Source organism: Uranotaenia lowii, chromosome 3, assembly GCF_029784155.1.
Source record: "Uranotaenia lowii strain MFRU-FL chromosome 3, ASM2978415v1, whole genome shotgun sequence".
In the NCBI taxonomy this organism is placed as follows: domain Eukaryota; kingdom Metazoa; phylum Arthropoda; class Insecta; order Diptera; family Culicidae; genus Uranotaenia; species Uranotaenia lowii.
In genome coordinates this window covers 52417867-52562045 of record NC_073693.1, presented here as the reverse complement: position 1 = coordinate 52562045, position 144179 = coordinate 52417867, and the positions used below count along the sequence as shown (strand labels likewise).

At 35.0% G+C, this 144179-nt stretch overlaps 1 protein-coding gene across 1 annotated transcript; it reads right to left on the bottom strand.

Moving 5' to 3' along the window:
* Window positions 1–39280: 39280 nt before the first annotated feature.
* Window positions 39281–82693, bottom strand: LOC129755013 (uncharacterized). Its single transcript, XM_055751310.1, has 3 exons — window positions 82488–82693; window positions 57415–57744; window positions 39281–41073 (listed from the first exon to the last, which is right to left on the bottom strand). Exons 2-3 carry the CDS (start codon window positions 57620–57622, stop codon window positions 40538–40540), a joined length of 744 nt encoding a protein of 247 aa, XP_055607285.1. The 5' UTR covers window positions 57623–57744; window positions 82488–82693; the 3' UTR covers window positions 39281–40537.
* Window positions 82694–144179: the final 61486 nt, after the last annotated feature.

Sequence of the window (144179 nt, the reverse complement as noted above, 5' to 3'; positions counted from 1 at the left end):
TCAAATTACACGAGTTTTGCCAAGAAACAACAGCTTTTTCTGAGGAACGGCTCGGTAGCTTGTTCAAGCAAAAGAAATTCAGGACAAAATCACTTGCATAACGTGACGTACAATGGTGTGCAAAATACAGCAGCGCCACTAGATCCTTCACAAAATGGGTTAAAACCTTGAGGCGCATGTAATTTCTCGATTTTTAAATAAAAAATGGTTTCGGTTTGCGTAAAACTTATCAATTGAACATGGACGTAGCATACTTTATATTGCGGCAGAAATTCCTATAAGCGCACACACTTCATTTATTTTACTATAACACATCTCAATTTTATCCTCATTAGAATATTGAATTGAAAAAAAAAACACATTTTTGGGGTGGAAATTCTTATAGCGCACTTCATATTTTACTAAGAAGACATCGAAATAATTTATTAAAAAAACCACAAACTTTTAAGAATATTGACTGATTGAAGTGCCTGATATCAAAACAGTGTCAAATGTTTAGTTTGGCCTTGAGTCAATAAGATTTTCCAAGGTTTTTGTGAGTTTTTTTTTCTTACCGACTAAAAAAATGTAAATCTTTAAGCTTCTTCGTATCTATCATATGTTTGCACCTAATAAACTAGCCCAAACCTTCTGATAATCACTTTAAACGCATCAGGAAAAAATATTCCTAGGATTCTAAATAGGATTCAGAGCTAGATTATGACCTGGCCAATCCGGGGACATGAATTATGGCATTATTTAGCAGAAAAATAAAGTTACAATCCATAATATCCTCCGAAAATAGGATCAGTACATTGTCTAGCAGTTCTATGTACTTATTTTGATTAAGTTTTTGCGTAATTGCGACTGTTTGAGTTTCGCAGAACTCCAATCCATACTGAAGTTTCAGTTCTGTTGGATTCTGATAATCGAAAATAAACTTCTTCTCGTTGGAATACATCACTTAATCAGTTTTACCCTCGAATTTATCATTATCTTTGAAAAGATCCCGAAGCAGAAAAAAACTCAACTTAAGAGGGGACAGTCTCATGGTATGAATTGAATTCTTGCGAAAAGGCAAAATTCAAATAATCTTATTTCAAAATAACTAGAGCTAGACAGTGTACTGATCCCATCTACGGAGGATATTATGGATGTTAAATTTATCTTTCTGCCTAATAATGCCATAATTCATGTCTCTAAGAAAAAATTGGAAGAGTTTTTCAAGAGAAAGAATCATTTTCCGGAGTCGTCAGGTAAAAATCTAGCTCTGAATCCTATTTATAATCATAGGAATATCTTTGTCAGATTTGTTTAAAGTGATTATCAGAAGTTTTGATCAGTCCTTGTGCTGCAAATCTGTGAAAAATACGAAGAAGTTTAAAGCAATTTTTAGTCGGCTAGAACCATGGCCGTAGGTTTTGGGAGTTAAACCCCTCATGAGGGTCCCAAAAAATGTCAAGCAAAATGTTCTTCTGTGAACTAAAAATTTTAAATTCTTAATCATATTTTGATGAACGACTAAATTGAATCAAGAGTAACAATTTCGATTATGAACTAAGGCCAAAACTTCCAAATTTTAACCCAGGTCCACAATTCTACTACAAATTGGAGAATTCCAAAATTTGGATGGTGTTTGTCCAGAATTTGGTTTGTAAACTTTGTAAACGAATGTCCGGAATTGGAAAGGTCTATTAATTAATTATACCGGGTTTGCCCTGCCCGTATAAGTGCGGAAAAATATTTGGTGGCTTAGGTTTGAATCATTACCGATGTTTTGGTTCCATTTTTTTAATCTAAATTTGTTGCCTGTGACCGGATTGTGGAATCTGAATCTAGGTGCTAATTCTTGATTTTCAATTCGATTCAACATTGGGACAAAATCCTGATTCGAATTATTGGTTTTGCATTTAAAACTATAATTGGATTAATTTTCCATGTTCGTAAATCATCATTCCGGAATATTTAAAGAAAATATTTAAAATAACAAACCATTTTTAAGATTTGGATTTGAAATTTTTACTCTTAATTCTTATGCAGAATTGAAACTGCAAAAAATTCCATGGTAGTCAGAGTTTCATCATTCGGATTATCACTTAGATTTACTAGTTGAACTAAGAATTAATAATTGAAGTAAAAAATCATACAGAAAATAAAAAATTCACCATTCAAATAAGAGATGTCTGGTTAAGGATTCTGTCTGTTTTGTTCATAATTGTTGGGAATTTTTGTTTAGAATTTTGAAATTTTATTCAGATTTAAAATGCAAAATTCAAATTCGGAATTAAAATTCAAAATCACTCAAAACAAATACAAAACAGGTAAAACCCATTATCATAAAATAAGATCGGAATTCATTTTTTAAAAAATTGCGTTCTTTAACAAATTTTAATTTTAATTTTTCACTGGATTTTAATAGTGAAATCAATAATCATTGCTAATTTATTGTAGATGAAATAACTTGTACTTAATCTTCAGGTTCAGAAAATTCAGCTTGAAATATATGTTATTGGTTTGTTGTTTAACATTATTTATATTGTAGATACTTCAGAAACTAAGATTGAAACTAAAATCTGAATGTATAGAATGAAAAACAAAATCTGATTTGTACCCCAAATAAGTTTTTCTTTCAAATGAAGTCTTCATAATCCTTCATTTATTTTATAATGCTCCAAAAAAAAATGAATGCTTGTAGGACTTATTTTCGAAAGAAATAAATTTAAAATAAATAACTAGCAATATTAAAGAAATTAAACCTGAATAATGAGATACTCTTCGTATCACTTTTTTCTATTTTTCTTGTAGATGTGCAATTTTCAAACAAAAATGATATAGGAAAAATTTTGTCACCAAAACCCCCCAATGAGACACTTCTTCCCACGACCCTGGCTAGAACAACAAGTCTCATAAACTAAAAGTTTGACACTATTTTGATAACATGTGATTTAAATCATCGACGTTTTTCGGCGGATTTTAGAATCAAAAACGTTATTACCAGTTGTCCAGACGTTTCGAGCTACTATGGCTTTCGCTCCTCTTCAGTGGACACTAAAATTATATTTTAAACAATGAATTTTTATCTAAATTTACAATATTTGAAATCTTACAAACTACTGGCCTTCGTCTATACTAGTTTGATTCGGAACATTTTGTTTTGATTTTCGTTTACATTTGTATGTTAGTGTTTGTGACAATTTTTTAATTACAGAGTCGTAAGCTGTCTTAAAATTAGAGAAGTCTATCTGCCTATTGACTACATTGTTGTCACCTCTATATCATCCTAAAATGTCTTTCGAATAATGGCACGAGGATGGCAAAGGATCCGGCCAGAAGACCGTAGGACTTTTGTGTTGCTTCAAAAGTGGAAGAAGACGCTTTTGGAGGCATTCCTTGAGGTACATCTGCCCCTTAACGGTACCTGTTGTAACGAATGGAGTGCTCCTTTTTTCACCCAAACGAATTGCTTGCCAAATTATACATTTTTTAAAATAAATTTTGACATCTTCTGCTTGCGAACATCTTCGGGAACATCAAATTTATGAAGAGCAATTAAAAACTGAAGCCATGGAAGCTGCTGGAAGTCTGCTTTGACATACGTCTCGTCATCCATAATGAGGTAATGCGGTTTTGTCAGCCTTTGAGTGTGAAACTTTCGTGCACGTGCTTTTGCCACCTTATTCTGCCGAAAGTTGCGATTTATTTGTTTGTTTGTTTGTTTATTGTTCCAGTAGAGTAAAAATACAATATTCTGACAAGTTCATTTGAGTTCCGGTTCCGATCGACAGCAAAGATCTGGACATCATCAGCATATAGTTGGATAGAACAATGTTTCAACACAAGAGGCAAGTCGAAAATGTACCATGTAAAAAGAAGCGGCCCAAGAATGGAACCTTGTGGAACGCCAGAGGTTACGTGAGTACTCCGTGAGAATAATTCTCCGCAAAAACTGTTTGCATTCTATGTTTTAATTATTCTTCCGATCGTTGGTTAAGCTTTCACTGAACCGATTTAAAACGTGACTTACTGTTGATTATGTAACAATCTCAGCTTTTCACTGATCGCGAGATGAGAAAGACTTGGATTTCGAGGAACGTGTACAAATTTTTTTTGAGCTGCTGCTGTTCTTTTGACATCAGTGATGTCATGTGTTGTGCCAAAAATGAAATTTACTTAGCCTTGGATTACCGTAACTAGGCGAACTTTGATCAACATGCAATTTTTGCAAATAATCATAATTAACTAAGTAAAACGTTAAAATATCTGAAAACTGTTTACTACGTTTGAAAGCCTTTAAATTGAGTTACAAATAAGCTAAATTTGGTTTTCAATAGAAGATTTTAGATATTTCTTAAAATGTAATTTTAAAATCTTAAAATATCTGGTTTTTCGAAGGCTCACAAACAAACATCTCTCCTGATCAAACACGAACATTTAGGAACAAATTGGTTATTTTATGTGAGAGTTCGAAATTTTTCTTTGTTTAGGCTCAGTTTAAGTGTTATGTTTATGGTCATTTGGTAATAATTTTAGGATATTGAAAAAAAAAACGACGATTTTCCGTGAGAAAGCCCGTATAATAAAAATGGCTAAAAACCCTTTCAAATGATTCAATTTGAAGAAAAAAAGAACATGGGAACTTGCAAGGACTAGGATTCATGAAGGCAAATTTCATTGTTTGAGCCATAAAATTAAATGTTTATTTTACACCCTAGATTTCATGTTTCGAGGTAACTTTGATCCTGATCGTTTGATCAACTTTTGAAAATCTTTTGATAATGAAGTGCATTTAGTACAGAAGGCATAAAACATTAAAAGTAATCTTTTGGTAGGTCCTACCAAAAATTACTGTTATTAATGTTTATGCCTTCTGTACTAAATGGCACCATAACAATAAATTTGAAGATGTTGATGTACATACGTTAAAACACAGTGATCAAAGTTACCCCGAAACATGAAATCAGGTTTTGTAATAAACATTTAATTATGTATAACCACCAATATCGTTTGAATTAACTGCAATCAATGATGTTTTATACTCCTCTCCTCAGTAAATGTTTTAAAACTTTTAGGTATAACGAAAAAGCAACCAATTACAAAATATTCAAAAATGAATTAAAAAAGGTGATCAAAGTTCCCCCAGTTTACGGTACTTTACAATTTTCAGAGTCATTGAATACATACGTATCTTCTAGATTTTTGAAAATTTCTCGCGTGAGCTTTTATCAAGTAGTATAAAAAAAATGTAAACAAGAGTTTTATTACGAAAAAAAAAAAACAAACAAAAACTGACATAAACTAAATAGTCGCAACTTTTTTCCATTTAGAATATTTGTGGCCTGGACAACATATTCTATGTGTGAAATACAGATTTTAACAGTTGTTTTGATAACTTTTTCAGCAGTTTTCTGTCAATTCTTAAGTTGTTTCATACGAACGTAAGGAAAGCTCACGCGAGATTTGAATTTATTTTGTTCTATCCATTTGTTTAGAGATGTCGAGAATAGATTTAACACGTTCGTCGCCACGCTCATTTTGGTAGTTTTGCTAGCCGGGCCCAAAGAAATTTTCAGAGAGAGAAAGCAAAGAGGGAGAACTCCCATATTTGAAACGTGTGGCGAAGCTGAGCGGTAAACTCCAGTAAGAGAGTGTCACCTGCTTTTTGATGTGACGGGGCCCCCCAGGAAATACACCCGTCTGCCAAATATGGGTGACGTGGCGACGAACGTGGAGAGACTACAGAATACACTGTAAATTTTTGCCTCGATTTCCAGCAAAAAAAATTGCTGGAAACGTTCAGCAATCCAAATTTTTGCTGGAAACCAGCAATCGGTTTTCGAATTGCTGGATTTTTCAGCATTCGTTTGTGTTCTTGTCATTTTTGCTGAAAAAACAGCATTCGGTTTTCAAATTGCTGGACTTTCCAGCAATTGATCTAGTTTGCTGGAAAATCAGCAATCGAGTTGTCAATTTGGAGTTTGTTTTTGCTTCGTTCGCTGAAGCAAGGTACACACAAAATTTCTGAGGCCGGAAATAAGCAAAATTTTGCTCAAATTTGACCAGCTAGAAATTTAGCAATCAATTTAGCAATATTTTTTCACTAAAATTTTAGCAACCAGAGAAAAAGTTAGCCGCCGCAATTTTTACTCAAATTTCTAGCAAAATCCGAAGAAAAATACCGCCCAGATTTTTTATTTACAAAATTTATAATTTTTCCTTTCGAAACGCAGGGAGGTTATCAGATTTCAAATAAAAACACTGATGCCTTCACCTTTCACTTCAATTTATTTTCGGAAACCTTTTAAGGATTTACACTTGTACTTCAGCGTTGTGAAAACTTGTAACGGGTACATCGGATTATAGATATTAATTCAATTGAATATACAACGCAGAACATTAAATCTTTTACATTAAATCTTAAACTTTAAATAACTAGAGCTAACTTAAAAATATTCCCTTATAGTAATATAAACGTGACATCAAAACTTCCAAATTACAAATTCATAGAGCCACCCTTAGCGAACAATCATTAAAAGTAATGACTTTCCTTCTTAACGACACGAGTCTTGGCGAAAGCGTGGCTTAAGCTGCTTACTTTCGAAGATCATCACCACATTCTTGCTTGGCGTCAGTTGAATGACCTCTTTCGGGATATTTTCGAACACCTTAGGTTGACGAGAGAAAAAGTTAGGCCCCTGAAAGGGATCTCCGAAGGGGAAGACAAGGCTTATCCGAGCATTCGCGAAAATGGAGTTGATCGTTTAACTTCGTGATTAGATTCCACCGTATCGGGTAGTTCCGGTGCGAAGTTGAGCCAGATCTGGTCCATCGAAAGGCTTTAGAGACTCTCTATTTCATTTACCTTTGGTAATAAGAACAGGCAAGATCGTCTAATTTAGCTCGCGGGTCAATTAGTGTTCTTGCCCATACGGTCTCGAAACGGCATAGGAAAGTTTAGGCTTAGTGCTTGTGGTGCCAAGATTTGCTACATAAAAGGGATCCGCAACACCTGCTACACCGTTGCTGGAAACTCGCTTGGTAGCCAACGCAGCACACGGGTTGACACCAACTATCAACCAGCCGAGTTCGCCGACATTCATCAGAACGCGCTCACATTAGTCAATCCCCGGAGCCAGTGAATCGCAACAACGCAGCGAGGATTTCACTAGCCACGCGACCACCTGCCGGCATCAAAAAGTTCCACACCGCCGGCCGATACCTTCTTCCACCGCCCGTCAACCGGCATTCATTAGACGGGAAGGCAGTAGACAGCACCAGCGACTGTGGAATCATCGAGGCAGAGGTTCCACAAAACCCCGCCAATGCTATAGGGAAACGTGAGTACTCATATATTGCGCAACACTGCACACTATCGATCGATTGTATTTACGGCCCGCAACTTTGATAAATTTATGTTGCGCGTGCCGGAAGATTAATCCGCGACGTTTATTCTGCCGGATTGTCGAATTGGGTCGGACTGGCGAGCCGTTAAAGTAGCCACTTTCCGCCCACGGATGGAAATTCCACGGTAAACGGAAAACTGTAAAAGTAAACACTACAAACAAGTAAACAGAAAGCCGAAAGCTCCACTAGGGTAAACGGACACAGTTTGGTCCAAGCACAAACATGTAAACGAACACTACAATTACGACGAATAAAAGGAGTTTTGTATGCATAGCACGTAAAATAATCTTGAGCTCTAAATGATTTTCTAATTGGATATTGGGGAGGGGGAATGCACCTTGTTCGCGGTTTCCTGTATTTGTTTCCGATCGCTTTTACTGCGGAGGTTGCCCGCGAATCCAATCACGATCTTTCTCGTTCTTACCGTACAAGGGTGGGAGCTCGCCCGACGATTTGGATCCCTGACTCATTTTGCATCGAACAACGGTTAACCCCCCTTTCACAAATCGCTCTGGGTATTTCTCGTTCTCGGGGCGGCTCGCAAGAGTCGAAGTACGAGATCCTTTACAGATACCTCTCCGCTTCTTTCCCAAATAGGGAACCGAAAAGGAACTCACGACCGAGTCTCATCAGCTGGGCAAAACAAGAAAGGGTGGATGGTCTTCCTTCAGGAAGTGGCGCTTAAGCCATCCGCTAGAAACAGGAAGCGGGTCGAGGCGTCTCGTTATAAACTTTTTCGAACTTTGCCAATAATTACTTTCTTTACACATAAAAAAAATCAAAAAGGTTGTTTGCGTCTAGACTCTAGATTGGTCTTTACCTGATTGCTTTCCAGTATAGATCCGCTTGGTCACCAAAGTTACCGCTGGCTTCGAATTTCCGTAACCGAACTTCGGCGGTAAAGGCGGCTGTTATTTAAAAGAAAGCGGCTAAAAATATTAGTTTTTACTCAAATCAATCAAACTTAGCTTTTTGCTAATTCAAAAGTAAAAAAATAATTTTTCTAATGGGAAGTAACAGCGAATTTTTGCTAAGTGGAGCCACGAAAGTTTTGTGTGTAAGATTCTATTTCACGATTTTGGTTAAATTTATATAATTATTTAATTTTCCTCTATATTCTAGCAACCAGATAAAAAGTCAAGGGTGAGTTTTTCTTGGACAGATATATATTCTCTAAAATATTCTAATCAAAGCTATTTTTACAGGTGGCGGATGATCAACACTTTGGCACAAAGCTGCCAGCCCCTGTGTTATAGTATATTGAAAAAAAAATCGGTTTCTGGAAATAAATATATCCCTTTATTAAAAAAAGTTAGGAAAAATTATTTTATTGCTTATGATATGCACAGCCAAATCTAAATTTAATTTCGAATTAAAATATAAATCTGATACTAAATACAGCCGGTTGTGTTGACAGAAATAGCTGGTTTCCAGCAATATGGATTGCTGATTTTCCAGCAATTTCAATTGCTGGAAACCAACATTAACGTTTGCTGTTTTTTCCAGCAATTGAAATTGCTGAAAATTTTGCTGGAAAGTCAGCGAGACAAAAACCAGCAAAAAATTGCTGGTTTCCAGCAAAAAAAAAAATTGCTGTGTAGATATGGCACATCCATACAATAATTAATTAATTTCCATCAAACTTTCTACAAAACAAATTTTACAACATGCTATGATTCATTGCATAAGTATAAGACGAGAGGGATCCCATGTAAAATCCATATTAAATGTGACAGAACAAGAACAAATTTAAAACTATTGTGATCAAATTTGACACATGAGGGGACAGAGTCATCAATGTTTACCGAAAATTTCGGTAAAAAGGTAATAGCACAGACAAACAGACAGGACACTCTTTTTTTTTTTTTTTTAAATATGTCTTTATTTGTATCAAATCATCATTACACTTATATTACATTATTGCATTAAACTAGGTGTTCAGCTCAATAATGAACTGTTCATAGCCCTATAAGTAACTAGATTATAAAAATTTATTTATAAGATTTTAATTTGCTGAGCGCAATCAAGTTTTTAATGTAGGAGAACATCCTGTAATAGCAAAAATATTTTATACTTAAAACTAAACACTATCTTAAAATTAAACTAAACATAAAGAGAACGAATCTCTGCGATGGAAGACTGCATCGATTTGCCTCTGAAGTTGGAGATGATTTTGTTGGCCATCTCTTCGATCGATTCAATGCCCGTAATCCGATGAAGATCTTCGGTGCTGTGCCAAGGTGGAAGCCGCAAAATCATTTTCAGAACTTTGTTCTGAATCCTCTGGATGGCTTTCTTCCTCGTCGCGCAGCAGCTAGACCAAATCGGAACTGCATACATGATCGCTGGTCGGAAAACTTGTTTGTAGATGAGCATCTTATTTCGCAGACACAACCGGGATTTCCTGTTGATGAGAGAATAAAGAGATTTAGTGTATTTATTACATTTAGATTGAATATCGTCAATGTGATTTTTAAAAGTAAGATTCCGATCAAGTGTAAGTCCCAAGTACTTAACGTGATCAGACCATTCTAATGAAACTCCATTAAAAGTTATGGAATGATTTTCATTAGGTTTTAAAAAATTTGCTCTTGGCTTATGGGGAAATAAAATAAGTTGAGTTTTGGAAGCGTTAGGAGAAATTTTCCACATTTTCAAGTAATTCAAAAAGGAATTTAAATTTTGTTGCAATCTACTGCGTACCACCCGTAAATTTCGACCTTTGGCTGAAAGCAAAGTGTCATCAGCAAATAATCTTCTACCTTTTCCTTCTGGTACATCAGGAAGATCAGAAGTAAAAATATTATATAAAATTGGCCCAAGTATACTACCCTGAGGGACACCAGCTCTAATGGGTGTCCTTTCAGAGCATGAATTTTGATAGCTTACTTGTAAGGTTCGGCTAGTCAAATAATTTTGAATAATTTTGGTGAGATATACAGGAAAATCAAATCGAGCTAATTTAGCTACTAAACCTTTGTGCCAAACACTGTCAAAAGCTTTTTCAATATCAAGAAGAGCAACACCAGTTGAATAACCTTCAGATTTGCTAGCGTTAATCATATTAGTTACACTCAAAAGTTGATGTGTAGTAGAATGTCCATGACGAAAACCAAATTGTTCATCAGGGAAAATAGAATTCTGATTAATGTGAATCATCATTCTATTCAAAATAACTCTCTCAAATAGTTTACTTAAAGAAGGAAGCAAACTAATTGGTCGATAACTTGAAGGCTCTGAAGCACTTTTTCCAGGTTTCAAAATTGGAGTTATTTTGGCATTTTTCCATTTATTAGGAAAATAAGCCAAATGAAAACATTTGTTGAAGATTTTAACTAAAAAATTTAAAGTGCTTTCAGGCAACTTTTTAATAAGAATATAGAAAATCCCATCTTCCCCTGGAGCTTTCATATTTTTAAATTTTTTGAAAATCAATTTAAGTTCATCAATATTTGTCTCACAAGAACTTTCAAACACATTTTGCTTGGAAAGAATATCATCAAATTCTAGGGAAATTTGAGCATCAATTGGACTTACAACGTTTAAATTAAAATCATGAGCAGACTCAAATTGTTGGGCTAATTTTTGAGCCTTTTCTGAATTAGTTAAAAGAAGTTTATCCCCATCTTTCAAAGTAGGAATTGGCTTCTGGGGCTTTTTCAAAATTTTAGTTAATTTCCAAAATGGCTTTGAGTAGGGTTTTATATCCTCTACTGCTTTAGCAAAATTTTCATTACGAATGATATTTAAACGACGTTTGATCTCTTTTTGAAGGTCGCAATAAATTAATTTCAAATAAGGATCCCTAGTTCGTTGATATTGGCGTCGACGAATGTTTTTCAGTCGTATCAAAAACTGAAGATCATCATCAATTAAAGGTTGATTAAATTTATGTTTAACTTTAGGTATTGAAGCGGCTCTAGCATTGACTATTGAAGTTGTCAAATTTTCTACAGCCAAATCAATATCTTCTATTGAATTCAATGGAACGTTTACATCTAAATTACGTTCAATAAAATTCATATATCGCTCCCAGTTAGCCTTTTGAAAATTAAAAGTTGATTTTAAAGGGTTTTCAATGGGACTTTGGGATAAAGAAAATGTTACTGGAAGGTGGTCTGAATCGAGGTCCGCATGAGTAACTAATTGACTACAATGCTCGCCTAAATCCGTTAGAACCAAATCAATTGTGGAGGGATTTCTAATTGAAGAAAAACAAGTATGCCCATTAGGATATTCAACAGTATAATAACCTGCAGAGCAGTCATTAAACAAAATATTCCCATTTGAATTTGATGAAATATTATTCCAAGATCGGTGTTTTGCATTAAAGTCACCAATAATAAAAAATTTAGATTTATTTCTGGTGAGTTTTTGTAAATCTCCCTTCAAAAAATTTTTCTGTTCACCGCTACATTGGAAAGGCAAATATGCGGCAACAATTATAATTTTCCCCATAGAAGTTTCTAATTCAATTCCAATTGTTTCTAAGACTTTTGTATTGAAAGAAGGAAGAAGTCTAAATTTGAGACGACTATTGATGACAATAGCTACACCCCCACCTTGTCGATCAAGTCGATCATTTCGCAAAATTTTAAAGAAAGCATTGCTTTTCAAGTTATTGTCTGGCTTTAAAAAAGTTTCAGTGATGGCAGCAATATGTATGTTTTGAGTTTTCAAAAATAAAAAGAATTCATCTTGGTTAGCCAGCAAAGATCTAGCATTCCAATTCATAATATTTAAACATCTATTTGGATCCATGAGGGAATCGTAAAGTCATAATAATTTTGTTAGCATAATTAAAAGAAGTTTGGAAAGCTTCAAACATTGAATTTGCTTTCAACATAAGTTGCATCATTTCCATTAAATTTTGATGCAAAAATTTTAATTTTTCCTCAGTAATCTCACCCAAATCAACAAAATTGTTAGGATCAGAAAATGAAGGAGAAGAACAAGTATTTGAATTTCGGGGATTTTCCCAAGCCTTCGCATGAACGTTGAGACTTGGTTTTTTCCCATTTTTATTAGTTAAACCTGAAGAGGGAAACCCATTTTCAACCACCTCTGAGAACGATAAACAACGAGTCTGGGGCGCAGATTCAGCCCAGGTAACATTAAAATCACTTCGGGTATTACCCAGCCGTGATTCCAATGTCGACCGAGGCTGACCGCGAACAGGCAGGTTGTTTGCCGGCCCGACGTGTGAAGACGAAAAAGAGGAAGGAGGAGAAGAAACTTTTCTGGAAACTTTGGGATTTTTCCTAGAAGCAATAATTTTTGCCCTGATGGGACAATCTAGCGAATTCGAGGAGTGATTACCTGCGCAATTCGCACACTTAAAAAATTCTGTTTTTGGCTTATCACCACCAAAAAGGCATTTAGATTTTTCATGATCGAATGAGCCGCAAAACATGCATCTGGCATTCATTCTACAATTTTTAGTGCCATGACAAAAAGCTTGACAACGACGACATTGCGTAATGTTTTGTAAAAAATTGGTAGAAGATTTACGAAAAGGTTCGAATTTGACTCGACAATGAAACATAAGACGAGCCTTTTCCAAAATTTTCAAATTATCAACCTGATCCTTTTTAAAATGGATCAAATAAAGTTCAGGAGCAAAACCAACACTACTGGTATTATTCGTGTTGGTTCTTTTCCTCATTTGAATTACTTGAATTGGAGAAAAACCTAACAAAGAATTTAATTCAGCTGTGATCTCATCCGGTGTCTGATCGCCAGTGAGACCACGAAGTACAACTTTAAATGGACGATCACTTCTAGCGTCGTACGTAAAAAATTGGTGTTTTTTATTATTCAAATAATTTAAAACCTTTTGAAAATCATTAAAAGATTCCGCCAATATACGAGCAGTTCCCCTTCGACCGATCTGAAAAGAAATCTTCACATCCTTGACGGAAGTGACGATTTCTTTTCGAAAGGCATTGAAGTCAGGAATCGTGACCGTTATTGGTGGAATCTTTTCGTTTTTAAGAGTATAAGAAGAAGAAGGTTTCTTAGTACTCTTATCAGAATTAAATATGAATATTTCCTCATCACCGATGTTATGAAGGACATCGAATGAATTGGAAATTTCAACTTTTTTGGCAGATGGCCCTGGATTAGGTTCAGCAATCCGTTTTCTTCCGGCCCTTGAGCCGGCCGAAGACTTCCCCATGCTGGAAAGAAAAGAGAAAATATGAATAAAAGAAAATGAAAATAATTTTAGCACTGAAAAGTGCTGATTGAAATACAGGTAAGGAAAAAATAAATAATGTAAAATGTTCCTGCAGGTACACAGCAACGATACGATGCTCCGGCGTACGTGTTGACGGCTCAACGGTACAGATGGAAGTGAGACAGGACACTCTATTTTCATTCTTCGCAAAACTGCTTATGAGCTAGGAAATGCCGCCACCAGATAGCGCTGCTTCATATTTTTAGAAATCAACATTTTACATCAAGGTAGTCCTTGCTAGTTGTTTGACTACTTTGACAACACAAAACCTAGTCAGCGTGTTAATAAAAAGTGGATCTTTGAAAATGCTTTTGTAACCAACCCGCATGGCAGTGTTCGATGATATTTCAATTTTCGATAGTGGATAGTGGCTCTACTTGGCAGAAAACTATCTGAGATTTATTATGAAATCCAGAAGTTGTTAAGAAGAAACAGTAATTAAATAAAAATTCGTTTCATCGACAGTTTCAAATTCGATAATAACATTGTAAAATAACATTTAACGCATTGCGTTTTATTTAAGACGACGATTTGCGGCCAAAATACAATATTTGAACTGCAACAGACTTTGTGTTTCAAGTCCAATTATGTTGTAGTCTTTGGGTGAAATATTTATCCCAATTTAGGATTTGAAAAAAATATTCATTAAAATCAACCGACCGGTGAAGAAGAAAGTGAACCAATGAACCAATGAACCAATATTTTTTTAGACTCAAGCATCCCATCCCCGTGGTCAGGTCTTGCTGGAACTTGGCATGTGATCTTCTGGTAAGCTAATGATCAATTTAAGCTTGGAACAAGTGAGATTTATCCTGTTTAAATTATTCTATATTAACCCTCATTCGTCCCAGAAATTTTCTGAGAAAAAGCTTTCTCGTATATTTATCTGTTTGATCTGTATCGTTATGCAGTTCCCTAGTATCTTTTGAACCTGATTATTTGTTTGTTGCAACAATTTACTTTAAATGTCTTCATTAGTTCAACTTTGACAGGCTTACATCCCGTTTTAATGGTACTAAATTATCAGCATTACGGGTCCCTGGAGTGAACTTCACACGTCTTTAACCTTTTACCAGTCAAGTGTCTGCCATAATAACTCCGGTAATTGACTCATACTTCCACATCATAAGTCGCCCGTCTTGGTCGGAACAGAGCAACGTGGAAGTTATGAAAAGAATCTGAGGAAGCAAACTTAACCCCAAGCTTGATGAGCCATCAATCAGTAGCATTCTCCTGCTGCTCGGAAGACTGTCTAAACAACGCTATCCCTCTGCTTCTTTGGGTTCGGGGTTGTCATAAATCTTAAACACGAGTCGGTACCGCCTAAGCAGTAAACTCAAGCCCGGGTATCCCGCTGAATATATTGATGGGCTCCAGTCACATTTAGTCACTCCGGATAAATACCCCGATGAGGGATGCATTCAACCTTTTACCCAATGCACATTTTTCACCATCAACGTTCGGCAGAAGCGCACGTTTAACTTTTTCATTTCAAACTCCAAAGAAGCAACAATGAAAACTTTTACTTTCCGAGTTGAAATCCAGCCAGGAATTTTCCCATTTTTTCCCATGCTCATGTCTCCAAGAGGGGCATAAACATATATCTCTTCCCGATTGAGAAGGTACATAAGTTCCTACTTGAAGGCAGCTTTTCGATACCTATATGGTAAAGATGGGTACCTACCACCAAAAGTAACGGCTCATTCAATTGGAAGACGGTTAGAGACGGGGCCGTTTGCTGCCTTCGTAAACTTGTAGCTCGATCGGATGGCATCCTGCCTGGGATCAGGCGGGCCATCTCGTTTGGGGTGTTCCGTAACGAGCTCGTTTGGCACCAGGCTGGAAAATTTAGGCGTATCATTAGAGTGATCTCACGCTTGAGAAAAAAAAACAATTTCCAAAGAAGTTGAGCATTTATAAATGACATTATCGTCGAGGTTTTAAAAAAATATCCTTAAATGGAATTAATGTTATGCGGAATATATTATATAAGTTACTTAAAAATATGAAAAAAAATCTAAGCACCCTAGCTTTTTCCTCATGTAGCGGTAATGGCTTGAAAAGCTGTAAATCTCACATATGAGATTTTATCAACGGAGGATTTGCCCTCGAATATGTCTACTTTAACGATCGCATTACGGCTGTTGAATCTGCATCAGTTCATCGGGAAACGAAGGTGAAAAATTTAACCAGATTAAATTGTACAATATTGAATTACATTGCAATTTAGACTTCAATATCCTAGCCTAATATCCAAACTCAGCATTAAAAGTAATGAGTTCTACAAGTGTAATAATTTGAATGTAACTTTTGGCTATTTTAAGAGCAAGTTCACTGGTGTTGGGAAAAAATGGTAGAAATTTCGACACTTACGGCACATTTTGAAAATTTTGCCATGCAAAAACATTTTCAAGATCTGTGGCCTTCTAGTTTTTTTACAACACGTATTGTATTTTCGCATGCTGTGATGAAAAAATAGCAATATTTCTATCACATACGGCTGAAATAGAAACAGTGTTGTAAAAAAATACAATGCCCTAAGATCTTGAAAACATTTTTGCATGGTAAAATTTTCAAAATGTCAAAATTTCTACCACTTTTTCCCAACACCAGTGAACTTGCTCTAAGACTGTTAAAATTGGCTTAAAAACAGCATAATCTAGTGGCTCTTAGGCTGGTCGCAACGGTGTATGGAAAACAAGGTTTTGGACCACACTAAAACAGTCTGTCTAGCACCGGCTTAAATTGCTGTTTTAGCATTTGAAGAATACAACGGACCGATTTTGACGTTTGGGGTTCACGGAGAGAAAATTTTAGGCAACGATGATTATTTTCACAAGTGTTTGGGTAACATTGCACAGCAAAAAAAGTATTATTATATTACATCAAATACCAGCACATAACTTGAGTCGCAAATGTTACTTATTATTACATCGTCCTGATGTATCCGGCTGTTTGAAATCATTGAGTAATTTTTGTACCGCTCGTGCAAGTGGCCCAAATTTCCTAAAAATGAAAAATAATGGAATTATATTTAAAGCCTTTGCTTTGCTTAAATTTTTATTTGATTTTGGTAGTACTTACAAGCCAAACAAATACAGTTGAGGTCCGTAATCTGTTTTTTACTTTTTGAAATGAATAAAATTTGAACGTCAATTGAGGAAAATATTGACTACTTGATGCGATTTCACATAGAAGGTTTTTTTTTTTTTTTTAATATATCTTTATTACTACCAATTCATCATTACATTTATATTACATTAATACATTAAATTAGGTGTTCGGTTCAATAATGAACTTTCAGAGCCCTATAGTTTATTAATCACTATAATTTATTTATTTGAATTAATTTTGCTGAGTGCAATCATGTATTTTTATGTAGGAGAACATCCTGTAATGTCAAAAAATATTTTAAACTTACTACTAAAAACTAAAACTATCCTAAATTAAAACTAATTATAGAGAGAACGAATCTCTGCGATGGAAGACTGCATCGATTTGCCTCTGAAGTTGGAGATGATTTTGTTGGCCATCTCTTCGATCGATTCAATGCCCGCAATCCGATGAAGATCTTCGGTGCTGTGCCAAGGTGGAAGCCGCAAAATCATTTTCAGAACCTTGTTCTGAATCCTCTGGATGGCTTTCTTCCTCGTCGCGCAGCAGCTAGACCAAATTGGAACTGCATACATTATCGCTGGTCGGAATACCTGTTTGTAGATTAACATCTTATTTCGCAGACACAACCTGGATTTCCTGTTGATGAGAGAATAAAGAGATTTAGTATATTTATTACACTTAGATTGAATATCTTCAATGTGATTTTTAAAAGTAAGATTCCGATCAAGTGTAAGTCCCAGGTACTTCACGTGATCAGACCATTCTAAAGAAACCCCATTAAAAGTTATGGAATGATTTTCATTAGGTTTTAAAAAATTTGCTCTTGGCTTATGGGGAAATAAAATAAGTTGAGTTTTGGAAGCGTTAGGAGAAATTTTCCACATTTTCAAGTAATTCAAAAAGGAATTTAAATTTTGTTGCAATCTACTGCGTACCACCCGTAAATTTCGACCTTTGGCTGAAAGCAAAGTATCGTCAGCAAATAATCTTCTACCTCACATAGAAGGTTGTGATATTACACTACACGACGTATTCGGATTGTGTACATCGTTTAGATGTATTATTGAGACAGAAATCACTAAAACTACATCATCACCAGAAATTACATCGTCCATCGTTACATTATTTTTTGCTGTGTGGGTGTGATAATTGGTTCTTGTTGAGATATTACTTGAACGCTTTTTTGCACTTCACCCAGCCTAAATTGAGAAAAGATGTTATAAAAACCAAATCAAGTATAAATAATGCATGTCACACTAGACTGAGTCGATTTGGGGTCATTTTTGAATTTTTCAAACCCTAGGGCTTTAAAAGCTTCGTTTTGGTCCAATCCATGATTTTTTGCAGAATTTTTAAGTAAAGTTTACATGAGTAAATTTGAACTTTTAGGTTTGTATGGGAAAATTGAATATTTTGTACTGAAAAATCAACATCATTTTTGTTTCTTCTGTGGAACCGAGCCTGCTAATGGTTTTTGTGCCTATTTATAAATTTCTTACAGGAAATTTTCCGCTGAACAACTTTGTCAAATATTATAACTTCGTATCTTTTTAGACAAAAAAGTTATTAGCTGTTTAACAGGTGTATGTCTTTTGACATTGATAAACGTCCGTGAAACAATTAATTAGTGACGCCCAGCACGGTTTCATGAAAAAACGATCAACTACCTCGAAGCTGATGACATTTTCTAATTTTTTGATGCCAAAAATCGAGAAACGTCAGCAGGTAGATGTTGTATACATTGATTTCTCTAAAGCCTTTGATCGAGTGCCTCACAGGTTACTAATAGAGAAACTCCATCGCTTGGGACTACCTGAATGGATTACAACTTGGTTTGCGTCGTACTTGAACTCACGCACAGCATATGTCAGAGTGAACTTTTCGAATTTTGAAATTCCGTCTGTCATCTTGGACCGTTACTATTCATTCTTTTCGTGAACGATTTGTGCGATCGAATAACTTTATATAAACTATTCTACGCAGATGATTTGAAACTTTTTCGGTCAATTACGTCACCGCTAGACTATATTTTACTACAGAATGATCTGAACGCTGTTACGATATGGTGCATGACAAACGGTATGCTGGTGAATGTTGAAAAATGTAAAATAGTGAGTTTCTCAAGATCACGCAACTTACTTCGTTATGAATACTCTATGAGCAACCATTCCCTCGAAAGGATTGAAACAATCAAGGACCTAGGAGTTACATTTGATAGTCGGTTGAGATTCCACACGCACATTACTACCATAACTGCAAAGGCTTATGCAATGCTTGGTTTCAATCGTCGAAATACAACTCATTTCAACGATGTATACACTCACAAAACGCTTTATTGCTCGATCGTCAGAAGCATTCTTGAGTACGCAGCTCCTGTTTGGGCCCCGTACCAATCGAGACTAAGTCAATCCATTGAAGGTGTTCAACGAGCCTTTATCCGCTTCGCTCTTCGGAAACTTAGATGGAATCCTGAAATCACTACCCGCATAGCTAAATACGATACTCCATATCTTCCATATTATTCCGTTCTGATTACATTAATAGTAACGTTCCAAGGTGTGTCTTGGCTCAATGTGCATTTGCTAGAAGCGATATAATAGTGATATAATATTATTTATGAAAGATACAATTAATATTCCAAGAAATCAATTGATTATTTTTGCAACGGGTTGAAATGATTAAAAATTATTTCTTAAAGATACAGTGAATAGTTTTAAAAATAAAATGATTATTTTAGCAACACGCTTCCCCTTTTCTGCTGTCAAACTACACGCGGGCGGATTTCGGTAAAAAAAAAAACAAATACTTCGAGCAGTTCGCGTAAATTTAACGGGCTGTGGTTGTGGCCAGATCCAGGCCTCCGAGGAATCAAAACAGCGCGAGGTTAGAGGTATGTTCAAGCATTTGAAAAAAAGTTTTTATAATGATTCTTTATTAATCATTTGTCTTAATTGGACATTTATTCAGGTTCGGAGGAAAAACCCTGCAGTCAAAATAAGCTGGAAGCAACACCATCGTAGCAGCAGCGCGAAGCTGGTAGGGAGAAAATCGGTCGGAAGTGCAGTAGCAGCGAAAAGAAACAACAATTGGAGGATTGAAGCAACGACGACCAGCGACGAGCGGTCACTTCCTCAATATGGCCAAACAACAATGCAAGCAACACCCATGCCGATGGTGCTACTCACATCATCCGGAAGGCGTTATTCGGAACATCCGGAAGGAGCTAAATATTAGAAGGTGCGGCGGTACTTGATAAGTATGGTAAATAAAATAAAATAAATGGAATAAATTGACAAAATGTTTTTAATTAATTCTGAAAATCGAACAAAAAATTATTAATTTTTATCTTTTTATCAACACTCCACGATATGCTGTATCGTTATTTTTCTTATGAGACGATCATTCAGAAAAGATTCCACGTATGATACAGCTAGCTTCAGAGCGAATAGAAAAAAGCAAAAAAATGAATCGTTTATTTACTTAACAATCCGTTCCCGGTATCGTTATTTGTGTCTAAACGATTCCATTTCATGAAAAAACGATTAGTATAATCGTTCATTAATAATCCACAAACTATAAAGGGAATCTTTTGAGTGTCTTGGGAGGAAGATAATGGGGATCGTTATTGTATAATACTGCTCCATGCGGGTACTCCATACGAACATCGCTGCAACCTTATACATTTAGATACGCTTGCCCGGAGAAGGAAATTTTTACAGTGTTTGTTCACATACGACATATTGAGCGGGAACATCGACAATAGCGAACTCCTACAAAATGTTATTAGTTTATCCGCCCCTACACGGTCACTCCGACATCAGCAGTTCCTCTGGATTCCCGGTCATCGGACTACTTATGGTTTCTACAACCCTTTGGACACGTGCAACCGCTACTTCAATCAATGTGCTAGCATCTTCGATTTTGGAATCTCAAAACAGGTGTACAAAAATAGATTAAGGCAACTATTATTATAATAAGTCTGTGTGAAACATTTGTTCTCGAAGACAATAAATAAATAAATAAATAAATAAATAAATTTGTGTTCATCATCTTAATTTATTCTAAGTTATGATAATATTTTTCCAATTTTATCTTGATGTGATGTTTTTTATGTCAACGAAAACAAACACAGATCAAAAACCGAAAAATCATTCAATTATTTTCATACTCGATCAGGTACATTTGGCTTTGAGTGCATTTTCATTCGTTGAGTTTTCTGAGCTAAACTACAATACATCAGGTGGACTTATATATTTTTCCATTGGGCATTTTCATCGAAGCCAAATGGCTGCTATTTTTGCGCGCTTGAAAAACGTCCCTAAACAAGCAGCCTGCATCGGCCAATGCACAGTGGTCCAGATCGAACATTTAGCGAGACAAAATTAATAACACAAAATCGATCCGTTTTAGAAAAATAATTTGTTCTACAAAGTTACTTCATATAACAAGCGCTTTCTTTTAAAAAGGTGAATTATTAGGACGTGTCAATACCGTGGAAATTCGAGATACTAAATTCTTTCGGTGAATAGATAGAGTATAAAAATGTTCTAGAAACTATAGATTGTATCTTTTGAAGTAACTTTGCTGAACATACCAAAGTCGTGCAATGGAACGGTATTGCTCTATGATTTTTTCAAGATTAAAAAAGCAGGGCGTGTCTAAAAAACCGGTTTTTTGCTAATAACTTTTTTTATAGAAGCTCTGCAAGTTTGAAGTGTTCTAAACACTTTCTCAACACAACAAAACGCAATGGAGAATAAGTAGGAAAATAATTCACTCACTAACAAGCTTAGGTAGAGCAGTAGGCACGCAGCTGGTGGGATAGGATGGAGATGGAAAAGTGATGATTTCGATACTTATGAACTCTTATCGAATTTTTTTGCACAAAATTCCAATAAGATTTTTAGTTGATATATCCTACCGGACTGAGTTTGTTACATATAATTCTAGGCTTGGTAATTTTCATACGATATTAGGAGCAATTACGCAAACAATTACTTTTACCCATTTCCCTTCAAAAGCGCAAGAGCGTGTACACCTGAAATGCACATGATCACCCCTAGGGGATCTCGCTAACTTTCAGCTACTCAGTTCAGAGTGACGGGTACTCTGTTGTCGCCAAAACCGCACTTACTCAGTTCTGACTAAACGGCCTTTACTCAGAACTGACTAACTGAGTAGGGGTTACTCAGAATGCGCGAATCATTCCGGAGCAAATTTTGGCCGTTTCTATTACGTAGGAATAGTCAAACCCAGTGAAATTAATGATAATGTAGATTAAAATAATAAAAACAGTAACATTTTTTGGAATATACTTTTATGTTTTCCAGAAATCTTAAACTAAATTTTCACAGTTGTTGCTTTTCTCATAGTGATTTGCCTCGCTATCCGAGAATGATTCCTATACCCACAGATGAGGGTATTTTCCATTATCAAGCCCTAAAATAAAATCAAAATTATCTGATTGTTCATAAATTGTTATTATAAGTTGATAGTGAACCTTCATATAAGAGAAGCGACATCTGATCCCTCTTAAAATGAAATATGTGGCACATCGCCGAAACCTTGGACAAAAAAATTCCCAGCACTGTTTTCTGGCTCAATGTTCAAGCTCTAAAGTGAACGCTCCTTAATCCAACAAAATAGCATTGAACTCGATGCCCGGAGGATCGTGATAAACGGTATGAATGACTTGAATTTCGTCAATAATCAGTTAGCTTTCTAACTAGAAACATGATTCACCAAAGCATTAAACAAAAATTGCACCTAATCATAAATTCATATGACCAGCTAAAAAATTATCTGTTTGAATTTTAACAACAATCGCAATACCTTCCTTGGTTGAGTTTTCAATAAGAAAGGTAAAAGCTCTGCGACAAAATGCTCGGATCGATTGGAATCGATTTTGACAGTTCTTTTGCTCGATTGGAATTTTGTGTTTCAGATGTCACTTCTCTTATATACAGGTTCACTATAAGTTGATATTTACCATTAGAAATAGGGTTTTCCGATGTTTATTGCAGACAAAAGCGACAACACGCAGAAAAAGAATGGGGGATAGTTTCAACAAAACGTTTTGTTATTATATTTTGTGTATTTGATGCAGATTTTTAAATAGCTTTCACGAAAAATTAGATCGAGAATAATAACAAAATTTTGTTATTTATACATACACATTTTTATCACTTACAAATAAAATTTGGTTTAATTTGCAACCAAAATTCGGTTTATTTCATTGAACGTGCAACTTAAAAACGATAAGTGAAAAAAAGAAAAAAAAAATGAAAATTTTCCAGTACCCGACTGAACAAAACAACAACAGGATGGCCCGACGGTACAAAGTCGGAGAACTGTGGAACGTCGGAAATATTAAAAAAGCGGCTAAACCTCATTTACCGTTCTTGCTGGACCAGACACCGGTAGATTTCAAAACTTAAGTTATATTTTTTATCTTTTAAACTTATTTTGTTTGCAGAGAACCTCGGAAACGGGAACATGGTGCGGACATACAGGCACGAACGGGTCGGTGTTCCTGGTGAGTGCATGCCGGAACACAGCCTGGCTTTTAGAGCAGCAGAAAAAACGGATGGATACCTTTTGATGGAGTTATCTTGATCCGGTCCTGAATGGATGTTTTTACTCGCATATTTGTTCCATGACAGGTAAGCTAATTTTATTATACAAAATCGTGAGCAAATTTTGTAAAATATACATGAAAATAATTTAATTTTTACAGATCGATGGGCAGAATAGACTACCTCGACATCCAACTCCACAGGGCCGAAATTCTGTAGACTCGTCATGGACGGCCATGGAGAGGCCCTTCCCGAGTTGGCCTTTGCCACCAGCAGCATCGCCGGTTGAAATAATGGTTTGGTGTTGTTCCCAAAGCCAGCTGGAGGAGTCAATTAATGATTGTTAGTGATACCCCGTGACCCCGGAGTGAATAAATAAAGAAACATAAAAAAACATGTGTATATTAATACAGCAGAATCTGAAAATATTATCAACTAATGTTTCAAAATGCATTGCATTGTTACAAATCAAACTTTAATTTTTAAAACCACAAAAAAATTATAATTTTGAACATCGAAAATAAATTTTCTTTCAAATCTATTTTTTCCATTTTACCCAAAATTTTATTATTATGAAATTATAAATATGGTTCATTTTCAAAAAGGGCCTATATTACTTAAACATAAACGATAAGTTTAATTCCAAGTAGCGTTTTTTATTTATATAGACAAAAATATATTTCTGCTTTTTTCCAAACAAAATTTTTATTATTTTCGGCCCAAGTTTTATTGATATTAAAATAAATTTTTCTGCGTGAAGTAATGGAAGGCCTTGAAAAAACTGATCAACATTTACCCAGTTGTCGCCTTCAAGCACTTGAATTTGCTGAGTGCCAATTTTCGTGTCCTCTGAGTAGCAGCTACTCGTAAAACTGAGTCGTTTTAGATCAAGCGACGGCTGCCTCATACAAAAGGAGAAGTCTGAGTAAAATGAAGCCGAGCTCTGAGTATTTCAAATTTAGCGAAATAAGAAACAAACACTGAGCCAAAACAGCTGCGAGAAATTAAGCGGGATGAAGGCTTGTAAGCCAAACATCGGTACACTGTTGGATTGACCAAAAAGAATATCGGTCATAAGAAAAAGGAGAGGAGAGTTTTCACCCGCGGATGAATTTTGTTCTGCAAGTTGGCAATACTGACGCGTCGCTCAGAAAAGTTCGAGACGGAACAGCGAAATATTACCGCACCGGGAAAGAGTGGCGTTGCAAAGAATCGCGTGCGTCGGGAGTGATTCTCCGTGGTGCCAAAAAAGCATGATTAGACAGACGGGGCCAAGTACTCCTGTTCGTGGTCCCTTTCGCATCCGCCATCTGGACACAAAAGGGATTAAAAAGCTTCCCTCCAAGAGGGACAAAGTGCGTAAGGCACAGGAGAAACGTAGGTAAGAGACACAGCAAAATGCACTTCGGAAAAGGCTCACTAAACTCCATTACAGAACCGACGTTAAAGTCCATTCTACAACATTCCGCCAGCAAAAACACAAGGCACTCGGCACAGCAGCATCTGAAAGGGGTCGGAAGTAAGATGAGGTTAGATTCCATCAAGAGTATATTTTCTAACCCTACTTTTCCGTCCCAATAGGACCCCTTTTTTGGCATCCTTTGGTGATACTTCGGCTCAGGGTTCAGCAGTTGGTGCCCTATCATCTTCACCAGTCGTGGGAGCATTTATTGGGCAGAAAGCCACTTGGCCGGAAAACCCTCAGCAAGTTTTTGCTGCATGTTACCATTTTGCTTGCGGTGTCCATTGTACACAAGGCGCCGAGAAGCGCCAAAGGTTCCCCAGGACGAGTGGCATCGAGGGATCGGCGAAATAGGAAAACCACGTGCGGGAGGTGGAAGGCGTTCCTGGTTGCAACCGGGAAAACCCATTGGTCATCGGATGACAACCCAGCAGGAGCATTTCTTCCGGAGAACCACCTGAACAACAGGATCCAGCAGAAGGATGTGCGCGTTCAGCGGCCCAAGCCGGAACGTGCAGGGTCGCGAGTTAGCAACCAACGGCATGTGTGTGCAGCGACATTGGCACAGAGTGCACCAAGGCTTCGCTCGTCTACAATCTGCAGCCGGACAAATAGGCATCATCGGCGTGGTTTCGGGCAGCCTCCAGATGGCAAGGAAGGAAGAAATGTAAGTCGCTCTTTAAATTGATCATTTTGAGGGAAATAAAATGGGTTTTTTTCTGAATTTAAAGCATGGATCACTACAAATCTGGATGCATTAAAACGGGTCTATCTCGGAGATATGTGAATGAAATAAAAATGTTTTGTACTTGAAATGTAGGGTTTTTATTGCACTTTAAAGGAAAAATAATAAAAAAAATTATTCCGATGTTGTTTTGATGAATTTTCGAACTTTTGGTTGAGTATCACTCATTATAGTTTGAACACCCTATTCGCTGACCTCAGCGACCATTTTGTTCCACAATCTCTTCATCTCTGTCACTTCCCGAGTCGTCCTACTATTCTTCTTCATCTTCTGCTTGACAATTGCCCAAAATTTTTCGATAGGGCGGAATTGAGGGCAGTTGGGTGGGTTGATGTCCTTTTCGACAAAACCACCCGTTGGCCCAATACCACTGTAGAACCTCCTAGCTGTAGTGGCAGCTTGCCAAATCTGGCGAAAACTTAACTAGTCCTTTGTGAGATCTAATGTACGAAAAAAAAAGTTTTTCAGGCATTCCTCCTTGTAAATTTCGGAGTCCATGGTCTTGTTTTTCACAAAAACCGGAATTTTTCGTCCGCAGCTGCAAATACCTTGCCAGATCAAACATTTTCTTGCACACTTATCAGCAAAAACGAATTTGAAGTTGCCGGGGACATCACCATGACCAGTGCAGTGCACCACTGCAGTGGCTTTACATAATTTTTGGCCAGAAAGCTGCCCAAAATCCATCTTCACGTACGTTTCGTCATCCATGAGGATGCATCCGTCGAACTTCGTTGGAATCTTCTTTGGCTACTAAATTCTGCTTCAATGTCCGGTTTGGTTGCTTACTGATCCGATAGGATCGTATTCCTTCGCGTAGACGAATTCTGCTGACGGTGCACCGGTCGGCGTTGAATTTCTTGACAATGTCATAGTCCGACTACCCTGTGTTTTCCTTGATCGTTCTCAACACCTTTAAATGCAGTTTCCGATCCTTAATTCCACTACGACGCTTGGTATGAACCTGCCGATCTATAGTACGCATCTCACGGAAACGTTTGAGAACGCTACACACGGTTGATTTGACCATTTTTAACGATTTCGCGATTTTTGAACCCGACCACGTCGGGTTTTTCACGTGGGTGTTCAAAATTTATTTTCATCTCGCGGCTTCCATCACGTGTAACTTTTTTGAAACAAAGCGAATCGTAATGAAATTTTCAGCACTGGTAGAAGAAACATTCCTCTACAAAGTGCTGCCAAAACATTCCAGATCCGACAACTAGGAGCACTATGGTAAAATAAATAGTGCGTCCAGATTTGTAGTGATCCATGCTTTAGCAACGCATCAATGTTGCCATTATAATTATGTTGGCGTTCATTATTTGTGGCACCAAAAGCCATAATTTATTCCGTCACAAGTTATAATTTTGTATAAATTAAAACAACGGTTGATATTATTTAGTTATGGTTGTACCGACTTAATGATATAATTTGAGATATTTTAAGATCCTACGAGTACTAAATTATAACTCATCCAGGTAGGAAAAAAATGAATATCAAAATATCTCATATTGATATTATTAAGCTTTTCTCTTCTGATCGGACGATGCATTGAAATGAGAGCTTCAGAATTCCAATTTATAGCTTTCCCTACAAGCAAACTGAGGCAGAAGAAAAAACTGATTGTACCAAATCAGATATAGTGATAATATCTCATTGAGATGGGTTTGAGTAGAATATTTGATATGCTCTCCTGATCGGAATCCGATGGCAGTATCCAAACTTTTCAAGAGTTGTGCAAGTTTGAAACCAATGGTCAGAAAATCAATCAAAATAAACACTCAGGATACGTTTCTTATTTGAAACATTCTGACTGTATAATAGGAAAGCGCCTCTCGCAACTGCTTCGCCCGACTGGTATGCAATCTCGATCAGCGCTCCACTCAGCTATGCAAACCGAGTCGCATCATTCAGAATCATCGATTTTGCAAACATCGCATATCAGAGATGAGGGAGATACAAACTGATCCATTCTGAATGTCACTCACTCAGTATCCGCCTGGTTTTTTTGAAATCGAAAACACGGCGGAAGTGAACATCTTTCCCTCACAAAGACAACTACAATTTGATTTTATTCTTACTGGTGTAAAAAACGCTGTAAATTCAAATAAATTTATTAATTGGCTATGTTTAAAAACAAACAACATTTGCTAATGATCGGTTGAATGTATCACTCACTCACTTCCTGAACCATTCACTCCTGATCCTAGACGAACATGATTCGCCATATGCATCGCTCTTTGGTGAGATTCCAATTGGATGATAGTGCTGCACTGTTTTGACAGCAAGCATCGTGCGAGGTGATCTATATGTTAGCGATGAATAGAACGAACGATGATCGGATAGGTCCAGTAGCAATCAATAACAAAACCCGATCGCTATTCGTTCAGTTGCGAAGTGCAATCAGGAACATTCATTGAAAATGAGTGATATTCGGACCACTGTTTGAAACAATACATGGAAGCTTGAGCAAGAGTTAATGTAACCTTGCATACAAGTACTTAAGACCAATGCAAACATTGCATGAAAGCTTTGCAAGATTCAAATTTTTGTTTTTTTTCGTGGTCAATATCCTATCTGATTGAGTTAAAATCTCGATAGAATGCTATCAAAGGGTGATATAATTTAGTTATTCTTTCATGGACCTTTTGTTATAATATGAGTTATTTTAACATCCTATAAGTGCTGAATTACATCTCATTTTTATATAAAAAAAAATTGAATATCAAAATATCTCATCTTGATATAATTTTATTTTTCTCTTCTGAACGGATGAAGTCAATCAGTCCTACTTATACTAACGGCCGTACATAGCCTAATAAGTGCACATAAGCTGATTTTGAGAAAACACGCTTTTATGTTGTTTTGTTTGGTCATTTTTCATATAGTTTTAGAAAATTTGTAGGTATTTTTTCCAAAATTGCAATGTACGTAAATTTTTTTTCGAAAACTACCCTTAAAGACAATTTTAATGGATTTACCTGAGGATTCGTTATAAACGTATTTTCGTAACAACTTGCATAAATTCAGGAGTAATTCAAAGAAGTGCATCTGCGTCGATTGCAAACCGAATTTCCTTGCATTTATAGGATTGACTCCACTCGTCCAAATTCCTCCTCATGCTAGTGAAGACACCTATGGGGTGCCGTTAATTAATCTCCGCACTCGCATGAATATGTCGTTATCAACCTTTCTAATAAGCTTGTCTCGAACTAGGAAAAAAAGGTCTAAAAGTCTAAAAGTAAACCGCGCGATAGCGAAATTAATCGCCGTATCAAATGTGAGAGTTTTTCCGCGCCGCCTTTCGGTGGCCTCAAATGGAGTTTTGCGCACCGGTTTTTTTGGTGACGATCCACGATCGGGTGGTGGGTGAGTACTGGAAAGTGCCCTCTTCAAACCTCACCAAACCATTCGGATCAAGCCGTCCAAATTCCCGAAAGCTAACGGTTGGGATAGGATCAGGAAAATTCGCGGACCGAGTCGTGCAACGCAACAGCAGCATCCCGCATCCGCATCAAAGGCGCAGCAGGAGGATGGGATGAAGAGGTCAAGCCATGCGGAGATGCTACTGAATGGAAATTGCCAATGGTAAGATATCACGGATAGGTTTTTTTTTCTTTCGCAGAGTGATCCCGGTCTCTGGCAGCCGTAACGGATACGAATGGCCCGACAAATTTATCAGCGGAACCATGCGTTATTTACTGGTAATATTTCTTCCCACTAACGTGTTTGTTTACTTAGGCCTGCGTCCATCGTCTTGATAGCGGTGCGACTCTTGTTTAGCTTGTCTCCGTGTAACTGTCCTCTTTTTCGTCCGCCAGCAGGTTTGTTTTCACTTTTCCGGGCATCTTGGAAAATTGGCAGATGGCATTTGAAAATCGCTGTGCATAGCACATGTTTAACACAGTTATAACACAGTTTAACTGAAAAAATTTTAAAGGTAAATTTAACGGATAAAATTTTGGAAAAAAAATCCCAATGTGAAATTTGACTTGAAGCACCGTCATGTCTGAATCCTGTAAAAAAAAATCGAGAAACTCGTTAAACTTACCTTCACAGATAACCGTGGGTGGGTTCGTCTAAGATTTCGTGCGAGGCGCGACTTGTTGGAATGTGTCTTCGCGGTGAAAAACTCTGTTCCCCGAACGAGTTTTTCGGGAGGTACCGTTTGAAGATGCAAGAAACGAGTTGGTAAACCAATCAGCGGGATCTTTTCCCCGTTCCGAGAGTTTAGGAAAATGGGATTAAAAAGGCAAATGAAATTGATACTGTATCGCTTAAAGGCTTAAAGTCGAAAACATGTAGGAGGTTTGGAGAACATGAACATCAAGTAGTGATAACGCTCAACATATTCACACATAAATCAGTGAGAAATGCAATGTGCTTAACGCGAATCAAAATGGTTGATTTAAGCCAATTGAAGATGCCAACAAAAACTGAATTTAATTTACAAAATTTAAAAAAAATTTCGAATTTGGATTCGGCCAACCGGGCCGGATTCGACGTAAAAGGGAACTTCTGCAGGCAAAATCTGATAAAAAACGAAGTAAAACCATCATGAGATTGAACTTAAAGTATAATCGGTTACCTAATATAGATCGTAGGTTACGAAGGATACATACAATATTATCTACTCTTTTTAGGCTTTTAAAAATAGCGAAAACCAAAGTTTTAGTTTTGAAATTTTTTGTTATTTCTCGCAGGAATCTTGGCAAATCAACAACAAAACAACCAGCAAATACATACTATAATACGCCAGGGATCTTGCCACGAGCAGTCATGGTATATGTAGGATTCAACCGCTGGATTTTGTTTGAAAAGGGGTTTTTCAAAAGTTTTGTCGTTTATCAGAAATCATCTGTCCCATAGCCTCGGTACCGGCTATACAGCTTACGAGCTCTGGACAAGCAAAACATTTTTGTTTGAAGTTAGGTTTGAATGACTCATAACTAGGCAACACTTTAAGCTCATCGGAGAAAATTTTTTAGGACATTTCCGCGATCTACACTTAGTTTTTCGCTTATTCAAAATTTGAAAATGCTGGTATGAAACTTAACTTCCCTGAAAACCCTTAACCGTAGTTGCCGATCATGTGCTTCACTCCAATGCTTGATTTGAAATTTGTGGACATTTTTGACAGTGTTTGCATACTTTTATACCACTCACACACCATAATTCTCTGAATAATCAACGGTTTTGTCAGCTATCAATTTGATAAATAATGGAAAATATTGGAAAAAAATAGGTCGGATTATACTTTTCACAGGCAGCAAAATGCTGTCAAAATTTTGAATGTCCAATTACTAGTAAATGAGCTATAAGCATAAGAAAGTGTCCCATTTCTAAAAGAACTAAGCTTTATTTGGCTATTTTACATCTTTGTTTAATGATTAAATATCAGCCAAACTTGGACTTTTCCAAAGTTTAGGCCCTGATTTAACAAAATTACTCCAAATTAAACGAACTGTATTTTCAATTTATGGTAAAGCCGAAGAGAAGGAAAGTCAAGAATTGAATTCATATTCAGATCACCGTTTCCCTGCATCTGGCTTTCAATTTTCCAACTTTTATAGCACCGGAGTTTTGCGCCTGGTGGGTATGCAATATAATTAGCATGCCATTATGCTGCTGTATGGGATGGCATTTTTGGGTCAGGGTTGTCGTCGGTTGGTTTTATTAGCGCAATTTTTATTCTGACTTGAATTACCATTTTTCAGTTAAAATTAAAACCTAATAACTTTTAAATTCATTCACCAACGATGCGGAAACCACATTTTTTATGGTCTTTTTAAAATGATCAGATTAAAAAAAAAAACACAGAATACAAAACTCATAAAACATTGCGATTGCGGTGATATCCCTATTTGAATAAATTTATATTTTTTCATTCATTTTGTGACTACTTTATTCGATTGATCATGCATTTGACGCCGGCGTTCTCAAAAGAGGGTTGAAATCAATATTTGGGAACGTAAGTGGAGATGGATTGGGCACTAGAATGAGTCGTTTTGGGGTAATTATTGAATTTCTCAAACCCTGGGGTCCTTGAAGCTTCGTTTTGGTTCGAAACTCATGCAGAATTTTTAAGTAACGTACACATGAGTAAATTTGAAGTTGAATATTTTGTTCTAAAAAATCAACATAATTTTTGTTTCTTCTGTGAAACCGCACCTGAAAATGGGTTTTGTGCCAATTTATAAATTCTTTAAGGGAAATGCCGAAATTTTTTTCGTGTAATGATGAGTCGTAAATGTACATTTACGTCTCACTACACTCTTATTCTCCTTGACTCAGATTTGAAGGAAGACAATTCAAAATGCGCCAAACCTAGGAAAACTCAAATTTTAATTAGAGGTCAAAACTCAGAAATGAATTGTAGGGGTTTTCGCGAATTCTGAGTTGTTTTTGTTCAGGGTGATTTAGGCTTGTTCATGGATCGACTGAATGAAAAAAAAAATCAAAAAATTATGAAATTTTAAAGCGGTTTTGAATGGAATTTCTGATTTCAAAAAGAAAAAAGACAATTTTACGGTGTAATTAGAAGATGGATGCGTGCATTTTTATCCGGTTGGTTTTATTTTTACCAAACAACAAAAAAAAATTAGTGCCACCGGACCATTTGACTGCATCCAGCCGGTGAAACTACGTGCTGTCCCACTTGGCACGCTCACCCGCCAGCACACTCTGTCTAATTTGAGCTGATCTGAAAAGACAAGAAAAAAGAAAACACCATAGGTGAAAATGATTTACACTTCAAAATTATGAGAAAATTTGGGGAGAGTGGGGATACTTGATCCCTTTTTCTTATTTTCACCATAACTTTTTAGAAAAATTTAGCAACTCGCCATCTTTTACACTTTCTGACAGCTTGTAACCTCAAGTTTCTATGCTCCAAATTTAGAACGACACTTGAACCCGTTAATGAACTAGAAGCATTTTCGTGGGAGTAAAAAAATTACGATTTTTCTGAAGTTAGGGGAGACTTGATCCCCTATTGAAGGAAACTTGATCTTTTATTCAGGAAGCCCTAATCCTTGTATAAAAATCAAACAAAACCCCAAGGTAGAATGTTAATTGACTATTTTGGTCATGTTTGTTCTCATTTCACAATTTATAGCTGACAGATGAGAAAATTCTATAATTTTGTCTCAACGTTTATAACATTGCATACTTAAAAGCGGTATTTTTTTTATAATTAAGAGAAAATTAATTTTTTAGCCCTTTTTTCAGACAATTGTTTGATAAATATTAGTTTTTGGATAAATATTAGTATGCTCGTAACCAGAAATGATAACGATCAATTCAGAAGAAGAATATGCCGTTTTTAACTCTAGGGATCAATTGTACCCATAATCAACATTTAAGAAAACTTTTTCTGAAAAAAGTTAAGAGTTTTCCATTGCTTTGAAAATATGGCATTATGAAGTTCATATAACGATCAAACGTTTGATATATTGGAACCAATATTTTTCTCATATTTTTTCAATGTAAGGAACATTTTATAGTTATGAAAAAAGACCTTCAAGTTAGATTTTTTTGTGAAATTTTTCAAACAAAGTTCAATTACTCAAACAATTATTTTGTTAAAATTTTTTAATCTGCAAGCATTGTTATTTTGTTCATTTTGGCACATTTTTCTAGACATTTGATCTTTGTAAGACATTCCAGTTTCGAGATATAGCTAAGGAATCAAGTATCCCCAGGGATCAAGTACCCTCATTCTCCCCTATACTTACAGTTGTGAATGATGGCTTCCGTAGAGATTGTTGGAAGAAAGATAAATTTGTAGAATTTTGTATTTATCCTTTCGACACCACTTAATTTGACAATCAACACTGGTTTTTGGAACTCTCTGAGTTGTTTTCATCTATTTGGTTCGAAAACGTAGGCGTCTTCGCTAAGTTCCAGGCTTTGGAAGTCAATAGATGAAAACAACTCAGAATTTTGATGGATTCCAACTCAGTTGTTTTAATCTTCATACATGGTGCGACCGCTGAACCGAAATTATTCAGTCTCTGAATAATCTAAATTTACCGTGTGGGATGCAGACAAGTTCTGGCTGTGTATATCATAATCATAAGCATAAGAAGTATAAACATAAGCACAAGCATTCAAAATATTATTGTGTTAAGCCTAGTCCACACTAGGAGACGGTTCGTCTCGAGACGGTCTCAGCGTCTCCCATTTTCTTCGGGAGACGCTGAGACCGTCTCAGGTTTTGAACAACAACAACAGACAACAAAGTTCGTCTCATAACAAAAATCGCAGTTCATGTTGCCTAGTGTGGACTAGGCTTTAGAAATTGCAGCCTGTCCAAGTTGTTAGGATGTTCGAAGCTGCACTAGATTTCATTCTTTTATGAATGCTAGGGCAAAAAATCTTGAAAGGAACTAGCCGAAATCTGATCTGGAGCGGAACTATTTACTTTTCCCAAGGTGATTGTTTATAAATCTTGTCGAAATTTGAAACAACACTTTTTCAAGATCTTTCCATACAAGCTTTGTTATTTTTGCTAAAATTTTGTGAAATCAAATAATATTTTTAGCAGATTGAAAAACATACGTCTTTTCTGTTGCAATTTTCACTTATCTATGCTGGCATTGAAAGTCAATTTATGTAACCCTTGACCGTTATGAACTGATTGTTAATGACTCAAAAGTAGTAAAATTAATAAAAAAAGCATTATTCGAGATTTTGTAACGAGTTTTCCATCAAAATATCAACTAATCGCGTCATTTTATAAAATTAAAATATGATCTTGAGTAAAACTATTAGCCTCCAAAATCAGACATAAGGCAGCGCCTTATGCCTAATGCCTCACACGCAGTTTTTACTCCTGAATGTATGCAGCATCTTTGTATTTTCTTATGTCGGTTTTAGGGACAGAACAGATGCAAAATTAAATTTAAATTGGATCAAAAATTAGTGTAATTAGTATCACAGCGTACCTGACCAAACACACGAAAAGTTTAATTTTTTTGGGCTCCAGAAATGTTTTTTGGATTCTTCCTTTCAAAGGAAAAACGGAAGGAGGAGGAAGGCTTTCAAAATTTTTTTTGGCATAATTCGAGAACTTATGAAGCCAATAAAGGTAGAGTCAAAATTTCATAATAAGAATCAATCGTCATTGCCACAACTATTCAAATTTTAAGAAACTCTCATTAAAAGAGGTTGTTCTTGATGTTGAAATTTCAATTAAAAACGATAAGCTTATACACAAAAATTAAAATAGTTTTCACTAAAAATTTCTTAAATTCTACAAAGTTAATAAAGCATACCGGCTTAGATATTTTATAATACACTAGCTGACCCGGTGTGCTTTGCTACCCCTATCAAGGAAAAATTCAAGTATGTTAAAATTATTTTAATTAAAATAAACTTCTTTTTTTAATAAAATTTCAATAATAAAATTCGAACTATTTTTCATGGCATCTGAGCTTCTAGATTGTCTTAGGTTTCAACTTAACATTCAGGTTTTAAGGTTTAAGGAGCTTCTCTTTCGAAAAAAAGGAGTAATATTTAATACAATTAAAAAAAACCCTTTAAATTTAAAAACAATTGCCGCTTTTTGTAGCGGGAGGAATATTCACATAGATACCGGCAAATTTGAACAAAATTAAAATGTGTGCCAGATTTTACGAAAACACATTAGTTTCATTAATATTATGTATGTTACATTCATTGAATTCCCATTTTATTAAATGAAGACTCTCATCTTCATTTAATAAAATGGGAAGCGTAAATCGATACAATATATCATCAAATTAAACAAAAAATGTGAATTAGACAAATCATCTCATTACGCCAAAACGCTTACGTTCATGAATTTTTAACAAAATACATCAAAGATTTCTAAAATTTTGTTTTTTTTTTTGATAATTTTGTATGGGAGTCCTCCCCCTTCCCTTCCTCCCTCCTTTAAGCATTTTAGAAACCATCTCCGACTCCAAAAACTCTTACAAACCCAACTTTACATTGATCGGTTCAGTAGTTTTCGAGTCTAAAGGGTGATAAGGTCAAAATTTGGTCAAGGGAAAACGCGTATAAATCGGTGAAATCGTTTATTAAAAAAATCAAATTAAATTTCTTTTTCAAGTTTATTTAGTATAAAATTCAGGAAAAATATTCAGTTAGGCTTCCGCTTTTCCAAATCCGAATTGCCGGGCCTTACGCTTAATCCCTGCCATCAGATTTTGTACAGCCACCTTGTCCACCTTATTCGCCGCAGAAAGCCAGTTTGCCTTGAACTGCTGCTCGTCCTTAGCAGTTTTTTTGGTCTTCTTTAGGTTCCGCTTGACAATAGCCCAGTATTTCTCAATTGGGCGGAGCTCTGGCGTGTTGGGAGGGTTCTTGTCCTTGGGAACCACCTACACGTTGTTGGCGGCGTACCACTCCATGGCCTTTTTACCGTAATTGTAAGATGCCAAATCCGGCCAAAACAGTACGGAACAACCGTGTTTCTTCAGGAAAGGCAGCATACGTTTATTCAAACACTCTTTCACGTAAAATTCTTGGTTGGCAGTCCCGGAAGCTATGAAAATGCTGCTTTTCAAGCCACAGCTACAGATGGCTTGCCAATCCAGATATTTCTTTGCGAACTTTGACTGTTTCATGTGCTTGAAAATATCTGCTACCTTTCCCCTTCTTTTTGCCGTATAAAACTCCTGTCCCGGAAGCTGCTTGTAGTCGGCATTGACGTAGGTTTCGTCGTCCATTACCGCGCAGTCAAACTTCGTCAGCACCGTCGTGTACAGCCTCCGGGATCGAGCTTTAGCTGTCGTATTTTGTTTATCATCGCGATTTGGAGTCACTACCTTCTTGTAAGTCGATAGTCCGGCTCGTTTTTTGGCTCGATGCACGGTTGAAGACGATACACCCAGCTTATTTGCGGCATCTCGGAGAAAGAGGTTAGGGGTTCGCTTGAAACTACCGGCAACTCTCTTTGTCGTCTCAGCGGCTTCCGGTTTTCGATTTCCCCCCTATCCAGACTTTCTGGCTGTCGACAAACGTTTCCCAAACACTTTAATTACATTTGTAACGGTTGATTTTGCGACTTTTAGCGATTTTGCAAGCTTTGCGTGCCAGTAGCTCGGATTTTTACGATGCGCGAGCAAAATTTTGATACGCTGCTCTTCTTCCTTGGACGGCATTTTGACAACTGAAGAGTGAATTCCAAAATCAAAAAATCCAAACATTCTACACACACAAACACCTTCAAAATGAGGGGCGTTCAGGTTTTTTAAATGCAAAATTCAAAGAAATGCGTCAAGTTGATTTTGACCAAATTTTGACCGTATCACCCTTTATAATAATACGCGGTTTTAACCCGGATACTGCCCGGGTAAAATTCTGAAATGTTTATCATAAAGCTTCTCTGATCTCTCTTAGCACTGTGAGCCAGTTTTGGCGAAATTTGCTGCTATTTTAGTGCAGTAAACATTACTTGGAAAATTAACGTAATGACAATCATTATTATTGTGGAAGACGTTTATTTGTAACTAGCTGATTTAACCCCTCCTTGCTCGGGTTCATATAAAGTATAAATCAAAATTAGTCGTTTGGCTTTTCGAAATTTTCTAAGCTTTATATTCATCATTATACCAAATGTGGCCCATGTTTGGGCATGCAATCTTTGATTGTTTCGTTAGTAGTCTATTTAAAGTTTTTGTTTTGATTAAAACTATTAGTTACAAGGTTTATAGTAACTTCAATTTAAAAATAATTTGTTTTCAATGCTTATTCATATTATAGCAAAAAACTATTTTTTAGATTGAGCAGATCTGGCTTTATATTTGAGACCCTTGCAGACGAAGACGCTTAAATGAATCTCAATAGAAGGCTTAAAACATGAAAAACTAACCTAATTAAGTTGTAATATGAAAAATCGTTTAGCATTATTAACTCAAAATCGATTATATTTGCATCGAAGTCCTCATTTTTAATCTTTAAATTTAACCTTGTTAAAGACTCACTTAGCGTGTTTTCAATTGTTTGCTTTTTTCACATTTTTCCATGATTAGTTTTTTTTAGATGTTGAAAGTTCCACTAATAGTTGTTATCAAAAATACTTCATCATTTGAAAATGTTATGAAAAAGGTGTTATTCAAATAACATCTTTTTCATAACATTCTATTGAACATTTGCTAGGACACAATTATCACATTAATTATTGTGAATATGAAAATTTTTAGAAATCATTTGTTTGAATTGAACGGTTTTAGTACAACTTTACTTTTGCTTTACTACAACGCTTTACTGACTTCACTAACGAACTTCCAAATTCTTTTGATCATTTGTAGTTTCCGATTTTTGGCTGCTCTTCCAACTCACTTTAATGGATTTTGCTTTTCAAAGCGGTAGGGGTTGAATAATTAGGAAAAATGTATCCTGAATAAGAAAACTCCAATATTACGTTATACCGATTATATTACATTTATGCCTTGAACAGAACATAATAAATGCTTGAAATTCCAGATTAAAGTGAATGATTCTGAAGCAAATATAGATAAGTGCATATTTTATCAAATCATATAAATTTTGCTAACAATCCATTGTAGAAAAAAGTTTGGGCATAAAAATTTGAAAAAAGCTTCGCGGCCGCACAAAAGGGTTTGGCGGACCACATGTGGCCCGTGAGCCGCGGATTGCTCATCCTTGGTCTATTAAGATAGTAGTTCAGCTTAAGAAGTCAATTTATTATGAAGATGAATCATTGTATCCATACTTTAAATAATGCATATTCTTGTAGACTTTAAACGTCCCCCAGGGGCGGTAGGTATTCCTAACAGCCCAGTAGTATTATTTCATCTGAAATGTAGGCTCATTATTTCATCCCAGAACCTCGTGCTTTTGCCCCGTGCTACAAACAGTAGAAGGAAAAAACGCGCCAAAATTCCCGCTTTCAATTTTAAATGATTAGCAGGCTTTGATTTGCTTTCCAGTACACGTGAATCCTGGATGGTCAATTCTAATGCCCGGCCCATGGTGATGGTGAAAACAACCCGCCAAGGAGGAAAAAGTCGGTTGACAAAATGGGTGCCATGACTTTTGGTTCGTGGGAATAAAGTAGAAAGTTGTATGGGAGGGTCCCTTTTCTTAGGTGGGATGGGTTCAGAACTATTACTAAAACCTTACCCTGGTCCAACTACATCTATGTACCAAATTTCAGGCTGATCGGTTCAGCGGTATGGATTTGTATAAGGTGCATACAAACAAACAAACATATAGTCCAACTCATCTTTATATATTAGAGGATGTTAATGAGGAGATTTTTTTTCTTTATTTTACCTGTTCTGTACAGAATATCCTTACTGACATGTTTCGATAAAAAAAAATGAAAATTTGAGGTGTTGCCTCGTATTCTTCTTAATTTTTTCGATTTTTTTTCTCAAATTCGGTTTTGTTTTTTAGATTTTGGGTTGAAAATTTTGAAATTCAATAGCATGATTTTGATATTTTCAGCTTGCAAAATGCGGGAGAACTCCTTCACTGCTTACTCTAGGGGGCTCCCTTAACTTATGTAAGAAAAAAACTATTCTAGATCTTATTTCACGGGTCCCCTCAAGTTGTTATTTTCAAGTTTTCATTCCGATTTTTTAGTTTTGATTTCTTTCCATATAAGTAGTTGAAGTAGTATGATTAAAGTAATGTTAAAACTTTTTTCCCTCGAGGGTAATTGTCCCTTTTGCCCCCCCCCCCCCTTAATCCGGCCTTGGCTATATATGTCCTGCATAATGCAGGGTTATACATTTTCCAGGCAACCGTCTAGTAAATTATAATTTATTTAATTACTTTTCAATGATTGAAAGCTTTAAAGCTCTAATCGAAAAAGGTTTGTAATTGAACCGAAATTATCGACAACAGATCATAGCAATTGAAACGCGATAGGAGGATATAGTTTTATCGGCAAAGTGGCATTCAACAAATTTAAACATTCCACCTACACCCCTTTGCCTACCACAGATTTTTTGCTACTGTTTCGCTTCGATGATTTTTCCATTTCTCCGCATATTGTGGGTGCATATAGAAACAACCAAGTAAGACAACAAAAACGCTAGTCTGACATCTCTATATCAGTGTTGGCTCTCGTACAACCATTTTATTTTCACTTCTTAATGTCTGGGGCTAATGTTTTCAAACAAAAAAAAAACAAAAATTTAGGCGATTGCAATAGGAAGGTAGCCCTAACTCACGCGTGTCCAGAGTCATGCATGTGTTTCAAATGTGTTTTTTTTTTCATTTCTACAACCGAATTCAGTAGGTACCCATCCTTACTTTTGCTTTCTTTCCAAAACGCCGCTGTCTACATGTCTGTGATAATAGCCAACAAAATCGAAAGTTCACCACCGGAATTTCCGTGAAATGTAATTTTTTTTTGTTCATGAATTTTATTAACGGTTAACGCATCGGCTGGCTAGTCTCTACTACTTAATTACTAATTCGCACACACAATCGTTACTAATCTACACTGGATCGGGTTTATTACACCTGGGTACTATTTACTACTCTTTACTGCCTAGAAGCGTTCAATCCGTTTGAGAAATGTTTTCTAATAAATATTGGGAAAAAGGGCGGATGGAATGTTTGTCAAAGGGATTGCACGTTCGTGGCGCCTAGTTTCAACTAGGAAGCAAGGACTGAAATAAATAAATAAATTACTTAAGAGTACGGAAGAATCTCTTTACAGTTTCGTTTGCTTGGACTCCTTCAAATCGCCTCAAGGAGACAGGGTCTAATCTGGTTCTTCTTCAACGTTCTCAGAACTTGATACTTGAACATCTGAGGATTTTTTCCCGGAAACAAAAAATCTCAAAGATATAGTCAGCTTAAAGTTTCTACACTAAGTAGGCTAGCGCGTGCACGAATGACTGTTTAGTGTTGTGTTTTTGTTAGCTAACAAAAGGATCTAACAGCTATGAAATAGTTTCAGAGTTTTGGTATTTCGGCTAGTTAGTTGGCTAGATGGCGCTTATTGAAAAACCGGCGCCTGGCCGGCGGAAGTTTCTGGTGTTGATACGCTATCGCTTCTTGACCGAAAAGCTGGGCCTTTCCCACTGGGCGGCAAACGGTTCATTGGTGCTGCTCGCCTTCTGAGAGTAGACCATCTTCGGATAGTCCGTGAAGATCGGTTCCAAGACATCCTTCCGGGCGTAGGAAAACGTTGGCGCAAAACTAGAAGATGGCTTAAAAATGTTTCCAAAGGATGCCGCCGTAGGTGTTTCCATCAACAGCTGATGGCTGGGATCAGCATGGACATGGACATTAACGGTCTTTTCCGGGGGTCCGTGAAGTGGGGCACCGAAACCTGTTCCACCGACGCCAATTCCTCCGCCCCCTCCCAAGCTAACAACCCCATTTCCATACTTGAAGAAATGAATGATCTTGGCCAAACCGACGCTGATGTTTAGCACCAGAATGGCGACCGAGACGGCTAGGGTCTTCAAGCTGATCAGCGTTAGGAACATCAGCAACATTTTGATGCCACCCAGGGCCAACAGCATCGGCAGCATGAAGTTTTTCATCAATCGGAGCGGCCGGCCGAAAGTTCGTGGAGCTGGAAGAAAAAACTTATCAGTCAAAGGTATAGGTAACTTTTTTTTAACTATTTCATAACTTATCGTGAGGAATGTACATATCATACAAATTCTCGACGAAGCTTACACACAAAATTTCCGAGGCCGAAAATTAGCAAAATTTTGCTCAAATTTGACCAGCTAAAAACTTAGCAATCAATTTAGCAATTTTTTTTAACTAAAATTTTAGCAAAATAGCTAAATGTGTCCTGACTAAGTTTTTACTAATTTTCCAGTAACTGAAATCTTTCATTGCTAAATTCTTAGCAAAAATGTTTTTGCCCCCAAAAATTACTAGAATTTTAGTAAATTTAAGATTTTAAATTATCCGTTGTAGTTCTATTTAGAAATGAATATATGTAATGCATTTTGGATTTATTTCATTTTATTTTACACTTTATGAAGTATACTCAAACAATTTTAAACACCTGCTTAGGAAGGGAGTAGTAACAAGCCGTTAGCCTTGATTATAGTAACCACAGCAACAACCGTCCGAAGGATGCACTATTTTTCATCCCCCGCTGGTGTTTTTTCAAAACTTGATGGCGTTCCATGAATGCCGAAGATATTGATATAAGAACCATGGCTCACATCCTCCGGAATCTGAGAATTGGAAAACAAATTAAATTGTTAGTAATGCTGGACAGATTAAGTCACATTGAAGAACAATATATTAGATTCTTTTTTGAGGTGGGATAAATCTTTATATTAGAAGAAAACCTCAAAAAAAAAACTCGAAACAGGAAGTAGAAAATAGTTGTCTTAAGATTCTGTTTCATGTACAGAATTCAGATTTCCATTCTTACATTTGATATGGGTATGTATAATTTCGTTTTATTGCAGCCGATATTATGAATATGGATAAAAAAACACGTTCATCATCTAATTATTTATGTAACGATATTTTTTGCAAAGAATTTCATTTAGAACATAAGTAATCTTAAATGATGGCTGACAAAAATTCGCCTTGAAACCGTTCAGGGGGCGAAAACTTATTTCGAGTTTGAAATTTACATTAATTTATCGAACCATTTCAAGACGAAAGGGTTGAAAGAGCAAAAAAAAAACTATTTTCAACAAAACACGCTTCCAAGTTGACGTATGTTGTGATTTTCCATATATTTTTCGCGAAGTGGTAGTTTTTGATCGATCAAAAAGCATGAGCAAGCAAGCAAAGCTTAATATTGGGCAAATCACCTTTTCAGATAGATTTTAATTTAGAGAATCGTTGAGCATTATTAATCTTAATAGAGCAGTTTTCCACTCATACCTCTTGGGCTCTTATGGTCTTATTTGATATTAGAATGTTTATCTAAAAAAACTTTTCAACTTACCTTTTTTCTCCTTATGATACCAAAATCGAAGCCGTTTAATCTTTGTTGGTGAGATCATAGAGTAGCACAGAGGGTTTTGTTGAAGTTCTCACTTGGTAGTTCCAATCTGCGAATGATTAAACTTATTGAACTACAGGCTACATAGTTTAATTAAATCAAATAATTACCACTTTTAATATGCTAGAGTTTCTTACATCTCATCGACTCATTCTTTTCTCTTTCCATCATTTCCTCGGTGCTTGACATGTACCGGTTGATATCCACATATGATTCCATTACGATGCACAATGCTTGACTGCATAACGTTAATAGCAGTTCCAGAAGACGTATAAATTTTGAAAACCTGAAATAATGGAAAAAAAAATTCTTTCAAATTCAAATTCAATGCAGAAATTGCTACGAACAAGGTGCGAAAAGCACAATATTGATTGAGCGAATTATATTAATTTAAAAAAAACTTACCAACCTTTTGTTCTTTTTATGGCAAACACAAAAAAAAGTCCTTCCGGCAACGATTTTTTCGCCTCTAGCAACGTAAACGAAAACCGACATTTTCATGCCCATTGATCTAGACGGCAGAGTGAGAGCGGTCTGAATCTGGATCACAGAGCCAGCGGGGCCAAATGACCATCGAATCGGCAGAACATCAGTATGATTTTTTGAACAGGAGCACGAGTACGAGCCACGAGCAGGGGCAGAAAAATTTTATAACCTGAAAACAAAGAAAACATCAAATATAAAAAAAGAAGTTGAAATTTTCATGTAACCCTTAAGCACGGAATGCAACACGAATACAGAACAACGGCTTTCTTCAAATTTTACCTACAGTCCACTTTGCACTTACTTATAAAGGTTTTGTGTTGTTGGTTTCGGTGCAGCCATTCCAAACAGGTTTCAACCAACCAGAAGGGGGAAAAAAATTGTGCTTGGCCTCTGGTCTGACTACCCAGATAATCATGAGAAGCTGGCTGATTTCCGGAAACCCTGCAGTGGTTTGCCTTGGGGGCCGTTCCGCTTCCTCTTCCTATACTCGCTAGTGGTGGCCACGGACGAGTGGCTTTGGGGGTAATCAAGCTGGATATGCAGGTGGAGTCGGGGGCGTCAACGATAGACAGCCGCAGCAAGGTGAAATAATACTCACCCAAATCGTCATCCCGGGCGGGCTATCACCCGTCGTCTTCCGACAGGATTTCTCGGGAACACTGAAAACCACGATTCAGCTCGGGAAGAACCCATCGATTGTGCACGGCCGCCCATTCTATCTGATGAAGGTTCTTTCATCCAGGAGAAAACGGAATGCAATATTATGTTCCGAAAACGCAAGCGTTTTGAAATCGCGACCGCCCGAAAAGAAAACAAAAACAAAATTCCTCTGTCAAACGAAACGCGGTTCATGTACAAACTAAAAGTTCGAGTCCATGCTACTGGAAATACTAAAATCAGTAGCAAATGGGTTATTTTTACTCAACTTGAGCAAAAAGGAAAACAAAATTAGAAAGTGCTAACTCAACAGTAAAAAAATATTTTTGCTAACGGAAAGTAACAGCGAATTTTTGCTAAGTGGAGCCCCGAAAGTTTTGTGTGTAGATTGAATCATTTCTTATTCAATTTTTTTTTGTCAACAAGTATTGTTTAGTTTTGTACTTGCTGGTTTCCCTAGTGCCTTAATCAGTAAACTTCTACAGTTTGTATTCCGGTAAATTTGGATTTTGAAAAGACGTGCTTAAGTTTTGCAGCAGTTCTCAAACAGCTCAACTGAAATTTTATTATAATAATTATTAGGGGAGATGGGGGCATAATGGCCACCTTAAGGAAAACGCTTATTTAACCATAGAGAACAGCTGTAATATGTGAATTACATCATTGTTTCGTGTTCAGACACTCAAATAGTCTATTGCCTAATTGAACGAAACTTGAAAAAGTAGATAGAAACGTTTAAAAATGCATTTTAAAAATTCTCGCCCAAAGCAGAAAACCAGTCACTGTAGAGGCATAATGAGAAAACCCCCGAGGCACCATTAATGAAGGCATAATGAGCGTTTTATGCCGGGGATTCTAGCAGCGAATTCGACTCGATGAAGTCAACTGAGTAATAGAGCTACAGCTTAAATTGTATCGTCTGACGATTTGGCCTATTGGTAAGATGTCGGAGAGGTTATCAGTAGGCTCGAGTTCGATTCCTGGTCGAGGTGATTTTTTTTTTATTTATCATTCATGATCATGATTGCACTAAACGGTGAGGCGTAGATTTATCAAACTAAGCAATAACAAAATAATCTAGGTCTGTTTGTAGAATTCAAAGAATTAACACATGCTCATACATTATGTTTCTGGTGTTTTGTTTGACGGATGATGCTTTGATGCTATTAGCCGTATAATGTAACAATAAAAAAAATCAATCATGAATGGAATGTGCAAAAAAAATCCCCTCGAGCAGGAATCGAACTCGAGTCCACTGATTACCTCTCCGACATCTAACCAATAGGCCAAATCGTCAGACGATCAGTTAAGCTGTAGCTCTATTACTCAGTTGACTTCATCGAGTTGAATTCGCTGCAAGATTCCCCGGCAGAAAATGCTCATTATGCCTTCATTGATAGTGCTCTGTTCGCCTCTAGTGAACAAATTAAAGTAAAAAAGCGTTTTAAAATTGATTAATGTGGAAAATCAAAAATTTTATGTTGTTGAAAATTGAGAAACAATGTGTAGATCATGTTGCAGTGCGTACATTTCAGATCAAGATGATTTAAAGGTCATAAAAGCTTATTTGGTGGTGCTCAAAAATTATAATATTTTCGTCATTTGAGAACCTAGCTGGTAATTATTTAATATTTCTGTAAAGATGAAAAGGATATTTCATTTTTGGTGAAAAATTAATACTAGATGTAAAACGAAACAAATCCTCATAAAAATTTGTTTAAGAAAATACGTACTTATGTAGAAAAAGGGAGTGCTCATTATGCCCTGGGTGCTCGTTATGCCCTCATCTCCCCTAATTAAGGAAATTTTAGAGTATTCCATTCCTACTCACAAATATTTAGTATAATCCTTTCCTCCTTCAAATTTAGCTTTTATGTTTCTTAATTTTTCGACCTTTAGTTAGCGACTGCCTAAAGTTCGACCTAATATAATTGGTAAGTACATTCAGTTTACATTTCATTTCAGGTTTTCTTCAAGGTACTCACAACTCTGTTTTCTTTTACAGGTGACGATAATGTACAGTGTAACGATCCAGGTTCAGCCAGCGATCTCAAATGACGAATACTACGGTTGAGAATCACTGAAGTAAGGTGGGATGAAGTACTTTACATGGGCACTTTCGCGAAGTATCTGGATAAGAAACGATGGTTAATTGTGGCTTTTATGGCCAATTATGCTAAAACTCACATTCCCGTTTAAACGGATAAAGCGCGATGAGGCCTATGCGGGTTGACCCGATTTACTTCTTCCCGTACCACCTGTATTGTAGCGTACAAAGAGATAAATTAGGATTCGTGACACTGTACTTTACCAATTTCACTAACCGTCGAACTTATATATTCTGACTGAACCTTTAACTTTGTGATAATCTTTGTAGATTTACTGGATTTGATCGGTAACTTCTTCAACTATAAGTCGCAAACTTTAACACATGTGGGTTGAAATTACTCTTCTTCTTCTCCCTAGTAAGATTTCCTTTCTGATCAAGGCAGAGATTTGTCATCTGACATTTGACTGTGGGCCGCGGCAACAGTTTGCATTTTTAATAATAAAATAAAACAATTCTTATTAAATATGAAAATTTGGGACTTACAATTTCATTATTAAAAACAGAAAAGTAATTCATCTTGTTATATCTACATGTAGAAAAAGTTGCTTGGTAAAGCTTTCCAAATCTTTGAACTTCATCTCATCGCACTGTTAGTCTTTGTGGTAAAATTGATAGAATAGTACAGGAAGTTTATGTTAATCTATTTTACCCCAAGTCAAAGATAAATCAGTGTTTGAAATAAATTTAATATAGAATTCTCGCAGAGAATCGAATTAGGCAGTCCATTTGTATCGAATGAAACTGTTAAACAAACAGTTGTAAAATTCTAAAAACCTACGAACCTGAATCAAGAGCATATAATCTACATTTAGTCTTTGAGAATAAAACTTGAAATTGGAATTGCCAATCACATAGAAGCTTAGAATTTTAAAGTTTTTTTTAAGGAACTGGAAAACGAACTTGATTTATTCCATAATCATGACTACATAAGTAAGGAAACATTTTTAGCAGCTTTAAGTAGATTAAAAATTAACTTTTTTGCCAGTCAGCGCAACAAAAATGTTTGAAATCGGTCGTTTTTCAACGTTACAAACAACTTATTTATCATAAAGCTAAACGATAGCTATCTTGGAAATGAATGTTTGCGCCTGATAATCTTAGTTTTAAGAGACACAACTACCATTCAATTCAATCAGAATTGACGTAAAAATTTAGGCATTTTCACCCAAAAACTTAGCAAAATCCAGGCTTTGGATTAAGTAATTTCTATCTGAAAAAATCGGGCAAATTCTGAACAAACTCGACCAAAACTCATGCGTTTTCGTGAAAATTTAAGAGAAATGGTAAAAGATAAACACATGAAAGTTGGCCGAATCCTGTTTTTCTCTTTAGAATGTTCAAAAACCATTTTTCATCGTGCAATGCAACACTTTGTTTCGTGAATAACTTTTGAATGCATGGATGGAAATTGATGAAATTTTCAGTGGGGCTACCTAGTAATGTAAATTGTACGTGAACAAAATTTGGTGACAATCATTCAAGAGGTTTTTGAGATAGGTCCAATACTGATGTTCATTGACAAAATTTTTTGGGCAAGATCGAGGAAAATCAAGAAAAGTCCCAAAAACCGAAAACCCAAAAACAACTGAGAATCAACTATTCGACCAAAGTTCACAAGGTAAATCGTTAAAGGACCCAATAGTGAGTTAAAATTTGAATACAAGTGAAGATTGTTGATTCCATGAAGTGAAAGGAATGTGAGAGGTTTTTTCAAGCTCAATCCGAAAATATGAATGAGGAAGTGATAAAAAAAAGTCAATTTTGTCTGTTTGATCCGTCTAGCTAACTTTCAAATAGGCTTGACTTCAGTTTATAAGGTAAAAAAGCTGTCCACCGGTAAATTTAACAAAAAACACGGTGGTAAAATCGTGCCCGAAATATTTTGACTGCTTGTGAAGAGATATTTTGAAAAAATTCGTAATGAACAGCAAAACGAACTCTTTAGCGGTCACCTGGCAGGTTTCCAACCATAAACTTTTTATTGACAAGTCTCGCCTGTATTTTCCGCAAATAAACAAGGTCAAAAAATTGAAAAAATTAATGTCTGGTACTTGAGCAGGCTAACGATCTGGGGAAATTGCAAATTCCTGATTATTTCATAACGATTGACAGGATGAATGACTAAAAATACAAAGAAAACTGCCTCCAAATGCGACCGTTTTCTCTTCAAAGTGTTTAAAAGTCAAATATGTTGGTTTTGTGCCAAAGGAGAACAATCTGCTGAATTTTTTATGACTTCAACCGAATTCAAAATTTAAATTTATTTGAAGTTCAAGCTTCAGGAAATAGCAAACGTAATCAAAAATTGCCTTAATCTGAAAAAAGATGGTTCATTATAGATGGCGCACGTTTTGCCCAAAAATGGAAGTCGGAAAATTTCTTCATCGAACGCTATCACAAAAATCACTTGAAAAAAAATATTTACATATGTAAGCATTACATTAACAGGGAGCTTCGCTGAACATTTCATCAATTGTCATCTATGAATTTAAAAGTGATTCACAAAACAAAGTGTTACATTTTTTTCGAATACACTCCTTAGTCATACACAATTCATTTGGAACCAAATTTTCATATTTCAGTATTTTTTGCTTTTTCGAGTCATTTGCTGCACCTTATAAAATGTTTGTGCAAAATTGTCAATCAACTATCAGAAATGATAAAAAAAAGCATTTTAGAACAGAGATACCAAACCCATAACCCATATTTGTAACACTAAGTAAATGCATGACATGCTGGCAATCTTAGGAAAAAACTAGGGACAAGATATGATCAATCTTTTGAATTTTAAAATTTAAAATAGCTGAAGTTCGCAGGTACGCAAAGGATTTTTTTTGGAAATGCTCAATAGGCTGAATCGAATTAGGGTCTTTTTTAATTTCTCAAACCCTGGAGTCTAAAAAGCTTTGTTTTGGTTTAAAATTCATCCAATATTTTTGGCAGAATTTTTAAGTAACGTTTACATGGGTGAATTTGAACTTTTGGGTTTGTTTGAGAAAATTGAATATTTTGTACTGAAAAATCAGCATCATTTTTGTTTCTTTTGTGGAACCGAGCTCGTTAGTTGTTTTTGTGCCTATTTATAAATTCTCTAAAGGAAATTTTCCGCTGAACAACTTTATCGAAGACTGTAACTTAGTACCTTATTAGACTAAAAAATTCTGCAAAAAAAAATCATGGATGAGGTTTGAACCAAAACGAAGTGAAACCAGGGTTTTAGAATTTCAAAAATGATCCTTAAATTGACTCAGTCTAATGCAACAACTATCTGAAAACCGAAAAATCTAAAAAAAATAAGATAATTGAATTCAAGTTTTGAGGTTTTTTTCAGGTTTTGTGTTAAAACACTCCTGTGTAAGGCGTTCAAATCAAATTTCACAATTCAAAAAAAAGTTATACAAGTTTATTTCAATGAATCAAGCTTAACGAATTTTCTCATTTGATACAAAACTCATTTTGTTGACTGTTGTCAACTGAATTTGAGTTCTGGTTTGGATTTAACATTGTAAATAAATTTTTGCAAAATCCGGACTTTTTTCCTCGATATCCTGACAAAAAAAATGCCATAGCATAGTTGTTTAAAAATAAGCACTTTCTATGAGAAATTGTTTTTTTTTTCTGGAAAAACAAACACAAACACATACAGGATCTCAATGAAACTTGATGTTTCCTCAAAGAGATTCCTTTTTCTTAACTCTAAGCGTACATCTTTCGAGGATACGACGGCTAGCATCTTACAAATGCTAAAACCACCAACCCACAGAAAGTGTACTATGTATGCCGTGACCGGGATTCAATCTCATACCCGCTGTCTTAGAAGACTTGAAGGCTATCCTCTACGCCATGGGCTGCGGCACTATCTGCAGTGCAAACTGAGATTCCGAGCTATAACATTTATTTTTTCTTAAAAATTCATCAACTGAAGTTTATTTCAAACGCTTGAAAAATTGGAAAAACTGGAAAGCCATGACTTTAATTTGTTTCAAATAACTACAATTTCAATCATTTTAATGAAAATTTTAAATATTTGTTCAAAAATACGTTCTAAATAGTTCGTTTATGATTCAAGTGCCATATTTTAATGAATATTTTCTGTGATGTGAAAGTGGAGTTTCGTCAAAAAAAATCCTAGAAGACTTTTTCTTCCTAATCGGTTTAGTGAAGACGGTTTTTTGACCACGTAAGAAATCTAAAAACGCAAGCAATATAAAGGATTTTGCTGGTTTGGATCTCACTTAAGATATGTTAAGTATTTTATATTTGTAATGTGTCAACGATTAAAATTTGTGAAATTTCATTTTTGACAGCTTAATTGTTTGCAGCAAGGTGTGAAATATTTCATTATAGGAATTTCAATTTGTGTGCAAGTTAGTTTACAAGAAAAGCCCTAAAGTTTAAAAAGTTTCAAGCAAGTCTATCATAAATATTATATAAGTATCGCATAAAAAATCAGCATATTAGAAGGCGTTTTTTGCAGTTGAGAGCATAGTCTAAGGGCACTTATAGATTTTGATATGATTATGATCAGTCATTCCAAGTGATGTTTTGTTAGTTTGAAAAAATGTCACTCAACTGCTGCATTTAATATGATTCTGTTTTGCATATGGATTGTTCAATCTTAACATCCCCAGTCAACGTTTTTATGTGTTTTCTATAATTTTCTACACTATTGAGAATCATTATTCAAGTGAGTACAATTTTTATTTATAAATATTGATGTCTCCAAGAAAAAGCTAGTATTCTATTTTATTCGCGGACTATAAAATGAAAAGTTAGTTTAAGTATCGTAAAGAATAAGATCAAACCATTGCAATGGCGAAACTCAAATCTTCTGAAATTTGATGATCAACTTGAATTTATGAAAAATTGTTTCGCGTTTCAGTTCAAACTAAATTTGATTTGTGTTAAGTATGCGACAACTTACAATGGTAACCCTTATGATATTTTATCAAATTTTATTCAAGTAAATATAAAAAAAAAACAAAACAATTGAAGAGCTCAGGCAGCCTAGAAGGATACGATTTTAACCAAGATTGCATAACACTAGTCAAAAGTGTTTCCTGATCATATCCTTTTTACCCAATCCACACAAAAAAATTGTTTTGCTAGGATGCAGAGGTGACCTCGGTCCTAAAGCATGAATCATTATTCTTTCAATCCATTTTTTTCTCTATTTTCCTCCTATCCATTGACTACTAGGACGTGACCGGCGCCGTTATTGATGTGTAAAGAGAGAGCATCAGTTTTGTTCATTGTGAATGTGCTGTCAATCCCAGATATCATTCATTTGACCTCTGGACAAAATTGATGGCCTCGGTCAATCACGGAGTAGCAACCATTTGCGATGTGGAATTCGTTCTACTGAGCCACGCCTGCGATCATGGAATTTGAAATGCGTTCGTTTTATTACCGATAAAGAAATACAATTAAAGGATGACGAAGTTTATAAACAACTATCGATTTAGAATATTTTCATGTTGCATTTAAAGTTTAATGATTTAAGGTGGATGTGAGTAGTCAATCAAGCTAAGCTAAGCTAGGCTAAGTTTATTTCAAACGCTTAAAAAAATGTGTGAGCCTTGAATTCCAGATTTTGATATTATTGAAACCAGAAAGCTTCCGAAATCTTAAGTTGTTAATTTAAAATGAGTTTTGAAACGAAGTTAAAAGCTATCAAATGAGTCTAATAACGTGGCGCTAGAAGGTGTTATTCGACGAGCGGTGGGCGAAATGCGGGGCACGATTTTCAATAGATCCAGTCAACTTATTTGCTTTGCCGATGACATTAATATAGTCGGCAGATCATCTGCGGCGGTGGAGGAGATCTACCGCAAACTGAAACGCGAAGCAGGAAGGATTGGGTTGATGATTAATACGTCCAAGACGAAGTACATGCTGGTCTGCGGATCCGAGACCGACCGAACCCGCTTGTCCAGTAATAACAAGGTCACGATCGACGGCGACGAGCTGGAGATAGTCGAAGACTTTGTCTATCTCGGCTCACTGGTGACCGCAGACAATGACACCAGCCGTGAGATCCGGAGGCGAATTATCAGCGGAAGTCGTGCCTACTATGGACTCCACAAGCAACTGCGGTCGAGAAGACTTAGCCCTCGCACGAAGTGTAACCTGTATATGACGCTCATTAGACCGGTTGTTCTCTACGGGCACGAGACATGGATATTGCTCGAGGAGGACCTGCGTACACTCGGAGTATTCGAGCGATGAGTGTTAAGAACCATCTTTGGCGGCGTACAGGAGAACGGAATGTGGAGGCGATGGATGAACCACGAGCTCGCGCGACTCTACGGCGAACCCAGTATCCAGAAGGTGGTGAAGGCTGGCCGGATACGCTGGGCGGGACATGTTGCGAGAATGCCGGATGACTGTCCTGCAAAACAGGTGTTCGCCACGAATCCGGTAGGAACAAGACGAGCGGGGGTGCAACGAGCAAGGTGGTTAGACCAAGTGGAGCGTGATCTGGCGAACATGGGGTGCCCGAGAAATTGGAGAACGGTTGCTATGAACCGAGTGTATTTCAGGAATTATGTTCGTCAAGTTATGTCGTAAGACGGAATACTATGTAAATAATAAAATAATGAGTCTAATAAATAAAATAACAAAAATAAAATATAAAATTCTAAATGTATAGTTTGAAGATTGAATTCTTAGTTCTGTTATTTGAAAATTCAGATTTCAACCACAGATTGTCGATATTTTTTATTAACAAACTCTGATCAGCTAATCTTCAATGTCTTTTGTGAAACACTGATCTGAGTTATAAATTTATAATGAATCTAGAGTTTGAACAAATCTGGATCTTATCTACATAATTTATAGAAGAGAATTCAAGATTCATCAGTTTTGAGATCCTGTGCTGTAAAATAATAGTTTAATATTTTTGAGGAAGGTGTCCGGTTTTTTTTTGCTTTATGTAAGCACCTGAAATTTTACAGTGAAAATAAGTCTTCCATATTGGCTGTACACTGCCCTTGATCATTCTCTTGAATTTCATTGAACAAATTTTTTTGAATATATGAATTAAAACCGATACAGATTTTGCTTTGATAATCTTGTTTTAGAGATGCAACAATGCTTTGAAATAACTATTTTAATTCTCTAGAAAATTTAGTAGATATCATTATAACTATTTCTGACATCGAAAAAGGACAGTTTCTTTAGTTAAGTATTTTATACGTAATAAAAATTTCAATCTTTTTAACTACTTTGTTGCAGACTGTAGAGCATAGTAACAAATGCTTTTAAAAATATACAAGATTCATTTGGGTTCGGAAGGATAACAAAATTTCCGTAACGGGAAAATAACAAAATGAAGCTTCTAGAAATTTTACCCAGTAATAAAATTTACTTAAGTTCTATGAGAAAATTGATATTACTATAATAAAATTGATTACTATACACTTTTGCCAAAAAAGTCCACAACTTTTTTAAGGAATTTCTAGATACCTAAAGCTAGAGGAGATAGAAAAAGAAATTAAGTTTTAACGCTCTAACTTGAATTTTGAATTCTGTTGACGAATTTTTTAAACTTCACTCCGTAATATTTTGTATCCGATTTCTATTTTGCAGTACCTCTATTTTTCACGGTCATTCATAATATGAACATTTGATGAGATAAATTTGGATAAAATTAAATCCGGTCCGAAATTTTAATAACGATCCTAAGATTTTAACACATAAAGGACTGCGAAGAAATCTAAGCCGAGAAACTCCGAAATTGGGATTCTATTTCTCAGAAATCACTGGACCAAATTCTACTAACTTTGAAATTTTGAGTTCCTGAAAGTCATGTGTTTATATTGTAGCAAAACGTTTCATTATGAATTTCAAAATATTTGAGTTATGCTTCTTAGAGTAGCTCACTCGCGACAATCGAAAAAAAACGAAATATCTTGTATTTGTTCTACAACGTGTTGATAACGTTATTCATTCTTAGTTTCATAACTCATTTTTGAATGATGACAAATCAGGGTGGAATAAACTCATAACAGAGAAACTTTATTTTAGTTCTAGTCTCGTTTCTTATTTTGCAATCTAATCATGAATTTATTGTGAATGCAAGTGAAAATAACATTGATATAAGTGCTTTATATTTTGAAATGAGCTAAGACATCTTATATGACTTTGTAAATAAGTTAAATAGTAAGCATTGCAGAACTCTGAATTTGAACTTTTAATTTTTTTTTCATTTTTATTAGCTTTTTACACTAAAATCAGCGTTTTTTAGATAATATATTGATTTTGATCCTGAAGTCATGATTTTTCTTCGCATTGAAAAATATCTAAAAAAAACACAAGAAAAATCTTTATGGGTAACCTTTCGGTCCCCAAAACTTGAATGTGACATCAACAACTTTTTTTTTAAAAATTACGATTAAAACTCTATTGTGAAATATCGTTAGCGGAAATATATTTTCATAATTATCAACGCGATCTGGTAAATCAACGAAAAACAAATTGAAAAAAAAGTTTGTCGCTTTTTCTATCTCATACATATGTGTTGTGAATTTGTTACTTAACGAAAAAAAATCATAAATCTAATTTAAAAAAAAAAAAATTAAATAATGGTAACAATGTTAAAAAGAAAGAGAAGAAAGTTAGATTGCCATCTCATGAGTCTCATGCTTTTGAAGTGCTTACTGGAAAACTGATCTGATCTGAAACGAAAATTCAACTGCATTTCGAATTTCTTACTAGAAAGGTAATTTAACACTTGAAGGAACAACGTTTTATTTACAACTTAAAAAAAAACCAAGATATGTATATTGATTCTTACATAATGATAATGATTCTGTACATATCTAGTTTACAGAAATCTTCTTGTTTCTTCTATGTAAGCATATAAAAAATATACTGCATGAAGGCAACATTCACTTCCTAATATGACTTTTTCAAATTTGTCATTCCATTAAAATTAATAAAAAAATCAAGAAGTTAGAAGCTCTGAAGTTGAAGCAATTACACAATTCATAACCATTTGGTCGTGTAAAGGGCAAATTAAGTAGTGACTTTTTTTTAAAGTTACCCTCACGTTTGATTTTGTTGCTCAAATGAAAAGTAGATGAATGGTCGGCAGATTCGAAACACTTCAAATAAATAACTCAACAAAAGTTATTTGGTGAAATTCAATCCAGCAAATAGCAAGTTACGTCTGTTTGAGTTTGGCAGACCTTTTTTTTTCAACCTCAAACCTTTAGGTTAAGCTTGCCAGATGGCCCGATTTTATTCGGACTTGCCCGGATATTTTGAACTAAATAAATTAAAAAATATCCGGCCCGGCCCGATTGCCGGGATTTTGTTGAGAAATGCCCAGATTTCTTTATTTTATTTGCAAAATCAAGCAAAAACTAAAATCCCTTTTTTTATTTTAGGGATCAAAAACGACAAATTTTTATCAAAATAAACGTTTTATGGAAGCCTGAAATACAATAAAAAATCAGATGATTTAATTTAATAAAACAAATTGTTTCAAGAGTTTTTCTTCTTCTAATTTCTGAGAGTTTGCCCAAATTTGAAATGGACTGCATAGATTTTGTTAGGTTATGAGTTCCTGGATTGGCCCATCTCGGAGACCTGCGAACAAAATTTTGGCAACCTTACTTTAAGTGATTAATAAAATCTTTTTTTATTTAACAAACACTCCAACGCACAGTGGTCCAAAATGCGAAAAACGTGATCGTTGCTTATCACTTTTTTAGGTCACATTTTAGCATATCGGTGTCTTCGGAGAAGTTTGTCAATAAAATCAGCTCTATAATAAAAAACTATTATTTTTCTGATTAATCCCCCTACAAGTGAGATAAAATTTCTAACTTCTCTGTTATAGGTTTTAGCTCTTTGATGTCTTCGACAAACTTGTTGAAAATCAAATTTCCTACAACTTTGTCTCAGATGCCAAGTTTCTAAAATAATTATTATCCGAGATATCGGCCAAATAAGAAACTTAACCTCTAAAAATCAGTTTTTTAATAATAACTTTTTTCAGTAAATTTTAAGTTTAATAAAATGTTCCACAAAGTTGTTTGTTTTACTAAAATACACCACTTTGTTGAACATTTCAAGTTTGTAAAAAGTGATACTGCAGAGCTATGTTAAAAAGATTACCGAAAATAGGGCTTTTTCACGCCTTATTTTACAAACACCGGGCAACATCGGGCAGCCCGCTTTAGATGCAAAATGAAGTCGAAGATTTCGTCTACAAGATGCAGGTAAAATCGTCAGTATCCACTTGTATCCAAGCGAGATACATCAATTTTACTTTTCCATGTTTGCATTAAAAACAACGATTTCTATGAAAGCACATACAGCGCATTCTACTACGTGTGTTTTTTTTCTAGTTTTTCCCTGCGCGATGTCAGAAGCAAAGGTTTGGAAGCGCATTTGTATTATTAGTACAGGTTATTGTGTGTTCAATTGAAATAGATATCCTCTACAAGCTGGAGATGCTAATAATACAAATGCGCTTCCAAACCTTTGCTTCTGAAATCGCGCAGGGAAAAACTAGAAAAAAACACACGTAGTAGAATGCGCTGTATGTGCTTTCATAGAAATCGTTGTTTTTAATGCTAACATGGAAAAGTAAAATTGATGTATCTCGCTTGGATACAAGTGGATACTGACGATTTTACCTGCATCTTGTAGACGAAATCTTCGACTTCATTTTGCATCTAAAGCGGGCTGCCCGATGTTGCCCGGTGTTTGTAAAATAAGGCGTGAAAAAGCCCTATTTTCGGTAATCTTTTTAACATAGCTCTGCAGTATCACTTTTTACAAACTTGAAATGTTCAACAAAGTGGTGTATTTTAGTAAAACAAACAACTTTGTGGAACATTTTATTAAACTTAAAATTTACTGAAAAAAGTTATTATTAAAAAACTGATTTTTAGAGGTTAAGTTTCTTATTTGGCCGATATCTCGGATAATAATTATTTTAGAAACTTGGCATCTGAGACAAAGTTGTAGGAAATTTGATTTTCAACAAGTTTGTCGAAGACATCAAAGAGCTTAAACCTATAACAGAGAAGTTAGAAATTTTATCTCACTTGTAGGGGGATTAATCAGAAAAATAATAGTTTTTTATTATAGAGCTGATTTTACTGACAAACTTCTCCGAAGACACCGATATGCTAAAATGTGACCTAAAAAAGTTATAAGCAACGATCACGTTTTTCGCATTTTGGACCACTGTGCAACGGAGTGGAAAATTTTAAAAATTGAAAAGAACATCAACTAGGAACTGTTTTAAGTTTTTATAGAAATTCCAGCCTCTGCGGTTATTTTGCAACGGTTTTTTTACGCTTGGGAGAAGGGGAGCTGGGGACACATAGGACTGCGCATGTGTTTTACATTCTACATTCAAAATTTACCATATAAATTGTGAGCCTTGAATTTTGAGTGACCACCACCAAATGAATCCAAATTTTGGATCCAAAAGGGTTATGTCTTGATTAAAATCTAGGTTTTTAATATTACTCATACTAAAATGTATTTTAATTTTTTTCTTTTTTTTTTGCAGTTGAATTTCGATAATTCATTTAAAAGAAGTTTCAAACCAAAGTGATATTTAACATTTTTCAAATGATTTCTCTTTTTAACTAATTTAAATTTTTTTTTTTAAATAAACCCTTCTTTAAAAAAATTATTTAACCACAACTAACCTGCTTCTTCCACATCCGTGCTTGTGGATTCTTCCGGTTTCAGATCTTGTTGGCCAATTTGAATTTTGCCTACCGATGCTGCCTGTGTTACACCGCAAAAGATCACCATTACCAGTCCGAGTGACACCAGGAGCGTCACCATAATTGATGGCGTTGACGTGTAACTCCTCCTTCTACTGCTTCTGCTGCTGCTGCATTCACATATCATCGTTGAGGTAAGTTCCGTTTCGTTTCGTCTTGGGTTTTATGATTGATCCGCCCTCGAGTCGCCAATCGAATAGTCGCCACTACTGGGAAGTTGTGAAGACTGATTTGCTTGAGGTTTTGCCACTGCAACGATCATAAATGGGAGAAGGAAAAACGGAACAATAAGTATTGGTTGTTGAGGATTGTTCAAATGTCTTCGCAATCGATTGCAAAACTACTTGAGGAAACCCCCAAGATCCGTTAGCACTACTTTCTTTGGAGGTTTTTTTTTTATTGATGTAAGACGATTGAATTGGATCGAGAAATTGTGCATAAACAAATCACAACTGAATGGTGATTTGCTGACTTGTTTTCCTACAGATTGGCAGTTCATCATCTTAAGCTACAATTTTCAAATGGTTTTTGAATCCGCCATTACTAGGGCACCGGCCCACAAGAATTGGGACAAATCGTTCGTTACATGATCGCCAAATCGCTGTTTTCGCCGGAGTTCCCTCTATTATATAATTTGAAATTGGTCAGTGTCACAAATGACTTCATCCGTCTCTGATTTGGCTGGGTTTATTTTATTACTGTTTCTTGTCGTAGACTGCGATCAGTATCGATCGGCCGAAGAAAGCCGAAGGCCCCAATGAGGTTGGACAACCAATTAAACAATCTTTGAATCACCTTGCCACGGAGTTTCATCCATCCATTGACCAACTTTTTTCAGGCTCCGGTCTTTTCAGAGCTTTTAGTTTTTAAACCAGTCGGTATTTGTCAGGTGGGTAATCGGAATGTTATTGAGGAAATGTTGTGTAGTGGTGTCTGCATGGGACTTCGGATGACGGTTGAGATTTGCGACGAATGAATCATCAAAGAAGAGTTAATCATAGAGCTCGTAGTATGTAATTTTGAAAGAAAATATATGGAAGGATATTTATGTAAGCTGATTACGTTTGAAATTTTGAATTTCTATGCATCATTTCTTGCGATGAATTTCTTGATCTTTTAGATTTTTAAGGATGGAATAAAATTTAAAAAAAAATCTATCATAGATTACAAAAATGACAAGAATGACAAAAATGACAAAAATAACAAAAATTACAACAATGACAAAAATGACAAAAATGACAAAAATGACAAAAATGACAAAAATGACAAAAATGACAAAAATGACAAAAATGACAAAAATGACAAAAATGACAAAAATGACAAAAATGACAAAAATGACAAAAATGACAAAAATGACAAAAATGACAAAAATGACAAAAATGACAAAAATGACAAAAATGACAAAAATGACAAAAATGACAAAAATGACAAAAATGACAAAAATGACAAAAATGACAAAAATGACAAAAATGACAAAAATGACAAAAATGACAAAAATGACAAAAATGACAAAAATGACAAAAATGACAAAAATGACAAAAATGACAAAAATGACAAAAATGACAAAAATGACAAAAATGACAAAAATGACAAAAATGACAAAAATGACAAAAATGACAAAAATGACAAAAATGACAAAAATGACAAAAATGACAAAAATGACAAAAATGACAAAAATGACAAAAATGACAAAAATGACAAAAATGACAAAAATGACAAAAATGACAAAAATGACAAAAATGACAAAAATGACAAAAATGACAAAAATGACAAAAATGACAAAAATGACAAAAATGACAAAAATGACAAAAATGACAAAAATGACAAAAATGACAAAAATGACAAAAATGACAAAAATGACAAAAATGACAAAAATGACAAAAATGACAAAAATGACAAAAATGACAAAAATGACAAAAATGACAAAAATGACAAAAATGACAAAAATGACAAAAATGACAAAAATGACAAAAATGACAAAAATGACAAAAATGACAAAAATGACAAAAATGACAAAAATGACAAAAATGACAAAAATGACAAAAATGACAAAAATGACAAAAATGACAAAAATGACAAAAATGACAAAAATGACAAAAATGACAAAAATGACAAAAATGACAAAAATGACAAAAATGACAAAAATGACAAAAATGACAAAAATGACAAAAATGACAAAAATGACAAAAATACAAAAATGACAAAAATACAAAAATGACAAAAATGACAAAAATGACAAAAATGACAAAAATGACAAAAATGACAAAAATGACAAAAATGACAAAAATGACAAAAATGACAAAAATGACAAAAATGACAAAAATGACAAAAATGACAAAAATGACAAAAATGACAAAAATGACAAAAATGACAAAAATGACAAAAATGACAAAAATGACAAAAATGACAAAAATGACAAAAATGACAAAAATGACAAAAATGACAAAAATGACAAAAATGACAAAAATGACAAAAATGACAAAAATGACAAAAATGACAAAAATGACAAAAATGACAAAAATGACAAAAATGACAAAAATGACAAAAATGACAAAAATGACAAAAATGACAAAAATGACAAAAAGGACAAAAATGACAAAAATGACAAAAATGACAAAAATGACAAAAATGACAAAAATGACAAAAATGACAAAAATGACAAAAATGACAAAAATGACAAAAATGACAAAAATGACAAAAATGACAAAAATGACAAAAATGACAAAAATGACAAAAATGACAAAAATGACAAAAATGACAAAAATGACAAAAATGACAAAAATGACAAAAATGACAAAAATGACAAAAATGACAAAAATGACAAAAATGACAAAAATGACAAAAATGACAAAAATGACAAAAATGACAAAAATGACAAAAATGACAAAAATGACAAAAATTACAAAAATTACAAAAATTACAAAAATTACAAAAATTACAAAAATTACAAAAATTACAAAAATTACAAAAATTACAAAAATTACGAAAGTTACAAAAATTACAAAAATTACAAAAATGACAAAAATTACAAGAATTACAAAAATTACAAAAATTACCAAAATTACAAAAATTACAAAAATTACAAAAATAACAAACATTACAAAAATTACAAAAAATACAAAAATTACAAAAATTACAAAAATTACAAAAATTACAAAAATGACAAAAATGACAAGAATGACAAGAACGACAAGAACGACAAGAATGACAAAACCTGGACAGAAAATTATCGAGACTTCAAAAGATCATTTTCTCTGAAGGTGCTATGTTTTGAAAATTTTTATCAATAAATCAATTTGTGGATTTTTTAATATCATAGTCTAAAAAATGTTAAGAAAAAAATCATCAATTTGAAAGTTAGCTGATTTTTTGCTGACAGCATGCTTGTATAGTGTGTCTTTTTTATTAACTCCGAGAGTAGATAATAAGAATATTGACCATTTAACTTTAAATGGAATCATATGATTCGCTATTGTCTTAAATTTTTAGAAATTTCTACCATATTTTGTGATACAACTGATTTTGGGCCTTTTAAAAAATGAAAAATAAAAAACGCACGATTAGCTTACTTCTGATGGGTGGCAAGTTGGATGCTCGAGAGAAAGCTACGAGCGACAAAAAAAAAACAAAGTTGGGTGGTTCTCCAACAACATAAAGCACGGTAGTTGAGCTTGCTGAGAAAGCACTATCAACACACGTGCTCTCTCTAATGGTTTGTTCTCACAAATCTCAGCCCACCTAAACGGTTTGGTTACTTGTAATTGAATTGTTTCTTGTGGAAGAAATATGGGCAAAATTGGCAAAATAGAAAGACGGTTATTTAACAATACGAAACACTTCTAACGTGTGAGTCTTAGTAACGTTAAAAAATGCATTTTAACACTTAAATTTCGAGGTACAGTAGTAGTCGGTCCAATAAATTCCATCAGCTGTAACTTGCCGACCACGGATCCAAATTTCGCCAACTTGTGTTTTATTTTAGTTTGTAGAACTTTATTTTCCTCCAAAATCGAAGAATTTTGATATTTATATAAAAATGTAGAGGTAACTTTTTCTTTTTTGAAAAAAAAAAAACTTTAACTTCGCTTACGTTTTTCAATAGATAGTTTTACTCTTCGTTAAAAATTCTGGATATTGCTTCACATTTTTAAAGGCGATGGGAAGAAAGAAAGAACATAAGCCGTAAATATCATAAATTTCTTGAAAAAGATCCAACGGATCACTGGCATGACTTGAGTTTTTTACTTTTCGATCGTGTCATTTCTTTTAAATTTTAAACAGTACACAAATTTAAAAAAAAATCTTGAAAACAAAGTAGTTTTGAAGTCAAAAAATCTTATCAGTTTTTATTGAAACCCACCCTATGCACATCACATTAAACATGCAATATTTCTTTTAATTATTGAGGTACAAGGATAAAAATTATATTGCAAAATATAATCTTCAGAATCCGAAGAATCTTATGGAATATGATTTACTGTTTTTTTTAAATATATAGCCTATAGCCTTCAAGTGCCCAAATCTCTAGTTTTGACGTGATCTATAAATTCGATTTTTCTATGATTTTTCAAAGATACTTAAAAAGACGTTCTAGATATTTTTTGGAAAAAAGTGCACTATTTCGAAACCCTCTGTTGAAGCCATCAAATCTTTTTAGCGTCAAGGAAAAAGTTGTTAGAAACACAATGTTTAATAAATTTCTTTAATTAAAAAAAGTTGAATGTGATCACAGTAGGCCAAAAAATTCCAATTATGAAAATTAAAAAAAAATGGATTTTTTTTTGTAAAAACTCCGTATTGAAAGTGGTTTCCAGTGTTTGCCACAATTGTGACTGTATTCAAAATTAGAGTTATTTCATAAGCTATTCATTGCATATAGTCAAACACTGCGCAAAGCTGAGAAAATTGGATTTTTAGCGAAAAAACTGAAAACATTTTTTAAGCGCGTGATTAATTTAGCAAGAAAAATCATGGAGAATGCTAAAAAGGGGTTGCCCATAATTGAAATTCCGTAATACCATAACATTTAAGCATACTTTTTCATCTAATTTTCAATTGTTGATCAAGAAATTCGTCACCACAGAAGCTGATTAAAGTGTAAAATCCTAGTGAATTAAAAACCAGAGAATTTGGAACAATAGCTTTTTTATAGGTTTTATTAACTTCTTTCATGTATATAAATATAAATGAAACAGATACTCCGTTTAACATATTAAAAACAAAAACAAAAATTATTTCAATTACGCGCTTTTTTGTTTTATTTGCAATGGGAGCAGCGTGAGCTGAACGCCAAATTTAACTTTAATTTTTTTTGGCTCCTCAAGTATCTTAATCAGCAGTTCGAATCCTGCATGAAGTGAAGAGTGAATTATGATCTAGATTCTAGAAAAGCAAAAGTCTCGTCCCTATTTTCCGGAGAAAAATTGAAAAATTTAATGTTTAGTACTTGAGGAGACTGACGATCTGTGGACGCTGCAAATCAGGCAGTGTTTTTCGTTTTTTTTTGACTCGATAAATTTCTAAATATACCAAGAAGACTGCTTCCAAATGCGACCATTTTCACTGGATGATATGTCCAACAAAGTTTAAACTCGGTTTTTGTTGGACCTGGAATTGTGTTATTATGCGAAAACTGTACTTTAGTGATAAAAGGTCAAATATGTTGTTTTTGTGCCAAAGGAGGATAATAGACTAAATTTGTCATAACTTCGACCGAATACAATTTTTTGAGTAATTTTGAAGGTTAAGCTTCAGTTGCCGATGTCCAAATGTGGAAGCTTCTAAAGAAATGGGATGTGCCGAATCGATTGTCTGGAAGTTTCTTGTATTACTTTGAACGGAAGCTGTAAACAAATGCAAATACTTGTACGACAACACTATTCAGGGACAGAAGAATCCAAAATAGTAAAATTCTCCGATTAACATACTGAAAGAAAAGGCTAAACTGTTCTAAATTGTTACGATATGATAGTTTGGAGGAATAAAAATAACGTCGGATAGCTTAACTTTCAAGTTTTAATCCATTTATTCCAACATTTCTGTTTTCAGCTGGAATTTAAAAAAAATGATTGATTTTTCATTATTTCATACTAAAACCATGTAATTTCTTAACAACTAATTTCCTTTTTAAATTTCTTTCATCCCAAAACTGAGCTGAGAACTATTGCTAAAAACGTGTGAATGAAAATAAAATGAGGACCCAAATGTTTGCTTTGCTTCCTCAGCGTATAGAATTGGAAGATAAGGAATCAAAACAGGAATCGCGAAATGTCAAAAACAGTGAGGCCAGGTAGTGCGTGAATCGACCTATACAAATGTTGGCATCATAAACACTGAACTCAGCCAACTCAGCTTGTGGTTATGAGTTTACTTGCAGTGTTGGCAGTTTATTCTGGGTGGTTAACCCAGAATATGATAGTACCTATTTAAGGGATGGTTCAGAGTTCAACTAAACAGTTGAGAATCACTTAGAATAAGCGACAAGATTATAATCGCTATAAGGGTATATACGGGCGATAGTATTGGCGAAAAAATGGCCTCAGCCATAACCTCAAACTTTGATTAACTGACAGCCTCACCAGTGATGCTAGGTGCGTTACTAAAATCAGTATTTGTTTGTTTTAAACTAATTATAATATTTCTGAATTGATTAAATCTTTTAACTATCAACAGATAACGTTTGCATTCATTACGGGGCGTCTCTTAATGGATGAAGATAAGCCATCTTTTGCTAATGAATTTTCAAGGTGAATTTAAAACATCTGTCACATATTTTCATGTACTGCTCCACTGCTCGGTTAATTAAAAAGAGTTGTTTCTAACTCCTAAACGAATGCAAAATTATTCACTGTTACGAAAAAAAAGTAAATTTATGAAAGCCACGTCTATGTTGACTATGCAAATAATGGCCTGCAGGCTCTGATTATTTTAAATATATCCACATAATTCGCTACATCGTTCAAGTGTGCGATACAGACAGTTGTTATTCAGTTCAAAAAATGTTGCGTTTAATTTCATATTCTTATAGAAATCTAAGAGAAAATTGTTAATTCTCAGTACTCATGAAAACGTTTTTCAATAAAAATGCAATTAAAAAAATGTAATCATTTTCCAATTATCAAAGCACCTGGCAGCCCTGAACACCCAAAAAATCAAAACACGAGCATATGTGTGTCGCTTTTCCACAGGGCGAATTTGTCGATATAAGTACCGCAAAATCGTGTTTATCGTGCGCCCTTCTCAAAAAATGATTCTGTTCTCCCATGGTTTGAGGTTAGGGCTGAGGCCTCCTGCTAAGGTGGTGTTCGTGTAAAACTGTCAATATATCCTAATAGCGGTATGTTAGCCCATAAGGACTTGACATGCTGGAATTAATAAACGATATCTCATGTCCAAACCAAATCCTCGTTGCTAAATCATTGAGTTCAACAAAAAGTTATTCACAAAACAAGGTGTTGTGTTTTTTTCGAATACACTCGTAAGGAAGCTCACATTTTGTGATACAATAGTGTGATAGTTGGTCTATTTTACGCAAACAACTTGAAAACAATTATCAGATTCAAAAGTTATGGAAGTTCTAAGTCGAAGTGATAGTGTACGTACTTCCCATTCCTATGGAATTATGAACATTACTGAATTATGTAACGAAGGATAAAATTTCTATGAGAACCTTCTGGACTAATCGTCGAAGAAATTATCAGGAAAGCAATGTTTAGATCTCAAGATTCCTGAACCAAAAAATGCTTCTCGTCAAGTTAAAAAAAATGACAAGTGCACGACTTTATAGGGTATGGTGACCATGATTTATTACAAAGAAAGTTCATCAGTGGTCAGGGCCGTAGGAAGAACTGCCTCATAGGGGGGGTTTTGGTGACAAAATTTTTCCTAGAACATTTTTGCTTGAAAAATGCACTAAAAGTATCTCATTATTCGGGTTTAAGTTCTTTTATACTAGAAGTTATTCATTTCAAATCATTACTTTCGAAAATAAGTCCTAAAAGTGATAAGCTTTTTTTAATTTAAAAAAAATGAATGAGGGATTTTGAAAACATTATTTGAAAAAGAAACTTGTTTGGGGTTCTAATCCGTTTGTGTTTTGTTTTGGGAAATTTTGAATTTTAATTCCGAATCTGAATTCTGCATTTTGACCCTGAACACAAATTTTCAATTCCTATCCTGACTGAAAATTCCGAATGATGAAACCCTGATATTTCATTTCTGGATCACCATTATGGAACTTTTGAAAATTTCAATTCGGCATAAGATTTAAGAGTAAAAATTTCAAATCCAATTTTCAGAAATGGTTTGTTATTTAATTTTTTGTCTTTAATATTCCGGAATGATGAGTTTCGAACATGTAAAATTTTAGATTATGTCCCAATGATGAACCAAAATGAAAATAAAGAATTATACAAAAGATTCAGATTCCACAATCCGGTCACAGGCAACAAAGTAAGAATTGTACCAGAGCATTTGAAATTATTCAAACCTTAGCTCACCAGATATTTTTCCGCACATATCCGGACAGGGAAAATCTGGGCTATTTTATTGAAAAACTTTGCAAAATCCGAGCATTAGATGTCAAAGTTTACAACCCTAAATCTGGGCAATATCCAAGCAAGTTTAGGAATTCTTCAATTAAAATCAAGAAGAAAAAACTCGAAAGTTTGTTTTAATCGAAACGCATTAGTCAGTTTATTTGGATATACAGACCCCGTTCGTTTTTGGCAACACGCCCGTAAATTTTATGTTGCCAAAATCGAATGTTGCCATAATCGAACGGTTTTTTTTGTTACTTTTCCATTTTTAATTTTTATTTCAAATTAGTCAAAATTGATGTTAAACCCTATATTAGCATATTTTTCAATTTGACTCAACTGTTTTAGTTTAGCTGGTTAACCCCCAAAACACCCCCCGTTCCTACGGCCATGAGTGGAGCCATATGACTCCGTGCGTGATCCTATTTGACATAGTCAAGGGCCTAGGGAAGTTTTTACTTCCTATACATATATTAGGGTGGTCCTAAAATAAGGGTTTTTACCGAAATCAAAACCTTGGGGGCTGAAACCTTTCTTTCACTTGCCAGCACGCCCCATAAAAATTTGCTGCTCATTTTCACTAAGGAGTCGCTCAACAAGGCTCAAGTATGTATGCAAATTTAACACGGAAATTAACGTGGATCTGCGAAATCCACCATCCACCATGCACCAGTTTTCTTAATCTAAACGTACATTCGCATTTTGCTTGAAGACCGTAAGATGATACGAGCTGCGCCAAAAAAGTTATTGAAAGTACAAGACAGGAAGGTTTGTCCATCTTCCAATGTCCAATGTCCATTTTTTTTCTCATGGTAAGGTAACCGAAATATCACAACACAACGTTCAGTGCACTTAAAATGTATTTTTGATTAATCTTTTTTATGTTCTGTCATTGCTGTAATATGTCTTGATTTTATGTAAATTTAAAAAAATCAAACTAAATTTTTAAAATATGTCCATCTTTTAATATTTTTCCTTCGTAAAATCCAAATACCGATCTTCCAAAAAAGCTATTTTAATTAAACTACAAGCAAATTCTGCTTATAGGCACAATGTTTAGACGATCTTCATTTAGGGTTATGCCGCTTTATATTTCTTTACAACAGCTTGCTTAGGAGCAAATTCGCCCACAAAAGTGTAAAATATTGAATAACCCAATTAGCTCCGTGTTGAGCAAGATGAGCGAGATTTGGCCTTCAAAAAGGCGGAACCAGTCTGCAGTTCGCATAGGCATGATAATTGGCTCCACCACCACCCACATTGGGCTGAACTGCAAAGAAGCAAGCATTCAGTCAAAAGTTTGTCTTCACTTTTGAATTGATGATCTATTCCGGTATTAGATATTTGGTTGAAAATTTTTGCAGAAATTCCGAAAATTCATCTCTAAACAGACGCACAGTTGAGCAAACACGTGAGGAATGTTTCGAAAGTGTTGCCACATAAAGGATGTCTCGAAGTTTTCGGCCAAGAGACGAAGCTGAAGCTGAAAACGTAAATAAATATTTTATTCGTCAATCGGTGAATCCGGTGCTGCCCATGGCTTTTTTCATCACGTAATCTGTGCGACCTGAATTTGAGGATGGGTATTTTTTCTGCTGCGACCATAAATCGATGATCATGCAAAAGGCGGCTTTTTTGACTCGATTTTTGCAAATGTGTCAACAGGATGGCTCCCAGCGCTAAAATTTTATGCGTTGTAACAAGTGGCTTCAGTCAAAATTTTCGTTTTATGGTCAATCTAATAATTTATTCATCGCCTGTCTCGTAAAACATCATCATTTATAAGCGGCGTAGTAAAAGGTTTTGGATTTCACAACGTACAATTGTAAAAGTATTCGAATTTGAATCTGAAAAGATGACGTTGTTCCTGTTTTTTAACACCAAAGTGTTTACTTTCACCTTTTTATTGTCATGTAATAAAGTGACCGTTATTAAAAACATTTCACATTTTTACATAAGAAAAATTGCTATGTATTAATCTAGCGTAGATCTAATACGATTGTTCGCAAAACAAATAAATACCGATCAGGGATCAGATTGTAGCTCCCTAGCATATAAAGTCTGCTTCATTTAATATTGGAACAAATTCTTTTGCTCATTGTGGCGCTCCTAGTAGACGGATTTGGAAACTTTTTGCACCCACGTGTCGGGAAATTCATTACCTTTCACCATGTATTTATGTCATAACACCAAACGATAGCATTTTGTAAACAACCGCCATGGAAGCCGAACGGAGAGATCAAATTGTGCACAGTTTTCTTACGAGTACGAGTACGAGAATTTCTTCGAAACAGCAATGAATAATTTTTTTAATTTTTTTTTTATGAAAGAGTAAAGAAAATGCTACATTTGTATGAAAAACAAATTATGAATTCGTTAATAAATGACTGAACTACACGCAATTGTTTGTGTTCCAATATTAAATGAAGCAGACTTTACATCCGTCGAACTTGGTCAGCACTTGGTCGTACAGCTTTCGAGCACGGATTCTGGCCACATTGTTCTGCTTCAGCGTCCGATTTGGCTGTTTGCTGGCTCGGAATGACCTTATTCCTTCCCGGAGACGAATTCGTCGCACCGTACTGTGTGAGCGGCCTGGAACTTATTGGCCAAATCGCGGTCTGAAAGATTGGGATTCCTCTTGACGGCCTTGATGACTTTCCCACGCAGTTTCCGGTCGACAGTTCCACTCCGACGCTTCGAATGCGGCTTCCGAGCCGTCGTCAATGTTTCCTTGTACTGCTTGATAACACGCCATACGGTATTTCTGGGCATTTTAAGCTGTTTAGCTAGCTTCGATGCCGACAACAATGGATTTTCAAGAAAACTGTGCACAATTTGATCTCTCCGTTCGGCTTCCATGGCGGTTGTTTACAAAATGCTATCGTTTGGTGTTATGACATAAATACATGGTGAAAGGTAATGAATTTCCCGACACGTGGGTGAAAAAAGTTTCCAAATCCGTCCACTAGGAGCGCCACAATGAGCAAAAGAATTTGTTACAATATTAAATGAAGCAGACTTTATTAGAGAGTCGAAGAAAGTCTTATCGTCTAGCACTGTTTTTTCTCCATTCACCTTCTCAGATTGACTTGGCTAAGCCAATCCACATTAGGCGCGGATTCAAATGAAGGTCACTGAAAGTGAAATGGATCGTGAAAACAGCCAAGGCGGGAGGCCAATAGGCCTAACAGGCGCCTTTTACCCCGACCAAGTTACAACTCAACAGCTATTACAGCTCCGAAGGGGTATGATCATAGATGAAATGATCTTCCATGAATGGCTTGAGGTAGGTTTGTTTTTTCACTTCTTTCTTTGCTCGCATGGATTTTCTTCATTTTTTTTAGTCTTATGCTCTTTCAGCACTCATATGTAGACGAGCATAAGTGCATGGAATTACTACATCCAACATAGCTTATGCGCCACTGCCGGGTTATTCTTTGCCTTGTGGTGGAATAGTGAATTTTTTCCCGCCCTCCAATCGATGTGTTGTTTATTAATGGGTTCGCGGTTAAGGTGCAAACTTGTGCCCTAAGCTTTATAAAAAACTCAATGTCTGGGTAAAGTAAACCTAAGAATAAAACGTCTGGTTCATCTGCATTATAAACCATAGCTAGGAGATATTAGATTGAAGTTATATTATATGACATACTCAAATTTAAGAAGAATATGAGGAATGAGCATGTAAAATTGGAATTGGATTTAGATGAATTGGAATTTGTGTATCGTCGCGCTTTAATGATTTTTGTATGAAAATTTTAAATTACCGTATTTTAAATGATTTTGAAGACAATTGCATTTATGAATTTTCAATTCATTGACGGTTTTCGGCGGATTTTAGAACAAAAAAAACATTTTTTACCAGTTGTCTAGACGTTTCGAGCTTTCCTGGCTTTCGCTCCTCTCCGGCGGCCATTAAAATTATAAAGCATAGTGCATTAAGAAATGGGACAGTTACGAATGCGTGTATCTCAAAAACCATTCGTTTGATCAAAATACTTTCTATTAAGGAAATGGAAGTAATCTTATGATAATTGATGAAAAAAATTATAAAAAATATTTTTTTTTGTCATTTTTGTCATTTTTGTCGTTTTTGTCATTTTTGTCATTTTTGTCATTTTTGTCATTTTTGTCATTTTTGTCATTTTTGTCATTTTTGTCATTTTTGGTCATTTTTGTCATTTTTGTCATTTTTGTCATTTTTGTCATTTTTGTCATTTTTGTCATTTTTGTCATTTTTGTCATTTTTGTCATTTTTGGTCATTTTTGTCATTTTTGTCATTTTTGTCATTTTTGTCATTTTTGTCATTTTTGGTCATTTTTGTCATTTTTGTCATTTTTGTCATTTTTGTCATTTTTGTCATTTTTGTCATTTTTGTCATTTTTGTCATTTTTGTCATTTTTGTCATTTTTGTCATTTTTGTCATTTTTGTCATTTTTGTCATTTTTGTCATTTTTGACATTTTTGTCATTTTTGTCATTTTTGTCATTTTTGTCATTTTTGTCATTTTTGTCATTTTTGTCATTTTTGTCATTTTTGACATTTTTGTCATTTTTGTCATTTTTGTCATTTTTGTCATTTTTGTCATTTTTGTCATTTTTGTCATTTTTGTCATTTTTGTCATTTTTGTCATTTTTGTCATTTTTGTCATTTTTGTCATTTTTGTCATTTTTGTCATTTTTGTCATTTTTGTCATTTTTGTCATTTTTGTCATTTTTGTCATTTTTGTCATTTTTGTCATTTTTGTCATTTTTGTCATTTTTGTCATTTTTGTCATTTTTGTCATTTTTGTCATTTTTGTCATTTTTGTCATTTTTGTGATTTTTGTCATTTTTGTCATTTTTGTCATTTTTGTCATTTTTGTCATTTTTGTCATTTTTGTCATTTTTGTCATTTTTGTCATTTTTGTCATTTTCGTCATTTTTGTCATTTTTGTCATTTTTGTCATTTTTGTCATTTTTGTCATTTTTGTCATTTTTGTCATTTTTGTCATTTTTGTCATTTTTGTCATTTTTGTCATTTTTGTCATTTTTGTCATTTTTGTCATTTTTGTCATTTTTGTCATTTTTGTCATTTTTGTCATTTTTGTCATTTTTGTCATTTTTGTCATTTTTGTCATTTTTGTCATTTTTGTCATTTTTGTCATTTTTGTCATTTTTGTCATTTTTGTCATTTTTGTCATTTTTGTCACTTTTGTCCTTATGACATTTGTTTTATTTTTGGTTTTAATATTAACAAAGAAAGAAATGTTTAGCTTTATAGCATTTCAAAGCACTTTATGCGCATAAACTTTATTTTATTTTGACTGTTTCATTGAGGTGTGATTTGACACCCACCAAACCCAAAATAAATGGTAAAATTTTCGGAATAAAATACAACAATTGTAGTTATGCAATCGATTTGCACCGTAATTCAAAAGCATGAATTGCACAAAATATCAATTCAGGAAGCTTATGTTAAGTAGCTTAATAGTTCGTATCTAGCATGAATTACGGTATGTTAATAACAAACCAGCTCAATGGCTCCAAATAAATCGGGTGAATAAGCTAAGTAAAGCGGGAAGGGGGCGAGTGCACCACACCTTTATTGCAAACAATTGCCTACAAAGTATGAACCATTTGGCTCGGAAGCATCTCCGCCTAATGGCCAGCCAGCCGCCAAGCTCATTCAACAGTGAAAAGTGAGAGCTCTACTACCAGGCAAGTGTTGTTATTTGCCCCGCGCGCTGATGAATTAGCAGCCCCCGTGTAGCCATAGATAGAGGAGATAAAGTGGATTGAGTCATAAGATGAATGGTGGTTCGGCGCGAAGAAAAGCGCGGTAAGTTTTGCAGCCCGTTTTTCGGGTTGCGATGACCTTGCTTGGTTAGATTTTCGGCCAAAGACGTCTTTGAGGAAAAGTTCACTGACGTTGTGGTCCCGGTGTGGTCAGTTAAATGAACTTTTCGAGTGGATCATTTCCGATGCGAGAAAGCTTATAGTGTGGTAGGTTTTAGTTAGTGCAAAAACCAAAACAATAGCAATTAATGGTTAATTTATACAAAACTTGGAGAGAGACCTTGAATAGAAAGGTCTTTCGGTCGCAGAAGGCACGATTTCTAACTTAAATTGGGGGTCATGGTGAAAGCTTTAGTTCGTATTAGAATTTATACTTTCTGTTTTGGAAAATATCAATTTCCTATCAAATAATTATGAAATTTTATTAAATTAATACAAAAATATTGAACAAACATAAACTGCGTATGTTTAATTTTTTTTAATATGGATTTGAGAAGCCAAAAAGCGTTGTTTTAAAACAACGCTTACTCAAATCGCTTGCCGTCGCTTCGCCGCCGACCGTGGCCGAGAGGATAGCTTTTAAGTATTCTAAACCAGAGGTAATGAGATCGAGTGTCGGTCACGGCATACATACTACTATTTCCGTGAGTTGGTGGTGTTATCATTAGTAACATGCTGACGATTATGTCCTTTAAATATGTACGCTTTAGCCTTAAGTAGAATTTAGATCTTTTTAAAGACACGCGAAATTTCACTGAGATTTTAATTATATTATATGTGTGTTCGTTAAAAAAAAATTGGTATCATTTAAAAAAATTAAGTTGTCTTGGAAAGGATTGAATATTTTTGAGTCGTTTTTCTCGTGTTAAAAAGTGAGTTAAAAAGGAATTTGCACATGGTATTTTTATTATTTCTCTTCATTGGACAATTTTTTTATAAAAAAAAGGCAAAAAATTGAGAAAAATATCATTAATCTTTTTTTAAAGCTGTTTTTAGTTAGTTTTTCACTGATTAGGTCTAAAAATAAAAGTAATCAATCACAATTTGAAGTTTTTGAATGAATTTCTACGATAATTTCAGTGTAAGTTCAACATCATATTAAGTTCTACATGACTACTTTTCAAGGAAAACTTCGATAGGCACAAGCAGTGATGTCAGTTGGATCAATTGATTTTCAATGCCAAAACACATACTCTTATTCGGCAGCTAATAACTTTTTTGCCTTACAAATACGGAGTCACAGTCTTCGACAAAGTTCCTTTAAAGCATTTATAAATTGGCACAAAACCCGTTAGCAGCAAAAAAAAAACAAAAATTATTTATGTTGGTTTTTCAGAACAAAATATTCAATTTTCCTAAACAAACATAAAAGCTCAAATTTACTCATGTAAACGTTTATTCTAAATTCTGTAAAAAAACCATGGATGAGATTGAACCAAAACGAAGCTTTGAAAACCCCAGGGTTGACCCCAAATTGACTCAGTCTAATATAACGGTTTAAGAAACAGGTTTTATTTAAAACCACAATTCAGTGTCTTAATCAAAATTATGAATTCCAGAGGTGAACCAGCCTGTGGCTGAAAACCTCTTAAATAAAGACAAAAAAAAAAAAAAATTATGAATTCAAATCAAATCAATGGAATTCACATACAAAAATGAGAATAAAGGTAACAATCAGATTAAAAGCAAAGATTGCTAAATTTATAGTTCATAATCGATATATTTATTTCAATTTTAAATCTTTATAACACAAAATAAAATCATTTTTACCTAATGTTCAAAATCTAAAGCGGATTACAATTTAAAATTAAGAATAAAATTTTCATTAAATAAAAAAACAGAAAATTTAGTCAAATTCTCTATATAATGAGACAAAAGTTACATTTGAAAACATAAATGTATGTTCAAAACACAGAATCAGTTATCATTGGAAAAAAATAAGGAAGGAATACAAATGAGTTTAATACCTTAAACAAAAATCACGAGTTCTCAAAAGTAAGAAAAACCATGATACTGAACTTCAATTGGTGAAGAAACAACACAAGACTGAAAATTTCATTGAATGAAATCTAGAAAAGGATAAGATTAAAAACATAGAAAAGTTCATGTTTAGAGAATTACTGGAAGAAATTAGCAATCCAACTCTGAGACCGTTTATTTTATGACAATAATTTGAGAGTGGTTGATTGGAAAATGATTAGATGAATTCAAGGCTTTTATTTCAGTAGAGAACTATTCTCAAAAAGAAGCACCTTAAACTTCGGTTTAATCACTTGAAAATGTTTCAACGCGAATTTCATTTCTTTGACAATTATAACGGAAATTCAATAGAGAAACTCAGTATTACCGATTGATTCAATTTAAGCAGCTACAGTTTTTTTAAATTAGATTTTGGAAAAAAGGGTTTAGATGTAGCTTGCTAGATTGCCCGCTTTTATACGGGTTTGCACGGATATTTTATACAAGATATGGAAGAGTCCGGTGCACGCTGTTGGACTTGAGTGTCCATTTCCCGGCCATTTAAGCGTTCCCGGGAATCGTGAAATCTGGCTATCTATTTTCCGGGAATTCTCGGGATCCCGGGAAAAATTGAAAAGAATATTTCAACATGAATATCTTAACCCTCTACTGCGTACGAATTCTTACCAATATGGTATTTTTAAATTTAAGGTAGTATTTAGTATTGCAAAACTTTTTTCAGGCCTAGAAAATTCAATAAACAAACCAAAGATCCACAAACAAAGTACTTTAACCGAAAAACTGGTCTGATTCTAGCTGCAAAAATTTGAAATTATTGAGAAAGATTTCTCACTATCGATAGATGTTAGTTAGCTAGACTTCAGGTTATTCATCAAATATTGTAAATTTTCAGATAACTATCCATTTGTATAACAATATGTAATTTTTTGCTGATGATTTTGCTACTGTCAACAGTATCCGAAACGGAAGTTCTAAGAGCACCTGCAACGGTTCAGGCGTAAATATTGGTTTTAAGTATACCAGTTAAGTATAGGGTTTAAGTATACAATTTGAAATTTTAGAATCGGCTAAAACACCCACTCCCCACCGGTGTAGGAGCAAATTTAAAACGGAAACACTTTCATTGCAGACACTCAATAATTGAGAAGAAAAAACCCATTTTATAAGAAAAATTGCATAAGTTTTGAGTTTCACGGTTAATTGTCTTAAAATTAATTCCACGAATATTCTTTTTGACAGAACAATGATTTCAACTATTCTACCAGGATTTCAATAATTTAAAAGCAAAAATTACTACACAACGAGGAAAAAAGGTCAATTGAAACAATTCTTCAATTAATTCAATCAAATTGCTTTGAATCAATGGAATAAGGTTTTGTTAAAATGAAATGAAAAGCAATATTTTTTTCAAGTTATTGCTGACATTGATAAAGGAAATGAGAAAATTATCCCAAAGTCAAAGGAAATTTTCCTTTGATTTGTCGACATTTTTGTTTGACAAAAACTTGTTTCACTTTGGGGCCGTTCACATACCACGTGGACAACTTAGGAGGAGGAAGGGGGGTATGGAAATGTCCACGCTTGTCCACGGAGAGGGGGGTTGGGGTTTGGGTCATGTCCATGTGGACAAATTTACTTTCAAAATATTTTCTAAAGGTGAATTAATATTCAGATGTTTAAAAGAAAATCTTAAAATGGCATACCTTTCCAGTTTGAGTTTAAACAAAAAGTAGCTACTTAAAAGCAAGTGATAAATATGATAACTAACAAGTTTAAATTTTTATTATATCAGTAAATTCTTATTCGGTTTTACAAAATCAGCCATTTTTATAACAAAAAGGCAAAAAGTGGTGTTTTCTAACTGTCAAATTATAGGTATTTAAAATAAACACTTTTCCAAATCTGTCCACGTGGACATCCGGGGAGGGGGGTAGGGGTTTGCCAAATGTCCACGCTTGCCCACGAAGGGAGAGGAGGGGGTCAAAAATCTAATTTTTCTGTCCACGTGATATCTGAACGGCCCCTTTGTAAATTTATGTATGGATACAGAAAAATATGCTGATATTGACGAAAACTCCGAACAATCTACACGAAACTAAAAATCTCTCAATATCTCAAATAAAACAAAAATTATAGAACAAACAATAAACATTTATTTTACCTCATCGAAAAATGATTGAAATTTTTTTCTTTTCGTTTATTTTTTTCAAATTTTAGAACGCTGACTGGATTCACAATTCGTCGAGCCCAAATGAAAAGCTTTTTATTTAATTATATTAAATCGAGAATAATGTGACATCTATTATTTATACTTGATATGGTTTTTATCAGCATATTTTCTCAATTTATGTAACGTATAGGCTGGTTGAAGCGAAAAAAAACATTCAAATAATATCTCAAAAAAAAAACTATTATCACACCCAATGTTACCCAAACATGTGTGAAAGAAATCATTGTTGGCTAAAATTTTCTCACCGTGAACTAAATCGGTCTGTCGTATATTTTGAAATCCTGTTCCAAATGTGCATGAATTTGGAACAAAGGCGTATAACTGTTGGGAATTTTGAAATCGATAACTGTGCTAAAACAGCAATTTACGCCACCGGTGCCGGACGGACTGTTTTAGCGTGGTCGAAAAACGTGTTTTGCATACACCGTTGGGACAGCCCTAAATGATGAATGTTGCGAAATAGAACATTCAGATTCTTTCCGTAGTGTTTCATTATTGGATTTTTTTGGTTTTAGAGTCTTTTTGTCGTTTTTCACTGTTACACTAAGTTTTCGATTGGAAAAACATTTTTTTTTCGAATTCAATGTATTAACCAGATTTAAGACAAAAAAAATACTTAAGACTAAGACATCAAGGTAGAACCACTGATCACACTGAGAACAAAAATTCGACCATTTTCTGGTAAATTTTTTTTTATTTTGCAGGTTTGCAATACCACGGTAGGTGGTGTCAGTATTGTAAACCTACAAAATATGACAAAAAAAAATTGCCCTGTAGGAAAAATGTACCTGTTTAGCCCGATTTAACTTTAGAAATTGCCTTTTTTTTTTTGAAAATTGGGTGGCACTTTCTAACTGAGATAGCATTTCTTCAAATCGATCGATGCGCACTCTGGAATCGACTTTGTGTACTGTTGGAAAAATTATCCAACAAACGAAATCGAGTGTCCAGTCAGTATGGTCAGTTGTAGAACTATCATTGTCACGGCTCGACGTCGTGACAAGGTTATGTGATTCGGTCGGACAAAAAACACTTTCCCGTAGCAGTATGAACAGCTTTAAAGCTAGAAAATTTATTAATTTTAGATAGGTTTTATCAATGGCTTTCAATTCACTTACAATTTAGTGCCTTAGTTTCCAATTAAATAGTATAATCAAATAATCCTTCAACCGATATAATATAACGTGTTTAACAATTCATCCACATGCTTCCCGAGATTCTATCCCATATTGTTTTTAGAGGTGTTGACGTTTTCCTCTTTCTTCGCCGGGCTCCCAGTACCATGATTTGTTTAGGTTTCAATTATTAGGGCAGCCAGAGGGAATCGTGGCCGTAACAATCATTTTGCTTGATCAATCTGATTCATTTATTTTCCAATTGAGATCGTGTAAATTTGTAGTAATTTAGCAAATTTTACTGGCTTCGGGAATTCCCGGGATTTTTTAGGCGTTTCCCGGGATTCCGGAATTTTAGAATTTTTCTAATTCCCGGAAATTTCCGACCGGGAAATCCCGAGTAGGACACTCTAGGTGCAGCCCGTTTGACCGGATTTCAATGAAAAATACTCGGATTTTGTCCGGATTAATTGACATTACTTGCCAAATCAAAAAAAAATCGTGTCGGGATTTTTTTTGCGTCCAAAACTTAATTTTCCGACCAATTCGCATGTTTTTTTCGCATGTTTTTCAACATCAATTTTCCCTTATCTAGTCCCTGAAATTTCATCTAAGTTGGATTCATTTCTCTACAAAAAAAGTTTCGCTGACTGAATGTTTGAGTCAAGACCCATCTTTGGGTCACAGTTTAAAAATAGAAAATAAGGCGGTGCCAAACACCGAATTTGGTTGGATATCCAAATACGGCAAACGCATCATTTCTCATCATAACTGACAACCCGTGCAGTATATGAGAAGGCAATGCAAATCTTACCGTGCCTAAAATATCCAAATTTGAGTCCAACTACCGTAAGATGAAAAGATGGGAATAGAAATAGACCAGGAAAAATGATTATGATCACATGGGAGAACTATTCACTTCATTCCGATAGACATCGACACTCAACCAGTATAATATTCATACGCCAGGTTGGTCTCCTGTAGTAGAATGTTAATACATGGGCCCCGGAGAGGCGCAAGATGTGGGTTCAAGTCTCACCGGGAGACAAGGCGAATTTTTTTCGCATGTTTTTCAACATCAATTTTCCCTTATCTAGTCCCTGAAATTTCATCTAAGTTGGATTCATTTCTCTACAAAAAAAGTTTCGCTGACTGAATGTTTGAGTCAAGACCCATCTTTGGGTCACAGTTTAAAAATGTTAAAAATAATGATGAATAGTTTTTTGAAAGTTTAAAATACGATTTGAATCTACTTATTAGTTTTAACAAAAAAAATTCTATTTTTATTCTTGATTTTTGTATTTTTCTGAGTGTTGACCAAATTTGCTCGGATATTGCCCTGATTATTTGTCTAAAATGCCAGGAATTTGCAGGTTTAATCTGGCAACCTTAGTTTAGAGTGCATAAACCAACGCGTTTTTTTAACCTATGTATGAATTAAAAGCAGGGCCGGATTAAGTCATCGGGGGGCCCGGGGCAATTTTTCTATAGAGATTAAACACAGAATGATTTTAGTATCTTAAACAAAGAACCCGAGTTCTAAAAATTCAGAAAAACTATGAAACTGAACTTCAGTAAGTGAAGAAACAGCATAAGGCTTGAAAATCTCAATGAATTGAATTTGAAAAATGTAAGATTAAAAACATAGAAATATTCATGTTAAGAGAGTCACTCAATGATATTACCAACTCAACTGTGAGATCGTATTTATTATAATTATAGAATGATCATTTGGAAAATGATATGCTGAATTCAGGATATTTACTACTGTCAAATCTGTTGAAAATGTTTCCATACGAATTTCAAGTCTAAGACAGAAATTGGGATTGTACTGTCGATTGGTCCAATTTAAGCAACTACAGTTCTTTTTTTAGATTTTATTTTTAAAAATAGGTAGGGAAAAGGGTTTAGATTTTAAAAACCAACGTAAATTTCAATAGTTTTTTTTTATTTAACAACTAGTTTATTAAAGGCCTTTTACTTTTACTAGTTTCAATGTGCCGAGTGTATTCGTTTCACTAGATTAGTAGGGAAGGGGGCCGTAATAAATTTCAATAGTAATGATTGAAAAGTGAAAAGTCATAAAAATACCCGATATCAACCCGGACACTGCCCGCGTAAAATTCTGAAATGATTATCTTAAAGCTTCTCTGTTATTTTTTAGCACTGAAGCCAGTTTTGACGAAATTTGCTGCTATTTTAGTGCAGTAATCGTTTCTTGGAAAGTTAACGTAAAAATAAACAATTTTATTGTGCAAGACGTTTATATGTAATGAAAATGTGGAGATATTTTTCTTTATTTTAACTTTTTTGTACAGAATATCCTGACTGACATGTTCGGATGGAAAAAAATGAAAGTTTGAGATGTTTGCCTCATATTCTTCCTAATTTATGTTGATTAATTTAGGAATTCAGTTAACATTATTTTTGGACAGATTTTGAGTTGAAATTTTTAATTTCAATACCAATATTTTGATATTTTCAGCCCGCAAAATTCGCGAGAACTCCTTTACTACTTACTTATGCAAGAAAAAACTATTCAAGATATTATTTCCCTGGGGCCTCTTTAGTTGGTTAATTTCAAGTTTTCATTCCGAATATCTAGTCTTAAATTCTTTTCATAGATTTGAAGAAATTGAAGTAGTATGATTAAAGTAATGTTAAAACTTTTTCCCTCGGGGGGCCCCCCTGAGCCGGGGGACCCGGGGCAATTGCCCCCCCGTTAATCCGGCCTTGATTAAAAATTAACAAATTTCAAACAAGAACTACAAAATAATGGTGATTTTATTTTATAAGTTTTTCTTGAAAACTATCGAACAAAATGTTTACTCTTATGAAAAATGAAAAACTTTAAAATGAAAGACTTTAAAAAATATTGAAAAAAGGACTTTTTGTGATAGAATTCATTACGCCCTATTAAAGCAGCATCAGTGGTGAAAAACAGAATTTTAAATCTGTGACTGAGCAAAAATGTAATTTTGGGCACAAATGCCCTCTTAACTTGAACGTTTTTGAAGCCATCACAGAAACTGTGTATTTTGCTATTAAATCTTATCACTTATGTATTGAATAATGTAAAAAGAAGATACTTAGCTTCGATGCTCATCCTTCAGTGATTCGTTTATTGCTTGTATTGAATCATATAAACTAGGAGTACTTCCAAGCTTTGATTTTTTCTCTATAACATATCTTGATAAGGTTAGACAAAAAATTCACCCCAGCCACATTATTGTTCGGTCCCTGCACGTCCTTATATTAGATCTTCAAAACATCACTGAATGAACATTTTGAAAATAAAATTTTTCTCAGGACAACGGTTTTGACACACGCGTAAATAAAATCTTCGTCCTGTTCCGTCAAAGCCTACTTCACTTCTTCGGCTGATTGAATCTTGATATTTTTTTATACCATAAGAGCAAGTTCACTGGTGTTGGGAAAAAGTGGTAGAAATTTTGACATTTTGAAAATTTTACCTTGCAAAAATGATCTTGGGGCGTTTTATTTTTTTACAACACTGTTTCTATTTCAGCCGTATGTGATAGAAATATTGTAATTTTGCATCACAGCACGCGAAAATACAACACGTGTTGTAAAATAACTAGAAAGCCACAGATCTTGAAAATGTTTTTGCATGGCAAAATTTTTCTAAATGTCCAAAAAGCGACAAAATTTCTACCACTTTTTCCCAACACCAGTGAACTTGCTCTAAGTCCAATAGTTTCACAGTCTTCTATTTAAAAAGTTTTTAAATGAGTTAAAATCTTGAATATCAAACATTCAACGACTTTCTTGAATGATATAAGAAAAAGTTTGTATTCTTATCCATTAGAATTCCAAAAAATTGTAAAATTTATATTTTTTAAAGCGTTGGATGTCTGAAAGAAGAATACCCAGACAAGTTCTGAATCCTTAATTCAATGAAGGATAGTTAATTGATTCAAAATCAGCTTTTAGTAGTTTATCGGTGATCATAATTGATTTTTTTCAAAAAATGACCTATTTTAAAATTTCCACATGCCTTAGCATCAAAACTAGAGGTGATGGACAAAATCTGACAAATGTTTGAAATTCAGGACGCCAAAATCTTCCAAAATCAGTTATTGAAACATAGGCACCAAAAATGATGTTCCCCTGTGTTATGAGAAGTGAATTGATTTAAAATCAAGTTTTTTTTTAGATAATATTGTGCGTTTTTTAAGTAGAATTAGAATTCAGGGTCAAATTCTTCTAAAGTCAGTTTCTAGAAAAAAAAGCCTCAACAATGCTGTTCTTCTGTGTTATTTAACTATAACTGGGTGAGCGGTTTAAGTTAACGTCGTAATTTTTCCAACACAACAATTGCAATCCCTTTTATCCCTGTTATCCATCAATATAATGATTATATAACCAACCTTTCACATTTTGGTTCACAAACATGCCTTCATGTGTTGGGTCATTCTCATTCGTAAAGTGAATTTTGAAAGCTGCATTTCACAATACAGTACATCTCACCAGTGAATGAAAAATCGATTGAAACTTTACATTTTTTTAAAAGTATTCTAAAGAAAAGATTGGTTTTTTTTTTCAAAAAGTCACATTTCTACTTTAAAATTTATTATTAAGCGATATTTCCGAAAAAAAATCTTAGCTTGTTTAGATTAAATGTGGATTCAAACGTGTTCAGAGTTGCAATTCATGAACTTAAATCTCTATCAAAGTTTGTTTTTCTTCGAGTATTTTTTTCTTCGAGTTTTTAATTTTCATGATGATTGATGATGATAATTTGAGAATAAAGAGGGATGTTATGGCTCCTCTGCCTTTTTCAGATGAGTTCAAACCACAGTAATTGAGATATCATTTAATAACTTTGTATTATTTCTCTGCAAATGATACGCTCAGTTGATGTGTTTAGTAACGGCCTACAACCTCCAGCTGTTTAGATTCATTGACCAATCCATCTTGTTGCACCAATCTCTTCAACCCCATTCACCTAGTTACAGACATAGTTCGAAATATCGACAGTATCCGTTTGGCATCCCAGGTCGAATTTTCTGCCTCCTCAACTCTTCCTCGGATGGCGCAACACAAAATTCACGTCACGCCTCCCCAAACAAAACCAAAACTGCTAAAGGAAAAAAAAAGTTCCTCTCGAAAGAAACCGGAATCCAAACGGGTTTCATAGGTGATGCCGTCAATTTCTCCCTCGAAAACAAAAACCGAACGTCCACCTGAAGGCTGAACTGTCTCCTTCTCGTGGTGGCTGACAATTTTGTTTTTATTTTATGTTTTTTTTTCTCCTAGGATCCCCCAAGAACCGTGCTTCAGTTTAATTGCAATTATGTCAATGCTTTTATTACCACACACATTACTCACAATTTCACTTGAGCAAATCCGGTCGGGAAAGATTTTTCGATTCACACCGTGCTTCGTTGAGATTGATAAGACTTTTTCGCGGCGCACTTTTAAAGCGTAAACGATCGCGTTCGCGCGTAAGCTTTTTCTTTTTAGCTAAGGGGAAAAGTGACCGATCCGTTGCACTGCCAGGGCAATACTGAATCTGAAAGCTTTTTTCCACCCCTCTTGCAGCTGGAGTTGCTGGTTTCGACGACGAGGGATGATCTTCGACGGAGAAAGGTTCGACTCCGGCGTGGCACTGGCACATGGATGGAATGGCATGACATGGCCTCGAGCGAAGGAACTCGCGCTCTCTTGAAAGCGCCCTTGTTGGGGGTCCGATATTGGGGAACTCTTTCTCCGGATGTGCACGATAAAAGGAAAAGAAAATGTAATCAAAATGATGCGAGAATTTTTATTCGTGGTTGCATATTTTGTTGGAGAAATGATTGCCAATTCGAAACAAAAAAAAATTGGGAGTTATGATAATGTATTCGAAGTTTTGGCTCGATTGTGCGCTCCTGTCAATATCAATTTTCCAATCAACAAATCTTGTGTTGAATGAGTATAACTTCAATGTGGGAGGTCCAGCTAGGCCCAGTGTTGGCCCATCTCGGGATCGCGATCAGTTTAGAATTTATCTTATTACAACTTATACAATGTGGCATTGGATTGTGTTAACTAACTAGAAAGCTTAGAATCTAAAAATGCTAAGTAGGTACTTCTTTCCTCTAGCAAAGGTGATTTTGATAGTCTTGACGTATTAACTCTAAACATACCGCGAGCGGTCAAATGAGATATCTCTGGCTAGAGCTGGATACATGAAGTATTCTGACTTTTTCAAAAATTTAGTTCTGTAGAATTTGGGATAGATAACTGTTATCATATGCTATCATATTAATTCTGGTAAGATAAGGGGATTTTTTTATCATCAGACAATTTGTGCCGAGTGTCTTCCAATTTTCAAATTTCTAATTCTGTTCATTTTAAATTTTCGAGATAAGTATTTCAGTTTAATTTTTTTTTTTCGTAAAAACATGCACATAACTTTTTCAATTTTCTAAGGAAGAAATTAGAAATAGATAGTTAGGCTTATCTAACCCTTTACACGACGATGCACACAAGGGAAAACGATACAAAAAGGTTTTTTTGTTTTTTGGTTTTTCTGGGAATTCGCGTTATTCATCCCTTTAAATATACAAAAAGGTGATCAGAATTATTTACGCCAAAACGATGCGTTTTAGACCTTAGTGTCATCGGAAAATTTTAATTGCATTACCCTAACTTGTATTTACTTCAAAATGAGCCTCGGATAAAAATAATTAAATCACCTAAATAGTAGTTGTGGGACATTGAATATTGGTTTGATTCTAGCATGTAAGTTACTTACGTATGATGACAGTGTAGAGTAAAGGAGATTATAAGAGTATCAGCAGCGGTCAGGTGTCAAAGCTATAATAACACTCCATTTTGACACTTCGACAGCGCACCGCAAGGTTTCAAACCAGGTGTTATCTTGCTCCTGGGTGTAAAAATGCGAGCCAGGAGTCAAATATGAATACCGACCAGCTCCTGATTTGATAGGTGCTAAAGTGCCTGGGATAGCGCTTACCGGTACTGATGCTCTAAGTGTGGAGATGGATGATTGTCGTATCCTGAGACTTGAGACGGAATATCACATTGGCGAACCTTGCCAGATTTTGAATCAGAGTTCCGCGATAGTGACTGGATACAAATTATCTTGCACGCGAAAGGAATATTGTGGATCTCTTCGTTCGATTGTGTTCTATTTGTTACGGATATAAAAGCAGCGGCTAGACCAGCCAAGGCAACGTCCCCTCAGAGTACGGAACCTCAGGGCCGGCTTGCTCTGGGTAACCAACGACTTTACGGATGAAATACAAGAACCCGGAATTTTCATGTTATTTTGTGCTTTTTACCAACGTTTTCTTGTGGAGTGTTGTCTGTGTTTATAAAATAATGTTCTGTGTCTTGTGTGGCGTGTAATTGTTTCACTAACCGTGATATGTGTCTGTTACTGCTGTGTCGCGACGTCGTAGTTCCGGAAATCCAAGTTCGTCGCCATGAGACCCATATTCAGGTGACGGGTGTATTTCCCGGAAGCCCCATCACATCAAACACGTGTGACGCTCTCTTAGGGGAGAGGCGGGCTATATGCGCATATTAAGGAAAGCACTCATTTTCTCCCATATTCCAATAGATAGGAGTCTGAAAACTATATGCACATGAGCGGACATCTGTTTTATATACGTTAGAGCAATTTTTCTGTTAAAATCTCTTACAGTTTTTGTGAAAATAATTTTATAATAAAAGAAGTCAAAATAGCCGATTTCCGAAAATGGCGGGCTAAATGCTCATATTTATGATTTTAGCTATATTTCATTAACACTTGCATTATTTTGATATTATTTAATTGAAAATGGTAGAAACGGATGTTAGGCATACGTCAAGGCTGAAATTTTGGTGAAATCACTAGATATCACTAGTTCTTTTACATGAAACATAGTTAAGTATGCCACATGGCCAAATTTCATGGTAATATTTTGTTCATATCGTATTTTTATCGGTTCAGTATGAAGTTCTTCTTTTTTCGCTGTAAGATCGTTATTTGAGTGTAGATTTAATGTTTCAATGATAAAAAGTAAAAAATTTATAAGACTAATCTACTTTTCTTGATATAGGCATTTAACCTGCCTTGATATGGGCATTCAGAACCTGTCTCTTATTCCAATATTCTATCATTTACAACTTTGACAAAAGCTTCAATTTGTTGAATTTCCGATTTCCAGATGAATAAGAAAGAAAAACCGTTAAAATTTTTGTTCACAGAATCTGTACGCACGATAATTAAAGTTCAATATATTCTAACAAAACTGACAAAAATCTTGTATAAATTTTTAAATTTTTTCGACTTTATATAACAATTTAATTTCTTCATGCCATGTGTTAAAAGTGTATTACCCTCAAACTGCACTGATAATATATGATGAATCTCCAGCCATATCGTCAATTGGCTGTATGCGCATGTTACCCAACATGCGCATTTAGGAACACTTCCCCCTACTTAAGTTTGCCGCTCAGTTTAGCCTCTTCTCTTTCTCTCTCCGAGAATTTCTTTGGGCCCGGCTAGTGAAATTACCCAATTGAGCGTGGCGACGCACGTGTCAACACTAGGAAGATCGCACCAGTCAAAATGAATGGTTGGACACTTCGTTTGTTGAATATCTTCTAAATACTTCACTTTAAAAATTCGCAAAAAATACGACTTTTCATGAATTTTGAATCTCTACAAAACTGTGTATTTTTATTTCACTAGCTCTTTTAATAAGCGAGAAAAATTTCAAGAAAAATTCTCAACCCTATAACTCAAATAAGATAAATTTTTTTCGATTGCTTTTGATTTCATTTGCAATCTACATTCAAGACAATGAGTTCTAGTTGATTTATGGTGGGCAGAAGTGTGTCATTCGTTATGAAATTATTGATTTTCGATGCGAAGTCATGGAGATTTGTAGAAAAGTTCTCGGATTGACCACTGTGTGGCGCTTCAAGCACTTTATTCCCATTTTTTTGGTTTGTTTTGTAGTTCAGCTATAATTAAACTTTCTGTCAAAATTTGGCAAAACTTCATCAAGATTTGTAAAAGTTATGTTAGATTTTATACATATCCATTCGATTAATTGAGTAGTTTTAGGTGATAAATATGTTTTATACTAAACTAATATGAGTAAAATAATTATGAAATGTGTACTCATTGATTAAAATTTGAAGACACAACCTATGAAACTGAATAATTTAAATGATATTTCAATATGGGTGTACGGAATATTTTTTATATGTTGGTTATCCACCATGGGTGCACGGATTCTCCGCAGTTTCTGTCTCAGAATGTGATCACATGCAAACATGTAAACCGGACAAACACAAATTTCCAATGCAAGTTTACTTACAGGTATTCCGGCACCCGTGTATATACCTGGCCAGCTGGCAACTGATTGAACATTCTTATTATACAGTCAGTTATAAGAGAAAACACATCTTACCTGTCGTTTTTTACAGATACCGAGAATCGAACCCAGTACTCCTGGCATACCAAGAACAGACTCGAGCTAGCCTATCTGTTAGACCACATCGGCGCTAAGATATTTCAACATGGGTGCACGGAATAGTTTCAAATTAGCCGTTGTAAATTATATAGAGTGAAATAGTTTTCAACCTGCTTCAGAACACCAAATATTTCTGAGTCAGATATGATAGGTATTTGAAATGCAATATGGGCCATTTGAAAAAATATTTAGGAAAAACAAATCAACGTTAAATTTAACAATGTTGATTCATTATTTTTATTTCCACTGTTTTCCGTCGCATGACATAACTTGATGCACATAACTCCTAAAATTTACTCGGTCCATGGTAACCGTTCTCGAATTTCTATGATGTTGATTCAATTACCATCTTATCAACCTGTTTTTAAATAATAAATTTGGTATTTCAAGATATAATTGAAATATTTCTTTTCCAGGAATGGAAAAAAAACGGAACTAAAAATAAAAATCGTTATTTAAATCGTTATGTCTCAACATGAAAGACATGGTTTCGACTTTGGTTTGGTTAAAATTTGTCAAAATGCTTTTTTAAAAATTTGCAAAAAGTCCAATATTCAATGAAAATGCGCTGAATTCGTTCACCCATAGTAAAAAACAATGTATATAACACAAATTTTCTTTTGATTCTATAAAAGCCTTTATTCTTTACCTTCAGCATGCAAAAAAAAGTTGATTTTGGATTAATGGCGGTGAATCCGTGCAGACATGGTAAATTGCTCTACTTATAGAAAAATTATGCTTTGAAACCTACAATATCAGGTATTATTTTTAAGCAACATGTTGAAAAACTTCAGAGGGATGGGTGCTAGCAAATATATACTACAACAAAATTGAAGTGAAACCGTGCACCCATATTCAAAACCCATAACCATTTAACATGATTTTCTAATAAGATTGATAATGTGTTTTAATTTTTTGAAAATTATTTGAAATAATCATTTTATGACATACACGCATTCGTCATCTGCACAAAACTGAGGTGATTCCGTGCACCCATGGTGTAAAATATTTCCATTTTATAATAAAAATATTATAGAAAAAAGTTCCAAATAATATGTAATAAAAATTTTTCCCTTTACTAGTCATTTTGAATGGCCACAGTCCAAATAGGTACATACATATGTATATTCAATTTGCCAGTCCTTCTAAAGCATGGATTACTACAAATCTGGACGCATCTCGGAGCTATGTAAACGAAATAAAAATGTTTTGTACTTGAAATGTAGGGCTTTTATTGCACTTTAAAGGAAAAATAATAAAAAAATTATTCCGATGTTGTTTTGATGAATTTTCGAACTTTTGGTTGAGTATCACTCATTATAATTTGAACACCCTATTCACTGACCTCAGCGGCCATTTTGTTCCACAATCTCTTCATCTCTGTTGCTTTCCGAGTCGTCCTACCATTCTTCTTCATCTTCTGCTTGACAATCGCCCAAAATTTTTCGATAGGGTGGAATTGAGGGCAGTTGGGTGGGTTGATGTCCTTTTCGACAAAATCCACCCGTTGGCCCAATACCACTGTAGAACCTCCTAGCTGTAGTGGCAGCTTGCCAAATCTGGCGAAAACTTAACTAGTCCTTTGTGAGATCTAATGTACGAAAAAAAAAAAGTTTTTCAGGCATTCCTCCTTGTAAATTTCGGAGTCCATGGTCTTGTTTTTCACAAAAACCGGAATTTTTCGTCCGCAGCTGCAAATACCTTGTCAGATCAAACACTTTCTTGCACACTTATCAGCAAAAACGAATTTGAAGTTGCCGGGGACATCACCATGACCAGTGCAGTGCACCACTGCAGTGGCTTTACATAATTTTTGGCCAGAAAGCTGCCCAAAATCCATCTTCACGTACGTTTCGTCATCCATGAGGATGCATCCGTCGAACTTCGTTGGAATCTTCTTGTATAACTTGCGGGCACGTCCTTTGGCTACTAAATTCTGCTTCAATGTCCGGTTTGGTTGCTTACTGGTCCGATAGGATCGTATTCCTTCGCGTAGACGAATTCTACTGACGGTTCACCGGTCGGCGTTGAATTTCTTGACAATGTCATAGTCCGACTACCCTGTGTTTTCCTTGATCGTTCTCAACACCTTCAAATGCAGTTTATGATTCTTAGGTCCACTATAACGATCTATAGTACGCATCTCACGGAAACGTTTGAGAACGCTACACACGATTGATTTGACAATTTTTAACGATTTCGCGATTTTTGAACCCGACCACGTCGGGTTTTTGACGTGGGTGTTAATTTTAATTAATTTTCATCTCGCGACTTCCATCACGTGTAACTTTTTTGAAACAAAACAAATCGTAATGAAATTTTCAGCACTGGTAGAAGAAACATTCCTCTACAAAGTGCTGCCAAAACATTCCAGATCCGACAACTAGGAGCACTATGGTAAAATGAATAGTGCGTCCAGATTTGTAGTGATCCATGCTTTAGTGTTAAGGGCGTATCGACGGGGTGCCGAAACTGGACTAGTACCCCGTATCCGGACAGGCCGAGAAGGAAAGTCCTTCTTGAGAGTTAGGGATCCACAGAACCCGAGGACGAAGATGATGGTCCTTTACGTATTAGGCGCGAGACCCCAAAGGGTCTACAGGCCGAGCCGTGACGAAGACAATCCGGTCTCCGGGTGAATTCCGTAGACGTTCACAAACACTTTACAGAAACTTGACTTCACATTTGGACGCCTGGTACAGAAGAGTGCGAATTTTCCTGAAGCAAGCTTCCTTTTCGCCTTCCATTTTGTCTTTTTATTTCCTCCTTTTCCTCCTTTGTCAATTGACAGCCGCCAGCAGTAAAATGTAGCCTACTGTGGTGCTATCTTGTTGTGAGACTGGGCAAGGAATATGAATTTTATAGAGCTAAACATACAAAAAAAAAAACAAATTATAAAATAAATTTGTAACCAACCGGTTACATATTTACTATTCAAAAATTTAAACTCGATACATGACGATGAAATTATTTTTGTTTGTGTATTTTTACGTATTCCCGAGCAGACGTTTATGGCAAAATTATAGCAAATTTTGCTATCACGCCTTGAAAGGAAAATTTGCTCTCATTTTGCTTGACGTAAGGTGGTACACAGCAAAAATGAGAGCAGGAATTTCCATACTTGGTTAGCAAAATGATGCCAAATTTTGCTAAAACTGAGACCCCAACTACACCTCGTTTTCTGAGAGCTTGGAGAGCATAATGATGCCAATATAGGGCATCAAAAAATTTTCTTTGAAAGCAAAATGTGGGATCAATATGCCCTCAAAACTTTTTGTCAAAAAAGGCAAAAGCTGTATACCACCTTGAGTAATTCAAACAAATAGCAAATTCTGCTTTCATGGCGTGATAGCCAAATTTGATTTTAAATTGCTGTAAAAGTTTACTCTGGAAGTTGAATTTCAATTTGCCGTCATCATTTTTCTTGTGTATGGTTTTTGAAGAAATCTTCAATTGAAAAAAAGATTATAGGATCATTCGCTACAAGTATAAGATACTTTTATGGATAGCATACATTAAGACGTTTTACCATGCACGGTATACGTGCATACGAAGATAAGCACTTTTATGATCTTGCAAAGTAACGTGAATATTGCTTCGACATTTAGTTCCAATTAGAAGGTTATCCATCAGGCTTCCGTAGAATTTTGAACTAAGTACAACAGAAAAAGTTTAAGTTTCCATATGAATGATAAGCAAAAGAAGAAAGTTAATGTTAAGAAATTCTGAAAAAATCTAGTCTTACTCATTCATAAAAATTTAGCTTTATCAGAGAACCTTTCAAATTGTAATTATGAAAAAGATTTGAAAAACCGCAAGCCGAATTCTACTAAACTAGGAATAACAAGAATTCTAACAATACATGATAGCTAAATTTGTTTTAATTTTTTCCTATAATTGGAAAAAAGAGAAAAAGTCAAACTTTCACACTCGATTTTAGTTGCTATATATCTTAGCACATTATTCCATTCAGCTAAACGCCTGAATTTATATTAGAAAAATGCGCATGAAGCACAGAATCTTTTAAGAAACACCGGGGCAAATTGAGACTTTCGTTCGTATAGTTCAACTTTGAAAAATCATTAAAATAATCAGTGTTGGATAAATTCTGATAAAACAAGGCTCAATTTTACGCAGAATATGGTTTTAACAATGCTGTAGAAAGAAGCTTTAAATATGCAAATGATACCATATGATTTGTTATGCATTGCTTTTGTCTCCACTCACCTTACTTCGGTCATCGAAGAGGAGGCAGACCCAGAAATTCGTGGCGGCTAAGCCTAGCCGCTGAAATCCGAACTGTCGACGAGAATCTTGACTGGGACCAGGTGAAGACGCTGGCTCCGGATCGTCAACAGTAGAGGTCTTTTACCACGGCCCTGTGCACCGGAGGATCGGCGCGGGATCATTAAGTAAGTAAGTAAGTCACCTTACTTCATGGGGTAAGCGAATACAACAATTTTCTCTTCTAAATAATGTGTAAACAAGTCGTCTCCGCTACATCATTTCAAGTCTGAAATCATAATATAAGTTTGTTTGAGTTATAGAACTTTTTTCCTCATTATAAAATGCCATTTCTTTCCCTAACAACAAAAATAAAAAAAAACGGCAAAAATGTCGCTATGTACAACTACATAGGTATAGGTTCGATTACTATTAAATTTAACGTTTTGAATAAGACTAAACAAAAATTAAAATTTTTGTTGAAACAGTCAAAGTCTCCACTTATCCCGGTGTACCCTAACACTAGCGCCTTTATGTTAATAACGCATTGATAAAGAATGAAAAAAAAAAAAACAATTTGTTTCCTAATCCACATTCTAGGAGTTTTCTTTACCAAACTAGGGATTAATCTTCCTAAGAAATGGAAGTATCGGAAAAACTACCAAGGCGTTTAAACTATTCAATAGACCATTCTGCGAAATCTGCTGTAAAACGATTCCAGCAGTGCAATTTTTTGTTTTAAACTTTTGCTCGCTTATAGGTCCTATGTTGCAGAGTTAACAATGCTACTAATAACAATGTAACTCCTATTCTGCACTCTGCAGTAATGTTTTCGTAAACAAATTACAAAAAAAATGGAGTTCACCATTTTCTTACCTGGACCTCCTTTTGTGCTCACCAGAGAAATGGCTTTTGGAGATTCCAATAGAATCATTGTGGTGCTGCTTCCCTCCAATCAACAGGAAACTGCTGGAGATATCAATGCGCTGGTCACTAGACTTCTTTGGCCAGAGGTTGCCTTTTTGTCGACAACCTTGGCTTCCTCCACCGGATAAATCGTACTGGCCCGTGATACGTGTCTACGGTTATTTCTTGCTGGTACTTCTGCTTATAGAACGGGAATCTCATATTGCCGGTGATTTTAAACGCAACTTCCCCAAATTCCAACATATTTCACTACAGTCTACTGCTACCCTAAGGAGAAACAAATTATTATACCGATGCTTGTATCGGTTAAAGTTTCGTTGTTACTTACAAGTATTCCGATCGGCCAATTTGATACCGGAACAACTATTTTTTCTTCCTGTTTGCCACCGACAAAAATAGTGAAAGTTTGTTTACATTCGTCTCGGTTAGTCCAGGGCGAGTACAGCTACGGGTGGGTTAATATACCAAAACACGGAATCGACCATCTTGTGACAGGCAATCGTAATCGTAGACATGGTAGGCTGTCAAAAGCGCTCCGTCTCTACTCTCCACCCCTTAGAAACTTTTGGTACCCCTTGCCTACTTTTCTTCAAAATGTTTACACCCTAGCTGTAAGCACCCTGGGTTAGTCCATGCACGATTGATTCAGTAGAATTGACTATATGCCTATATGTTTTACAATATAAGCGTTTACAATTTCCTTGCTTGGAACTATAAAAAGTTAATTATAAATATTAATATATAAAAAATTGAATACATTAAACGGAATAGGGTATGCAAGGGCACTAGCATACAGTTGCGCTTTGTTCTTGTTGAAACAAATTTATTTCTCCTATATGTTTTCAGGAGAATCGAAAGTTGTTAAAAGTTGATCAAATATACATTTTTAAAAATTTTGAGTCGAGTCACCTTACCGTCACGGGACTCTAGTAACCTTATTCCGAAAGTCTGTGTAAGTGAAGTGACGGAGGTTCATTCCAAAAGCTCATTCGAAGTAACGTTCCTCATACCTAAAGCGATTCCTGGAATCGAGTGACTCGGGTAACTCGACTATCGTCAATTCAAGTGCGGCACGGAATAAGGGCTGATATGAAGTTATTTAAAATTGAACATCGAGATGAATTGCATAAACTTTGGTAAAAGGAAAAGTACATATAATGGAGTCGATGGCATATACATTATTATTTTTTTTAGGTTTTATTTTTGACACTTTACCAGCATTATGGCATTCGTGTCTAATATAAATTATTATGATAATCCTCATTCGTTATTTCAGAAAATTGCAGTCCATTTCGGTGATTCACATTTCTTATTTACTCTCGGTATGTTTAGGAGTGGTTTAATTTCGGTCTATTTTGGATGTTTTGTAAAATAAACATCATTTACAAATTCGTAATTTTGAATTCGGGATTCATGATTTTTCTCTGCTTATTTGAATTCCAAACTTGGTGCATTTTAACCAAATTCATTTGTTAAAGTTTTAAACTTGCCAATGACACTTAATAAAAATGTTTAAAAAATCGTTTTCATACAAAACTATGAATTTTGTTTATAAAATAATAGAAAAAAATCATATTAAATTACGAATTTTGATTAATTTTAAGAGACTCTCCAAAACAATTTACTAAATACTTCGATAAGGCAATATTTCCAATAAAATAATTTTAACACAACAGGAAGAAGAAAAGGTGATTTTAATTATATTCATTACCGTTAGAACCAAACTATGTTATTCTTTAAGTGACATCCAGCTTTCTGATTTAATAAAGAAATTCGAAGAATTTATTTATATTTCTTTTTCAAATCTTAAATGCAATTCAGATTTTTACTATTGGTTTAAAAAAACGATGTCACTTTGTTATTCTCAAAAAAATAAAGATGCCAAAATTTTACATCAAAGGATGGTATCATTTAAGTCTCAGATATGTACTTAAAAAAACTGAAAGTCAAATGCAAATGTTGCTCTCATTTAGCTGTTGACAGCTCATTTTGGTCTCAGCATGCTGTTGAATAATAGTCTTTGATGCCTTAATAATGCCTTTTTTTGCTATCATACAAAAGCCAGCAGCAAATGTAGCTCTCATTTTGCTCTTGAAAGGTCATTTTGGCATCAGTTTGTTATCGTTTTGGGCATCAAAGTCTGCTCGGGTTCAACGTGTTTGAAATTTGATAGAACATCTGACCCTGGCCAGCGGAAATTTGATTATGCAAATTGTATCGCTGTAGTATTGTTAATAAGATTTGTGAATATTTTGCTTGTTTGCCCAAAGTTGCCTCAAACCAAGACGATTAATTTCTTCAATAAAGTTTATTCTCGTGACATTTTGCTTTTATAATCATAATTAATTTTTGTTTTAAATAATAATTGTATCTTGTTTCAGGCAATAAATAAAATTGTTGAATATACCGGAAAGAAGGAAAATTTTGGAGGAGAATTGTTGCGAACTATTATTCTATCCACTTTTTAGATGGTTTGGAATTTGTGATTTATGTATTAATGTTAATGACCTAATGTTAATAATTTGAATAATTTACAGCAATTTCTTTAAACAAGACAATCGATCGGAAAATATATTTGCTAAAATGAAGGATAGATCAAATGTAAAAATTCGTTTACCGTTTTGTTTACCGTAATTGTTATCGCGTGATCAAAACGCACCGTTTGATCTAAATTGTAAAATACCTATGATCTGTATCAAGGAAGATATAAAAAGAGTTTAGCATAATCGTAATTATAATCGTTTCTTTTTTTTTTTTTTTGCCTTTCTTGATTTTCCGAGGTCTCTTCTTTCAGATTATCAGGTGCCCAATAATCAGGTGGTTCTTCGACTAGCCCACCTGATTGACTCGTTCTTCCAAAATATACTTATATACACACACGCAATACATTAACTCAATAACAGTCGAGTGAATCGTGGTGTATAGAAAGACAAAGAAAACATAGTTTTGTCATTTTTGTCATTTCTGTCATTTTTGTCATTTTTGTCATTTTTGTCGAAGTGCAACATTTCGAGACTCGTTGACAGTCGCCATGAAGAAAAAATTATTGCGAATATCAAGGCATTTTGCAGTTTTATTTCATCCGAAGTTTTTAACTGTGTAACCAGTTTAGTCGTGATTCGTATCACCCGCGAGTGGTTAATGGAAATTTTATTTGAGAGTGAGTGCCTTATCGTCCGTTCTTCTCAATCTGCATTTATCACCATTTGTTGAAGTTACTATACTCTTTCTTTGAAGCTTTGTGTCACTCACAGCAACCGAAAGAGCAATGGGTATTGTTCGGAGAAAAGTAAACAAGAAAAGCTTTTCCGGGATGCTGGCTGCATACGTCGAAGACGCGCAAATACCTGACGTTGACTGAAGCGCTTCGTTTAGAAAACATACCAAGCTGGGGTTCGCTCCACGCATCAGTTTGCGCGTTTCTCTTTGCGCATCAGCTTCAGGCTAGGCGTAAGCGCGAGCGGCGAGATTAAAACCGAACCGACTAACACGTTTCGCGTGTGAGTTTTTTTTTGCGCGCCAAGAGCAGCGCACCGGCTGGCTGCTGGAACTTTCTCTCAGATGCGGGCGGGGGCGAGATGAAATGTGTGAAAGATTCTTGTTCAAGCAGATTACTGCCGATCGTAAGCAGTAAACTGATGATGTGTTTTGTCTTCAGCTTGGATGCGATGTAATGTGGATGTAAATCGAAAACGCGGGATACACTAATCGATGTTCAAGAAGTTGTGAAGCATACAGAAGTGATCGATGACATATCCCATTTTGAGTTTTTCCATGATTCATTCTCCTGTTGAAGGTGAAAATATTCTAAAAATAACATAAAAAAAGAACAAATATTAGGCAGATTTTGAAATAATCGAATTGAAATCTATAAAATTTTTGTTATTTTGAGAACTCGATTTTCAAAAGTGATCTTCATACTAGCTACTAGCATACTAGCTTTCTTAATGTTCGGGAAAATTTATCTACCGTTTTCTGGTGTAGTGTTTTGATTCAGTAGTCATCCGAGGAGTGGGTGTGGATAGCATTTGACTAAACAAAGCCTTAATCACACGTTTTCGTGCTTCGATTCACTTGGGCAATGTACATGTAGATATGATGATTTTCTTATTTTCTCCCCCATTGACTCTTGGACAAAGCTGAGTAGCTTGCTTGCTTGCGGAAGATGGTTTCTGCATATTAAGTGCTATTTTTTTTCTAGCAATCGAGGATTGTTTGCTAATTTTTTACAAGCATTCGGAATTGGGTCAAGATATACACAACCGCTTTGAAAGTCTTGTGAGTTTCAATCTGTGAAATGTACCTACGCAAAATTTAAATCATTTTCCTCCGAAGTTTCGAAGTTGGAGTTTAAAATTTTGATACGTAAATTTTGATTTTCAATTTTCAATTAATTTTATAAATGTGACTATTTAGATCCTCGAACTTTAAATTTTGAAACTTTTCTTTAAAACATCAAACGATTTGAAGATCTTAATCCAACTAGTGGTGGTTAATAAAGATCTCAGATTTCAAGTCCATGATGGTTGATGGTAACCTAACTAGATGCCAGTCAGTTTGGGGTTTGGAAAATGAATTTAACGCCAACCCATGCGTGGAGGAGCATCGAGACAGAAATAGAGAGTGAAAAAAAACATACATAAAACACGAGTATTTCTTGTGCTCGGGTAGGGGAGATGCAAAACGCAATCTTAACTACACCCGACTCGACTTGTTTTGGGGATTGAAGAAATAAACATGACTAGCTAAAGACTTGATTTTCAAGTTCAATGTTATACACGATCAACTGACTTGGTAGGTGCCTTTAAATAACTACACACACGAATACATCTGCGGAGTATTTTGTCAGACGAATTATTATTAGCTTGTTTTACAGCGGCACAGCTGAGTAACATATCTACAAGGAGCGTTTGCCGATCGGGCGGTTTGTTTACTGGTAAATTTTTGAGGTGCGTTATGACGTACATTGGCGAACCGACAGAAAAATCAGTTTTTGTTCGGGACAAATTTTAGAAGAAAATATTCAACAACAACTTTTTTTTATTATTTTTTTTTTTAATAAAATCGTTTTAACAACTTTATGTCATTCGCGACTTATATCAACGATGCAGTAGGCGGACAGTAATTGAAAAACTTATCCGGTACAACTGTGATCGATGTTTAATCTTGAGCTCGAACTCACGGACATCGGCTTAGGAAGCAACTGACTTGCCAACTGAGCTATATCAGAAGCCCCATCAACCATAACGTATTTGGTCTTTTTCATGTCGAGTCATTCTTCAAGTTTCCTGTTAAAATGAATATTATTGTGCATATTTCTCATTTTATGAATCACGAAAACGAAAGGAAAAGGAATGGACACATGACTTTTATGAGTAAGTTCACTTACGACAATTAGGGTAACGGACTTATTTTGGACCAGGTACATATTTTGGACCATCTTGTAGCTTTTTGCCAATATTTCTCTCATAAATCATGTTATTCATAAAAATTTTGAACAGATATAGTTAAAGCTACATCTTATGATTCTAATCACATCTAAAATTTTATTCAAGTAAGCTGTTAACGGACAGAAAATTGAAAATTAAGTTTTGATGTTTCACAGTTGGACCGAATCTGGGTCATTGCAGGAGAACGTGCCATTATTGGAGCCAACTTTCAAGAGGTTTGCTGCATAGCTGTGATGAGTTTTACAAATACAAACATGTTCACAGCTATGATAAAACACGTGAAAACTATTTTGCGAGCTCGAAAAAGCAAAATAACTGGTTTTAATAGTAATTTGACCCATGTCGAAAATAGGTCCTACTTTATTCCTTAGGCACTTATTTTGGATCACTCACCATAACCTGGGCATTTAACTTGATGTTAAATGTTCATGAACGTAATAAGACGTTGTACGACGATATGAAAGAATTATGCACACTATTTCAATCACTCATTATGAATAAAATTTGAAATTTAAGCATGATTTTATTCAATCAGCTCGCCAAAGCCCAAACTCGCCATTAGATGAGGTTCACTTTAATCGGCACAAAACCAAGCCAATCATAGTTTTAACTTACTTTTTGTGCACTATGCTTCGAATCACGTGAATCTAACAATTTACATCAATGGCAACTGTTTGATAAGCAGTTGTGAAAAGCTACAGCATAAAGAAGCCTCAAAACATGAAAACTTGCACTTGCACCAATTTTTTATTAAGTCATTGTTTTTTATGCTTCATGGGAAATTATTGAAAGTTTGGTCTAAAAGTTTCAACCATTTAGGATTTCCAGTAAAATGAGTGCATTCAGGAATGATTTTCGAGGAAAAAAACTTGGGTAGGTAGAAGAAACGAAAAATAAAACTCGTCTAAAGGAGGGGTTTGGAAAAAAGAGACAACAAATCGTCAAATATGCAACGAGTTTAATTTTTGTAACAGTTGAAATATCTCAATTTATATTAGAACAATGTTATCAAATAATATATTCAATTATAGCTATATATGTTTCAAAACTTGGGAAAAGGTTGTTGAAATGTGTAAATTTTACAAGCGATAAAGTACTAAAAATCTAGTTTTTCAGCCCCTATGGTTAAAAAAAAGCTGTTGGAAAATTACTCCAACGATAAATTTTATCCTAGAACAAAGTTAGTATCAAACTTAAAACTGAATTTTTGTGAAAAAATCTGGCTTTTAGATGGCTAAAAAGATAGCATAAATCTCGCACATTTTTATCTTTTTAAATTTATCTATAGAACTAAAGCCAAACCAAATCCACTAAGGTTTTGGAAATCAAAATGCATCAATTAATATCGCGAAGTTCATGATGTCAGACTTTCTCAACTTATCATTGGGTCGCCTGAAGGAGATTTGCGTTCTGCAAATTGAGCCTAAAGATAAGCCAACTGGCCAGTATTGAACAATGCAGAAAAAATTTCGTCGAGATTTCAGTGTGCTGTCAGAATTTTCATAACATTTGGAACACACTATATAACAGAAGAATTTTACTGTTTTTACTCTATTCTTATCGAACAAACAAAACTTGACTAGTCTATAACAATAATAAAAGACAAAATTATCAGAATAATTCACATAATTGCGCATCAATCGCTATCGAAATATAGCAAAATTTAGAAAAAAAAAAACTTATTTAGTTTAAGAGTGGCCCAAAATAGGTCCAAAGGGTGGTCCAAAATAGAAACCTGGTGGTCAAAAATACTGACCAGAGTAATGTTCGAAGAAACGTGATTTTAGGCTTAAACCATGTTACTTTGCAACAAACGACGATATTTTTCGATAGAAAAAGCCTTGATCTTCGTAATGAACGGATAATGCAGTCGAAAATTTTAACATATGCTTTTTTATTCCAGAAAATAGCATAGCCACTTCCCAAACGGGCCAAAATAGGTCCGTTACCCTACCCTATTTTGACTTTTAAAAATCATACGTAAAGAAGCGCAAAACAAAAAGTTGGGTGGTTTTCGTTTCTTATTTAAATTTACATTAGAAGTTAAATAGATTTAAGCTTTCATTATAGTTTCATAGTGATTGGAAAGTGGCATAAGAGAGTGTTTTTGTATGCCCCCATCATGTTTGTAAAAAGCCGCTTTCTTAAATAATAGGTTAAATAGAAAAAAGTTTATAATTTTTATCATTCAAACTTCGAATTTAAGTTCTAATTATCACCTTTAGAAAGAATTGAAAATCTCAAAACAGATTTGATAAAGTTTTTCCTATGGATAAACTGCCTCCATAATATAGCAACCCTTACTTTTGTTTTATGTCGTATTTTTTGTCGTATGAAAGATATCACTTTCTAGCATTTTCAATAAAATTATACGGAAATATTCCCAAAAAACAGAAATTTTGCCTAAAACATAAATAGGCGCATTGAGCCTGCACGGTTTGAGGTTCGGCAATTTTAACAAAAGTTAAAATTAAATCGATTTCTCAAAACTGACGGAGTTTTCAACATAAAAACTACTCCAATGTATAGAAAACAGATGTCTGCTCATGTGTATGTAGTTTTTGTACACATATTCGATGTAATATTTGAGAGAGCTGAAGTAGGCGTTGACGAAATCGGACGTATAACTTTTTTTCCGCGTGTGTTAAAATCGTGGCTGGAAAAATATGTGTTTTCATTTTTTTCAATAATTGGAGGAACAGTTATACAGGTCAATTTTCACTAATTGCGAAGCTTGATCAACCTTGAATACCGATGCTGTTCTTCCCGGAACGTCCTGGTGCGAGTGAGCAAGCCTAGTGGGGTGTAGTGTTGTTCCCAAGGCCGGGTGTGGCCCAGCGGCCCACAAATGTCCATTCCAGACTGCGGACGAGTCTGCACAGTCCTTTCAGTCTTAATTGGAAAAAATGAAGAAAGCCGGAGCTAAGTATCCTTTACTTTTCAGTTCATTCTTAAAAAGGGAAATCGATATATTCAAAATGTTTTAGGATGCACATTAATTGCTTTGAGTAGATATTTAGCATGGAGATTTACTTTCCCGTACCGTTTGGAAATTCTAGTTCAAATTCTAGTTATCATTATTGACAAATTAAATAAATAATAATAATTATTGACAAATGTCTTAAATTTTAATTTGAAAATTCTTATTTTACTTGAATTTGATATGTTGAATGTTTAAATTGTTGATATTTTTGAAATCATTTGCTTACTGATTTTCAACGTGAAGATTACTACGATGCCTTAAATATTCTCGTGTATGCATTGGTGATAATTGTTTTCACCATTTAAATTTTATCTATACATTTCAATTGCAAGTTGTGGTATATTTTTTTTGAATCTAAGAGGTAATATATAAATATTTTTTTGAGTATTTGGTTCCGTATTGCGATTTGCGAATGGTAACAAGGTAAGATGTAAAACATGAGTAAAAATATGCATTTTTTGTTTTTGATTATATATTTAAATAGCTTAACTCTATTATGGGGTTTAGTGGGGGGATTTCACAGGACATCAAACGATCGGACGACTGATATACAATGGATTGTGGGTTCAAGCCAGCCGGAGTATCTCGGCAAATTTGGAATCATGAGTAGGTTACTTAGGTACCTTTTCAGGATTCTTTATTTGTTTCGAACAGTTTGAAGGGAGTAAGATGAGTCAAACCTGTCCCAAGCCAGTGGTAACGGACCCCTTGGTTGTGCTGCAATTATTGTTGATGAGTTAAGCATTAACAATTTTTGAATGTGCGATCGAGACTTCCCGTACCGCCTCGGGTCGAAAGACCTATCAGCCACTGGTGGGTTCTCATACATAGGGGAGGAGCGGGCTATATGCGCCTATTAAGCAGAACACTGATTTAATCAAATATCACATCGAATATGTGTACAAAAAATATATACACATGTGCAGGCATCTGTTTTCTGTACATTGGAGTAATTTTTATGTTAAAATTTTCATCCGTTTCCAAGAAAATGATTTTATTGTAAGTGTTGTCTAAAATGTCGAACCTCAAACCGTGCGGGCTAAATGCGCCTATTTATGATTTGAACAAAATTTCTGGTTTTTGGGCAATATTTCCGTACAATTTCATTGAAACTGCTAGAAAGTAATAATTTCCGTACGACAAAGCTGAAGTTTTACAAAAATCTATGAATGTTATAATTTTATTGAATAAAACAAAAGTTAGGGTTGCCATACTATGGAGGCAGTTCATCCATGAGAAAAACTTTATCAAATCTGATTTTAGATCTTCAATTCATTCTTAAGATGTTATTCAGAGCTTAGATTTGAAGGTTCAGTGATAAAAATCATATATTTATTCTATTTAACCTGTTATTTTAGGATGGAGGCATTTTACAAACATGATGGGGGCATACAAAAACACTCTATTATTCCACTATATAATCATTATTAAACCTCCAGAAAAGCTGAAATATGTTTAATTTCTAAAGTTAATTTGAGTAAGAAACAAAAACCATCCTAGTTTTTGTTTTAAGCTTCATTTCGTATAAGTTTTTAAAGTCGAAATATTACATCAAAATGTATCAAAACCTTGTATGATTTTTTAAATTTTTTTGAGTTTGTAAATTCATAAAATTCTTTCTTGCCTTATGTTCTAAGCGTATCACCCTCAAAACGCATTGGTCGGATAAGCTGTCTAATCAGCCATTTCATCAAACAGCCGTAGGGTCATTTAACCCGATAGGCCCATTTAGGAAACCTTTCCCCTACATACATACATACATATTCGATGTAATATTTGATTAAATCAGGATTCTGCTTAATAGGCGCATATAGCCCGCTTCTCCCCTACGGGTGGTTTTTACAGTTTTGACTGTCGTGGGCTGTCGTGTGACATTTACTACACGAAAGGCTGGCTCCCGCACTTCTTATTTGTATGTCCGTATTTAAGGCAGTTGCGACACAGCAACGGCAACGGATAATACGGACGGGTTTTCACTCATAGGAACCCAAAGTTAAAAAAATCAGGTATTACCGTCCCGTTGATGGTCAATATTAATGTTGAGGTACCAACGACACCAGTTGGGTTTTTTTTCGTGATTCTCCACACGTCAATCACACTTCGGGGCGACAATTCTGATAACAGCTGTTTTTCATCCATTCCGTCGACTTCATGGCACGTCACAACGCATTTACGTTGATTCAATCTAGGATGGCGGCCGATAACGATCGGGGTGCCATCGATCAGACTCGTTATTTTTTTCTAGAGCACAGTTTTGGTCCTTGCTCCTCGATTTTATCACGTACCAGTCATTTTTTTTGTAAATTCTTTATTTGATACGGCTCATACCTTTAGGCTTTAAGGAGCCAAACTCGTTTTGTTTGATTACAATTGTGTGCTTATATCTAGTTCACTTTTTGAAGAAAAAATAGAAGATAGATAGGGAAATGTGAAAATAAAAAAAATTTAGACGACGAAATTAAAAATATATTTCGAACATGTAGTCCAAGTCTATCAGAGCCAGCACATCTCTCACTGGAACATAGGGTGGTTTTCCTCGGGCCCTAAGGGAGTCTATCAAATTCGGTCTAGCGACAAGATGGACCTCGCACGACCAAACAATATGCTCAATGTCGTGGTAACCTTGGCCGCAACCACACACATTGCTGCCAGCAATATCAAAACGATAGAGTACCGCGTCTAAGGAACAATGATTGGACATGAGACGGGAAAATATACCAATAAATTCCCGACTCAAGTTCAATCTATTAAATCATGGTTTAAGGCTTACCTTTGGGAAAATCGAGCAAAACCACCGACCCAACTCATCCTCGTCCCATTTGCGCTGCCAGTTGACAAGAGAGTTTCTCCGAACCAAATAGTAAAATTCGTTGAAGACGATTTCACGTTGATACGTGTCGCCTTCCATCGTTCCCACCTTTGTACGTACCAGTCATGTTTCTTCTCAAAAAATTCTTCAACTGTCCCGGTTTTTTATACCGACCGTCCGATGACAAAAGGATTTTGCGGAAGTTTATGTCCGTCTGCTGCTTTCAATACCATGTAGTATAGGCGTCCAGGCAGATTTTTCGGACCATCCACTCTGGTACTGTCCTGATGGACTCATCACGCCGCTCTATCACTTCACACCGTTAAAGTTCGAAAAAGAAGCAACAACCCTTGTCTTGAGAGGACCGATAACGAAAAGCGACTGATCGCGCTCGAGGCTGAGGAAGAACTCAAGAATGTTTCCAGTTTCGCTCTCAAATGTTTTTTCAATAAATTTTTGAACTTTTCGATCCATTTCAATAATTTTAGATGTAGGGGAAGTACGTTATTACGAGTTATACCGTAATACCGTAATTTTTGGCTAACACTGTCATTGGACGTTTCGTTTTAAAAGTAGTTTGGTTTCTCTGTCCATACCTCTATGGTTTGGTCGACTATATGATTGGTTGTGGAGGGCTTAGGGGTTATTCAGATGCACAGAAAAAAAATCTGAATCCTTAACAACACTGAAATTGAAAACCTGTATCATTACATGACGTGGAACTCGATTTATTGATGTAAATTTACAAATTAAAAAAAGTTGAATCCTTAACAGCACTGAATTCGTATGACACAAATATTACTTGACACGGAACGCGATTATTTGATGTAAATTTACATCACACATGATTTAAATAAAAAGAAGCATCACATACGACGGAATTTTCAGTGCGAATTAAATATTACACGTCTTTAATATTTTACATGTCTTTAAATTTTACACGTGTTTTGCAGTTTACAGACGTGGAATATTCAACTTGCACTGAAAATCCCATCATATGTGATGCTTCGTTTTTGTTACATCATATGTGATGTAATGGAAATAGAAATTTCTTAAAATTACACGACATGGAATGTGATGAGGACATTGAATTTCAATTTAATAGGATCAGACAAATTTAAACAAAGTGTCAAGTCAAAGTCGTGCACCAAAAAGTATTTTTTTAAGCAGTTTTCCCGCGATTAAAGTTTCCAGAGATCTTCGTGAAGCAGGAAGCGGTTCTGGAAGCAGCTCTAAGTTATTCAACTTTGGATCCGGTCTTCGAGAAAAAATAAAAGTGTGAATGTGACTCCTAATTTTCAAAAATTGTGAGATTAAAAAAATAATTGACACCAAATGAAATAAACTAAATAAATTACAAAAAGGTTTTATTTTTATTATGACATGAGATAATTCCATTATTGAATCATAAATACCAATAAATAAAACAAAACAGATTCCTATTGGAAAGTTTTTCCTCCAATATTCAGTGGTTTTATAATTTACATCATTTTTATTTTACATGTTGCCATATTTTACATCATTTTTTATTTTACACGTTGCAACATTTCACTGGCGTGTAATTTCCAACTAGCACTGGAAACTCCGGCATATATGATGCTTCTTTTTATTTACATCACATGTGATGTGATTTTACAGATTTTTTTCGTTGTGTGTGGTTGTTGATTATTGTAAGTGCTGATGTTCTCTCATAGCTGTAGAATCCTTAATATTCTTGATTAGCACGAGAATCAGTTTGAATCCGATTCGCTTCGTGGTTGCCGTAGAAGAGCGCGACTTTCACTCGGACCTGCTGAAGTCTTGTCCCGCCAATACGCATACACTCACAGGTGAACCCAAGGGGCTGAAAGTGAAGGAAATTGCCGAACTGACATTTCAGTACCGCACTGACGTTTTGGTTCCAAAATGCCATTGAAATCAAAGGGGAACTGACGTTCTGGTTCCAAAAAGTCGGTACGGTCCGTTTGTATGTGATTTGACAGTTGCTTCAGTCCTTTGGGTGAACCAGGTGAACATACTTGACAACCGAGGGGTCTCCGAATAGATAAACATCACACACTGCAATAAATCGTAACACACATTATTGTAACACACATTACGACACTTGTAAACTGCTTTTAGGCAGCTTAGTTTTTTTTTAAATTGGCCTCCGATGTCGCCCCCCATATGAACATCAGATACTGCATCTTTGATTGAAAAAAGGCATGATACATGAACACAAGTTGTCTCGACGGGACAAAACTCTTCATCTTCCACAACAGTCAATACGCAGAATTGATATCAGAATATCAGAATTCATGTTGATCAAAGTTCCCCCAGTTTACGGTAACTCAAATATGATACTCAGACAATATTTAGCTACAACCAATCGTTTTTATGTTATTCAAGGTCGAAGAAAAACATCTTCAGAACATGCATTACTTAGTGCCTAAGAAATCTGATGTTATAAACTGTATGTCGGATATATGCATGTTTTTTTTAAATTTTGTTTAAAGATTATGGTTACAAAAAAGATACTGAACTTAATTTGTGATCTAAATTTCGTTTTTAAAATGCGAATTTGGAATATAAAATTTGGATTTCGAATCCCATTTCCGACACATGATTCGTAACAAATGAATAATCTAAGGACGACAAGGTGATATTGGTTATTATCTTATCCTCTATTAAAATAATACCCATCCAATTATGCTTTCATTCTTTCTGTATGTAAAGCTCTAAATTCGTGGAGAATTTTCACCATCAAACGGTAGAACAAACTGGTCATATTTTATCTGATAAGTTTACAACACTTCATGTATCTCAGAATCAACACAACAATAACAATTTAAACAATCTGAAATTAACGGAATTTTAACCTATGTAAGTATAATCAAACATTTCCCTTGAGCATTCATAGTCTATAGATAAGTTTTTAGGACTTGTGTCCAACTTAAAGTTTTCTTTAATTTGGTAGAATGATACCTTTTTTTTAAAGGGGCTTTTTTTAGGTTCAGGTTCTTTAACCCCCTTTTTTGGAGCCATGATGAGAACGTTATTCATTAGAAATAGTAAATTTCATATAATGGAGTATTTTTCTCAATATTTTACTACTGAAAGGTTTTGAAGACGTTATTCTCATTCTTGAAAAAAATTAAGGTGTGAGCTTTAAATAAAACTAAATTACACGATAAAATGTTACCAAAAAAACACAATTGCCTTAATTTGTACTACTTAAGTAGGACTTCTTTCGATCAATTCTAGTTACCGTAATCTGGGGTAAGATTGATCAATATATTTCGATTTTTTTTTTTTGTTAAGTGGAATGTGGCATGTTTTATATTTTTAAAACCAGTACTGAGCTCCTATGAACGTAAAACATGGATGCAGAAATTTATAAGACTACTTCAAATTGGATTTAAAAATCGTTTTCGTCTCGGTTCATAATTTTATGCTTTGGGGCAGTGGTTGGAAAATCGCTCAAGAAAAGCAATCAGGAATGGTTTCTAGCTAGAATGATGCTACCTCCGAGTGCTGTGATACGCACGTGGTAAAAGTACCCATTGAATATATGTCGAAAATCAACACTAACTTGATACAAGAAGATATACCATGCCCCACCGGAGGGTACCGTTGCTATTCGTCACGTGGCTAATCGACGGTGATCGACATACTTGGTGATACATTTTGAACGTCGCTCCCTCAATCATTCCCGAACGTCTATCCTCGCATCATTGTTGATAATGCTCGTTATTGATAGACGATCATTAATGTTTCAAAAGGAAAAATCTGAATAAATACCAGGACCACATGTTCAAAAAAGCTGTAGCACATGCTGGACAGTTCATTGCGGTTACCTAGTCATGATTTTGTCCTTCTAGGCAAAACGAAAAATAAAAAATCATCTGATAGCCTACATAGATCGCTCAGAACTGATACATATCAGTTATGATCCTAAAGGTTGAAAGTCGTTAGGGGAAGGAAATCAGCATCGAGACGTTCGTTGCTGATAGTCTGCGTCCTTTTTTACCTCATCATGTATCGCAAAAGTGTTTCAAATACAGAAGCGTCGTTGTCATGCATGATTGTTTGTATGATTTGGTTGAAGAAGGAAAATTTGACTGCTTTGATTTTTTGGCTCTGAATGTAGTCAAGCATGGCTCAGTGAAAATGATTGATTTTCAGAAGCATGCTTTGGGGTGACATTGATCAGTCTAATCTGACAGTTTTAACGAATTTTCTTGATCATAAAGGATACAAAACACCTTCATAACATTTACATATGCTCATTTATTAATTTACCTTGATTTTAAACGTTTTATTTTAAAAATATTTATTATAAAAAAAGAACTATGATGCTGCCGACATTTAGGGGCAAAAATATAATAATTGCTGAATAGTTTGAGCTTCAAAATACATTAACACATTCCCCTAGGTCGTCCCACTATTTCCATTTTCATTTTTTCTTCAAAGTTATTGATATGGTTTCTATCCATTTGTCCGATACGGGCTTACTCTAGGAAAATGTCCTTATTTTTTAAATATAAAAAAATTGCACTATAACTGTTCATATACAAAGAAAAAAAGTTGTACTTTCACATTAAACAACTCGTTTGCTTCTAAATACTTTTTGGTATCACCAGGAGAGCTGTTTGATTGCGAGCCTTGGAAAAATTGATATTTTAAGATTTTGAAATAAGATTTTTATTAACAGAAAAAAAATCAAATATAAACCAAATTTTGCTTATTTGATACTCAACTCATAGGCTTTCAAACGTAGAAAACAGTTTTCAAAAATTCGAACTTTAGACTGATACCGAATTTGTTTTCTTCCCTCGTTCAGTGTTCCACCGTACCCGATAAAAACAAACACAAATCGTAGCCAGTCACTCACTCACACGCTCTCTCACACGCTCAGTGCAACACTAGTGCAAAACTCGGCATAAACAAATACGGTCTGAGTTATTGATGATAATGTGGAAAATTTTATTGTTGGTCAAATTTACCCGGTGATCAAAGTTACCCCGTTTTACAGTACTACAAATGATGACAGATAAGCCAGAGCTATTGTGATTCACAGAACACTCAAGAGCTCGTGATACCTAAATTTTTACAGCATCGGCACTGTAATATTGTAGATTAATGTGCTTTAACTCTTTTCTAAAACATCGGCTCTTCAATAAATCAATCAAAAACACCCACGAATAAATCACCTTTCCGCATTTTACATCTTACCATTTTCGGAGAGAGAGGGAGGACATAAAATTTAAATTCACGCACACTCCAAACCTATCCGATTTCATAAACATAACTCGCAGGTCCAAAACTTTGCATAAGCCTCACGTCACGTCTTCGTCGTCTTCGCACATACTTTTTAAGAAACGGCACCGGCTAAAACGCCCACGTATCACTAGGAGTTATTTTCATAAATCCACACCACGATATTCACCGATTAGTTATATCTGAAACAGCAGCACCGTTGACTTTTCAGATTTCACCTAACCTCTGTCAGGCTATGTCTGGCTAGATTAAAAATTGTGTCCCTGGACATATCGTCCAGCTTCACCCGCCACCTGCCGGATACCTTATTGGGGCATCCAGAGTTGGTGGCGAATCGAAACACACAGACAAAGCCTAGGAGAGGCTAGATTATACCTGTTGATTGGCGTCGTTGGATTGATGATGGTTGCAGAAAAATGCGTAGAAAAAGAAACGGGAATGTCCTACTTATATTTTTGCTCCTAAGGAAGGGGAATCACCTGATGGCTGATTAGTAGTCACTTTGCTAACACCAATAAACTTCACTGTTTTATCCTGGTAATAAGAAGTTGGAGTTGGCGAATGCAAGCTGAGTCGATGTACAAAAATCATAGAGGAAATTTAAATTCCCTTATGAGAACATCAACTCAACTCGCTGATTTGAGGACAGTTTGAAAGAGTTCATTGCACAAATGTAGAAAAAAAAAACAACAACCGAATGCACTCGCGCACACATTTTAACACAAGCACAGAACGTGATCATAATCCTTGGGTTGGCAAATTAAACTGCGTCCAGATCGTAAAAATCTCCTCTTCCAGTCAGTGGTGGTATCGAGCTTCGAGGTTCTGCACTTTTTTGCCATTTATTTTTATTTTCTTCATTGTCTCTGTCTTTCATTTTTATTAACCCGCCACAGCAACTCTCTGATGCACTTGTTGAACTTTACGGCGCACTTTTCGCGATGCCTTGCCACTTTACTCTTGTTATGTTGTTCTGGTTGCGGGACATCGTTGAGGGAAGAAGTTCATGATCATATTTGTTGGTTGGTGGAAGATTGAGGGAATCGTCTCCCCTCCCTTCATCTAGATGGTATCCGATTGAAGGCTTCACTTGAGCTTATACTTACTTATCATCACGTCACCAGTCTAATTTTATCACACCCCAATAAGCGCAGCACAACACCAGCGACAAAACGATCGACCAACCGTCACCAAGCGACACCGAACGAGATATGGAAATGGAGTTCGAGAAATTGATTATTAAAAAAAAAAGGAATAAAATAAAAGGAAACCAAAAAAATAATATCACGGGAGGAAAACGAAGCAGGAGACGACATTTTACTTTGTGTGCCGATTTCTGTTTTTTTTTGTTTGTTGAGGGGAAGGATTTTTTTGTGTTGGTTGGTGAAAATTCGTATGCATACGGTGGTTTGGCGCGGTTATTTTTTTTTGCGGTAATGGTTATAGATTTACCGTACGAGTTGAAGATTGGAAATGATTTTCTTACTGATTGGAGTCTTTTGAAGTAAAATGGAATTTCGGTAATATGTCCTTCGAAATGTAACTTGAAGTGCACAAACAGTGCCTTTGGAACACACCCCTTTTAGGAACACTCTGTTCAAGCAGAAGTCTCAATCCACAACATCCTCTTTTTAAGGGTGGTTGTCTTAACCCGATTATAACAAACAGAAAACATTTAAATTTTTGCAGAAGTCTCAATGCACAATGACTGTTTTCAGGGCCGCAGGGAGTACCGCCTCATGGGGGGAAGGGGTTTTGATGACAGATTTTTTTTATTAATATTTTAGCTCAAACAGTGCATACATAAAAATATATTTTTAAATACTTTTTCAATATTAATTTTTAGGTTCAACAACATAAATAGTTTCTTGTATTAAATAGTAGCACATTTTAATTAAAGGGCGAACACGAAATTATTGCGACATCGGAAATGTCATGCCAATTTTCTCATAATGTTTTGAATCAAAACAAAATTTAGGGTAGTTTTATACATATATTTACTACAAAAATCAAAAGAAAAGTTAATCGATGGAGCCTTGAGTGAAAAATTTAACGCATTTTCGCTTGATGTCCTCCATCAAAATCTTTACAGTGTCATCCGATACCAGTTTCCCAGTTTTTTTTTTCCATTTTTTAACATGTCTTCGCGTCTTTGACTGTCTTCTTGCTCTTCCGAAGTTGCCGCTTCATTATTGCCCAGCACTGCTCCACCGGGCGCAGCTCCGGACAGTTTGGCGGGTTCATGTCCTTTGGAATAAAATGGACAGAATTGGCCTCATACCACTCCAAGACACTTTTAGATTAGTGGCATGATGCCAAATCTGGCCAAAATAGCGGAACTTCGTCGTTCTGCAGCAAGAACGGCAAAAGGCGCTTCTCGAGGCATTCAGATTTGTAGATCTCGCCATTTACTGTGCCCTTTGATACGAAATGCTCACTCCTCAGTCCGCAATAGCAGATGGCCTGCCAAACGAGGTATTTGGATACGAACTTTGACATTTTCATCTTCTTAAATTTGTCGTCCACATCGAACTTGCTCCAACCTCGGAATTTGCATAGAATCGGCTTTTATATACGTTTCGTCTTCCATCACACAGCAGCCATATTTTGTCAGCATCTCATCGTAGAGCTTCCGTGCCCGAGTTTTAGCCGTAGATTGTTCCCGCTCATCGCGGTTTGGGAAGTTCTGTACCTTGTCACTTCTTTGCGTTCTTGACGAACATAGCTCTGCGACATGTCGATCTTCTTAGCGAAATCACGGCTTGAGACGTTGGGAATTGCTTTAATCATCCGTTTCACCTTTCCGTCCTCCATTTTGTTCTCCGGTCCCGGTTTTCTTCCAGCTCCTTTACCGCGGTTCAACGTCAACCGCTCCTGGAACCGCTTCAACACTCTGGAGACATTATTCCCAACTGTCGGTGCGACAGGTCAGGAAATTTCAGGTGTTTGGAAAGAATTTGTTCTCTCGACTCGTATTGGTTCACCTTCATTTTCGTTGAATCGAAAAACACGACTTCGAGTTTGACAGCATGTAAACAATACACATCAATGAGGAAGTGTGCAAAATTTGGTTGATTTTTACCCAATGGTAAAAAAAAGTTATGCCCTGTTGAATGTGTCGCGATAATTTCGTGTTCACCCTTTATATAGAAAATTCGTAACTTTGAATTAGAATTCACAAAAAATCATATCTGCGATCTCCTGCAATTTGATATTTTTCTTGCTTGTTAGAGTCATTTAGGAGCAGAATCTGAATCTGAGCTGAAATTCAAATATTAAATCTGAATCTGTATTCTGAACCATAATTCGAAATTTCATTTTTAAATCAGATTTCGAAGCTCCAAACAATTTCGAAAATGCAAAAAAGATAGATATCTGAATCTAAATTACTGATCAGAATTTTGAATATGAGCCAAGAAGTAAATTTTATAACAAAGCTCCTAATAATCAAAATTGAGATTTTTTGTGGCTAAATCTGAATTCATGATTTTCAATTCTGAATTGCAATTTCGAAGCTTAGAAACTTTTAATTCTGAATAAAAAATAAGTTAAATAACTTCAAATCAGAACATGAAACAAAACTCAGAGTGGTTTCTATTTTTTTTTTTTTCATTTTTGTCGATTGTCGGTATACTTGGATGGTTTTTATCTAAATATTGCAAATGTATACGAGTTTTGAGAATCCTGAACAAAAATTTGAATTTTATTAATCAAATGGGAACAAGGATTCAAAAACAGCTAATAATTTCTAATAATGATTCGCAGTGAAAATCAAAAATCCTAAGCTGGACTGTATCAATCCAAAATATGAAAAAATAAAATCAATTTATATTTTTGTGATATGGAACCAGAGTCTCCGATATGAACTCAATCTGATTTGAAATTGAATATTCAGAACTGAATTTCTACAAGCGAGAAAATTTTGAAAAACTATAACAGAATTCTGAACCTTTGATTGATTTTTAGTCCAGATTGTTACTCTTGAATAACCTTACTCAATCAGCAGAATTTGATTAAGAATTTGAAAATTTTAAGTGTAAAGAAGAAAACCTCACTTTCTTTTTCTATACTCCGGTTTCTCAGAAGCCGAAATCTTAATCCATATCTAAGAAATATCTAAGATCTATGTAAGATCCATCCACATGCTTTTGCTGCATCACGGTACACCCAGCTAGCATTTCAGTAATGCTAAAACTGCCAACCATGATCATACCATGTGTGCCAGGTTATTTTACGACCGGGATTCGATCTCATGACCGTTGGCTTAGAAGACGATCCTCTAGGCCACGATCTGCTGGCGATGATGTTTTGTAGTTACACTTGCTATTTTTTCTGTAGGATTTGAGAACCAGAATTTATGAAAACCTGCATTATCTTTGTTATGCCTTCTATTTTTCTTTATGTTATTTGTGACTTATTATCTACGATGCAGTAGGCGGACAAGCTTATTAAATACCTATTCCGGTACAACTGTGTTCGCAACTTACAAATCAAAATTACCCTTCAGCTCATTTTCAACATCTTTCACCTTCTATCCGTCTAAAATCTTTCAATTCTTAAATATTCTTTCTCAAAGAATATAATTTTTCACCGTTATAGCTGACAAAATAGTTTCATAAAATAAATTTACGATGATAAACTCTTCGTTTCATAATAATAACATAGTAATACAATCACAACCATGTTGAAGTGTAGCGACAAGTTTGCCATTAATAAAACTTTTTGTGATTGTTGTTTTGGATGATAATAATAAGTTGAATATACGTTTAGAGTAATAATTTAAGAATGGTACGATGAGATTTTGCGGTAATATTAAATAGAGGAATACATCTTCAGAATTTGCATTCAGATTTTCGACGAATTTTTGCTTTACACTACGTAGAAATGCATAAATAAAAACAAGTCATGATTCAAAGAGAAAAATCAGCATCGCAATTTTTTATGTAAACGGGAACAGTCCAAATTGATCAATTTATTTCGTATTAAAGTTTCATGGAAACAATGTAGAGATACTAAAATCAGAATTCAGATTGTAAATTCTTGAATCCTTGAAAAAACGCTTTTAGGTTATTGTGTCGTCATTAGCCATATGTTTTTCAAAAATTTGCATATTTTTTTCGAACGTAAAAGTATGTGATCGTACAATCGTTTGGCATTATCAATTCAAGAACGATCTTTTTTACACTTATACCGCCTTGCTCTGAGGACTTCAATTGGAACTGAATCAGTGATGTTCTTGATATTGATTTTTCCACATATTATTTCAACGTCTATTTTCTCCTGCCATATTTCTGAAATATTCCAATAATGATATCGGATAAATTTTTCCACAAAAAGAAGTGCCTGAAATATTTAAAAAAATTAATGGATTCTTCTTTTTTTATACCCTTTTATCTGAAGATTTTGGCTATTATAGACAATCTGATCACATATTTGGATTCAGCGCCATCAAATTTTCTATTTTGTATTATGATTTGATCTTTTAAATTGCCTTAGAATTCTGTCATTTTATTTCTATGAAATGTTATGTGTCAGAATGAATTTTGTCCTTGATTTTTCTTTTCAACGGGATCTCTGTTTCATTTCAAATGCATTGAAGAGGTTACAACGGCCAGGCTCACTATGTGGTAAATACCGCAAAAAATATTAGAACAAAGGAAGGAATGAAGCTTGGAAAGTTCCCCTCCAAACGCTTCATACAGGTTTTTATAAAAATAAAGTACCTTAAACCAGGGTAACATTGATCACCGGAGTATATTTGATCAACATGAAATTTTTCCACATAATAATCAATAACTAAGTATAAAGTTAAAATATATTAAACTTTTTTCTACGTTTAAAAACCTGTTAGTTGAGTTTTAAATTGGGAAAAAATTGGTTTGTTTTTGAAAATTTCGAATGTCAGTAAAAATGTAATTTCGAAATCTTGAAATATCTATTTTTTCGAAGGCTCGCAAAAACACTTTTCCTGCTGAAATCAAAGCGTTTAGATGCAAACAGGTCGATTCATGTGAAAGTTCAGTTATTTTCCTTTGTAAATGTATAGTTTTGGTGTAGTTTTTGTTGTAGTTTGAGGTGTTTTGATATTTAAAAATAGGGACATTTTCCAAGAGTAAGCCAGTCAGGGACAAAAGACTAGAAACCATATAACATGGTAAAGTTTGAAGGAAAACATAAAAGGGGAATAGTGCGAGGGCCTAGGGTATCGAATGAAGGCAAAATTTCATTCGATTTTGTAGTTAAAATTTAATTAGTAATGTTGAGGAGTAAGCGTTGTCTTGATGGCATCGGACGTGTTTATTCGGGTCAGAAAAAAAATCATTTCTTTGATTGTTTTTAAAAATAATTTTGTGATTAATTGGTCGAAAAAATGTTCAAAGAGTGACCGTTTATTTAATCAAATACTGATCACCAGAAGTGGCTTGTGGGGTGTTCGTACGATCGTGAAGTTTGTTAAGCAAGTGGTTTTTTTCTGTGCCACTGAACTTTTAATTTTTGCACGTTTAGTGAAAAGTGTTTGTTGGTGCAAATCCTTGTATGCTATCTAATGATGAAATAAAATATCAAGTTGGAAGCATGAACATTTAAATTGGCATAGTATTTTAAATGCTATTTTCAAAAATCTGGTAAATTTCATGCTGGTTTGGAAAAAAAAAGTTTTTTGGGTTCGGATGAACGCTATTGAAAGATCGGCATGCTGCGACCAGCCAACCATAAAATATTCCCGATACCTTTTATGATTTTAAGATAAGTATTCTTTTTAAATGGTGAAAAGGTAATATGTTTAAAATGTATAACTTTTTTATAATCACATATTATAAATAGCTTAACTCTATTCAAGGGGTTTGGTGGGGGGTAGGACAGGGCATTGAACGATCCGAAAACTGATATACAATGGATTGTGGAATCAAGCCAGCCGGAGTATCTCGGCAAATTTGAAATTCTGATAAGGATACTTAGGAACCTTTTCAGGATTTTATATTGGTTTCTTTACAGTTGGAAGAGAGTGAGATGAGTCAAACCTGTCCCAAGACAGTGGTAACGGACCCCTTGGTTGGACTGAAATTATTGTTGATGAGTTAAGCATGAACAATATTTGAATGTGCGATCGAGACTTCCCGTACCGACTTGGGTCGAAAAACCTATCGGCCACTGTTGGGTACTACATACGAAATTTAATTAGTAAAATTAAAAAATTTAGGTCCCTAATTTATGCAGCATCATTGTCACTCTTTCGATTTTAATTGTTGTTCGGCCTTAACACATTAACGACCGCGAAGTTGTTTTTTTTTTGGAAAGTTACAAATTTAGTATTTTTGAGCCACCGAAAGTGATGAATTCAATTTTGTAGAGTTTCATGATTAATTTTATATTATTTGAGTTATGTCTCCAAGAGTGCTCATTTACAGGAATGACAGAACGCGAATTCTCATACTTGGTCCGCAATTTATTAACAAATAGCGTTCTCGATTATAAGTAGTGGCAATCTATTTCTCCACAAGCTTTTCTCTAAAGTCTGTTTATTATATTTGTTTATTTTTTATTTATTTCTGATGCATTTGGTTTAAAATATCCTAAATGTTCCGAGCTGCCTAAGCAATTGATAAACTAGCATTTGTAAATAATATGAAGGTGTTTTGTATCCTTTATGATCAAGAAAACTCGTTAAAACCGTCAAAGTAGAGATTGGTCAATGTTAACCCAAGCCTCAAATTCTAAACAAACACGAAATCGATTTTTAAATCTAAGTTAAAGTAGTCTTAAAAATTTCTGCAACCATATTTTACGTTCATATGAGTCCAGTACTGGTTTAAAAAATATGAAACCTGCCACATTGCCCTTAACAGAACAAATAATCGAAAAATATTAAAAAAAGTGATCAATCTTACACCGGATCACAGTGATGTAAAAATGTAAAAAGTTGAGTCCCACCAAATAAGTTGTCATCGAGAGGGTAATTCTTTCACTGATTCGGATCCATGCGTCTTTAGATGGTAGGATGGTTGGGCTGTACTGTTATTGATACTGGGACCTATGGCAACCGGAACTACTGAAGCCGATTTGCTTCTTCTCACACTTATTTCGGTGTATGGAATCTTCACGGGATTTCCCCATTGGCATTAGCGCACATCACAATTATGTTCACCTTCGCGATTATAATCAGATTGATCTTTTGTTTACATCATTTTTTTTGTCTTTATTAGAGAGACTTTCATCCTTTGGCTAGTTCGTCTCTATTTACATCATTTTCTTACTTGTGGAAAAAAAAACATTTTTTCACGGAGCGGAAAGTTTGACGTTCTTACAAGGCAACGCCTACTTGAACTGCATGCCCTCAAATTAAAATTTGAACCCTAACTTAAATTTTAGAGCAGATGTATCCGTGGTCTATTCTTGGGTCTAATTAATACAAGAATTGGACTATACTGATTTTCGTTTAAATCGTTGTGAATGTTGTTAAAAAAAATTTTTTTTTACATTAGTATTAAATCTTCAAATTACACCATTTAAATCAGATCGTGGACTGAAAACGCCAAGTTGATACCAAATATAACGAAAATTGTTTGAAATTGTTCTGGTTCAATCATCCTTGTTTGTGAGCTACTAGAATAATGATTTGATTTGATTGAATTCCTTCCAACAGAAAGTTAAAATGATTATATCGTTACAATATACATATGATAAAAACATACCTGTTTGATGGGTTGTCGGAAGTTTGAAACACTATTCAACAACTTTTCTACCGCTGTGGTTAACCTTCAAGTGTCCAGAATGATAATCCGCAGCGGTACCAATACGCGTGTTATGATATTATTTTCGACCGATGAATTAGGGGTTTCCTTATTTTTCCGTTTCGCTCCAAGCCACCACGTCACAACACATGTGTTCAAGTTGTTGAACATACTTAGGTAGGTATAGTTTGTTTGCAGAAAAATATTATCAACTTGAAAAAATATATCACTAAATATCCGATCCACCCAAAACGTTCGAGTTCAGTTCGGTTCGTTTCACTTAGCCGCGTCACTTAATAAACAACCACGTTCAACAACAGCGTTTTAACGGCCTGCTTGGTTTGAGTGCGACTGATTGGGGGTTTGACTGATCGACGACGACGCTCGACTCAACGGTTTGGTTGTTAACTTTGCGCGTGGTTGGACGTCTTTTTTGACACATTGCTGTTTTTTTCTTCTTGTACATACAGTCCCAATAAATATCCGACACACATGTTTCGCTTTTTCGAAGGCAGTCGAAAGACTGAAACATACTTTTTCCCCACGGCACAAATCCAAGTCCCCAAAACGGTCGTTTCGCGCACTAAACGGCGTTCCTCTGGATGTTTGGCGATGGCGGCGTTTCTCCGGTGAGTTTTTTTTTTCTGCGTTTGACTTGGACTCGACGTGAATAATCAAATACTTATGTACTTTCCAGCTCTATACTTCCTATACACAAAGCTTGATTGGTCGCTGAAGATATGTTAATAATTTTTCGAACGTGACCACGCATTTATAATTGTCGCTTGTCCATCTCGTAGAGGCACACTCACACTTAGAAAACACTGAAGCTTCTTAACACCTAACACCAGCACCTTAATCCAGGGACGAATTGCTTTCAAGAACAACAACTCAAGAACTACCCGGGGTCCAGCCAGAACCGGAGATCAACGGCTTCGACCTACTACTGAGGCTTGATCCCGAACTGCACGGTCTTTTTAAATGCACTTGTGCCCAAACCACGAGCAGGAGGCGGCCTGCGGGAGATGTCTGCGTCCGAATGCGAGTGAGTCCTCCTCAAGAGAAGACTGGCTGCGGCGAATAATCTCCGCGCATCGCCATAACACGATCGGCAACGAATCGCAACAACCAAACCAGGAGAAGAGATCATCAACACCATCATCACCCCAAAAAAAAATAACCGGGGTCCCGGAGATTCTCTACCAATTCCTCAACCCCTTCTCCGTTTCGTTCTGCTGCTTATGTCCGATGCGGCTGCATCAGTTCCGCACCTCCACTTTTTGCAGCGTATACTCCTTTATTGTCTTGTTGCTGCTGCTGCTGCCGCCTGCGATGGGTGCCTCCAAAAAGATCTTGCCAAATTTGCTTGGGACCTCACCAAAGCAAAGCCAAGGAACACAGCCACAGAGAGAGAACTGCATCGGCCGAGAATCGCCGTTAGAGTGGAATGTTGCAGTCGACTGAAATCTGGTCTTATTCGAATTTTTTTTCGGGCGCGACCTTGCCGACACACCACGATCGTTGACTGTTTCTTGGTGGTTCCGCCACATCGCCTCCCTGAACCCCCTTCTGTTCTACCAGAGTTGTGCACTTTTGGACAACTCGCCACACCGCTTTGCGTTTGTCTACACACTCACGCAAAGTCGAAACCCCGAAACCAGTGATAAACAACCCAAGAGAAAGAAAAAACCTCGACAACTACCAACACCAAATTGGAGCTGCACCGAAAAGTTAAATTTCCAAATAGTAACAAAAAAATAAATAAATAAATAGCGAAACCAATCGTGTTGGGTGCGCTCGAGTCAGCTTAGTTTAGATACGGATACCTTCCTAAAGTCAAGTCTCCCCAGGGTGCTCCACACTGGCCGGACTCTAAGAATGCAGCAGAGCGCAAAGAAAAAAAAGCTTAGAATTTCGGGTTGGTTCGGGGGTTTGCTTTATAGTTATTATTTATTTCGGCTAAACCGACTCGAAGATAACAGCGGCGCAGCAGAAACAGAAAAAAAAATCATACTTCTGCACAACTATGTATGTAACCCCTTCCTGTCTGTCAGACTCTATTGGAGGGAGAGGTAGAAACCCCGCCAAAGATTCTGACTTGGGTTGGGGTTCCGGATAGTGAGTGGATTCTTTCTTGGGTGCAGTTCTGAGTGGTTCTCAGACTTATCACGTTTCGCAGGACGAGTACTGAATCCAAAGGACAATGTGTTTTAGATAATACATTCTAGAAAAAAGGATGTATGTTGTGTTAAACTGTCTAATTTCATTTTTCCAATTTCCATACCATACCATACCATACCTTCAAAGTGACTTTACGTTTGATGTCCAGGTACGCGAACGTGAGACGCAACGCACTAAAAATCAACTGACAAGCATATCAAAACTTAACTCGTTTATACAGTTTAAGTAATTTTTAACGGTCGCCATGTTGAAAAAAATTAAAACTGCATTGAATTGCAACCATACTACGTTTCCAATTAAGTTGCAATTTTTCTAAGTGAAGCTTCCCACTCCCTCTTAATAATAGCACCATCAAGGGAAGTTCTCATTAGATTGCCGAATTCACTCGGAACTAGTAGAAGTAGAACATCGGAACATAGTCGAACATTCTAAAGATAACCAAATTATTTCCACTTCGAAAATACAGATCAAACCTACAGAAGAAGAACCATTTTCTTTACTTATTTATTTTAATTTCATCTTTTCCTACTCATTTATTGAGTCTATATAAAACTTTTTGGGCCAAGAATGCGTTTCATTTTATACACAAATTTGCAACAGTTCTTGTTTAAAAAAAGTGAAAAAGCTTTAAACAAAAATATTGGTGCAGGCACTTTATTTCCAATTTAAAAAAAAAATTAACAGAAAAACCCATGTAATGAATGGTTAATTGTGTGCATTAGGGTGGCCCAAAATTGTAGTACGTCTGGGATTTTGGGGGCTCAAGCTTCAAATGATGTGTATGAAACAATATTTTATGAGGCGGCGACTCAGAAAAATTATGTTTAGAGGTCGTACTGGTTCGATTTATAAAAAAAAATTCCATTTTTTCGACATTTTGTCCTAATAACATTTTCAGATTTTCAAAAAGTATCCAGCATGTGTCTCTAATATTTTTTAAATTTTTTTTATAATGTAAGTTTCAAACTAAAAATTTATTGGAGCTGTTTTGGTCTTTCAATATATAAGTATGTTTTTTTATACTACGGAATACTATGAATTCTGGTAAAAAAATAATTAAAATTAACAAAAAAGTGTACTTTTGATTAAGAATTTTTATCAACATTGAATCCAAAAGATGCGCGACGTTATGATGTGCAACTTTGCAGAAGAAAGTGTATGGCTATGACTTGTAGTTTCAAAGTATTTCAAGTTTCACTGTGGGGAAATGTCACAATTTTCAAATTTTTGCTAAGAATTGCTCTATATTATGCTGTGGATGAGTTTCGAGCAATCCAAACTTCTGATATAAAACTTTTTCATCCTGTTATCGATCCTTGAATCAGCCTAAACAAGCATGACTAGTTTCTAGATTTTAATTTTAAATTTATTTAGTGGTTGTAGCCATAACACATTCCTCAAACCGTCACCCAAGTATGGGTAACACGACCTTCAATCAATAAAAAATCTAGAAACTTGGAATGGTTTTTCTGGTGATTTAAGGATCGATAAAAGGATGAAAAAATTTGATATCAGGAGTTTATTTGGTTTTTAGATTGCTCGAAACTCATCCACAGCATAATATAAAGCAATTCTTAGCAAAAATTTGAAAATTGTGACTTTTTTCCACAGTGAAACTTGAATTACTTTGAAATATCAAGTCATAGCTGTACACTTTCTTCTGCAAAGTTGCACATCATAACGTCGCGCATCTTTTGGATTCAATGTTGATTAAAAATCTTAATCCAAAGTATGTACATTTTTTTTGTTTATTTTATTTATTTTTTTTACATAAATTCATGGTATTGCGTAATCTAAAAAATCATACTTACCAATCGAGAGTCCAAAACAGTCCCTATACATTTTTAGTTTAAAATTTACATTATAAAGAAAATTTAAAAAATATTAGAGACACATGTTTGAAACTTTTTCAAGATCTGAAAATGTTATTAGGATAGAATGTCGAAAAAATTTCCTTTTTCCAAAAATCGAACCAGTGCGACCTCTAAACATCATTTTTCTGAGTCGCCGCCATATAAAATACTGTTTCTTACACATCATTTGAAGCTTGAGCCCCCAAAATTTCAGACATAGTATAATTTTGGGCCACCCTAGTGTGCATGCAAAATTTAAATATGCATTTATTCTCAAAGTTGACTCTGTGTTTTCGGTATTAATGGATCGATTATTGAATAAGTACGAAACTATAAAACGATCAATGAAAATCCAACCTTTGTGAAGTAATTTTTCTTTATTCAAAACTTATTTTACTCAAAACATATCACGGTGGAATGAAATGTTCAATTCATAAAGCACAGAGACGTGTAATTTGTATATTACTCTCTTGCAGACCCGGTAAACTTCGTCTTAGGCGGCATCCATAAATTACGTAACGCAAAAAATGCACTTTTTTGACCCCCTCCCCCCCATATGTCACAAATCGTAACGCTTCGATGTACCCCCCCTATGAAAATTACGTAACACTGACCATTACCCCCCCCCCCCCCTCCGATTATATCATGTTTTCAAAAACTGCTTTTCAAAGAAAAAAAAAGATTTTAACATAAAATTTTTAACGTTCTTCAAAACGGAATTAATATCTATCCAAATCACTTCTTAAGTACTGATGATAACTCTCTGATAAGAGAAATTGAGTGTCTTATTACGAGTTGCTCTATGCCTGTTAACTGATGACTTCCCTTGTTTACTTTAGTCTGTTCAAGCGGCATAAATTGTTATGCAAAATATACTCCACTTAGTAATATTCGTTGGAATAATCAAAATTGCATTTTTTAAATCAGTTGAGAGAAAATAAAATAGTAATAATTCTTGGGGGTAAATGTACTTAATATTCGGGTTTCCAACGGTTATTTCACGGATATTCAATACACATATTTTGAAAAATGGAGTCTATCTCAAAATCTTTAAAGAAGATGTAACCTTTCCTCTTTAAAGATTTTGACCAGTTTCAATTTTGTTGAAGCTTACAAATTTTAAGCTGAAATCAATTTGCATATTATTCTGCACAAATTGCATGCCATCTAAAAAGCTACAATTAAACTGAAATTTTTAAGGAAAAAAATCGTTACGTAACGATGAGCATACCTCCCCCCCCCCTCCCCTATGTCACAACTCGTAACGCTCGAGCTTACTCCCTCCCCCCCCTAGGAGCGTTACGTAATTTATGGATGCCCCCTTACCACGATCTGCCTGGCAGAAGGATAGATGGAACCAAGGTTTTTAGAAACACAAGGTTCTCCGACTTTCACAGTAAGTAGGCGAGGAATGCGCGAGGCGCTTAATCAGTTTGTAGCGTGCTTTACAGCCGTTCCCTTCTTGCGTCATCGCATCGAACCAGCCAATCAGCGACACGACAATTGCGTCAGCCAATCAGCGACACGCAATAGCAGGTAGCAAAAGTTTTTTTACAAATATAAAAATATTTGCTCAGCTTTTCAGTGATTTGTTGATAAAAAAAACTCCATGAGTTCCGTCCATGAGTCAAAATGACCAAAATGGCCGAATCGGGAACTTGGTATACGATAGCACCTCCAATAAAAATACTTTGGATGGCACGTTTGAATACATCAATTGCTGCGATTGACAGAAATTTTCTGAAAAACAACGAAAACAATCCGGTGTTTAGAGCACCTGTATCCGTGGTCCAAACAACCGGTTTAGACTCAAATTCCGACCAAAGACACCGCACTGGTGGTCCATTATATCAGTTTCAATTCAACTTGTTTAGAACTGGTGTAAGGATTGGTCCAAAACTGAGCAGATTTGGATCCAATTTTACGCAGTTCTAAACCATTTGACAGTTAATAGATCCCGAATGAAGTTGCCATTTTTCACTGAATTGGATCCTATTTTGTTGGGTTAATTCTTGTATAAATTAGACCTAAATCAGGCCACGGATAAAGGTGCTCTTAGGAGTGAATAGTACCCAGGGGAAAGTCGGGTAAGACGAAAAACTTCCAATATGTTTGGCATTAATCTATTGGTGGGAATATGTTTGCCTAAGTGTATAAACACTTTAGAGACCCTTTGTTTAAATCTAATTTTCATGTTAACATGTAATTTTCTCTACTCAGAGAATAGTTCATAACTCGCAACATTTTCGAAACCTTCAACCGTTTTCAAAGGTGAATTATTTATTAGGCTTCTTTTTAACCATCTGGCGGTAAATCAGCGAATTTTGGTCGAAGGGCTTGAGGAACAAACGTTTCGAAAAAAAAGATGCTCAGGCGGGTGGGTAAGACGGACACATAAGTTTCTCTAGGTATTTAAAAATTTTCATCGTTTTGGTCCTCCATATGCCTTCAAAAGACCTTGGCAAGAGCATCTTATTGGCGGTCGAAAACCACTCACCATCTCAAAAAGGCCATAAAAAGTGTAAAAACAGGATTCCGGATTGATTTTTTTTATTTTTTTTCGGTTTGTTTTAAACTAAGGTTGCCCGAATTTTTTTCACTACCATCCGGGCCTAGCAATTCCGGGCATTTTTTCAAAGAAACCTGGCAAAATCCGGGCATGGATTTCAATTTTTCAAATCCAAAAACCGGGCAAAATTCAGATTTTATTATTATATAAGCAAAGAAAAAATTGCAAAAAATCGAAATTAATATTTTATTAATGTGATTGCAGACTTCCAAAAACTTTTTGGAACACTTCAATATTTAAAGGTTTATAAAAGTAAATCAGCGAAATTATTTGAACCAACCGTTGAAAATTTCCATACCGTTAAACGATTTTGCTGAAACTTACTCAAAAACTTTGATTTTTTTTTTGGTTTCTTTGTGAAAATTGTTAAAATCCGGGCAATATCCGGACTTTTTTCACGATATCCGGCCAACCGGGCCGGACCGGACTTTCTCGAAATTTTGCATCAAATATCCGGGCAAACCCGGATAAAACCGGGCAATCTGGCAAGCTTAATTTAGATCAAACGAAAGGTTTTTGAGATACACGCATTCGTAACTGTCCCATTTCTAAAAGAACTAAGCTTTAATACAAATTAAAAATATTTTTTTATACTATTTTATTCTTCAATTTTAATTTCTTTTACATTACTTAACAGCTTTTCGAATAAAATTGGAAATAGAAACTTTTGAAAATACATATTTAAATCTTTGAATTCACTTAAAAAAAACCTTGCTTATTTATTTGATTTGAACATAAATAGAATGAGTTTTTTTTAAGAAATTGAAGAGTTTCTTGAAAAAAAGCTTGTTCTATGTTCAAATAATCTAAACTAAGTTCACCAGTTTTTTTATGCGAATCCAAAGCTTGCTTTTAGTTACTATAGGGTTTCTTAAATAAATACAGCTTACACATTTCAAAGATTTAAGTATGTATATGATCCATTCTAGCGTGACGTGACAACGTTTGCAAAACAATGTTCTGGTATATTGTGTGTAGATTTTACAGTTCATATCGCACATTGAAAAAAATTGTACCCCTAAGTTTAGAATTTAATTCTTTACAATTTGAAATCAAAAGTATTTTTATTAAACAAATAGTTATGAAAATATAAGCAAAAGAAATCGTGATGTCACAACGCGCCTCTTTTTCCACTTTTCAGTTTTTTTACAACACCGCATTTTTCTGCTCTTCTATTTGATCAAACTTTATGAAAATTTCAGAAAAGTATCGTTTCATAACAACCAACAAATCGCTGTTTTTGGTTTTTTCAACTGTTGATTTAAATTTATTTTAGAGCGATTCAGTTTCGTGACGTCACAACGCGCCATTTTGTTTTAAGCAGGGTTTTGCAAATTGTTGTGACGTCACGAAATTTTATGGTCAGCTACATGGAATAAATCAAAATATAATCTATATAGTATAAATTAATGTTTAATTTACTAAAAATGTTATTCAGTTAAAAGTCTCTTCGTAGGATTTAATGTGAATACGAAGTTCGATTTGGATTTTCTAGCAACATTCTTTGAGGTGGAAGCTTCAATAAAGGACACTTTTTTAACATAATTTTATGAGAAAATTATTTTCTTCAAAGGCTTATGAATTTGTTCAAAAGAAAATGTTTATCTATAAAATTTACCATGTTCAAAGATTTTTTTAATCTCATCGCATTTATTCCATAGATACATAGTTATTTTGTTTTGTTTTTTTGTTAACATAATGTAAGAAAGTAATAGAAGCTATTTGTGCGTTTTTTCATTCTTATATAGAAGAACTTGATCTTATTGTATTTTTTTTTTCAAACCTCATATAACTACCTGCAACATTTTTATTCAAATCAGAGATCACTACTTGCAGTATAATTAAAAAAACATTCATTTAAAAAATCGATGACGATTTCATGTTTATGATTGTTTGTTTATTCTCGAATCAAAATTCAACAAGCGCAAATTGTATTTTTTAGACGTTTTAAAATAACCGCGTTTATGCGAAAAAAAAAAATTTTTTAATTTCATTAAAAACTTGATGATTGAATTCATCTATTGAAGCGCATTGTTATGTTAAACTTGTAATGAAGAAATACTATAATAGTGTTGAAGAAAGAAATCATAGACGTTTCTGAAAAAAAGGAAATCAATTTTCGTGACGTCACAACACATTCTTTACCAAGGTGCAACTCACAACCTGCTCAACCGATTTTCATTCTGAAAAAAGCATTGAATTCCTCTCAAAAAGTTTGAAGAGATTTCCAATTTTCGACAGTATGTGACGTTTAAAGGAATCATGAACTGAAAAATAATAGAATTTTCGTGGTGTCACAACGCTTCAAAATAGATACCTGAATTACCGATTCTAGAGCGTGAAGTTGCTGTGATTATTTTTAATCTAATATCATGCTTGAAAGATGGCTATTTCACAATCATTTTGCAATAATTTTTTTACTGTAGCTAGTTTTTTGACAAAGTTACGTTTCAAATAAAGAATAATTGTTGAAATCAGTTTATTTTTGTACTAAAATTTTTAAATTTCAACGTCAAGATACTCAATTCCGAAAAAAAGGAAGCTGAAATTCTTTTGATGGAAAATGAAGCTCAAGAAATAAACTTTCAAATGCTGGGCAAATTATTTTTGAATAATGAAAAATGAAAATCGGTTCTCCAGTTGAAGGGCGCTTGGAATGGGTCATATTCAAAAAAAATTTTTTTTATTTGAGAATCTGTTCATGTAAAAAAAAGCTTGGAGAGGTAGGCGTGGACTCGTTTCAAACGCACGTGTTTTTTTTCTGCGCTGATTACAAATTTCGGAAAAATCGTGTTTTTAAGTGAATATGAAAGTTATTGAACGAAACAGTTATAGTTGTGCTTGTCAATACTACCGAGAAAATATGTTAAGTTGCGTTGTCAACTCCTGAGGAATCAAATTTCTCTTAATTTGCATGTTTCAATGCAAAATCAATTGAGATCGGTTCCGGAAATGAAATGCATAGGAACTGCAGTAATGTGAAATCGTGAAAACAAAGTTTACCACCCGTTATGGGTGGGTTAAAAAGCCTAATTAAAAGACGAAAGGAGTAGTTCACAAAATTGGTATAAAGTTTCCATATTACTGTGTCTGTGAAGATCATTGATTCCGTGCCAATTAGGTAGATTATGTATAATTTTGAGGCATTTATTCTGAAACACTTGTAGTTTCTTCCGATGATATAAAGCACAATTTGACCACACAGGACAGGCATACATCAAAGTTGATCGGAATGCAGCTTTATATAATAGTTTTTTTTTATTTAGGCTCAATTTGGATTAACGATTAATGAAGGAATAAAGGATCTTGAAAAGTTTCTTTTTACTAATGTGTATTGCACATGTTTTTGAAACGTCAGTTTTTTATCCAGGACCAATACCAAATATTTTACATCATTTTTCCAGGGAATATAATCTCCATTAATTTTCAAATATCTAGATGGCCATCAATATCTAGATGGCTGGTAAACGGTGGATAATGTGCAACACGAGACCCCATAGTGGTCATATCACCTCTTATTCACAACTCCTATCTCTACCTCCCCGCGGTGCCGGCTGGGGTGCGAGTAACCTGCGCGGAGATCGGGTACCCAACCCCGGTGGATGCTTTGGTCGCATGCAGACTGAGAAGGTGGCCGCACGCGTCTGTTCCCCAGGTCAGGGGCGGCGTGCAACAACAACCGAGCGTCTGTTCTCCAGGTCAGGGGCGGCTCAAACAGCGTCTGTCTTGCAGCAAGCGGCTGAATTTATGAAACGCGGCTCCCGCCAGCTAAGTCCAAGATGGCAGCCCCATCGCGGGATAGGGACTTTAGGCTAACAACCTACTGCTCCCGATTCATAACTTGTTACGGAATCCGAAAGAAATGACCGATCTGGAACTTTGGCGACGACTTTTAGCATGAAAACACGGACACGAATTGGAACTTGGAATGTTTTAACCCTTGCCCAACAAGGCAAACTGGAACAACTTGCTAGAGAGGCTAGCCGCCTCAAGCTTGAAATTCTGGGACTGAGCGAAGTCCGTTGGCCTAATACTGGAGAACACAAGACACAATCCGGGCAAGTCCTGCTTTACTCTGGCATACGAGGAGAATATGCTACTCGGGAACGAGGAGTTGGTTTCCTGTTAAGCCCGCAGGCCTACGCGGCCCTCATTAGATGGGAACCGATAAACGAAAGAATAATCGTAGCCAGATTTAGAACACGGGTTAGAAACCTTACAATGGTCCAGTGTTATGCGCCAACTGACGTTGCCGATTTGCAGGAGAAAGAGCAGTTTTACAGTCAACTGAACAGCGTGGTAGAGAGAATTCCGAAGGGTGACATTCAAATCCATTTGGGCGACTTCAACGCAAAGATTGGCTCCGACAATCAAGACCTTGAGCGCATCATGGGGCGCCATGGCCTAGGACAGATGAGCGAAAACGGAGAGCTGTTTGTAGAATTTTGTGGCAATAACGACATGGTGATCGGTGGATCGCTCTTCCCCCATCTACCAGCACATAAGGTCACTTGTGTATCCCGAGATGGCCGAACAGAAAATCAAATTGACCACATCTGCATCAGCCGAAAATGGAGAAGGAGCCTTCTTGATGTCCGCAACAAGCGAAGCGCAGACATTGCATCTGACCATCACCTCGTCCTTGGCGAGATACGACTGAGAGTTGCGCGTGTCCAACGGCGCGAGGAGAAAGTCGGGTGTCGATACGACGTCCGCCGGTTGGAGAATCCAGAGGTGAAAAGGGCATACGTTGAACAGCTAGAATCCCGAGCCTCGGAGCTGCCGACAGACGGAACAGTCGAAGAACAGTGGTGTGGAATCAAGAATGCCTTTATCACGACGAGCCATGGTACTCTCGGTAAAGTTTGTGGAAGAAGAAGTGAATGGATGTCGGATGAAACTTGGAGGATGGTCGATGATCGGAGAAAGGCGAAAGTCGGAATTGAGCAGGCATGTACCGGGTCAGCCAAAGCAGCCGCCCGCTTACGATATGCGGAGCTGGAAAAGGCAGTTAAACGAGCTTGTAGACGAGACAAGAGAGCCTGGACAAACTCCCTAGCCGAAGAGGGGGAAAGAGCCGCCGCCAATGGAGATATCCGATTACTTTATGACATTTCTCGCCGCCTCAGTGGTGCAAGGACTAATGCAAGAATGCCGCTGAAAGACCGAGCAGGTCAGTTATTGACCGATCGAACAGATCAGCTCAAACGATGGACTGAGCACTTCGAACAACTCTTCCGAGTCACGAATAGCGATGGCCAACAGAACCCGCAGCTTGAAGCGCCAACAGTAAGTCGCATAAATGGCGTCAACTCGGAAGCGCCCTCGCTGGCTGAAATAGAAGCGGCAATCAAAAACATGAAATCCAACAAAGCACCTGGGATCGATTGCATCCCTGCTGAAATGCTGAAAGCCGACCCTGCCCTGTCAGCACAAATGTTGCACCGTCTTTTCGCTGACATCTGGGATACTGCAACATTCCCGGCCGACTGGATGCAGGGTATCCTCGTAAAGGTCCCGAAGAAAGGAGACCTGACAGAGTGCGGTAACTGGCGAGGCATAACGTTGATCTGTACAACCCTCAAAGTACTCTGCAAAGTGATCCTGAACAGGATCCAGGAGAAAATCGACGCTACACTCCGACGGCAACAAGCTGGATTCCGATCCGGACGATCATGTGTGGACCACATCACAACGCTACGAATCATACTGGAACAAATCAACGAATTCCAGGACTCTCTTCTGCTGGTGTTCGTTGATTTCGAAAAAGCATTCGACCGACTTAATCATGAAAACATCTGGGCGGCTCTAAGGCGACGAGGGGTCCCAGAGAAACTAGTCCATCTCATCGAAGCACAATACGAGGCATTTTCGTGCAAGGTCTTGCACGATGGTGTCTTGTCCGAACCAATCCCGGTAACTGCTGGAGTGAGACAAGGATGTATCTTATCACCGCTACTTTTCCTCATCGTAATGGATGAGATTCTGACTGGATCGATCGACTGTGCACCGAACCGAGGATTGCCGTGGAATCCTTTAACTGCAACTGAACGACCTTGACCTGGCTGACGATATTGTTTTGCTCGCCCAAACACAACCGGACATGCAGAGCAAACTCGACGACCTCACCGAAAGTTCCAAGGCAGCAGGTCTCAAAGTCAATGTCGGAAAGACCAAGTCGATGGAGATCAACACAGGAAATCCCTCCAGTTTCATGGTAGCTGGGCAACAAGTTGAGTAAGTGGAGTGCTTCCAGTATCTTGGTAGCCAGATAACGCCTGATGGTGGTACCAGGAAAGACATCGAAACCCGGATCAGAAAGGCCCGATTTGCGTTTGCGAGTCTCCGAAACATCTGGCGGTCACGCCAGATCTCTCTACGAACAAAAATCCGAATCTTCAACTCAAACGTCAAATCCGTATTGCTGTACGGGTGCGAAACTTGGTGCACATATGCGGTGACGACGCGAAAACTGCAAGTATTTGTAAACCGCTGCCTGCGGAACATCATCCGCGCTTGGTGGCCTGGCAACTGGATCTCGAATGAGGAACTACATCGCCGGTGTCATCAAAGGGCGCTAGAAATCGAGATTCGGGAACGTAAGTGGAGATGGATTGGGCACACGCTGCGAAAAGATGAAAACGAGATTTGCAGAGAGGCGCTTGACTGGAATCCAGAAGGTCATCGAAGAAGAGGCAGGCCCAGAAACTCGTGGCGGCGAAGCCTAGCCGCTGAAATCCGAACTGTCGACGAGAATCTTGACTGGGACCAGGTGAAGACGCTGGCTCCGGATCGTCAACAGTGGAGGTCTTTTACCACGGCCCTTTGCACCGGTGGATCGGCGCGGGATCATTAAGTAAGTAAGTAACTCCTACATCTTGTGAAAAAAAAATCACTTCACATTTGTTCTCATTTATTTGAATTTTCCATTGTTTGCAATAATTTGCGTAGTCGACCAGGCTATTATTTAAATTTGTAGTCACTTCAATAGGGTCTGTTGATGAGGAGATAATAGCTACGTCATCTTCAAATTGATATCTAAAGCATCCACCTAAGTCTGGAATATCATTGATAAATATATTGTATAATACCGGGGATAAAACACTCCCTTGTGGGACACCTGCATGTATCGTGTAGAAATCAGATAGACTATCGCCCACGGAAACAGCAAAATCTCTATTTTTGAGAAAGGAACAACAAAGATTAATGAGTAGTGGAGGAAAACTTCAAATGATCATTTTGTACAGAAGACCTTTATGCCAAACTGTGTCGAACGCTTTTTCGTAATCCAGTAGTACAAATCCAGTAGATCTTTTAGAATCACGGTTGTTTTTGATAATATGTACCAAACGGTTTGATTGATTTACCGTAGAATGTTCAGATCTAAAACCAAACTGACAATTTTGTATAATAGAATTCATATTGAAAATTAAAAATTCAGAATTCAAATAAGAGATCTCTTATTGAAGGTTCTTATAAATATTTTGTTTTTTGGTTCACTATTAATAGGAATAATAATGTATAACTTACATTCTAAAATCATCAAATTTTAAATTCAGCTTCGAAGGGCAGGATTCAGGTTCGGAATTAAAATTGATTCAAATTAAGCTCGAACTTGAGTTTCAATGTGAGAATTTAAGTAAGAATTCAAATTGCAGTAGATCGCAGTTTCATAATTTTAAATTTGGATTCCAACTTTAGTTTTATATTAAAACAGAGTAAGTTTGGAAACACATACCAGAAGAAAACACAAATATAAATAAAATTTGTATTCATTTTATATATTCCGTTCTTTGCAAAATCAAGATTTTAAATTAAGAATATATTGACAGGATTTCAATTAATAAATTTTTGTCTTCACGCAAACATTCAGTAGGAAATACATTTTTCGGTTGTTGTTTGACATTATTTATAACGCAGATTCTTCAAAAAGAGTGATTCTAACTAAAATAATAAATTTAATCGAGTTTACAAGAGTAGAAAATGAATCTGGCTTGAACCTTATTATTGAATTGGCTTGAAATTTATTATTTTTACTTTTATTTCTAAATATTTGATGAATTTTCATCAATTCTTAGAATACTTGTGAGTAAAAAGAATAAGATTATTACTTACAAATTTAAGTAAATACAAAAAGTTTTTATTTTAAATGAAATCCAAAATCTCTTATTCATTTTTTAAACTTCATAAAAAACTGCAACTTCTAAGACCTATTTTGAAAATTTAAAATTTTAAATAAATACCTGACTTTGAACGTGAAATATGTCATACCTCGATGATTATTTCAAACCTACAAATATTTTTGATTATTTCTTATGCATTATGCATAATTCAAGCAAAAATATTTAAGGAAAGATTTTACCACCAAGCCACACTTCCGCCCCTCGCCATGAGCCGGTTCTTCCGACGGCCCTGATTTTAGGTATTTTGGTCAACTCTACCGATTGTTTGGTATGAAGTATCGAGCTTTTAAAATTGTTTGGTTATTATCTAAAATAATTATCGAACTCGGTAATTTTCGTTTATTGTGTTGGTTCGCTTCAAGGGAATGGGGGGGATGATAATCGGTAAAAACGGTGTTCTTAACTTCATTCGCACTGCTTTGAATTGAAAATCTGAATCCAATCTATTACACGCAAAACAAAATCAGCCCGTAGCGGTTACGTGAAAAACTACATAGTTTTTATTCAATCGATTTTCATGTGAATGCTACGAAATCAATACCTAATCACGTCCTTATAAGATTTCTTGCTTCATTGTGTTCATCTACAATTTATGTGATTTTTTCTATAATATTGAAAACTATGAAAACAAAATAAAATTTCATTGTGAATAAATTTAATTTTCACAACATTTTGCACACTATTGAAAACGCTTCACTTCCTGCAGCTCCTGAATCGTATAGTTTGGTTTGTTGAATCTTTAAGAAACTGGAGTACCGTAAAACGGGGTAACATTGATCGCCGGGGTAAATTTGATCATCTATAATTTTTTCCACATTATCATCAATAACTTTGTATATAGTTTGAAATTTTTGAAAACTTTTTTCTGTAATTTTTAAATCTTAAAATATCTGTTTTTCCAAGGCTCGCAAACAAATAGCTCTCCTGATGATACCAAAAAGAATTTAGAAGCAAACGGGTGGTTGAATGTAAAAGAACAACTTTTATTCTTGTATATGTATAGTTATAGTGCTTTTTTTTATAGTCATTTAATGATAAATTTTTGATATTTAAAAAGGATCGACATTTTCCAAGAGTAAGCCCTTATTGGACAAATGGATAGGAATCCTATCAAATGATTAAATTTGAAGAAAAAATGAAAATGGAAAAAGTGGGAGGGTCTAGAAGAATGTGTGAAGGGTAAATTTCATTTGTATTTCGAAGCTACAACTATTTAGCAATTATTATAATTTTTGCCCCTAAATGTATGCAGCATCATTGTTTTTTTTCGATTAATGTTTTTTAAAGAAAACGTTAATAAGCAAGTTAAAATTGATAAATTACAATTTGTAAACAATTATGAAGGTGTTTTGTATCCTTTATGATCAAGAAAACTCGTTAAAACCGGCAAAATGGAGACTGATCAATGTAACCCCAAAGCATCAATTCCTGAACAGCGACGAAATCGATTTTCAAATCAAATTTAAAGTAGTCAAATAAATTTATGCAACCATGTTTTAGGTTCATAGGAGCCCAGTACTTGTTTTAAAAATATGAAACAAGCCACATTCCCCTCAACAGGAAAAATAATCAAAAAATATTGAAAATAATGATCAATATACCCCCAGATTACGGTACGCAGGCATGAAAAATTTATGATTTATGTAACTTTGAAATACTTTACCTTGCTCACAATGCGGAATTTTCATAAAGAAATACATTTTCTGTCCTTTAGCTTAAAAATAAAGCTATTATGGAGAAAATCTTGGCCACTCATAGTGTAGAGGTTAAGTTCCACAATATATGTTAAAATTTGCCACGGTTTAAATCCACTGATACTCCTCTTGAACCGATCCCCTTTTCGTAGAAGCAATCATCAACGAGACGAAACCTCTTTATTCACCTACCTCCTAGCTGCCTCGTCTTTGATTCGCTTCCCGAAAAACAGACGTAGGTATCCCCAACAATTGGATTCTCTGTTGTTGGAATTGACGATAGAAATTCGCCACCATCGGACGCCCGTTCCAAACTTGCACATAGAAGCAACATATATTTATATTTCTCGCATGTATGTTTACTAGTCAGTCAAAATAAATAAAAAAAACACGCGTCGATTTTTATTTTGATAGTATTTTGGCAGTTGTGCATGTTAGAAACTGAAACTGATATCCGATGACGCTTGGAAGTTTTGACTTTCGAAGATTGGATTACGCTAGTCTCGCTTAACTTTCTTGTGTAGCTTACAAACGTTTGGAATTTTGGAAAAAAAATTATTAAAAAGCCTAGATTAAAGTGTCATTTCGACTACCTGTTGCGAAATCCAAAAACGTGCCCGCCGGATTTGTTCGGCCTTAATGAGAAACATGATCCCCCGAACAGACAGAAGCAAACGTTGGCCGTATATTTCAATGAGACACAATCTGGCCGAAATCTATGTAATCTGGAAAAGTGCACCCCAAGAAGTTCCAACCGTGTCAAATTTGCGATAGCACAGGCCAAAATACATCATCTGAGGCTCTGAGGCTTAAGTCTCAGTAGGATTCGTACAAATGTACAAATTCCCCAAAAAAATGGCAAAAGATCTCCAACCGTGACCAGGGACGGATTTTTTTTTTGGATATCCATCCTCTCGAAAGTTGTTAAAAATAAAACGCCAGAAAAAAAAGGAACGAGTTTCAGCTGTGCAAATCGGCGTGCAATCGCATTAACAGAATCCCCAAACCGAAAACTGCATACGGAATTCTCGAAAAGTGGGGGAAAAGCAACAAGAGAAAAAATCCCCCCAAAGAGTCAACATCCATAGGTGGCGCAGGGGAAGTTTAGAGGAAGAGCAGCAACGAGCGAGCGATCTGTGGGTGATACGAAAATTTATATCTTCCGAAAATATACAAGTAAGTTTATATTCATATTCAAATCAACTCATCAGCGAGAATGGAACAGGCCGCGGCGCGATCTTCTCCCGGAGGGTTGTTGAGGAAGAATCAGCGGAGGGGGTCAGTCAAGGATGACGATGGAAGGACCCCCCGTTTGCCGCCACCAAACGTCGGTCGAAGGAAGATTGCAGTTTGCAAACACAGAATGTGAAGGCACCGAGAAAAAACCCCAACGAGACTGTTAAAAAGTTTGGACCTGCTGCTGCAGCCGAGAGGGGAAGACAAATGAGGTAACCAACATTTAAAAAATGGAAAAAAGATTATCGGTTTTGGGAAAAGGAAGAGGAACGACAATACTTGGAAGATGAAAAAGAACGCAACCAACGACGAGTTTAAGCATCAACACAGCGTTTCGATCTTCTTGCAAGCGTTGATTGTTTCTACTGGCTGTTTTGAAACTTTCAGTATCTTCCTATGTTGTTAAAAGTCATAGTTTGAACAATCTACAAAATATGAGATTCTTAAACGTAGCAACTCCGAATCTCCACTTTTTTCAATTCAAAAATTTGGAACTACTTTAAATAACAAAATAAAAAAGCATTCACATCTCCCTTTCTCAATTAAAAGCGTTGAGCTTAAAACAAGAGACAAGAAAAAAATTTAAAATGTAAAAACTTATTACAAAAAAGTCTCAACCACAAGTAATGCGTTATTTAAGTGAATTAAGAAATTATTTGGCTACAATAATAAACAGTTTTCTTCAAAACTCCGAAAAAAAATCCATTATGAAACAAGAAAAACAAAATCATAGTATTTGCCCGTGCAAAAGGCTTTTGGGGGGGTTCGAAATTCAAAGTTAGCTAGGAATAATAACAATACAAAAATGCACAATAAATAATAAAATTATTTTTTCAAACCATTTTCCTAATCAAAACCATCACACAGACTTGAAAAAATAATAAATTGGTTCAAATATATACAGAAACAAAGTTTCAAATCGATGCTTTTGCCGATAAATTTTTAATTATTGAAATGATGTTTCTGATTCTGAATTAAACTATATGAATTTTAAGTAGTATAATTTACAAATACGAGATGTTTCTTTTTTTCGCTTGGCGCTAGTGTTCAACTCTTAGAATAAGGTTACCAGATTGTCCGGTTTTATCCGGGCTTGCCTGGATATTAAATACAAAATTTGAGAACAGTCTGGCCCGCTCGGTAGCCTGGATTTAATTAAAAAATGTCCGGGTTTTGTCCGGATTTATTTACCTTTTTTGGCAAATCAAATAAAAAAATAAATTGTGATGTCAATTTTTGTTATTTATGCCTCCAAAACGAAATTTTTTAAGCGAGTTTAAAAAAAATAATCATGGAAAGTTTTTTGGAAGCCTAAAATACTATTTAAAATCTGTCGATGAGTGAAAAAAAATTAAATGCCGCTATTAAGCCTACCCCCATTCTGATACCTGATACCTGAAATTTGCCTGGATATTGCCCGGATTTATGGTGATCACTTTTGAAATCAAATACCCGGATTTTGCCAGGTATTTATATAAAATTGTCCAGATTTGTTCCGGCCCTGATAGAAGCTGAAAAAAATCTGGCATTTGTATCTTAGGAGCTTAGTCCAAATGTCACGAATTTTATAATGAGACTATATTCTTCAAAATTAAACACAACAATTTAAGCTTCTCAAAAGTATTTAATTGGTAAAATTTGCTCCAGTGGTTTCTGAGATATAAAATGCCGAATACTGGTGTTTTCCGGCTTAGATTTCTTCGCGTAATGTGTTAGAAAGTCGAATTAAAAAAATAGAACTTAAAGCTTCGGACAAAAAAACTAGTTCACAGAAATAGAATACAAAATATCATACATGCACACTAGACCGCCGCGCTGCAAACTTTGTATGGAAATTTCAAATTCTTAAATTTTTACACCTCCCACAACTTTTTATGGTTATTTTTTGCTGCCAGAAATAGCAATAAAATTTTTGGAAGTACTGAATTAGCGCAACCAGTTTTAATTTTGTATGTAAATTTGTATGGGAAAACAAAGTTTTTCATTCAAAAATCGACAAAGATGTTCTGAAAGTTCCAAAAAATATATCTTTGGATGAAAAATGATCCTTGATTCTTGCAGTACATTTCATGTGAACAAAGCTCAAACCTCACTTGTACCCCCAGAAAAGATATTCAATATTATAAAAAAAATTGTTTTCTAAATTAATTTTTTAATTTTATCGGTTTTGACTGCTTATTTCCAAGCTGTATAACAATAGGATCAAAATAAAAAATCTTGAAAAATTGCTTTGCATTGTCAGAAAATTTATTTATTTATATAGCCTTTGCAAAAACATTTCATGCAATTATTAACAACTCTAGAAAGTAAAGTCTGGCATTTTTGAATATTTTTCAGTGGATTCGGATTTTTTATTGTGAAATAGTTATAACTTTTTTCATGAAATTCTAAGCTGCTTGTCATGCTAGCAAAAAATGATACTTAAGAATAGTCAAAACCAAAAATCAAAGACCGAAAAATTTCTGTAAAAATTTCTTCTTCCATACAAATTTCAATACAAAATTAAAACGTGTTGCGCTAACTCAGGAATCAACCAAATCATTTTAAATTTTACACTGATGCTTTATGACCTAAAAGACATCAAAAAAACATATGGGAGCAAATAGTCATTTTTTGTAGTGGTCTAATGAACACATCCTAATTCTAAAATAAAATTCAGATCAAATCGTCGATTATTCATGGTTAAAAATTGTTTTGCAAAATGATAATAATTGTCAATTTTTAATCATCTTTTTTGCAGTCTTGTTTTTATTTAGCAAAAAACGGCGTATTGATTTACGCTTCCAACGTTTCGTGCCTCATTAGATCTTCTTCAGGGACTGAAAAAGTTTTTATTTAGTTGGTTCTGCTTATAACATTTTATGTTTTTTCACTAAGACAAAACCTCTATTCTTATAAGAGTCGACTCGGCTAGTCGGATATACCTGTCTTTTGATTTGTTTTCCGAATAATTCAAGTTAATTTGTTAAATAATTAACATATTTTCAGTCATATTTTTGATCACAATTTTTTTCATCATCTTTATTAACATTTCTTTTCATCATTAAAAACTTCCGCGATCATAAAGTGGATTTGAAAAAATATTCAATCATGGTTTTAAATGTGAATTCTCGGTTAGGAAAAGAATAAAATTCTTTTTTTAATTGATTGATGATTAATTTGAATTTTGATTAAAAAAATGAAAATATCATATTTTATTTCAAATGATCTTAGTCAGAGAAATTTTTTTTTTAAATATTTTTTCTCTCTTATTTATGCTCATTTTTGAAGTTCACAAAACTATCTTTTTTTGTATTTTCAATACAACATGTTCAATCCGTCATTAAAGACTTTGATCATATAAAATTACAAAGATAAAAATATTGAATTCCAAGTTTTGTTGTAAATATTGGAAGTACAATGCCAATACTTATTTAGTTAAAATGTATGTATTTTATGTAGCTACTATGATTCATTTTTAGAACTTTTCATAGATAAATAAAAAATTCATGATGGATAAAAAAAAGATAATTTAAAATAAAGAAAAAAAAGGGAAAAGGTTTATAAATTTTCAAGTGCAAATTTCATAATTTTAAATTTCAAGCTCTGAAAATTTTGTTGCCGTCAATATTGGAAAATTGGGTCCTGGAAACGGTAAAAGATAAATGAATATTTTATTTATTGAAAATTTAGAAGAAGGTTTTGGTATTGAAAACAAAAATTAATAATTGAAGAACACAGATATACTTGTTGAAAAAAAAAATCAAATAAAAGAATTTTAAAACTTGGTTAATTTTTTTCAAACAATGTTATGGAATATAGAGATTTTTTTTTTCTTTTTATTTTTTTTTTCTTTATATTTTTTTTTTTTTTTTTTGTTTCGATTATAGTCGTTTTACCATCTTTATGGCATTCGCGACTTTATCAACGTTAGAGTTGGCGGATCGTTACTGAAAAACTTATCCGGTACAACTGTGTTCGATGTTTACTCTTGGGCTCGAACTCGCGGACATCGGCTCAGGAGACAACGGACTTGCCAACTGAGCTATATCACAAGCCCCATGAAATATAGAGATGAAAAAGATAAGTTTTTCAACATTTGAGGAAAAAATAATTGAAAAAATTTAAAAAAATATTATAAAATTCTGTTGATACTCAGGAGAACAGCATTCTTGGTGCCTATTCTAAATGACTGAATTTTTATTAGTTGAGCGTCCTAAGCTCGAATTTTTTGTCATATTTTGTCTATCAGTTTTGAGTGAAATAAACCATTGATAAATGATGAAACAATAATCCGGCATAAAAACAAAACCTGATTCTGAATTTATTTTTTATCCTTCGAATCAAAGAACATTATTTTCAAACTTAGTTATTCTAATATCAAAGATAAAGGATTGTAAAAATTAAAATGCTAAAATTTTCAGAAACTTTTAAAGATATCACTTCAAGTTTTTTCTCACATTTCTAAAGAAAATTTAAAAAAAGGTTTATATTCATTAAACAAATTAGATGGATGAGAATGGCCAAACGATTTGATTCAAAACTTTTTTTTAAAATTTGTTCAAATTCCCATATTTTACAGAATGGCGAAAATCAAACAAGAAGAAAACTTCTATAACTTTTTTCGCATAAGTCAAAATTATTTGCGGTTTTCGGGAAAGTTGATTAAGGATTTAAAACACATTTGGCTCGCGAACGCTTATTTGTGGCCCGCGAAACTTTGATCAGCCTCAATGTTATGAAATGAGAATTATACTTACAAATTGGAGCAAGGTCAAAATATTTGTGAACTCCTTATTAAATCGCATTTTTTTAATATGATTCTTCGAATCTTTTTCAAAATTTCGCTCTTTGAAATTTGGATCAAATAATGATTCGCTAATTTGGAGGCAGTAAAAAGTCGTTTCATTGCTATTGAAAATCCGTGGGAGTTATTCAACAGTTTGAAAAAAAGGGATCGTTTTCTTTTTTTTTTATATACCTTTCAACACCATTTTCCGTTAAAGTGAGCTTTTTGGAAGGATCATTACAAATGGAACATTGTGAAATGTGCTGTGATACCCAATTCACCCTTTGGAAGAAATGTTTTTTTAGCGTTGAAAATTTTAGAGCAGCTTGCCAAAATTGTTCTATGAAAAACTTCTAAGATGAGGAACAATTTTTAACAAATTTTTCATAAAGTACATTCCCACAGGGTAAGGTTGCCAGAATTTTTTCAGCACGTATCCGGGACGGACAAACCGGGCAATTTTTATATAAAAACCTGGCAAAATCCAGCATACGATTTCAGATTGACGACCATAAATCCGGGTAATATCCGGGCAAATTTTGTCAAAATTGAGAAATTCCTCAACAAAAATGAAGAAAAAAAAACCGTGCAATCTGGCAACCTTACCACAGGGGCTAAGAAACTTTACTTTCAGTGCTTCTTCGGTAGTTGGTTTTGCATAATTTAACCATTTTTTTCGTAAATTTTAAAAAATATTACGACTGACTCATAGCTTTATTTTTAAAAGTTCTTGTAAAAATTATACCACCAATCACTGAGATTTTTCAACTGAAACTTTAACCTCAACATTTTAAAAAAGTTATTATTGTATATATTTTTGATTTCCAGTCTTGCTTTCCCAACCCCGCTTGAAATATCAAACAAGAATGGCAATAATGTTTTAGATCCAAATAGTTTTGCAAATCATTTTTTAAGATCGAAAAACACATGAAATTAGAATTTTTAAGGCTACAAAATTGATAATATTTAGAAAAATAGGTCCATCTCAAGTTTTCTCATGTTTTTAAGTTTTTTTAGCTGTAACTTTTGACAAATACTTGTTTAACAATTTTCAACATTAACATTCATATTAACATATTTTGAAACATTTTGCGCAAAAAGAAAGTTAATAAAATTACTGGGTTTGGATTAATGTCGATTTTAGTTAAAACCCGTCTGAAGGCGGAGTTGAATTTAAGAAGGTTGATGGAAAATGTCATCAGGTTTCTCAGCTGGTATATTAAAGTTCGTCAATGTTTTTGGTGTGCTGGCGTGAATTTTACTTTTGAAATATGTTCACAGAAAAAAATGAGCTACCGTTAAATTCCGAGAACGAGGACAGTTCACAGTTTTGAGACAATGATTTTAACGGTAAGGACTCACAGTTTTCACAACTGAACGATCGTTTTCCAAGTAAAGCAGTAGAATTTCAGAGCGTTCTTCTGGTCTGTATCATTTAAATGGCACTGACGTTTCGAAATTGCTCTCATATGTCGAAAGCGACTAAAAAAAATATTCGACTTTCAAATCGGATTGACTTAAACAAATTTTAAGCTCATCAAAGTTGGAACATAATTTTCGAAATTGCTTTGTTTCTATACTTTAAAAAAAATCAACTAAACATAGTTTATTGAATGCTGGAAGATTTCGTTATATTATGAATTGTTAGATTACAAAATCTGTAGAAATTATAGCGATTTTTCAAAAAAAAAAAAATAGTATCAGAAGAAAAGATTTGTTTTGTTTTTTAATTTTTCATATCTACTCTGATATATTGCATTAAAATAGAGTAATGGAAATACAATAAGTCCTTTTAAAATCTAAAATATTTCTACAACTATTCAAATTGTTTTTAAAATTGAAAAACAAATATGTTCAAAAAATATTTATATAAAAATGGAATGAAAATAAGGTTAAAAAATATCATTTCTGAAATTCTGCCCGCTTGGCTGATTTTTTAAAAGTTGTGCAGTTTTGTCAAAAAGTCCCGAAATTTCGTAAATTATTTGTACCTATTTTACAAAGTTATAAAAAAACAAAAACTGATAAAAAAAATTGAATATTCAGGGCACCCAAATAAATCAAAATTTGCTCATAAATTCATTGCACTTTGGAAAAATATGAGTTTTGTTGCCTTGTGCAATTTATCAAAATCCTTATGGATGTGAAGCTGAGCATTTAGAAAAACAAGAGTCACAAAATAAATATGAGGTTGAAATGATTGTTTTTGTTTTAAGAATGCTTCGATAATGCAAAAATTCTAATGTCATTGAAAATAAATATATATAAAGCAATCGATATATTGTTTAAATTATTTTTGTTCATTCTGTTGACTATCGTTGCTATTGGTAGTAATCGTCTTTCTCATAGCTACTAGCTTGAAGATGTGTCAAATTAGTATATGGTGTGAATAAATGTTGAAGTTAAAATGGTTGGTATACAATTTCGAAATTATCTAGTAACACTTCCTCAAGAAAACCCATTCTAAAAATGAGATAGGGTTTTTGTGTGTCAAAATTTGAGTTTCATAACTAAAGTTTTGCGGAATGCAATTCAAAATAAGTGTCGTAAATGAAATGTCTTAACATTAAATTCCGCCGGGGCAAGCCAATTTTCCAACATGTTTGTTAACACTTATTTTCAAAGTAATTCCCGTTTCTACGCTGGATTCATTAGCTGAACTGAAAAATTTTATTTAGAAAAAAATCTACTTGGGGTTAAGCCCTTAGCCTGCATCTTCCCTATCACTATAAAAGCTTTTCTAAGCTTGTTTGTGTTGCCGCAGTATCTGGTGAATTCGGATATTATCGAAAGAAAAATAAACATGAAGAAAATGAAAAAAACATTGAAATACTTCGAAAATTCTTTGAAATTGTTAGTTTTTTCGAGCTTTGCTGGGAATTAAATGAATAAAACCAGACAATTTAACACTGTTATGCATAGGTTGTTTTAAAACAACACTAATCAAAATCCAAATATCCCGAAAACGCGTAGATATTTTTGAGTGATGTATTCACATAAAATATTCTAGAGATTAAAATAAATTAGCCCATGGTATTTTTATGACGATACTTTAATGTTTGTGTGAGATATCGAAAAAAGTAAGCGAAAGAATTGCAAAAATCAAATTTTTTAATTGTTTTGAAAGAATAGTTTTTGGTAAACGCTGTTATTTCTTAAGATTTGCAAATTCTAACAATTTTTTTAATCTCAATACTTCACTTCCTGTACCCTATTAACGAGGTTTTAAACAAATTAGCAAAATCGTATTGAAATGAACTAAGAATTTCCAAAAATTATTTTTCAATTTTGATGGGCCAAACTTTTATAATACTCAAAATAACGACTTCGAACCTGTGAGATTTGTTATTCAAATTCAAATGTTATTATTTCATTGAATCAATAACTGCAATTTTTATTTTAAAAAAATCATGCATCAAAGGGCTAAGTATTAGTATGAAAAATGCAAAATTAATGATAGCTTTTCGACCATTGTTCAAATTTTCACACTACACTTTACCCCTTTTTTTAACTTATTTTGAAAAACAAAACCCTAGTAGTTGCCCCTGAAAAACATTTGCAATGCTGAGTTCTTCTTTTAAAACTTCATTCCAGTTTCAGCTTGAGGTTCGAAATTCGAAATCAAATGAAGATTAAGCTTGAGAAGAATCGACCCTGCAATTTGAAGCATCTTTTCCGCCGGATTCACAAAATTTGGAGGTCGTTTTTAGAGGAATATGCTTAAAGTATTATCCAAAGTAGGCCGCGAAGATCCTCAATGCTAAGGGTGATTGAAAATTACTGTCATTTATTTATGTTTTTCATTATTTCGTGGATAAAAGATAAAATGCACTTCCAGGAATGCTTCAAATTTGCTTGCCTAAACGTGTCATCCATCCCTCCCAAGCGACAGCCGGCAGCGTTCAAGTTTTCTGTGGTTCAAGTTCAGTGTCTTCTAAATAGCGCTAGTTCATGACCAGGCGATGTGCGTAGGCGTGCCAAATTCTGAATTGATCATTTTTCATCTGGTCGTAAACAAGAAGCAGATACGAACGAAGAAGCAGCACAAGATGAAAAAATGTGCACGTATCGTACATATGTATAGATGCAATAATTTGCGTTCACAGTGGCGTCACTTAAAAAAATATGGCGATCGGATTGGCGTTTTTTTTTTCAACTTCTTCGCTTTCAGCTAATGAATTGTCGTTTCAGGCAGCCACCCCAGGGGGAGAAGAATTACCCCTTCTACTTGGGTAAAAACCAATATGATGCTACTCCCCCAAAACTGGGAAGGGTTAATGGGAATGGTGATCCAAAAAAAAACTAAAATGGTGTTTTGAGTCTGGCTGTGACGCTGCTGACCAGAAAATGCATTTAGCGATCGGCGATGCCAATGAACTCTCGAAGAGTGCCAAACGTGGCATACGGCCCGGCATCGGTCGTCGTCTCCGTCGCCATCATCGTTTGGGGACAATTCGTCAATTTGGTAAATCAAATGGAAGCGAGCAAAGCGAAAGCGCAGCGCAAAAAAAAAGCTGTGGAAAAGTTAAACTCAATACGAATCCTTCCTACCTTCCCCTTCTCCGATTGTCCCAAGCCAAACAACAAGTGTGGGGGAGTTCGATGCACATCTCAATGTGCGCGCGGATCTGCATCGTTTTCCGATTCCGAAAGAACAAACAGGCGGGGTGGGGGTG

Excerpts from the sequence above, each read along its gene's own strand:
- LOC129755013 (XM_055751310.1), bottom strand. The coding sequence starts at position 57,622 with ATGATATGTGAATGCAGCAGCAGCAGAAGCAGTAGAAGGAGGAGTTAC. Across the intron at positions 41,074-57,414 it reads CACGGATGTGGAAGAAGCAG|CTCCACGAACTTTCGGCCGG; the intron begins GTTAGTTGTGGT and ends TTTTTCTTCCAG.